This window comes from Panthera leo, chromosome D3 (assembly GCF_018350215.1).
Source record: "Panthera leo isolate Ple1 chromosome D3, P.leo_Ple1_pat1.1, whole genome shotgun sequence".
Taxonomy (NCBI): Eukaryota; Metazoa; Chordata; class Mammalia; order Carnivora; family Felidae; genus Panthera; species Panthera leo.
In genome coordinates this window covers 27,697,687-27,819,582 of record NC_056690.1, presented here as the reverse complement: position 1 = coordinate 27,819,582, position 121,896 = coordinate 27,697,687, and the positions used below count along the sequence as shown (strand labels likewise).

General features: G+C 54.2%; 5 protein-coding genes and 1 non-coding gene across 38 annotated transcripts; 4 read left to right on the top strand and 2 right to left on the bottom strand.

The window, feature by feature from the left end:
• The first annotated feature begins 217 nt into the window (after positions 1–217).
• On the top strand, positions 218–37,040 carry DGCR8 (DGCR8 microprocessor complex subunit). 4 transcript variants are annotated; one of them, XM_042910119.1, is made up of 15 exons: positions 218–368; positions 5,069–5,297; positions 5,396–6,069; positions 6,551–6,710; positions 8,809–8,951; positions 9,114–9,396; positions 11,519–11,716; positions 11,978–12,079; positions 12,842–12,940; positions 14,462–14,544; positions 30,481–30,581; positions 30,912–31,018; positions 32,790–32,917; positions 34,339–34,452; positions 35,430–37,040. In XM_042910119.1, the coding sequence occupies exons 3-15, from the start codon at positions 5,407–5,409 to the stop codon at positions 35,511–35,513; spliced, it is 2,265 nt and encodes a 754-aa protein (XP_042766053.1). In that variant the 5' UTR covers positions 218–368; positions 5,069–5,297; positions 5,396–5,406; the 3' UTR covers positions 35,514–37,040. The 4 variants fall into 4 exon arrangements, with proteins under 4 accessions (XP_042766053.1, XP_042766050.1, XP_042766052.1 ...); XM_042910116.1 differs by having other exon boundaries at positions 5,069–6,069; XM_042910118.1 differs by lacking the exon at positions 218–368 and adding an exon at positions 612–731 and having other exon boundaries at positions 5,069–6,069.
• Positions 37,041–37,960: 920 nt separating this feature from the next.
• On the bottom strand, positions 37,961–42,950 carry TRMT2A (tRNA methyltransferase 2 homolog A). 6 transcript variants are annotated; one of them, XM_042910808.1, is made up of 13 exons: positions 42,829–42,950; positions 42,585–42,666; positions 41,783–42,345; positions 41,416–41,524; positions 40,949–41,130; positions 40,648–40,762; positions 40,440–40,552; positions 40,250–40,361; positions 39,513–39,635; positions 39,224–39,299; positions 38,793–38,987; positions 38,580–38,676; positions 37,961–38,460 (listed from the first exon to the last, which is right to left on the bottom strand). In XM_042910808.1, exons 2-13 carry the CDS (start codon positions 42,606–42,608, stop codon positions 38,229–38,231), a joined length of 1,941 nt encoding a protein of 646 aa, XP_042766742.1. In that variant the 5' UTR covers positions 42,609–42,666; positions 42,829–42,950; the 3' UTR covers positions 37,961–38,228. The 6 variants fall into 6 exon arrangements, with proteins under 6 accessions (XP_042766742.1, XP_042766739.1, XP_042766743.1 ...); XM_042910805.1 differs by having other exon boundaries at positions 40,440–40,555; positions 42,829–42,949; XM_042910809.1 differs by having other exon boundaries at positions 38,793–38,978; positions 40,440–40,555; positions 42,829–42,949.
• A 154-nt stretch (positions 42,951–43,104) lies between these two features.
• On the top strand, positions 43,105–50,959 carry RANBP1 (RAN binding protein 1). 2 transcript variants are annotated; one of them, XM_042910811.1, is made up of 6 exons: positions 43,105–43,272; positions 44,597–44,733; positions 46,903–47,060; positions 49,166–49,294; positions 49,961–50,026; positions 50,534–50,959. In XM_042910811.1, exons 1-6 carry the CDS (start codon positions 43,258–43,260, stop codon positions 50,656–50,658), a joined length of 630 nt encoding a protein of 209 aa, XP_042766745.1. In that variant the 5' UTR covers positions 43,105–43,257; the 3' UTR covers positions 50,659–50,959. The 2 variants fall into 2 exon arrangements, with proteins under 2 accessions (XP_042766745.1, XP_042766747.1); XM_042910813.1 differs by having other exon boundaries at positions 43,106–43,272; positions 50,537–50,959.
• Positions 50,058–50,183, top strand: LOC122204313. Its single transcript, XR_006195609.1, has one exon. It is a non-coding gene; the product is annotated as a small nucleolar RNA SNORA77 (small nucleolar RNA).
• Positions 50,960–54,942: 3,983 nt separating the features above from the next.
• Positions 54,943–70,740, top strand: ZDHHC8 (zinc finger DHHC-type palmitoyltransferase 8). Of its 2 annotated transcripts, none has more exons than XM_042910686.1 (11): positions 54,943–55,046; positions 61,998–62,119; positions 62,294–62,451; positions 62,539–62,711; positions 62,936–63,038; positions 63,488–63,579; positions 63,746–63,887; positions 64,097–64,217; positions 64,290–64,399; positions 65,752–66,752; positions 69,775–70,740. In XM_042910686.1, exons 1-11 carry the CDS (start codon positions 54,943–54,945, stop codon positions 69,998–70,000), a joined length of 2,352 nt encoding a protein of 783 aa, XP_042766620.1. In that variant the 3' UTR covers positions 70,001–70,740. The 2 variants fall into 2 exon arrangements, with proteins under 2 accessions (XP_042766620.1, XP_042766621.1); XM_042910687.1 differs by lacking the exon at positions 69,775–70,740 and adding an exon at positions 67,885–69,165.
• On the bottom strand, positions 69,052–74,118 carry CCDC188 (coiled-coil domain containing 188). 23 transcript variants are annotated; one of them, XM_042910697.1, is made up of 10 exons: positions 73,483–74,118; positions 73,188–73,295; positions 72,924–73,088; positions 72,684–72,740; positions 72,516–72,575; positions 72,057–72,114; positions 71,761–71,810; positions 71,285–71,483; positions 70,772–70,840; positions 69,052–69,347 (listed from the first exon to the last, which is right to left on the bottom strand). In XM_042910697.1, exons 1-10 carry the CDS (start codon positions 74,014–74,016, stop codon positions 69,091–69,093), a joined length of 1,557 nt encoding a protein of 518 aa, XP_042766631.1. In that variant the 5' UTR covers positions 74,017–74,118; the 3' UTR covers positions 69,052–69,090. The 23 variants fall into 23 exon arrangements, 22 of the variants coding, with proteins under 22 accessions (XP_042766631.1, XP_042766633.1, XP_042766635.1 ...); XM_042910688.1 differs by lacking the exon at positions 71,761–71,810 and adding an exon at positions 72,294–72,358 and having other exon boundaries at positions 69,086–69,347; positions 71,285–71,670; positions 72,057–72,195; XM_042910694.1 differs by lacking the exon at positions 71,761–71,810 and adding an exon at positions 72,294–72,358 and having other exon boundaries at positions 69,086–69,347; positions 71,285–71,670.
• Between the last annotated feature and the right edge of the window lie 47,778 nt (positions 74,119–121,896).

The window sequence follows — 121,896 nt, the reverse complement described above, 5'->3', positions numbered from 1 at the left end:
TCCTCACGGTGAGCCCCGCCCAGGAGGCGACCGTTAGCGCGGCCGGGGCCTGAGCGCCTGGTTCCGCCCACGCGGCCGCGCTATTGGGCCTAGCGCCGTGGTCGCTAGCGCTGCGCTTCGCCGATTGGCAGCCTCCGCAGCCCGCTCGGCGGTCCCCCCCAATGCGGGGTGGCCGCGCGCAGGGATTGGCCGCGAGCCGCCAAGGCCCTCCCTCTGCTCGCCCCGCGCGGCAGGCGGGTCCCGCCGACCGGAGAGAGCTTGGGCGGCCTTTCTAGATAGCGGTATCCGTGGCGGTAGCGGCCAGGCCGTGAGGGTCTCCCTGCTTTGGTCGGGCTGCGGGCAGCTCGGGCAGGCCGCGGGTGCTGGAGGTAGGTGCGGGGCGCGAGGGGCGCCCCGCGGGGTCGGGGCGGGCGCTGCGGCCTGCGCGAGGGCGCGCCCTTCCCCTCCCTCCTTCTCGGGCCGAGGGCTAAGGGCCCGGGCAGCGAGGCGGGGCGGGGCGGGAGGGCGCGAGGCGGGGCAGCCACGCGGAGTCCCAGTCTTTGTGAAGCATCATGGCCGCGGGCCTCAGAACGCGAGGCGGAGGTCCCGCTGTGGGGGGTGGAGGGGGGGCGGGCCCCAGGCCCAGGTGACGCCGACTCCGGTCGCACTCCCGCCCGGGTAAACAGCCCGAGTGTAAAGAGGCCCCTTACTCTGTGGGCCCGAAGCTGTAGCGTCGCTTTCAGGCGGGAAAGGTATGAACAAGAGTAGTGTTCGCCCAGGACCCTGCCGGGTGTAACAGTTTGGGAAATCTGAGAAGTCGCCCAAGTCTTTTTCTCCACCAAATGCTCATGGATTGAGTGTCACGTAGATGAACGGATTGTGGTTTTGTTGTAACAATGGTCGTGGTAAAAATAAACGGAGCGGGGCAACCTGTTGATAGTGATACCTGTCAAGTATCATTCGATGGACTTGGGTTGCTCATGGTAGGAATTTGATTTGCTGTTCTGCATGCTTGCATGTACCTTGTTATCTGATGCACGGCAGTCCAGGCTAGGGCTGGTGACTGTGAGGACAACCACCAGGTGGAGACCCTCTGTTTCCTGGCCGCAGACTGGACTCCCAGTCACGGGGCTTTTGGCAGACTGGCCCAAACCCTGCCGCAGGCTGTCACTCACCAAAGAGAGTGAATGGCCAGTCAGCGGTGCGCCTGTGAGTACAGGATGTGAGGTCTGTTAGAGGATGACAAAAGGAATGGATGAGGTCATACTGCTGCTGGGTTGGGCGGGAGGCTGCAGTGTGAGAGGCTTGACCGAAAGGCAGCAGCCCCAGCATTGTACATCACAGCTGCTGCCTCGATGGCCACCCCAGCAAGTGGACTTCAGTGAAGGGTGCTATCCAAGCCTGTTGGTTTTACCCTATGTGCCAGGGATCCAGGGGAGCCTGCTGCGAGTCTCCTGATGGCTCACAGTCCACTTGGCAACCAAGGTTTACGTCCATATGTTCAGTCAGCTGAGGCAGTAGTGGGGCCGATGGCAGGAGTCACTCTTTGAGCCCCTTTACGGCCAGGCACTCTGTAGGGCACTTCCTGGGGATGATTTTATAATCTGACCATGACCTTGGGGGTAGGAAGCCTGAATTTCACTGGTTTGCCTGGTCTTGGTCCCTCATAGTAGTTGCCCTCCCCCTTTTGGTGGTCTCATCCAGGTTCCTGGCTTTAATGCCCTCTTCCTGACATCTCCCATTGCCTTCTCCAGCCCAGGCCTCCCTTCTGAGCTGCTGCCTCTTCCATATATCCATGTATTACTTTGATGTCAAGTAGCCACGTCCAAAACCAAACCCTGATCTTCACCCACCCCACAACATTTCTCATGCTGCCTTCATCTCCTCAATGCATGACAGCTTTGTTCTTGAGTTTAGAGTCACCTGGATTCCTCTCTTAGGCTTCCGTGCAACACTCAGGACCATTTCTTAACACCTCCAGCTTATCACGCTGCTCTGAACTGCCTGGTGAGCCTCTTAGTTCTTCTCTTTGCTCTCACCCTTGCTCTTCCCTCTACTCACCCATGGTAGTTTTTCTGGACACAGAATGGTACTTTTAAACTGTAAGATAGTGTAAAACCAAGGAAGTGAGGAGGGGAGCCACCTAGCCTGGGTGGTAAAGCAGCTTCACTACTTTCTAGCTGTGTGACCTTGAGCAAGTTGCTTAACCTTTCTGTCTTTAACCTCTCTCCGTGCTTTGTGAGAATGCCTAACACTCTTAGAACAGGGCCTGGCTGAGTGTTGGCTGCCACTGCTGTCCTTGGATCATGTGACCTCACTGCTTGGACCCTCTTGTCCAGTAGCCCATCTCTCAAGATAAGGGCTACAGTTCTTGTCTCACTCCACCCTTCAGCACACTGCTTTTACCTGCACTTCTGCCCCAGGGCCTTTGTTCTTCTCTGTTAACCTGGAACATCCCTCCTCCCACCCCCCTAGCTCACTCTCTTCTGCCTACAGATGGACTCTGGCTGTGCAGCCTTCAGTCTGCCCTTTCTGAAACTGCTTCCCCTCCCCCAACTCCTTGCTTTGTTTTCTCTGGAATACTTCTCACCATTTCTTAGTTGTTTGTCCATCTCTCCTGCTAAAATGTGAGCTCTGTGGGGCAGAGATTTTGTCCATTGTGTCCTTAGCATCTAGAATGGTTACATGTGCCACATGGAAAGCATTCAGCAAACACTTGTTGAATGAGTAGAACAAGCTTACTAGAGGAAAGTAAGGAACTTACCCAAGACTGCTCCATTGTGAGCTCTGAACCTTGAGCTGCTGCCCGCCCCCTCCCTCCCCCCCCCCCCCCCCCCCCAAGGGCTGGGCAGGCTTTCCTGATCTCCCAGGGAGAAAGAATGGTCTCTTTCTCTACAGCTCTCTGACTCCACCTTCTGTACCTCTTCCAGGGTCATTATCATCTTTGCTTTGTGCTTTGATCCTGGCAGCTGCTTGGCCTTATAACATGGTGGCAGGTGTCCTCCTCCTGTACCACCCATTGTTTTCAACCCCCCTCCCCCCGCCATTTTCAGCCCCGAGAAGCACAGATTGGTTCTTGATCTGTGTTCTGTAGTACTGAACATGCTGACCTGTCTGTCCTTCTCTGAAATGATCTTTGTTGGTTGCCAGGAGACTGGCCTTATTCCACTTGGTGCTCCTCCTGCCTGTTCGGCTGTAGCCACCTTAGCGTTTACTGCAGTTCTGTGTCTTGTTATCCGCATGCTGTATTCCCTTGATCTTTAGCACCTTTAACAGATAAATCTTTGGGGGAAGTATCATTAAATTTCCATTGAATTCAGAAATGTAAGGACATCTTAGAATCTAGGAAACAAGAGTGACAGTTCAGTGGTCATGGCCCTTCCAACTGCATCCAGGCAGTGGGGACCTTGTTTCTTGTTCGTGGTAGTACATCCCTTAGAGTAGATGGCCAGTGAATATTGATTGAATGAATTAATTAAATCTAAACAAATCTCTGGTTTGTATGTTGCATCACCTTGAAACTACAACCACCACCCTCTAGTCCTTCACTGTAAACTTCTTAAATGTGTGATGTCTGCTGTCTTCTGTTCTATCTGTGCAGCCAGTCAAGCTGCCCTGGGTGGGCATGGGCATGCATGTGCATATCTGCACCCATGTGCATGGCATGTTCATGCGTGTGTGTGTCAGCATGGCGTGGGAGTGTGTGTGCATACACATTTGCGTCTGCACGTGCTTCTCCTGCTTTGATGTCTGGCCCTCCCGCGGACCTCTGGGTTTTTGGATTGTCCCTCTGACCTGCCTTTTCATGTCATCCCTTTTGTTGTCCTTTCTCTGAAGGGAAGCTTCCCAGAGTGACATCCTCAACTCTCTTCTTGGTCTATGTTGCTTCTCTGGGCAGCCTCTCTCCTGTGATTTTGGCAACTACCACCTCGCTGATGTGTTCTGGCCTTCTGTTTCTGGGCCAGTCACAGTTGCAGAGCTGCCGCCTCAGACCTGTTGGACAGGTCTGCCTGGAGGCTCCGTCCATTCTCCTCTGCAGGCTTCTGCCTGAATACTGGAACACGGGGGACCCTCCAGGGGAGAAGCCTCATTCACCTTCAGTTCCCTCTTGTCTCTGCTCTCCACCTCTGCACGGTCAGCAGTGTGGTCAGTTCTGTGTCTTCACTGTTCTTGAGGGCTCCAGCCCTGTCAGCAGAGCCTCTTTCACACCTTTGTGCTCTGGCTTGGAGGACTGCCTTCTATGCCTTGGGCATAGGCACTGGGCCTGGCACAGCAGTCAGTCCCCTTTTTCAAATAGGGACTGAGTTGTGGTGTGTGAATCACTTGACCCTTGGTGGCTCCTTATTGCCCCCAGGATGGAGCCAGGCCCCAGATGGCACCCAGGACTTCCTATGCCTTGGCTCCAGCTGTCTCCTGAGGCTCCCCCGACCGACCCTGGCCAGGTTCCCTTCCCCACAGCCACCACCCCCTCCTCTACTGGGAACAGAACCATGCCACCTCTGGCGACCTCAGCACGCTGCATCACTGTCCCGGTCCACGTGCCACCTTGTGGGCCCAGGAGAGCCCTGGGGTCCCTGGGTAGCAGAGCGCCTGGCCGTATCTCTGAGGCCCTAGTGCCGCAGAGTTGAGCTGAGGGTCTCGCACTCGCCCTCTGACTGACCCAGCCCTAGCAGGTGAGTGGATCCATGTCGCTCTGATGGCCAGAGGGAGGCCACACACCTTATGTGTATTCTGGAAAGGGCAGCCTTGCACCGCGAGCTTGCTTACCTAATAAACTGAGTTAGGGGAATGCTGCGGTGAAGTTTAGCCTAGTTTTTTAAAATCTTTTTTGAGTGTTAAGATAATACTGTTTTTGTGCTTCTGAAGTAGGAATTACAGTGGACAATTAATATATTTAACTTTGGACTTAAATTATAATTTAGGTTTTGAAGGAAAAGCATAGAGCTAATTTGTTTTGAAGCCTAGAAGGTTCTCTAAGGCAGTAGTATTTTAAGTTCTTTACTACACTGTTAATAGCACTTGGTTCTCAGTGCCAATGAAGCAGAAGGTTTCTGTCATTTTGTGACGATGTTTTTAAATCTCTTTGCAGGTGGAAGAAGAAAGGTGCCACTTTGGCATGAAGACAGACTCGCTTAGTCGTCAGTCATTTAAGCTGAGTGCATTGTGATTTCCAATAATTGAGGCAGTGGTTCTAAAAGCTGTCTACATTAATGAAAAGAGCAATGTGGCCAGCTTGACTAAGCCGCCAGCGTGTGCAGCGCGGGCAGGACGGTACCCGGGTCTCAACGGACTTGTGCATGTTAGCTGTATAGATTTATGTAAGGTTTTTTAAAACTCTGGTCTTTTAAAATAGTCTTAACCACTTTTACTATGGAGACATATGAGAGTCCCTCTCCTCTCCCGCGTGAGCCCGCAGGAGAAGCAGTGATGGAGAACCGAGCTTGCCCCCTCCAAGCGCTGCCCCGTGAACAGTCTCCACCACCTCCCCTGCAAACGTCCAGTGATGCAGAGGTAATGGACGTTGGCTCTGGTGGTGATGGACAGGCCGAATCCCCTGCTGAGGACCCGCTCAACTTCTACGGAGCTTCTCTTCTCTCCAAAGGATCCTACTCTAAGGCCCGCCTCCTCATAGACCCGAACTGTAGTGGCCACAGCCCGCGCACCGCCCGGCACGCACCTGCGGTCCGGAAGTTCTCCCCTGACCTTAAGTTGCTTAAGGATGTAAAGATTAGCGTGAGCTTTACCGAGAGCTGCAGGAGTAAGGACAGGAAGGTGCTGTACACAGGAGTGGAGCGCGACGCTCGCGCAGATTGCGGTCTGGCCCTTAGCCCTGTCAGTGGAGACGTGCATGCTTGTCCTTTTGGCGGGAGTGTTGGGAACGGGGTAGGCGTAGGGGGTGAGAGTGCTGATAAGAAGGATGAGGAGAATGAGCTGGATCAGGAAAAGAGAGTGGAGTACGCAGTGCTCGATGAGTTAGAAGATTTTACTGACAATTTGGAGCTAGATGAAGAAGGAGCAGGCGGGTTCACGGCTAAAGCAATCGTGCAGAGAGACAGAGTGGATGAAGAGGCCTTGAACTTCTCCTATGAGGTATGTCGGCGACCCCTCCTTTGGAGCACTCTTAGCAAAACCCAAAGAGAGGTGTTGGGAACTGCAGCATCTTTTGAAAGCTGATGTTGCAGAGAAAAAAAAACAAAACCAAAAACCCGTATGAGGTGGAATGACGTTAATGTGGAAAAGAAAAAGCCGTAAGAAGTCCAGGTTTTTAAGTTTTCCAAAGGTTTGGCTGAGTAGTCGACCTTGTACTCTTTATGCAACCTGAGTTGGAAGGTGCTGCCGAGAAGCACTTCCTGGTGGGATGTGCACCTGTATCAAGCATCAAGCATGTTGGTTGCAGTTGTCAGTTTCATCCTGTTTGTTTTTCAGATGATCACGCAACATAAAGGCATACCGAGGCCCCACTTGAGAGTGCCTCATTTCTGTGTCTGTTCTCACTAATGCTGTTAAATTTGCCTACGGTACAGGAACGCGGGCTCCGGGGGCCATGGTGTCTGAACAGCATGTTTTGCAGGATGATTTTGACAACGATGTCGATGCTCTGCTGGAAGAGGGCCTTTGTGCTCCCAAAAAGAGGCGAATGGAAGAGAAATACGGAGGAGACAGTGACCATCCGTCTGATGGAGAGACAAGTGTGCAGCCAATGATGACCAAGATTAAAACCGTGCTAAAAAGTAAGTCAGCCGGTTAGAAAGTAGAGTGTTTGTGGGACAGCAGAAGTGTAGGTTTGAGAGCCCTCGGGTGCCAGGTGGTGGTCTGGGCAGTGGGCACATATTTGATGGAGGACGGCCATGTCTGATGAAGGGGAAACAGATAAGACACAAGGATGTAACAGATGCATGACAACCCAGGGGCAGGTTGGGGTGTCGGCTGTGGATACACACCACAGAGTGGCTGGGGTTGTGGAGAGGAATGGGGAGGGCACTTCTGATGGGGTGAGGAGGAGGGAATGTTGTATGCTGGGAGATGACAAGATAGGCAACTAGAGAGTGTGGAGGCCGAGGCCAGAGGCAGGTACAGCACCACGGCAGGGGATGGTTGCAGTCTGGGTTCTGGATTCAGTAGAGGCAAAGGTATTCCGAAGCCGCACTTGGTTTTTGGGGGTGGTGGAGGGAGTTGGGAGGCACCCAGTGACATGCTTGTGCTGCTGCTTTGCCAGTGTGGTATAGGTCAAAGAGAAGTCGGTGTCAGTTTCTAGCTTTCCTGGCCTGGAGGTGCCTGTGAGTGTCCAGGTGGAGATTAGGCAGTGGAAAGGGGCTGAACAGATGCGTGGGGACTTGGACACACAGTTGAGACCTTAGGCTGGGGGCCGGGTTGCAGAAAGTGGCCTGGTGTGATGGGAGGAAATTGAGGGGCCGGTGGTGTCCTGTCTCTGACTAGAGTGGACGTGTCAGCAGTGCTGGCTGCTGGCATGTGTCTGCCTGGGTTAGCTAGTGGTTGGAACAGAATGGGTGTTGGGTTTATCAGCTGTAGATGGGGATAAGCCTAGGGCCTCAGCTTCTGGGAAGAAGGGGTGTGGGGGCAGTCTTTACTTCGGTGCCTCCAGATATTTGCTTTGTACTCTTTCTGTGGTTTCAGCAATCTGAGCAGACAAAGTCCTGTTCATCCTGAGTGGCCCACAGGTTCACAATATGCCTGTGACTGCAGGCATGCCACTTGGCCTGCCTGCACTGGGCAGTCCTGTACCTTTCTCTCTGCAGCCTTCTCCGCCTCACCCACCTGGCAGCCTGCCCCATAGTGCAGCCTCCCAGGAGCTGCAGCATGGGCCTCATGCTCACAGGCGGCGTGTGAGCTGCATGTGAGCTCTTCAGATGGCTGGGCCAACTTTATGACTGCTGGTTGTCACAGATGAGTGATCCAGGTGCACCTGCCAGTATTGCCATGTTCTGGTATCAGGTCAGGGGTTAGCACTGCTGGGTGGGGACCTGGCACTGGGATACCACTCCCTTTACCATGAGAGTCCCTGGTGCCATTTTATTGTATGTGTATTTTTTAGATTTCATTTGCTTTTTTCCTTTTGTTTCTAAATTTCTTACTTGCACCCAGTACCTGTAAGATAATTAAGTTTCCGTTGAATCTTTGTGCTTTTCCCAGTAACCAGGCCTGTCAGTGGCAGATGTCAAGTGGGTAACAAGTCTTGAGTCTTTTTCTATGACTGCATGTTTACATGGTTTAGCAAGAACTGACTTAGAAATTTATGAATTGTGAGTGTTTCACATGCTAGTGAGAGCATGCAGCTTAGGTACAATGAAGGCATGTTATCCAGTCACAGGGAGCAGTGGTCGACAGACATGCAATTTATTAGCAAAGCTAACCCAGTCCCTGGGGTGCCTCTGGCCACAGCCAAGGCAGGCAGTGAGGAATTAATGCCCTTGATGCCCACAGCTGTGCAGGCAGCAGCTGAGGCTATGATTTGTGTCTTATAGAATCTCATCCCAGGCTCCTTCACGCACCACATGCTGTTCTAGGTCTAAGAGTACAGCAGTGAACAAGGTGGACAGCTTCCTGTGTTGAGGAGGAACTTAGATTCTATGGGTTAGAGCTATGTAAACACAACAATTGAGCAGAGTTTCATGCATAGGAGGTGCTGAGCAGCAGATGGGGCTGGGACAGGCTCTGAGGAGGGCAGGGTACTCCCCTACTCTCCTAGTTCTTAGAGGTTTTTTTCAATACTTGGTTGGCTTTACTGTTCTCATCTGCTTGTAATTTTGAAGACTTCCATAACTCGGAGAGTTTTTGAAGTGATTGTGGGATGTTCTTGTCTTTATGTAGGTCGTGGCCGTCCTCCTACGGAACCGTTGCCTGATGGATGGATCATGACATTCCACAACTCTGGAGTCCCCGTGTACCTACACAGAGAGTCTCGGGTGGTCACCTGGTCCAGGCCGTATTTCCTGGGAACGGGAAGCATACGGGTAGGGGATGCATCAGTCATGAATTTAGTCTTGTAAGTTTGCAGACTGAACACACACACGTTGCACTTGCATCGTAGCCAAGCAGAGGCAGGTGGAAGGCATCGGATGTTCAGACCTTTGGGGTCATCCTTGTAATCTGTGTTGCAATTTCACTATCCGCAGAAACATGATCCTCCTCTGAGTAGCATTCCCTGTCTGCATTATAAGAAAATGAAGGATAATGAGGAAAGAGAGCAAAGCAGTGAGCTTGCCCCCAGTGGGGAAGTGTCCCCTGTCAAGCCGCTGAGCCGATCTACGGAGCTGGAGTTCCCCCTGGAAGAGCCTGACTCCATGGGAGCTGACTCAGGGCCCCCTGATGAGAAGGACCCACTGGGGGCTGAGGCTGCCCCTGGGGCCCTGGGGCAGGTGAAGGCAAAGGTCGAGGTGTGCAAGGATGAATCAGTTGGTAAGTTTCCTTCCTTCCTTGTTGGTTGGGACCCATCTGCAGGGATGTGGCTATATTCCACGCCTTCCCTGCAATCACATTCCTACTGCTGAAGGCCACTTGTTCCTAGTTATGTTTGTGAGGAAGGGGCTTCTGGAGACCTGTGTCCACTCTTATGTGGCTAGAAAGGTGCGTCTCCCTGATCTTAGAACCCGCCTGGTCTGCAGGCCCCACATGGCCAGTGCTGCCACAGAGGTGGCTACAGTCAGTGCAGATCGGCCTTTTTCTCCAGTCACTTTTGTGACCTTTCCTGAAATTCTGGTTTTTCAGCAGGATGTGCTCTCCTGGCATTGTTTTGATTTACCTTGATGGGCCCAGAGTGAGCTTCGTCAGTCCATGGACTCAGCACTGGGGGATGGCCACTATTCTGTGGACATTTCCTGCTTCAATCCCACTATTGTTTTTGGCTGTGTTGGTGTTTCTCTTCTTTTTTTGTGTGTTTTTTAGCCTAGGCCTCCCCATTCAGTTTCTTTTTCTTTTAATGTTTGTTTTTGAGAGAGAGAGAGAGAGAGAGACAAAGTGAGAATGGGGAAGAGGGAGAGAGAGAAGGAGACATAGAATCCGAAGCAGGCTCCAGGCCCTGAGCTGTCAGCGTAGAGCCTGACGCGGGGCTCGAACTCATGAACTGAGAGATCATGACCTGAGCCAAAGTTGGCCGTTCAACCGACTGAGCCACTCAGGCGCCCCTAGGCTTCCTCATTCAACTCTTAGTTTGTCTCTATAGTGGTGGCAGATCCGTTTCAGCCCACCTGCTGAATCTCATTTCAAGGAGGACTTTGTGTTTCTGAGGATTTTTGGTAATTGCTGTTTGGATATTGTCAGTATTGCTGCCCAGCCTGTCTTGTAACTCTTATGTATGAGGAGCCTAGAAGAGCTGGGATCAGGGGAGCACCACTGCTGAAGAAGGGGAGGGTGTCTCAGAGAGGGGTGGCCTCTGTGGAGAGAGGTGTCTGGGGAAAGGCAGGGTGTGTCACTAGCTCCCAGCTTCCCCAGTGGACAGACTGCGTTCTCCCCACGCCTGCCTGCCTGCTGTCTCCCTCCTTATCCACGTCAGCCTCCCCTGTCTTCTCTCCGGGTGCTGGAGCTTTTCTCAGGACCTGTCTGAAGGGAGCTTTTGCTTTCAGCCTTTATCGTAGAGGTTTTTTTCTTCATACTATCTTTTAGGCACACAAACACCTGAATGTGTTCCTGTTTTTTTGAAAACACCTGCCTTTTATTTCTAATTTCATTCCCATGGGAGAGGTTGACCACTTGTACTTGTTTGCAGACTCACTTCCCTGCATTCACGTGTAAAGAAATATGTGGTTTTGGTGCATAATTAAGTAGGTGCAGGTACGTTGTTTCACAGCTTTGTGTTTTAACCGTATATTCCTCAGTCTTCACACATGGAACTCCTCCCTCCGCTTCCACCGGCACTGCTCTTTGGGCTGGCCATGAGCCATGACAGTCCCTGCCTCAGGGCTTACACTTGAGTAAGAGACCAGTTAGGCTGACATGATTCTCTAGGATGTCCTGGGAGGGAGAGGGGTAGTGGGTGCAACAGTAAAAGCAGGAGGCCCCTGGGAACTTCACTGAGTGGGGTGGGTGGTGAACAGTGGGGATGGGCCAGGGACTGTGTGGGGCGAGGCATGACAGGTGCCAAGGCCCAAGCCACCTGCTTGTGTTGCTGAGTGTGCTTGGGGCCAGGGTGCCGGAGGGGAGAGTGCAAGGTGTGCACTGGGTGCATAGCGCTTTGGCTGCTGTGGTACCTGTTTTGATACAGGGAAAAAAGGCTTGAAGGCCATCTGATTTTTTGTTAGTTTTTAAAGCTTTTTCTTTTTCTCCTTTTTTCTTATTGTTCTTGTTCCAAATAAACTAAAAGAGCATCCTAGAGGTTTGTAACTTGAGTAATTTGAGGAGCTGCCAGAGTGAAGGGACCTGATCCTTTGCTTTCTTTGCTCTTTGAAAGGAAAAGTGAAAGAATGGGGATGGTGTGGTGGGACCTGTTTGATGGGCAGCCCGTTGCTGCCCAACTTAGTGGGCAGAGAAAACATGACTCTTATGTTGGAAATTAGCAATTTTGTTCTCTGGTAAATCCGCACAGATCTGGAGGAATTTCGGAGCTACTTGGAAAAGCGTTTTGACTTTGAGCAAGTCACTGTGAAGAAATTCAGGACTTGGGCTGAGCGGCGGCAGTTTAACCGAGAAATGAAACGGAAACAGGCGGAGTCTGAGAGGCCCATCTTGCCAGCCAATCAGAAACTCATCACTCTGTCTGTGCAGGATGCACCCACAAAGAAAGGTGAGTTGGGGCTTGTAAATTTTATCATTGGCAGATTGATTATACTGTTGTTTTTCACTTGATGGTCTTAGAACATATGCTTTGTGTGTGAATTGCGTTTACTTCAAAGCTTATGTTTACCCTATGAATGCAGAGGTGCACTGTGTTCATGGTGGTGAGCCCCTAATTGTGAGTGAGTCGCTAACTTGGTGGTGCCAGGTCCCAAGTGCTAGCTTGCGGCAGGTCCTCATGCTGTTGCTGAGATAGGCCTTCTTGTCACAGAGTTTGTCATTAACCCCAACGGGAAGTCCGAGGTCTGCATCCTGCACGAGTACATGCAGCGAGTTCTCAAGGTCCGCCCTGTTTATAATTTCTTTGAATGTGGTAAGTTTGACCTCCCCCATCTCAGCCCCGAAGAATCCTACACCTTGCTGGGGTCATGGCTGGGAGGCGGGAACTGACCATTAGCCCCACTCTTTGGGATAGGAGTGAAAAGGCAGGGCAGGGAGAAGGGCACTGCAGGTGGGCAGGTCATTTTCACAGTAGTGTGCCCCTTCTGAGGGCCAGTGCCTCTGCTTCCCCTTCCATTATCCATGCTCCCTCCACCCCCACCTTCCGTTCATTCCTTGCTCCAAGGAAGGCCTCCCTTGCTGTGTTTCCACCTGCCCCCAGGTGGATGGAGTGGCCTTAGGCCTGCACTTCCCACCAGCTGTCTCCTGTGGCCATCCTCATCACACCTTTGTGAAAACCAGTTTATCCTTTTCTTGGAAGTCTGAACCCAGGAGTCACGCATTATTTTTCATGTTGTTTCTTTGACTTAACTGCATCTGTGTGTCTCCGCTGCTCACAGCCCTCTGTCCATCTTTCATAGACATTGATCCCTATCCCGGCTTGGCCTCTGGCCTCCTGTTTCCCCTCCAGCTTATGAACCCGTAGTCTCCCATTTCCCAAAATTTTCCTGGCATGCTCTTTGCCTGCTGACCAACCCTTGGCCCTGTCTCCATGCCTCGGGAGCCCCTGTCTCTGCCCTCCAGCAGCAGCCCTGACCCTGCCTTGTCTTTTGGTGCCAGCAGATTGTATGTATACGTGCGTGCATGCTTTTAATGTCTTGGCAAGTGTTTTTAAAACAATAATTTTAATTTTAAGAGAACCCAAGTGAGCCTTTTGGTGCCTCGGTGACCATTGATGGTGTGACCTATGGATCCGGAACTGCAAGCAGCAAAAAACTTGCGAAGAATAAAGCTGGTAATGTGCCTATTTGGGTGTCAGAGACCCATGCTACCTACTGTGTCTGCCTCTCCCCTTAGCTGGGGAGGGCTGGGGGTAGAGCAAATCCATTTTATTTATGTAATCATCTACCTTGGTTTTTTAAAAATATGTGCTCTTTGGAAAAGACTCAAGTAGAGGAAGTAAAGCGTGAGAAATAAAAGTAGAAAATGCAAACCTCTGCTCGGTGGAGGCTGGGCCTGAATCTTCCAACCTTGTCCCCACCACTCACAGAGCTGACTAGGCTGTGCCTAGCACGCATACTAGAGCGGGTTTGTATTTAAACTGAGCAAAACGTGGGCATCTTAGGAGATGACAAACAGGTGGAAACGTATGCAGTCAGCATTCTCCTTGAGTGGTTTTGACATGTGCGAGGACGATTTCCTGAGTCCTTCAAACTGCCATTCATTGAACATAGCCTGTCAGATCCCTGGGAAGGCCTATGTTTCTGGTTAAAATGGAAACCGTTCTGCCTCACCATTAGGATTACTTGACCTCTTCTTGGGAGTAGAGCATATTGCATGGTGCATGTTGGGTGTACCCAGACACTGGCACCCACAATTCCATTCTTGAGGTTTCTCTGTTGTGTCTTCCAAAGCATGAAGCATGTTGGTTTATCACATTCTCACTAGGTCTCGAGGGTGGTGAAAGTGCTTTTGCTCACGTGACTCAGAATTTCCTTTGGAGTTGCTTTCTTTGGTGATGTATGCTGAGGATGATTGGGAGAATATGTTACTTTCTATCCTTTCGTCACGGGTTCTCCCTCAAGGCCTGCTGTCCATCTTAGGCAGAAAACTGACAAAAGCCTTTTTCAGCTCAACAAACTGGTGCTACTAAGGTCATGGGGCACATAACCAGCAGAGTGGGGCTCACTGTGGGAGTGGAAACGTCCTGGCAGTGGGGCTCTGCTCTCCCCATGTGCAAGGATCCACTTCTCTGCCCAGACCCCAGCTGCTCTCTTGATTCCTCACTCGGATGTCTTGCCAGCACCTACAACTCTACAGGGTCAGACTTTTGCCCCTCCCCTGTTCTGCAGCACCCCCCACTTCCCCACCCCAGTGGTGAGTGGCAGTCCTGCTCACGCAGAAACCTGTGCTCAGCATTGAGTCATCCCTCTGCTCCATCCTGCAGATGCTTTCTCCAAAGTATCTGTCCAATCGCTCTGCTTTTCCCTGCCACACTCAGCAGCCTGTTCACTCCTCAGGCCTCGCTGCCTGGCCTGCTACAAGTACCTCAGGGCAAGAGTACACACAGCTCGGTGTGGCTTACAAGGCTGCCCACAGTCTTAACGCTTGTCCCACGGCCTCTTTGTTTAGGATGTGCACCTCCCGTCCTCTGCTCTCCCTGCCTGTGAAGTGCTGCTTGCTGTTCCCCAGGGCCCTTGCTTCCCTCTGAGCCGTGGGTACTCTGGCCCTACACAGGAGTCAGCATGTAGCTTGCTCTGGAGTTAGGAAGCAAGCTGGGCCTGAGCCCTCACCCTTGGGGTTTTTCTTTTCATAGCCCGAGCTACGCTGGAGATCCTTATCCCTGACTTTGTCAAACAGACCTCTGAGGAAAAGCCCAAAGACAGTGAAGAGCTTGAGGTGAGTGTTGTGATCCTGCCCTGTTTGGAGCTGTGGTTCCAGTGCAGTGTCCGCACCCCACCCTCCTCACTAGTGCAGGTTATGCTCACGGATTTAGTCACCCAAGCTCTAGGTGATTTTGTTTTGTTCATACTTTATAAAAGGGGAAACTAGCTTGTCTTTGTGCAAACAGGGGGAAAGGTGTTATTTTTGTCAGAGATTTTTGTCCCATGTCTTGCAGTGAGTGGTAAAGAATGTGCATAATAAGTGTATACGGGAGTTCGTCAGCTCTACCCTGACTGGAGATCCATGGTGAGAATGAAACTTTGAGACTGTCTGTAAAAGTTATGTTGTTCTTTGTATTAAGAACTACTTAAAACTACTTGTGAACTTTCTTGGGTAAATATGATAAAATGGATATTTGTAGTAAGGGCTTCTCAAATTCTGAGGAAGGTGTTCTTTTTTATAAGTTCATTAAAAAGATTTTTTTTAAAGTTTATTTTAGAGAGAGAGGGCATGAGTGAGGGACAGAAAGGGAGAGAGAGAGAATCCCAAGCAGGCTCTGTGCTGTCAGTGCAGAGCCCAATGTGGGGCTCAGACTCACAAACCATGAGATCATGACCTGAGCCAAGATCAAGAGTCGGATGCTTAAGCAACTGAGCCACTCAGAAGCCTCTCTAACAGTTTTATTGATGTGTAATTTATATACCATGAGTTTTGCTCTTTTAAACCGTACTGTTGAGTGGATTTTTGTGTATTCAGAGTTGTACAATCATCGCTTGCAGTGTTCTAATCTTAGAATATTTTCATCTCTCTGGGAGGAAACCCCATACCCATTAGCAGTCACTCCTAATTCTCCCTGTTCCTTGCCCCTCAACCCCTGGCGACCACTAATCTCTCTGTCTTGATGGATTTACTAGTTCTGGACACTTCATACCAATGGAATCATATGACATGTAGTCCTTTGTGACTGGCTTCTTTTACTTACCATGCTGTCTTAGCTGTAGGTTTTATCAGATTGAGGAAATTTCCTTCTGCTCTTGGTTTGCTGAGAGTTTTTTTTAGGAATGGATGTTGGATTTTGTCAAATGTTTTTCCTGCTTGTACTGAAATGATTGTCAGGTTTTTGTTTTTTACTGTAGTCATGCAGTGGTATATTGCATAGGTTTTTGAATGTTAAACCAACCTTGGATTTCTGGGATAAATCCCACTTAGTCATGGTGCACGTAAGTTTGATGTGTTTGCTGGATTTAGCGTGCTGGTATTTTAAGGACTTTTGCAGCTATATTTATAAGGGATACTTGTTTGTAGTTTTCTTGTGATGTCTGGTGTTGGTGTTGGGGTAATACTGTCTTTACAGAATGAGGTGGAAAGTGTTCCTTTCTCTACTATTGGTGTGGAATATTTCGTGAAAGGTTGGTAGTAATTTTTTAAACATTTGATAGAATTCACCAGTGAAACCATTTGAGTCCAGACTTGAATTTGTCTGAGGTTAGTTAATTACTAATTCAATTTTTTCACTTTTACCTCTGTTCAAATATCCTTTTCCTTTTTGAGCTGGTATGGAAACTTTGGGTTTTTATAGGAATTTTTCATTTTGATCTAGACTAATTCTTTGGCATACATTTATTCGTAGTGTTCCCTTATGATCCACGTTGTTTTGGTAAGTTTGTGCTGCTCCTGCTTTCATTACTGATTTTAGTAGTTGAGTCCCTCTTTTTTTCTCTTGGTCAATTTAAAGTTTGTCAGTGTTGTTGATCTTTCAATGATCTAACTTCCGGTTTTGTTGATTCCCCACCCCTCCCCACAATAGCTTTGTTACTGTCTGTTTCATTTATTTCTGCTGTAGCCTTTGTTTCCTTTCTTCTGCCAACCTTAGGTTTAGTTTGTTTTTCTTTTCTAGTGTCTTCAGAGTATGGATTGGAGATCTTCTTTTTATTCATTCCATTTAATGTTATTTTTTATTTATTTATTTATTTATTTTGAGAGAGAGAGAGAGTACACACGAGTAGGGGAGAGGGGCAGAGGTAGAGAGTGTGAGAGAGATTCTTAAGCAGGCTCCATGCTCAGGGCTCAATCCCACAACCCTGGGATCATGACCTGAGCTGAAATCAAGAGTCAGGTGCTTAACTGACTCAGCCACCCAGGTGCCCCCTGAGATCTTCTTTCTAAATATTGGAGCTTGGGCTATAAATTTTTTTCTATGTACTACTTTCACTGCGGCCCATAAGCTCTAGTGCGTGTTCTATTTTTTGTTCACCTCAAAGTGTTTTTCTCATTTCTCTTGTGGTTTCTTCTTGAACCATTGGTTATTTTTGGAGTGTCTACTTTCCATCTATTTGTGAATTTCCCGAATTTCCCAAATTTCCTTTAGTTATTGATCTTTAATTCCAGTGTGGTTCAAAAACATAGTTTGTATGATTTCAGTCAGTCTTTTAAATTCATTGAAGTTTGTTTTATGACCTAACATACGATTTGCCCTAGAGAATGTTTTATATGCAAGTGTACTATGGAGTGAACCAGATGCCTGTTAGGTCTAGTTGGTGTATAGTGTTATCTTCCTTTGTTGGTCTTCTGCCTAGTTCTATCCGTTCTTGAATGTGGGTATTGGAGTCTTCTGCTGTTGTTATTGAATTATAGCTTCTTTCAATTCTGTTTTTGCTTCATGTATTTTGGGGCTGTTGGTAGCTACATATATGTTGGTGGTATTGGGAGGTAATTAGAAATGTATGTTTGGTCTTTGTTCTTGGTTCCTGGTGCAGAGCTTCTAATGTAATACAGTACATTAATGCGTTTTTTGTCCCCATGTCTTTAAAAAGCTGCAGGTTGATAAAGGTGAATGTTTTTTGTTATTTTTAACAGACTCCTTTTTTTAAGATTTTTTTCCTATTTACTTATTTATGAGAGAGAGGGAGAGAGAGAATCTCATGAGGGGCAGAGAGAAAGGGAATCCCACACAACAATGACAGTGCAGAGCCCGAAGTGGGGCTTGAACTTGCCTGAAGCTGCGCTCAAACTCACGAACTGTGAAATCATGACCTGAGCCTAAGTCAGATGCTTAACTGACTGAGCCACTCGGGCACCCCTTAACAGGCCCCTTTCAACCACATCTGAGTTCATGTTAATGAAGTAGCTTTTGGACCATTCCTTTGGATGGGAGCTGGTTGCCCAGGGAATTTACCATCTAATTAGAGGGTTGGGACTTTCAGGGCTTCCCCCTCCCGTGTGTTTGGGGGGAGTCACTGGATGTTGAGCTAATTGCTAATGGCCAGTGAGGTAATCAGTTATGCCTGTATAGTGAAGCCTCCATTAAAAAACTCTTAACTGAAGGGGTTCAGAGAGCTTCTTCGTTGATGAACACATTGAGATGCTGAAAAGCTGGCAGGCTCAGAGAAGGCATGGAAGCTCTGTACCCCTTCTTTTATACTTGCCCTATTTATCTTTTCCATCTGGGCTGTTTCTAAGTTATATCCTTTTGTAATAAAGCAGGGCTCTAGGAAGTAAAACGGAGGAAGGGTTGGGAACCGCCAGTATATAGCTGCTCAGTCAGAAGCACAGGTGACAACCTGGACTTGAGGTTAGTGGCAAGTGGTGGCAATAGTCTTGTAGGACTGAGCCCTTAATCTGCAGGATCTGCTCTAACTCCTGGCAGTTAGCATTAGAACGGCTTGGTGTGGAAACACATTCATTTGGTGTCACAAGTGTTCAAACCAGAAGTCAGTTCTGTTTAATGTTTATAATGGTTATGTCACCTTGATGGATGAACTCTTTGTCATTATTAAATATCTTTTATCTTTAGTAATATGTTTTGTCTCAGTGTCTTAGAGTCAGTTTTCTCTGATACAGTCATTCCTACGTGTTTTGGTTTTTTTTTTTGTTTTTTTTTTTTTAATATTTATTTTTGAGAGAGAGACAGAGTGTGAGCAGGGAGGGGCAGAGAGAGAGGGAGACACAGAATCTAAAGCAGGCTCCAGGCTCTGAGCTGCCAGCACAGAGCCCGATGTGGGGCTTGAACTCACGAACCATCAGATCATGACCTGAGCTGAAGTCGGACGCTTAACTGACTGAGCCACCCAGGCGTCCAGTCATTCCTACTTTCTGATATATCTTTCCATCTTTTTACCTTTAACCCGTTTGTGTGTTTGAATCTAAATTGTGTTTCTTCTACACAGCATAAAACTGGGTTTTGTTTCTATGCATTCTGTCAAATCTCTGCCTTTTGATCAGACAGTTTAATCAATTTGTTTTTTAAAGATTTTATTTTATTTTTTTTAAAAATTTTTTTTAACGCTTATTTATTTTTGGGACAGAGAGAGACAGAGCATGAATGGGGGAGGGGCAGAGAGAGAGAGGGAGACACAGAATCGGAAGCAGGCTCCAGGCTCTGAGCCATCAGCCCAGAGCCTGACACGGAGCTCGAACTCACGGACCGCGAGATCGTGACCTGAGCTGAAGTCGGACGCTTAACCGACGGAGCCACCCAGGCGCCCCAAAGATTTTATTTTTAAGTAATCTCTGCACCCAATGCAGGGCTTGAATTTATAACCTTAAGATCAAAAGTCACATGCCCCACCGACTAAGCCAGCCAGGTGCCCCTTTTATTTTTTTATTTATTTATTTAAAAAATTTTTTTTTTTTTTTAACATTTATTTATTTTTGAGACCGAGAGAGACAGAGCATGAACGGGGGAGGGTCAGAGAGAGGGGGACACAGAATCTGAAACAGGCTCCGGGCTCCAAGCTGTCAGCACAGAGCCCGATGCGGGGCTAGAACTCCTGGACCATGAGATCATGACCTGAGCCGAAGTCGGATGCTTAACCGCAGGTGCCCCTTTTAATAAAGTTAATCAACTTTTTTTTCATTTTGGAGGGGCCTTAGTCAATTGAAATGTAATTACTGATAAGGTAGAATTGATATATACTATTACACTGTTTGCTTTCTGTTTTATGTCTTTTTGTTCCTCAGTTCCTTTGTTACTGCCTCTTCTGTTTTAAATACTTTCTAATGTACCAGTTTAATTCTCTTGTTTCCTTCACTGTATATACACATATTTTTAAATTTTTTTTAACATTTATTTATTTTTGAGAGACAGCGTGAGCAGGGGAGGGGCAGAGAGAGAGGGAGACACAGAATCTGAAGCAGGCTCCAGGCTCTGGAGCCTGACGTGGGGCTTGAACTCACAAGCCATGCGATCATGACCTGAGCCGAAGTTGGACACTTAACCAACTGAGCCACCCAGGCGCCCCTCCCTGTATATTTTTAAGTTATTTTCTTGATGATTGTCATAGGGTATAACTGTAACATCTAAACTGAAAACAATCTAGTTTGGACTAATGCCAACTAACTTCAGTTGTATATAAAAATTTTGCTCCTGTAGCTCAATTTACCTTCACCTTTATGGTTATGTTGTCACAAATTACCTCTCTGTATGTTGTGTGTCCACAAACATGGATTTATAATTATTGTTTTACGTAGTTGTCTTTAAATCTTTTTTTTTTTTTTTTTTTTTAATTATTTTTGAGAGAGACAGACCGTGAGTAAGGGAGGGTCAGAGAGAGAGGGAGACACAGAATCCGAAGTAGGCTCCAGGCTCTGAGCTGCCAGCACAGAACCTGACACAGGGCTCTAACCCACGAACTGTGAGATCATGACCTGAGCTGAAGTTGGATGCTTAACCGATGGAGCCACCCAGGCGCCCCTATATCTATTTTTTTTAATGTTGGTTTATTTTTGATAGAGACAGACTGCTAACAGGGGAGGGGGAGAGAGAGGGAGACACAGAATCCAAAGCAGGCTTCAGGCAGAACCTGATGTTGGGCTTGAACTGACAAGTTGTGAGATTATGGCCTAAGTCAAAATTGGACTCTGAGTCAACTGAGCCACCCAGACGCCTCTATATAGTTGTCCTTTAATTCAGAAAGGAAAAACAGAATTAGAAACAATATATGTTTATATTGTCTTTTATTTACTGTAGTTAGCTTTATTTTTTGTAATGCCCTCAATTTGTTTATGGTCTACAGTGTCCTTTTATTTTGGCCTGAAGGCACATCCCCCGCCCCCCCCCCCCAATCCTGAAGGCTCTTCAGTATTTCTTGGAGGGCAGTTCCACTAGCTGTGGATTCTCTCAATTTTTGTTTATCTGAGAATGTCTTAACAATTCCCTTTAAAAAAAATTTTTTTTTAAATGGTTATTTTTTGAGAGAGAGAGAGTACGAGTGGGTGAGGGGCAGAGAGAGAGGGGGAGACAGAATCTGAAGCAGGTGCCAGGCTCTGAGCTGTCAGGACAGAGCCTGACGTGGGTGCTCAAACCCTTGAACCATGAGATCGTGACCTGAGCTGCAGCTGGACGCTTAACTGACTGAGCCACCCAGGTGTCCCTTAATGATTCTCTTTTTGAAGCATAGTTTTGCTGGCTGGGTATAGAATTTTTTTTAAGTTTATTTATTTACTTTGAGAGAGAACCAGGGAGGGGCAAAGAGAGAGGGAGAGAGAGCAAGAATCCCAAGCAGGCTCCACACTCAGTGCAGAGCCCTGTACGGGGCTCAAAGTTAATAACCGTGAGATCATGACCTGAGCCAAAATCAAGAGTTGGACGCTTAACTCACTGAGCCACCCAGGCACCCCTGCGTATAGAATTCTTAGTTGACATTGTTTTTCTTCATAGTGGTGATCTGTCTGCCTTCTGGCCTCTATAAGGAATGAGAAATCGGCTGTTAATCTTACTGAGAATCACGTTATTGATGAGTTGTTTCTCGTACTGTTTTCAGATTTTGTCTTTGGCCTTTGACAGAAATGTGTAGGTATAGATTTCTTTAGTTTATTCTTTTTGGAATTTGTTGAGCTTCTTGGATACGTAATGTTTTCCATCTTTAAGAAGTTTCAGCCTTTATTTTCTCATAATTTTTTTTGCCCTTTAGTTTCCTCTTTTTCTGGGAATCCCATTATAGGTAACCTAGTACACTCAGGGTATCCCACAGGTCTATGGGCACTGTTATTTATTTATTTATTTTCTTTGTCTTAATTGATAGTCTGGTGAGATACTGTTCTTATGCTTTCCTTTAATTCTTTAGATGTGGTGGTTTGTTTTATTTTTTTGAGCATATTATAGCTGGTTTATTTAATTTATTTTTTAATGTTTATCTTGAGAGAGTGTGCAAGCATATGCATGAGCACTTGAGCGGGGGAGCGGCAGAGAGAGGAGAGAATCCCAAGCAGGCTCCAAGCTGTCAGCGCAGAGCCTGATGTGGGGCTTGATCCCACGAACTGTGAGATCATGACCTGAGCCAAAATCAAGAGTTGGACCCTTAACTGACCAAGCCACCCAGGTGCCCCTCCTCAGGGATGGTTTGTATTGACTACTTTTCTTTATCTTGTATGGCATATACATTTGTGTTTTAGTTCATGTCTCGTTAAATCTGGGCATTTTAAATAATGTGGCAGCTGTGGATATCAAGATTACCAGTTAGAGGACAACTTTTTAAAAAAAATATTTATCATTTTTGAGAGAGCACAAGCAGGGGAGGGGCAGAGAGAGAGGGGGAGACATAGAGTCTGAAGCAGGCTACAGGCTCTGAACTGTTAGCACAGAGCCTGATGCAGTACTCAAACCCACTAACCACAAGATCATTCCCTGAACTGAAGTCAGACCCTTAACCGACAACCACCCAGACATCCCAAGGATATATTTCTTGCCTCACAGCTCTGGAGACTGGACATCTAAACTCAAGGTGTCAGCAAGGTTGGTTTCTTCTGAAGGCTAGGAGAGAAAGATCTCTTTCAGGCCTCTCTCTGTTTGGAGATAACAGTTGGAGATAACTGATAACAGTCCTTCTCCCTGTACTGTGTGTTTGTTTCTGAATCTGTTTATAGGGACAGTAGTCATATTGGATTAGGGCCCACCCTAATGACCTCATTTTAACTTGATTATGTCTGTAAGGACCTTATCTGCAAAAAAGGTTATATAATGAGGTACTGGAAGTTAGGATTTCAGCCTATCAATATGTGGGTGGACAGAATTGAACCCATAATAGTGACTTTCCTAGACTATTTTGTGAAATCCAAGTCAGAGATTTCCTGACCTAAATCAGTAAGTCTCCCAGCCTTTGCTAGGGAGCTCTTTATGCATGTTGGGGTCACCTTTAATGCTCTAGTAGTTGACAATTGTGCCTTAGCCTTTACTTCCTTCCCACTTGCACAGAGCTTCTGAGTCAATCAGGAGATTTGGGCCTTCCCAGGACTTTCCTGGGCATGCAAGTGGCCACCTAGATCTCCAGACAAGTTGGAGCTTTTCAAAGCCTTTTAAGGGCATCTCATTCTCTAGCTTTTCCTTTTATGTTTTCTGACCTGTCTCTTGCTTGCCAGCTGGTATCCCAGCCTCAGGCAACTGCCGTATGAAACAGTTGCCACTGATTATTTTTGATAGATTTCCTGGGGAATTGGGCTGTTTTCACCGAATGAACTCTGAGTTGGGTCGCATAAAGGCAAGTTTTACAATGAGCTTTTCTGTAGAGCTGCCACATGGACCAGACAGCAGTGGTTCTCTGGGCTTGGGTTGTTGGGGAACCAGTTTGCCTTCTTCATTGAACCAGCCTTGCTGGTTCCCAAGGCTACCACAGAGCTGGGAAGAGAAGACAGGAATGGGCCAAATTTTATAAATAAAATGCTACAAAGCTCATTGTTCTTAGCAAAATTCAGCCATTTTTTTCTTGAATAAATGCTCCCCAGATTGTTGTCTTTAATTTCCAGAATTCTGAAAAAGTTGATTTTGACAGTTTTAGTCAGTGTTCTTGTTGATCCTGTGGAAGAGCAAAATTTGGAGGTTTTTTTATTCTGTCACCCTAGAACTGGTATAGGATGTGTTTAAAACTTTTTTTCAAAAACAAAAAAGACAAAATATAAAACAGTATTCACCTGGGTGGCTCAGTTGGTTAAGTCTGACTTCAGCTCAGGTCATGATCTCATGGTTTCAAGCCCCACATTGGGCTCTCCTATCAGCGAGGAGCTTTTTTCTGATCCTCTGTCCTTTCTCTCTGCCCCTCCCCTACTCGTACGCGTGCACACTCTCTCGAAAATAAATTAACGTTAAAAAAACTAAACATTTTTTCCAATCTTTTTAGACTGAGACTATTCTAAAATATGGTAAAGTGCCCATGGCAGTTTAAATTACACTCGGGTGTCTATTTTTTGTGCTTTATTGTCATAGATGGGCCATAGACAGATCACAGAGCCCACTCAGCAAACAAAATCTCAAAAAGACTAGCTCCTTCAGGAAAAATCACATTTTCAACTTTATTTCTCAATAACCTAACTATGGAACAGTGGTTGTTGAGGGAGGCTTCCAAGGCATGTTGGAGAACTTGTTACCTACACCTCTACCCATAGCCTGCCAAGGCCCTTAGGATTGGTTGTTGCAGTTGATGATGCATGGGCTGTATAGGTTGCACGCCACCATTCTCTGATACGGGGTAGCAGAAACTGGAAGGGGTAGCTATGGTTCTGGTGCTGGGAGTCAGCTTGGCCTAGGCAAGTAGGGGATGTGCGGCTCCAGCAGCCTTTTTGGAAGATGGAGCTTTGTTTTGTCATAGCAGCTCATCTGAGTAGCCTCTGCTGTTGCCCAATGTGGTGGGGATGTGTGTCTTACCTGTCTAAGCATGCAGCACCCACGCCCCACTGCCTGTGGCTGTTGTGGTAAAGTTTAAAGTAACTCAGTAAATTATAGTTGATTTAAGAAATTTTTGACATGTTGAGATAATGGAAAATTCTCCAGGGTTAGTACAGCAAGTGTTAGGAACACCTGGTTTCAAGATAAGATCCAAGACGGTCTCCATTTAGTGTTGTGGCCTCTAAGATACCAGCATCTGGCTTGGTTGGTTATTAACTGAATGAATTAGCATTTCAGTCCAGTTTTTAATCTGAAAGTCTCTGTGCTTACTGTTGGCTTTAGTTCACTTTTGTATTTAGCACCATTGTAGTTCCCTAAGCAGGGACCTCCCAGTTTCATTCTGGCCAGCTTAGGGACCCAGGGGTGTTCCATGGCTCTCCCAGCCTTGTGTGTTGAAGAATGGTCTGTCGCTCCAGTTACCTGCTCTGTCCCAGCTGCTTTTTGCAGTCCCACCACCTGCATGTGGCCTCATATGTGGCTGTCTGGTGGTATACACTCTTGGAGGGCTACAAGCTTGCCCCAGACTGTGATGTCAGCCCTGTCTCTACCTCATGCTTGGTGGTCAGAGACTGGTGGTTACCTCTTCTCTAGAGTGCATGGTTTTGATGATGACCAGCTGGCAGTCTTTGTGCTCAGTTCTTTCATTTTCCACCTTTCCTCCTGCCCTGTACAGTCTGTAAGGTCATTGTGGCTGCACCCTTGTCCCTGGAGCCTTTTACATTAGCACCTCTAGTGAGGCATCTGCTGTGACAGAGACTGCAGGTTTCTGGAATTTGTGCCTCAGGTTGTGCTGGATAGTAGTAAGATTCAGGATCTGGCCATGTACTCTGGGGCTCTTCTGGAAAGTGAGGGATCTTTCCAGAAATAACATCAGAAAGTAGCCTGAGAGGGGTGCCTGGGTGGCTCAGTTGGTTGGGTGTCCAACTTCAGCCTAGGTCATGACCTCGCTGGTCCCGAGTTCTGGCCCCACAGTAGGCTCTGTACTGACAGCTCGGAGCCCGGAGCCTGTTTCGGATTCTAGGTCTCCCTCTCTATCTCTGCTCCTACCCCACTCACACTCTGTCTCTCTCTCTAAAAAATAAATAAACATTAAAAAATTAAAAAAAAAAAAAGAAAAGGCAAGCTTGAGAGAGGAGGTCTTCCCAGGTAGAGGAGGCTATGTGGGCAGCTCGGAAATCCCAGGTATAAAAGTTCCCTTGTACACACAAAGGACTTTTTCATGTTGGTTCTCCAATTCTCTGACACCAGCTAGGTGTCTGCAACTTTGCTCAGTTCTCACACTATTTACATGGAGTTGGCTCAGTTCCAAAAGACTGCCCACACTTCACATTCCAGCCACAAATGGGGTGCACAGGCCACCCACATTGACCAGCCAACTACAGATTCAGGGGTTTCCGTGACTTCCCTTGGGTTCATTAATTTGCTTGAATGAGAACTTTTTTAGAATTTGCTCTCAGAACTCAGGGAAACTTCTTTACGTTTACTGGTTTATTATTAAGAATACAGGGGCGCCTGGGTGGCTCAGTCGGTTAAGCGTCTGACTTCGGCTCAGGTCACGATCTCGCGGTATGTGAGTTCGAGCCCCGCATCGGGCTCTGTGCTGACTGCTCAGAGCCTGGAGCCTGTTTCAGATTCTGTGTCTCCCTCTCTCTCTGACCCTCCCCCGTTCATGCTCTGTCTCTCTCTGTCTCAAAAATAAATGAACGTTAAAAAAAAAGAATACAAATGGACAGCCAGATGAAGAGGTGCTTAATCATGGTTGGTCTTTCTGGTGACCAGCCCCATCATGAAGCTGTCTAGGCCCTGCCCCCCACCATGCCTAATTAGCATAAACTCAGATGAGGTCCAGAGGGACTTCTTTGAATAACAAAAGATACTCCTATTAGGAAATTCTAAAGTTTTAGGCGCTCCCTGAACTGGATACAAGGACCAGATATGTGTCTGATGACCAAAAATGTCCTCATTCTCTGGAGAGGTTTTTTTTCACACTTAGAATTTAATTGTATATGTGTGTACTTATTTCCCATTTTAAAATTTGTCAGAGAAGAAAGTAGCTTTTCTGTCAGGTTGAAAGTACTAGAGCAGCACAATCGTGACTGATAGGAATTGCTGTCTTGCTCCTGAAAAATTGTGACGGTGTTTCTGTCACATCCTTGTCAGTAGCTTGGTGGGTGGGTGGCAGTCCCTCTTCCCCATGGTGCCCTTGTGGAGGTGTGGCTCCAGAGTTCCAGCTGTGGGGGCAGGATGCCAAGGTTGGCTGGGCAGGCCCTGGTTCTTTGGGAGCTCTCGCTATGCACTGCTGTCCTTGACGTACAGTGGCACAAAGTCCACATGCAATGGTGGTGTGGATATAGAATATCCAGAATTCTAGAATTGCCATGGAAGCAGAGGCTCAGGGCATAGCATGTTTGGTGTTGATTAAAAAGGCAAAAACAGATGAGCAGAACTGGTACTGAGCCTTTTCACAAGACCTGGGGTGATTTCTTCTTAGTATTTTATGGCTTTTTAGGTAGCTGTGGGTTGTGGTTGGTTCATGCTTGTTCTAGAATTTAGGCATTAGTGACTTGGTTTTTTTGGCTCCCTTCCCCCGCCCCCGACTAATTTAGGTTTTAATAGAGAGTTCGGGGCACTTAGGTGGCTCGATTGGTTAAGTGTCCGACTCTTAATTTTGGCTCAGGTCATGAGATTGAGCCCTCCATCAGGCTCAATACTGATAGTGTGGAGCCTGCTTGGGATTCTCTCTCTCCCTATCTCTGTGTCCCTCCCCTGCTCGTGTGTGTTCGCAGTTGCTCACTTTCTCAAAAAATTAAAAAAAAATTATAGAGTGGTAAATGCACTTTTTGGTACACTTCTGTGAATTTTGAAACGTGTAGTTTTGTCATGTAACCAACAGCGCAATCAAGACATTTTCAAATGTTCTCCCCCTCCCAGTTTTCTTAAACTGCCCCCTTCTGCCCCTTTGTAGTCAAAACTTTCTTTTTACCCAGGTAGCCACTGAGCTATCTCTGTAGGTTAGCCAGTTCCCAAATGTCTTATCAGTGGAGTCACAGGGGAGGTAGCCTTAGAACCAAGCTCCAACTCAGTGATGCACTTGAGAATCATCTGTGTTGGTGCTGGTGTCGATGGTTGGGTAATTTTTGCTGCTGAGTGTGCCTACTGCAGGGCAGTGCCTAGTATGTTCTTACTTGAGGGGTGTTGAGTGCATTTCCATTTTTGGGTGATTAGCATTTGGCTGCTGTGAGGCTCTCCGGTTTTCCACGTGAGTGTAGCTAAGCACCCAAGATGGCCTTGCTGGGCCGTATGATAAGTATATGTCCAACTGGGTGCCTTTGCATGTCTGTCGAGCCAGATGAGCATGTGTGTGTGGGTCTATCTCTGCACTCTGTCTCCTTGATCTGTGTGACCTTTCACCAATGCCATACCTTCTTGATGACATGAATTCTTGGAATCCGTGCGAACCCTCAAACTTTGTTCTTTTTCAAAAGCACTTTTTGGTTACTCCAGCTACTTTTCCCTTCCGTATAGAAACAGTATGTCAGTACAAAAAGTTCTGTTGAGATTTTGATTGGAATTGTGTTACATCTGTAGATAAATTTGGAGAGAATGGACTTCCTAACAGTATTGAGTCTTTCAGTTCACAAACCCAGTGTATCTCTCCATTTATTGAAGTCTTTGATGTCTTTTATTAGTGTTTGGTCATTTTTAGTATGCAGATCTTTCACATGTTTTACTAGATTTGGACTTGAGTATTTCACATGTGTTTTGGAACTGTTGTGAGTAGCACTTTAGTTTCAGTTGTGTTGATTGCTAGTGTATAGCGATCTCATTTACTGTCGTATATTGATCGTATGTCTTGTGGCTTTGCTGAACTGCTTTATTAGTTCCAGTAGTTTTTCTGTAGATTTCTTTGGGATTTCTATGTACCGACCAGGTTGACTGTGATGGTTTGATTTCTTCCTTTCCAATCTAGATGCCTTTTGTTTCTTTTTCTTGCCTTACTACTCTGACTAGAAGCTCCATTACATGTTGAGTAGCAGTGGGGAGAGTGGACATCCTTGTCTTGTTCCTGATCTTGGGGTGAAGCATATAGTCTCTGACCATTGAATATGATGTTAGGTGTTAGTTGTTTGTTGATGCCCTCTATCAGGTTGAGGAAGGATTCTTCTATTCCTAGTTTGTTGAGTATTTTTATCATGAAAGGATGTTGCATTTTGTCAAATGCCTTTCCTTATCAATTGATATTACAGACTTTTTCCTCCTTAATTTGTTGATATAATGTATTATGTTGATAGATTTTTTTTTTTTTTTAACGCATTCCTGGGCTAAGTAAGTCCTTTCTTGGGCATGGCATAGATTTGTTTTTATGTGTTAATGGTTACGAATTGCTAATACTCTATGTAGGATTTTTACACCTGTGTTTGTGAGGATTATTGTTTTGTAGTTCTCTTTGGTGTTAATAAGGGTACTGCTAACATCATAAAATGAACTGGCAATTGTCCCTCCTCTTGTGGTGTTTTGAAAGATTGTCTAGAATTGGTATAATTTTTTTTTTCTTAAATATTTGGTAGTTGTTGCCAATGAAACGATCTGAGTGTGGAGTTTTCTTTGAAGGGACCTTTTAACTACAAGTTCAACTTCTTGAATAGAGCAGTTTGGGTAATTTGCACTTTTCAAGGAATTGGTCCATTTTATTTAAATTGTTGGGTTTATGGGTGCTGGTCTGTCTGTGGTGCTCTCTCAGGGTCTTTCAGTATCTGTTGGGCACCAGTGATCCAAACTTCTTCTGTACTGTTGGCATTGGGCCACTTCTGCCCTTTGTACTATAGTCTCTACATGCTCCTTGCAGGTTAACCTGCAACATGTGACTGTGGCTCTTGGTGCAGGTAATTGTGGTATGGGCCTTTGCCAGCGTCTGTTGGATATCTTTGGGCTTCTTAGTGTGTGTTCTTCTGCCATGTGTGTGTCTGCCTCGGCTCTGTCAGGGAGGATCGTGGGTACACAGGTGGTCTTGCTCAGTCTGACTACAGGTCCACAGCCCAGGTGCCGACTGCTGGTTAGAGACTGGGTTATCAAAGGGCTGAAATGAGAGAGCCAGCCACCATGGATGGGTCGGCTGCCTGGCTAGCCACTAAGGATTGGTCTAGGGCCTGATGTCTTGGTGAATAACTTTCCCTGGAAACTGATCCATGCTGATGCAGATGCTCATAAGTGGAGGTATCTTGTGGGGACCTGTTGGAAACTGTAGCCAAATGAGAGTAGGGAGATTTCTAGCTCACCAGAATCAGCAATTCCCTTTAGAAATGTCACCTTGCTTTCCTTGACTCAGTCACAGTCCGCTGAGAGAGGAACCCCTGCCTCCCTGCCCAGAGTAGTGTTCTTGTAAGTGTTGTGTTCTTGTAAGAAGAGGGAGGGAAGTGGAGAGAAGGCTGGGTGGAGTTGGGAGTGATGCTAAAGAAAGCTTGGTGCTGCCAAAACCTGGGAAGGTCCAGAAAGAATCTCTCATAGAGGTTTCAAAGGGAACGTGGCCTGCTGACACCTTGCTTTGGGACTTCTGGGCCCCAGAATTGTGAAAAAATAAATAAGCCACCCACTTGGTGGTACCTTGCTATGGCAACCCCAGAAGCCCAGCAGTCCCCACCAGGGAGGTGGGCTGTGCTGAGTGAACTAGGCCACATCCTCCGTTCACAGAGGGCGGCTCAGCAGAGGCCCAAGTCTGGTTGGGGTCAACGCTGCCTCCTGGCTGCTGCCTGCCTTTGTTGTGCAGAACTTCTCTTTTTCCCCCTCAACTGGTTAAGTGGTTTCCCATTAACCCTTTAATTGTTCTGTTCTCTGGGCATAGCAGTTGGTCTCAGAGCTAGGACAGGATGACTCTGTGTTTGAAACAGGAGCCAGGCCAGGCCCTTCACAGCCTTCAGAGAGCTTGGCCTTTTTAGAGTGCATCTCTTTTGTCTGATTTACCTTTTGTCTTCTATAATCTCACTTATGATGATCTTCAAAATTCTTTTCTAAGGTTGTCTGTCTTTAGATTTCTGACTAATTGATCAGACTCAGATTCAGAAAAGGCTCCCAGGCAGCACCAAGCTTTGCCACCCCGTTGCAGCATACTCTCCAACCTAGCACAGCACTGCTTGTCCTGTCTCAGAGGGGCTGCTGGACAATGAGGTGGGGGCGCAATGTGCTCTTCAAGGCAGTAAAGATGACAGGAAGCTTCTGGGGGAAGCAGACAGCATGGGGAACAGCTCCGTGAGGCCAGCAGGCTCGGTCCAGCACTTAGGAGTGGCTGCTTTGTTTTGTAGTATTTTAACCACATCAGTATCGAGGACTCACGGGTCTACGAGCTGACCAGCAAGGCCGGACTGTTGTCTCCCTATCAGATCCTTCACGAGTGCCTTAAAAGGTAGGGCGGGTGCTTCCCCTTCTGAGTAGGGTTGTGTGGGGGCTTTTCTGTTGGTGCCCAATGTCTTTACTAGCTATTTATCCTGCTTCAAGAGGTGATGCTAAAGGCCAAGCCATTGCAAGTATTCCCTGTGTGCACAGAAGCCCCTGTGCCTGCTGGTCAGTCAGAGCCTGTGAGATCGGATCAGGAGAATCCCCTCCTTTTCAGCTGAGAAGTGCGGTTTGGGGAAAGGGTTGGCATTGTCTTCAGAGAGCCTTTAAAGCCTTTCCTGAAGCTGTCATTTCTTTGTCCTCAGCCGATGGCACTGGTTGTCTTTGTTTTTTCTTTAAGAAACCATGGAATGGGTGATACATCCATCAAGTTTGAAGTGGTTCCTGGTAAAAACCAGAAGAGTGAATATGTCATGGCGTGCGGCAAACACACAGTGCGCGGCTGGTGTAAGGACTGCCTCCCTCCTCCCTGTCACCCCACTGCAATTTCCCTTGACCACTGGGGAGGTTGCACACTGCCATGTGGCCTGTCTGGGAGCCCTGAGCCTCTGGGGCTTAGTCTCAGGCCACTACCCTGGCATCACTCCCAAGCTCCTGCCTTGTGTGCTGACCACCCGCAGTCCTCCGTGTCCACTGGCATCTCCTATCGACCTCTGTCTGAAAGCCGGTCAGTCTGAGGTGGGACTGTGGTAGTCCTGCCTGTACCAACCCTATCCTCCTAGTTCCTGGGCTTGGGCTGGTCACTTTGGCTAGGCCATGTTTTCCCCCTCCTGCCACTAGTGCCCCATCCAGCCCATGGTCCCTGTGGTAGGAGGAGGGATGTCCTAGAATGGCAGCAGAGCCCTTGCCCTGCCCTACTCTGTGTCCCTGTGCTGGGTGATGTGCCTGCCCCATTTCTGGTCTTTGTGTACACCACCTGCAGTATTTACCAAATTTGGTTGGTTATTTATTTTTAACTTCTTTGTTTAAAAAAAATTTTTTTATGTTTATTTTTGAGAGAGAGAGAGAGAGAGTGAGCAGGGGAGGGACAGAGAGAGAGGGAGACACAGAATCTGAAGACAGGCTCCAGGCTCTGAGCTAGCTGTCAGCATAGAGCCTGATCCAGGACTCAAACTCACAAACCATGAGATCGTGACCTGAGCCAGTGGATGCTTAACTGGCTGAGCCACCCAGGCGCCCCACTGAATTTGGTTTTTGAAATAACTACGTTTTATTTTATCTTATCTTTTAATGTTTATTTTTGAGAGAGTGTGCCATGTACGAGTGGGGGGAAGGGCAGAGAAAGAGGGAGACAGAGAATCCCAAGCAGGCTTTGCACTGTCAGTGCAGAATCTGACGTGGGGCTCAAGCTCATACACTGAGATCATGACCTGAACTGAAATCAAGAGTCAGATGCTTAATTGACTGAGCCACCCAGGCACCCCTAAAGTAACCACTTCTGAAAACAACTTTATTTTAAAAGAAAACTTTGTATGACTACTATAAACACAAACCCAGTGCTGTGTAAACTAGAAAGTAACACACAAGTTGACCTTGGGAAAATCACAGAACTCACAGACCTGGGTGTCCCCTGTGATTCAGCAGATATTAGTCCTCACTGAGCCCCCTTCTGGAGCAGACAGGTGTGGCATAGAAGGAGTGCTGGCACCATTGACCTCCCTATCTGGGAAGTGTGGCCACCTTGGTTTGTCTGGCCATAGGCATCTCCTGGCACTCAGACCCACTCTGTTCTCCAGACCCACTCTGCTCCCTGGCCCCACCTTCCCTCTGCATACATAGAAACTCCTCTTTCAAAGTTCATACACCCTCTGGAAACTCCTCTGGGCTTTCTGGCAGAGCCTCCCTCCCCTGTGCCTGTCCCCAAGGAGCCTTGGGCCATGTGCTTCATGGTGCCTCGTTTTGCTTGTCTGTATCTCTGGAAGTGTAGGGTGTGGTGGGAGGGAGGCCTTGTAAGTTATGACCTTGGGCCCATTCTGATTTTCTGAAGCCTTTGAGGGAGCTGTTCTGCTAAATGGGGTTAGGGTGGGTCCTGGTCTCAGCTTTGTGAGACTCCAGTGCCGACTGCAGTGGTGGAAGACGTCTGTACCCCCTCCTGTAGAACATGCCGTTTGCTGGGTGGGGGAATGGCAGGTGTGTCTCCTCTCTAGGCAAGGTGGCCATGTTGACAGCTGAATGTTCTAGTGACTCCCTCTCCACATTTCCTCTTCCTTCCTCACAGGTAAGAATAAGAGAGTTGGAAAACAGTTAGCCTCTCAGAAAATCCTTCAGCTGCTGCACCCACATGTCAAGAATTGGGGGTCTTTATTGCGCATGTATGGTCGCGAAAGCAGCAAGATGGTCAAACAGGTAACCAGGCTCCTCCCTAGGACCTAGGGCAGCCTCTGTGCTTATCATCCTCCCTCCACCGTGGCACACCTGTTTGAGGTCCTGCTGTCACCGGAGATAGTGTTGGGCAGCTCTGCTCTTGTTCAAGGCTGCTTCTCAGGCGCTTTGCTGGGCCATGTCTGTGACCTTGAGGGTGGGAGGTGGTCATTCATGCTGTGTCTCCCTCCCTGAGAAGCCTGGTCCTGGCTCTGGCTGTGTGGGGTGAGCCTGTCCAGCAGGACGTACAGGTGGTGAGTGCTGCCAGCCCCAGTGGAGAGGAAGCTTCTGAGCTGAGACCTGGTGTCTCCCCTTCCCCCACACTGGAACTGCAAGCCCTTGGATTAATTTGAGGACCCCTAGAAGCTTAAGGGAGAGTAAGAGATGCAGGGCACCTCTTCCTGCTTATGAACACCAGTTTTTTTTTAACTAAACACCTGTACACGTCATCTGTTTAGTTTCTGCTGTTTTGCCGGGATCGAGAGATTTAAACCAGTACCCTTAGGTTTGTATGTTTTGTGGGGTGGAGGGAAGTCCTGGGAGGTGTTTACGTTTATTTTTACCCTGATGTTTCCAGAAATAGTCTGGGTTACCTGCATCCCAGTGAGGGGAGGGGTGGCCATGTGGCATCTAAGGAGGTGACACTGGGCCCCCAAGGTGCTTAGAGAGGAACCTCCAGATATGTGTTGCTGAGAAAACTCCAATGACTGCAGATGAGGTTGAGTTCTGCCTTCACGTGCCTTTACTTTTGTGCTGTATCTTGTTTGGGCTAAGATTGAGAAAAGCCTGCTTTGGCCTGTGAGTGGGAACTCTCCCTAAGTTGGAGGATGAGCGTCCAGTCTAGGCACAGCCTCAGCCTGTATCTTTTGGAGGACAGGTGGAGTCTGACACTCGAAGGCACAGCAGGCGGCCTCAGAGATGGCCTTTTCAGACAGGAAGGGCCTCAGGACAGCTTGATCCTGTTCTCAAAGTTGGAGGGTTTGCAGATATGCAGAGAGCGCAGTGTCTAGGGCTGATGGGCTCCCAGCTGGGCCCCAGTGCCAGGGTTTATCCCATTGGGCAGCACGCTGTCCCTCCCTGCTGGCGGAGGCCGTACTCTGATCGTTCCACTCTGAGGGTCTGGGCAGTACGAGTGCCCAGCCGATGGCAGGAGTGGAGGCAGCTGGGTGCCAGGATGCCTTTGCCCCATGAAGGGAAGAGGCTGTGGCTTCTGCCTGCTCAGGGTGAGGCAAAAGTGGGGGTAGTATGGTCAGAAAGTAAGCTGGGCAGCTGTGGACTGGTCTGCGTTCTCTGTGGCTGTGTCAGCTGCCAGGTGTGGGTTGGGAGTGCAGCTCTGGCTGCTGGCCGTAATATGTCTGTGGGGCCTGCCCCAGGCAGTCCTGAGAGCAAGGTGCTGTGCTCCCCAGGAGACCTCGGACAAAAGTGTGATTGAGCTGCAGCAATATGCCAAGAAGAACAAGCCAAACCTGCACATCCTGAGCAAACTACAGGAGGAGATGAAGAGGCTGGCTGAGGAGAGGGTGAGTGTGCAGGCCCGGCCAGCACCAAAGGCCCCTCCGCACCCTCATCCTCTTGCCCTCAAGGGAGGGGAGGGGCACCTAGCACAGCCACATTGGCAGCTATGGGAGGGAAGTCAGCCTCAACACTTCTAGGGTAGATGTGCTTTTCCTTGCGTTTCAGCATTCATGACATTTGCATCAGATCAATTCACTTTTTAGTTACATTATAGAACTCTCAGCCCTGGCCTGTGGTTGTGAAGGACCTGCCTTCTGGGTATTTCCACTCAGTACTCAGTTTGAAGGCAGGGACGTTATACCAGCCAGGCCTCCCATTCTCAGGGTCTTGTGGGACACAGACTGCCATCCTGGGCCTCTTCTTCTTTGGGTCCTTGTCATTTCTGTGAGGGAGGAGCATGGTTCACAGAACATTGAACCTGGGTAAGGCTTAGTCCTGATGAAGCTTCCTAAAACCACTTGCCTGAGGGTCTTCTAGGCTAGGACCTTGTGAAGCTGTGGTATTTGCCTGGAGGCCTATATAAAACCCCAGGGAGGGGGAGGTGGGGAATGAGAATCTGTTGTATGTTTGGCCTTTCTGGTCCAGGAGATGCCTCAAGTTGGGGCGGGGAGAGAGAACCTGCCCTCAAGTTGGGATGGGGAGAGAGAACCACCTACGTGATTGTCCCTGGTGGCTGTAACTTCCTTGGCCCTTCACTTCTGGGTGTGTGGTCTGCTTCCCAGGGAAGCACCAGCACACAGTTCTCTGAGATGGCATCCAGGGAGACCCAGCCAGCCCCCATCTGGTCCACTCCTCAGACCTTCCTTCTCATGTGGTATACTGCAAAGCAGTGGTGCCCTCCTACTCCAGAGGCTACCTGGCACCAGTGTGCTGAGCTTGCCCCCTCACATATCCACCCTGCCTCAGGAGCCTCTTGCCTGAAGTTGCGCTTGGCCTCATGTTCCTACTTTGTTGGCATCCCTGACCTTTGTTGTTCTTTCAGGAGGAGACACGAAAGAAACCCAAGATGTCTATTGTGGCGTCTGCCCAGCCTGGTGGCGAGCCCCTGTGCACTGTGGACGTATGAGGGAGGCAGCAGGGTCAGGCGCGGGGACTGCCAGCTCTGCTGCCAGGGAGACCTCACGCCACTCACTCTGCAGCTTCGGGCCTCCGATCTGAGTTCCTCCCCTGCGGCCAGGCATCTGCCGTCAGGGCCAGAGGGGTGGGGCTCTGGTGCAGGGGGACAGCAGGGCCACAAAGCTCTTCCTTGGGGGCCGCCCACAGGCCTGAGTGGGCGTGTTCAAGGATGGACTCTGCTTGTCCACACAGGTGGAAGCCAAGAGCTTGACAATAACTGTGGATAACCTCTGCTTATGTGGACTTGCTGCAGACTGGTTTGATGAAGGTTTTCATGTGTGTCAGTACATAACATGCACTGACAAATGTCAGATAAAATGAGAAAGTGGTGGCAAAGTTCTGTGGTACCCTGTGCCCAGGGTTCCCGCAGACCACTGCAGGGACCTGGTCAGAAGGCGCACGCTGGGACCCCCATCCCCTTCCCTGCCTCTTGTGTTTTCCCTTTTTCTCTGAAAAGGTTATAACAGGAAGGAGTATTTCAGACCTTTTTGGTTTAAAATAAACACAATTTTAGAATCAGAACTATTTTTCAGAGATTGTAGGCAAACCCTCAAGGTGATTATTTACCATCCTTGAAATGCATTGCCAGTGTATGCCTGGCTTGTTGCCCTGGTCCTGGGTTGGCGTGCGGTCCATTTTTCTGAGTAAGTCTTAATGTCCTAAAAACACGCCTTCTTAAGACACTGAGGCCCCTCACCTTCACTGGCCTCTGGCAACTTTTTACTAATGATTTTTGCACAGTCAAGTCCATCTGTCCACCCATCAATTTTTAAAGCTTTTATGAAATTTTAGCATTTGGAAAGAAACTTTTACAGTGAGAGTAGAAGGTAGATTTGGAGTCACGTAGCAGATATAAACAAGTTAATGCATTTTAGCATGGGGATTTTAAAAGAGGAAATAAGGACCCTCAGTGCAATCCATCCGTGATCACAAAGTGGCACTCTTCTCCAGACCTGGCATAAGCACATGGATGGTGGCTGTCTTCCCTGTGACAATGGCTTCACTGGATTTCAAGGGCAGTTGCCCTATGCAGCCAGACCTGGTGGCCAGCCTGTTACTTTGACCAGCAGCCTGTGTTTTCCAAGTGGCTCCTGTGGACCAGTGCAGGGATAAGTGTGTTCCTGCCCTGAACCCCAGAGGATGTGGGTGTGCTTAGGGCCCTTGGTTGTCCCCATGTGCATCGTACAGGTAGTCATCAGTTCCCTGTCACCAGGGCCTGCTCAGGGTGCTGTGTGCTCCTGGTGCACTGTCAGCTGCAGGAGCCCAGTGCTGGGTTGCATTGTCACATTCCACGGGTGTGCCTGTTCTCCATCATGTCCCCCGTGGTTGGTGTTGATGGCATTTGTTTTCAGGAAGACAATGTTGGGTCTTGTGTGCCACCCACAGTGTATCCCTCCCTTGCCACCTATGCGACTGAGGTTGGCTTCTGTGTTGACGTTTATAAACAAAACCCTTAAATCAAGTTGCTGTAATTAGACACTTGCTTCTGTTTTGCCTCCTGTCTGCAGCTGTGAATAATCATTTGACTGTGACTGTTTGCTCTCAGAACAGCCAGATGCGCCATTGTGAACCAAAGCTTCGTGCACACGTTACTAGAGGCAGCGAGCTTTGCTGCAGCCTCCCCGTGTCCTTCCTCTGTCCCTCCTATGTGGGTGTGAGTGTTGTGTGCACACAGCCACGCTGTGGCTGCAGAGGGCAGGTGGAGCCTGTACTGATGCCACCTCCATGTGGCCACTGCCTGTTGTGTACCTTCCAGGTGGTGGCTAAGCTGTGGCTTTAAGGGTGAGCCTTGATTGTCTGAATGCATAAAGCAAAACTGTCCCAAAAGGGAATGACTGGCGTTTGTTTCTTCTAACCATGTGAAGCTATGGGGCTTTGTGGACCCTCAGCTGGCCAGTATCCCCCTCTTTAGCCTGTCTCACAGGGCTGAGGCATTTGCCTGGGGACACTGCTTTTGCAACATCTGAGCAGTGTCCCAGCCTGGCCTTTGGTCATAACAGTGGCCTCCCTTCAGAGCTCAGGGCCAGATTGGGGATGGAACCTCCCCTTGGGGTGCAGGAAGAGTGGTGCAGCCTGCTGGGCTGACCTGCAGCAGATAGGCCTGGCCCCCTGCCATGTCTCCACCCCACATGCACAACTGGCTCTGAGCCATGAGCTCCCGGTTTCTTCTCTTAGGATAATAAGCATGAGATCTGGCACTGTTGGCACATTTTCTGTGACTCCCGGCCATGTGGAGGGACTGGCAGCTGGGGGGTCAGACTTAGTCTTGGCAGGGTTCTCAAGGGGCCCTGCTGGCTTCCCCCCGCCCCCCCACTCCCCCACCCGCAGTAGGGGCTAAAGTAGGGGCAGGCCCCATCTGCCAACCTTGAATGCTCATCAGTCATGCCAGTAGTTCAGCAATGGTTTATTCTGACCCTGTGCCCCAGCTAGCCCAAAAGGAACTTGGGAAGAGGAGTGTGGGGGGGGGGGGGGTGGGTAGGGGACAAGAGCGTAGGGTCCATGGGGACAGGCTGACCCTGGTTGGGGCAGCTGTGTCTCATGCTCTCAAGGTGCTTGCCTGAGCATCCTGAGGTGAGGCAAGGACTTGGGGAGCCCCTTGGCTTCTGCCCCAGTGATGAAGACTGGGCCCTGTTCTGAAAGGGCAAGTTTCTAGTGCTTCAGGGACCTAGGAAGAGGTAGAAGCCCCAGTTTCCTGCAGGGTATCATCTGGGGACCCTGGTGGGGGCTGGGCTGGAGGGTCCTGGGGCTCCAGGGCCCCTGTGCCATTGGGGTACTCCACCCTCTCAAACAGGATGAGCATCTCACAATGCGGGGTCTGCGGGAACAGGTCCACGGCCATAGCCTTGACAGGCCGGAAGGGAGTGCCCTTCACCCGATTAGATGGGGCCCTGCAGAGGCTGTGGTGAGAAAGGAGTGTCAAGATCAGCCACGTGAGTCTGGAAAGGGCTCCTGTGGAGGAGGGGGAGGTTGTGTGCAGGGCCCCAATCCACCCCAGATCCCCCCACCTCACACTCACTCGACAAAGTTGCCCATGGCTGCCCGGGGGTTGCAAGAGACATACAGGAGCCGTTTGAGGTTCTCAGCTCTTCGGACAGCCAGGATCACTTTGGAATCTGAGGAGACCCAGATGGGATGGGCATCAGGTCTGAGGCTGCACAGCTTGGTGTGCCATCCCAACATCCCTGCCCACCGTCTTCCCCTTAACAACCCCCAAATGGAGACCACTTACGCAGGCCAGCACGAGGAGGGTCCAGGATGGCAACGAGCCGCTGGGAGGCCAGTCTGCTCACCAGAGCGGGTACCAGGTCCTCGGCTCTCCCACAATGGAACTCAACATTGCTCAACTCTGGACATGGCATGACAGCCCTGTCAGGGGACCAAGGACACTCTCCCCCACAGGGCTTTGCCTGGTGTCCTGAAGTCCCTGGCCAGAGATGTATTAGGAAAGCCTGTTGTCTAGGGAGCCTGTTCACCTTCCCCCATCAGGCAGCCTCAGGCATCCTGGACATGTGTTAAGTTCACGTAATAGGAGCCCTCCTGTACTCTGCCCTCACCCCACCCACCATGGGCCCTAAGAACCACCTGGTGGGTCCCAGGTGCTGTGCTGAGGTATGCAGCAGAGGCATCTGCTGCCCACCTTTGTGGGGCGCTGGCTCTCACCATTGTCTTGGGCATTCACCCGGGCATCTTCCACAGCCTCCTGGCACAGCTCAATTCCTACAACTCTCTTCACCTTCTGAAACCAGTAAAGGACAGACTCATGGCATTCTGACCCATCCTGGGGACTTCTTAGGGAAGGGAACAGCAGGAGGCATTTGGAGAGTGGAAGAGAATCTGGCAGACTACGGTTAACCTTAGTCTTCGGGCTGGGGATCACGGAGGATCATGAGGCAGGTGACAATATGGGTAGTGTGGGGAGGGTATCCACAGGCAGGGCAGGAGGGCTCACCGGGGCCAGTGCCAGGCCAATGGTGCCAGTGCCGCAGCACACGTCTAGCACTGTGCTCCCTGTGTCCAGCTGGGCCCAGTCCTGGATGACTGTGTAGAGCACCTCGGCTGCTGGGGTGTTCACCTGGAGGGTGAGCCGGCAGTGTCAAGGATGTCAGGGGAGCCCTGCTGCCCAAGTTGGCTTCCCCTCCTGCCCACCTCCCCCACTGCCCCATGCCAAACACTTGCATTCCCTGGGCATCTTTCCTGCCTCTGTGGCCCAATTCCTGGCTCGCTCACTTTCTTCCTAGGTCTCCCGATCCTACCCCTCCCCTACGTCTAACCATCAGGGAGCCAGAAGCCTAGTCCTCAGACTGACCCTCAATCCCATGAGGGTTGCCTGGCAACCTCAGTCTCCTAGCTTTAAAAGGCAACGATGCTGATATCACCACCCCTCGATCAATTTTCATAATTGCTCTTTTCTGAGTACTAGAGCTCACACCAGAGCCCTGGCATTACTCCAGCTCCTGTTCTCACACCCCACATATGGCTCTCCAAGAGGGTTGTCAAAGAATCCAATGGCAAATGATCTTTCATCTACTTTACAATCCTTGTGGCTCCCCTGCCTGGACATTATTCCCAGGTCTCTTGCCAGGCTAATCCTTTGTCACTGCCCTAGCCCACTGTCTCCATCACATCTTGATATCATGTCAGGTCTCCCTCCATGTGTCCTCATGATCCTAAGAAATTTGGGGCTACCTGAAAGAAGGCATGAGGGGAGATCCGGAAGGTCAACCCCAGCAGGTCCTCGTGGATGCATCGGTCTCCAGCCACGTGCTCCAGGGGCAGGCCCTCCAGACTGGGAGTCTTTCTGTGGATGGTAGGGTAAGGTCCATCAGTATCACTAGCCCTTGCAGAGACCCACCCCATCCCTACCCAGGGTCCTCACCGCTGTCCCTCCTCTACAAAGTAGAGGCAGGTCACCCCAGTGGCCTTGCCTGGCCCTGCCATGAAGTGCTGTGCCAAGGAGGCCTTCAGCCCAGCCAGTTCCTCAGGGCTCAGCTTCTGGGTAAGCAGTAGAAAAGGCCTTGTAAAGTTGCATCACAACTCACTGTGGCCCAGACACCCTCCCCCAGCAGGGCCTCCTTGCCTGAGACCTGAGGGTGGAAGTAAACAATGGCCATGGCTTGGCCACGGCGGCTGGTGCGCACAGTCAGCTGCTTCCAGTGGCCTGAGTATGTCTCTGGGTTGTACGCTGAGTATGGAGTGGACCTGTGGTGGGAGCCATGAGCGGCCCTGAGTCCTCAATATCTGCCAACCAGGACTGGGCGAGCAGTCTCCCTGCTCTCCCCTCCAGCGCCACCCACCAGATCACAATCCCAGGATCCCCCAGGCAGGCCCTCTGCTCCCACCACCTCAGGACTTCTTGGGGCCCCTAGCCCAGCCATAAGCCCTCACCGGATGAACTCCTGGAAAGCCTTCACCACTTGCTTGGTGGCCCCAGGGATGTGCACGGTGTCAAAGGGGGCTGCCACAGCACATGTCCCGCCCTTGTACTTGCCAAGCCGACAGCCGACTGTGTTGTCCTCCCCATCCACCCCGACGCCAACCAGAAACTCACACTTATTACGATATTCGGTCTGCAGGGAGGGTAGAGGGAGGCAGAGAGACATGCCTGACCTTACCCTGGCCATCCAGCACTTGTGAGTGGACAGAACAGCTCATCAAGTGAGATGGTGGTGAGCAAGAGGCTCTAGTTCCCCCACAGTGCCTGGCAGTCCAGGAGATGGGGCTGACAACAAGTAACAGTCATGTGAGAAATAGGAAAAATAAATACAAAGCATGAAAAGGGATGGCAAAGATAAGTGAGAAGAGCTCCTTTAAGAACATGAGGTGAGTTTCTGGCCACACCAGCCGGGCCTGACCTGCTGGGGTGATGGCCTAACCCCCTCCAGCGGGCAGCAGGCCTTGTTGTGCTTGTGCCTCTGTGAGAGCAGCCAGGGCAGCAGGGCGCGGTTGGTGCTCCCAATTTCCCTGCAGGATGAGGTGGGGCCAAGGTTGGACTCAGCCCGCTGCCCCTGCAACCCTCCCCAGCCACTCTCCAAATACCCAGGTCTTCTGGGCCCCTCCCTTGGGATCTCAGTGTCCCCACTGGTTACACATGGGTCTCAGTGGTTAGCTACCCAAGAGACCATGCAGGCCTTAAGGATGTCTATACAGAGCACGGGATGGCTGAACAAGCATAGAGCTGAGCAAAGTTCCAGGGCCAAGAGGGTGATCACCCGCACTCACTTGGCGAGCTTCTGTAGCACCTGCTCGCACTCCAACCGCTTCCGCTCAAGCTGCTCAGCATAGGGCACGGTCCAAAATGGGGTCACTACATCTGCGATGCATGTGGCCGTGGGCTCACCCTCATCCTCACGCCGCCTCTTTCTGGCCATGGGATCAGCCTTGGGTCGGGCCAAGCGCACGCTGAGTGGACGGCCCTTCCAGAGGGCACCGTGCAGCACGCGCAGAGCCTTGTCCCGCTCAGCGGCGCTACGGAATGTCACAAAGGCGCAGGGAGGTTGCCCAAAGAGTTTGGTCTTATGAGGCTGTAGGCCAAAGCGGCCCAGAAAGCGTCGGACATCACTGAAGCTGGCGTGGCGAGGCACATTCTGCAGCTCCAACTTGAAGATCTCCGAGGTAAACAAGTCGTCCCTGATGTAGCTGTAGAGCCCAGGCTGAGGTACAGACTCTGCAGCCACCCCAGCCCCACCTTCCTCCTCCTCCTCTTCCTCCTGAGGGGCTAGGGCTTCAGGGCTGCCCTGGGCACTGTTGCTGTCCTGGCTGCAGCCCTCCATGGGCACAGGGCCCTGTGTGGAGACAGGCAGGGGCTGGGCTGCGGGCTGCACCCTAGAACCTGAACGCCCCAGTTCGCTAGCCCCACATCCAGACCTCCATTAGTGGACCCTATGCCCAGCCTCACCCCCCATTCCCTTCCCTCCTCTCCCAACTCACCTCCGATCCCACTTTTCTCCCAGGGGTTTCCCCCTCCGCCCCCATCTCCATCCCTTCCCACCCGGTCTCCCATCAGAATCTCCCTTCACTTTACTTCACTGTCGAGTTTATCACTCATCGTCCGCTGCCCGGACTGGGGGCTCCACGAGGGCTGCCTCCGCCACCTCGTCCTGGTCCTGGCAAAGGGAGGCAGGCGCTCAGAGGGCGGGTGCGACGCCGCGAGGTCTATCCCCGGCTCCACCCCGGACAAGGCGGGACTCGAACCCTCCGTGCTCAGGTTCGGGCCTCGGGCATGGGGTGTGCCGCCTGCCCGCCAGGGGCCTGCGCCGGCCGCTCACCTAGCCGGCCGCTCTCCCGCCGCCAGCGCGTGCAGCCGAGGCCGCGCGTCTCTATCATCCTGGCTTCCGGTGACATCATCACCACGCGTCACCTCCTACCCCCAGCCCTTTTCTCGTGCTCGAGGGGCACGCGCTGCGGTGGGGCGGAAGCGCGCGCGGGGGCCGCCGGGCGTTTTGGCGGGAAGCGCGGGGTGGGCTGGACAATGAGATGTCCGCCGTGTGAGCCAATAAAGCTGCACTGGTTTTGAATCGCGTCGCGTTTCCCGCCGCCGGGGTCAGGGGTCGGGGTTCGGGTCGCGGGGCGGAGGGAAGAGCGGGAGGGCGGGAGGCGCCGGCGCCAGACGCGGAGGAAAGGAGCCACGACTAGCCGCCGAGAGGCCGCGGAGCCAGCGACGACCGAGCCAGCCGAGCCGCCGCCGCCGCGTCCCCATGGCGGCCGCCAAGGTGCGGCCGGGCTCGGGTGGGGACTGGGCGGGGGCCGGGAGGCCGAGGCCGCTATCGGCGGCCACGTGGGCGGCCCGCGCCGCCGTTGCCAACCCCCGCTGGCCTGTGGGCTCGGCTCCTGTGGGGCCTCGGTGGCGCGGGGTCGGAACTTTGGGGAGCGCGGCCTGGGGGCTGGAGGCCTTCGGAGCCAGGTCGCACGATGGCTCCGCGGGCTCGGGGGCTGCCTGGCGCCCGCGTGACCTTGGGGCGGTCCCAAGTGGGGCCGGGAAGCTCCATCCAGGCGTGGGGCGGCCCGCCGCCCCGACTCCTCGGTCTCGAGTTTACTTCGCCGCTCGCCTGAGAAGTGGGGCGGGTGGCGGGTTTCCCCTGGCTCGGCCCACTTGCAGGCTTCCCACCAAAACCGTGCGTCCCTTCCTCCCGTCGCCTACGCAGTACTTCATTCATTCTGTTCTCACGTCTTGAGCCGCCACAGGCCTCTGTGGCAGAAACTCACGTTTCAGCGGGGTGGACGGGTCCTGGTCGAACCGACCCAGAGTCGGGGTGGCTTTGTTGTCCGAGGGCATCTGCTCGGGTGAGCTGACCCTGGTGGAGCCGCAGTGCTTATCCAACCAAGGAAAGCAATGAAAGCTTATATATTTTCTTTTTTGGCTCGAGTCTGGTAGGGAGGTCTCCCAGCTTACGGATTTATAGATCATCAAGCCACGTGTTCTGTGAGACTTGAACCTCAAATATGATTCTTTGTGCCCTGTAGTTTAATAAATTGCATCAGAATCTTAGGGTTCATTGTACGATTTCTGTTGACACATCAACTTTCTGATTTAAGATCAAATTGCTGATAGAACTGTGAATTGCGTGTAAGCACTAGCCATCCTGTAGCAACCTTTTTCCTTTCTATTAAGCAAGAGCACAGATTTTTCTCAACCAGTAAAAACCCAAATGGTTGCTTTTTGATTAAAGGGTGACAACTCCACTTGAGACCCTCTTCTGTCATTGCATCTTTTAATCATTTGCCCTTGTGATTATCCACATTTTACAGATGAGGAAACTGAGGTTCAAGTGATGAGGCAGTTTCTCATCTGCCAGTAGGTGGCTCAATTTAGGAACCCCAGTATGTGCACAGATGTGATTGATGCATCTGGGGAGGGTGCTGAAATTCAGCATCTTATTGCACTCTGTGCATGCAAACCCTTATATGAAAGACTGTGGGCTTAATCTCTTGTTTGGGGATGAGGCCGTTCACTAGGAGGGGTGCCCACTGCTGAGCTCTGGGTGAGGGGCACGCTCTGGCACCAGCAGAGTCACCTCTCTGCACCTCACTCCACAGGACACCCATGAGGACCATGACACTTCCACTGAGAATGCAGATGAGTCCAACCATGACCCCCAGTTTGAGCCTATAGTGTCTCTTCCTGAGCAAGAAATTAAAACGCTGGAAGAAGATGAAGAAGAGCTTTTTAAAATGTAAGTAAGCTCATGTTGCTCCAGAAACATGTATCTTTTTTTTTTTTTTTTTTTTTGTGTTTGTTTTTTGAGAGACAGAGTGTGAGCAGGGGAGGGGCAGAGAGAGAGGCAGACAGAATTTGAAGCAGGTTCCAGGCTCAGAGGTGTCAGCACAGAGCCCGACGCAGGGTTCGAACCCATGAACCATGAGATCATGACCTGAGTCAAAGTTGGAGGCTTAACCAACTGAGCCACCCAGGCATCCTGAGAAACACGTATCTTTTAATGTAAGATTGAAGTTACAGTTTTTACAGGTGTCAAGGTCTTGGCCTGACCTTAAATTGGACTGGGGCTGAAGAAAGGGCTTGGAATTGTGTGATGACTAATCCTACGTGGAAAATCAGGGCCGCTGTTAGAATCTACTCTTTGGATAACTCTTCACTGGGTGCCCCTGTTTCCCAGCGGCCAGTGCTGTGGAGAGCACAGGTGCTCCCTGGTGTCCTGTCCCTGCTGCTCTGCCCACCAAGGTGCATCTCCACAGCCTCCTGTTCATGTCACCTTACAGGCTTGCTACCTCCCAAAACTCCCATGGCCCCCTTCTTCTGGTTGAATAGGGAGTCTCTACCATTATTAATATTATTTTTCTTTTGCACGCCAGACTTTGGCATCCTGAAGTTTGTGAACTCCCAATTCAGCGTTTTTAATGCACAAAATAATGCCTGGAATTACAAATGAAAATGGATGTGTTATGCTTATCGAGATTACTTTCTAAATACTATCCTGCATGTGTTTGACACCTTCAGTGTGAGGCTATGACGGCATGTGTCGTTTTTAAGTATTACTGGCACCAGCCATGTGTTGAGATGTCTGCGACAAAATCCACACTGCTGAGACTGACCTGTTGTCTGTACTCAGAATCACAGGAAACGTTAGACTCAGTCACAAGTTAATGGAAACAGGCTGGAGCGTTTTTCCTGTCCAAGTGGAGTTCCCCCACCTTCTTCAGATTCTAACTAAGAAGCCAGATGAGGATTTGAGTGCTTTGCTGTGAGTGGGGGGCAGGAACAGTGATCCCTCCCTCTGAGGAAGGCAGACTGGGGAGACCAGCCCTTTCCCACCACCCCCAAAGGCCTGGGGAAGGAGAGTCATATACATCCTCTTGGTCTCAGAGTGGTAGGTGAGTCCCTGAAGATACTGGTTTTCCACGTCTCTGGTTTGCCCGGAAATGGTGCTGCAGCCAGGGGCTGGCTCCTCCCAGCAGCTGGTGCTGCTGTTCTTACCCTCTTCAGCCCTCACAGGGCCGAGAACTGCTTTCAGTGTCCTGGACACAGGCCTTTCCTGAGGGAAGTGAGGCCAGCAGGTCAGGCCTTTGCGTCTGGGCCCTTGGGCTCCAGGTGAAAGCTTTGGGGGCATCCTTGTGAAGGCACTGTCTCCCGTAACGGAATTGAGTTTGGGAGAGAGAGCAGAGTGTGGTGCAGGAAATGGACCAGCAAGGCTGGGGTCCTGTGGGTAAGGCAATGGAGGACATCAGCCTGAAGTCCTAAAGGCAGGACTGCTGGGCTCACCATGGGAGCCCATCTGGGTGGGAGCCTTGGCTGGGCCCAGTGTGAGGTGCTACTCAGAGCAAAAAGGCAAGACTTTGGGCCAGAGCCTCGTGGCCTGAACAGAGAGGTCTGCAGAGGTCTCTCTGGGTTGGGGGGCCTGGGAAACACAGGGTGCATCTCACAGCAGAGGGAAGGGCTGGCCCTGTGGAGGGCAGGGGTCCTCAACCTCCATCTGCTTCCTTGCTACCCTCTGCAGCCCTATGGGACACCAGGGGCTCCCCTGCACTACGGTCACAGGCAAGCCCAGCATATTCAGGAGGTGTCTTTGTTGAGAAGTTGTGTCTTTCTGTTGGAAAGTTTTGTGGTTGTTGTACTCGCTTCGGCAGCACATATACTAAAATTGGAAAGTTCTGTGGTTGTAGAAATCCCTTTTCTTTTTCACTTCATTATTCCAAGTAAATACTAGGAATGTTGTTTTGCTTTTTTGGTAATTTTTTGACTTAATCGTCCTAGAAGTACAAAGAAAGGAGGGGGCGTCCGTGGAGACGCCAGGTACAGGAAATAAGTGTTGTTTGCCAGCAAACGTTTGACTGTTTATTCTGTCTTCACACACATTTAAGCTCTCTTGTAATGGCTTTTCTTGAAGGCGGGCAAAGCTATTCCGATTTGCTTCAGAGAACGATCTCCCAGAATGGAAGGAACGAGGCACAGGTGATGTCAAGCTTCTGAAGCATAAGGAGAAAGGGACCATCCGCCTCCTCATGAGGAGGGACAAGACCCTGAAGATATGCGCCAACCACTACAGTAGGTGGCCTCTTGGGAGTGTGTTTTCACTCTAAGTTCCAGCGCTGCACATGAGGATACCTTTCAGATCTTTGGGCAGGTTGCTTTCAGTGCTGGGCTAGGAATCTGGGAGTGCATTATGACATAGAGTGCATATTTGCAGTGTGTTTTGAACTTAAAATAGGAAATGAAGTTTTCCAGCATGCTCTGTACTCAGAGCAGACCTGCAGAGAAGCTTATAGCACACAAGATGTGGAGCCCAAGCAGAAAGGACATGATGGGGTGGAAGCAGAGCCCCAGTGTGGGCTTAGGTCCGTGGAGCACCTGCCCAAGGATTGGGCAGTGCTGTGAGGATGTGTGCTCCCATTTGTATTTTGATGTGCCCAGTAGGCAGCCTTCCCACTCTTTGGTGTGTTCTGTCCCTGCCGGGTGTTCCCTGGTGAGAACACAGAGGGGAAGGGGTGCAGAGAGAAGGTGGCTGCCTCATCTTTAGGTGTCTGTGAGACCAAACAGGTAGTGGGTGGTGACAGGTTGAGGCCCTTGAACAGGTGTGATGCATTAACCCTGGGCTCAACATGGTTGGGGGATGGGAGGGTCTGGGGAAAGCCATACCAGGCCTGGCCTGTGAAGGGGTGACAGTAAGTCCCCGCCATATCAGTCTTTTGGCTGCTAGGTTGTTCTGCAGTGCTATGTGTGTTTGGAAGTAGATGTGTCTTGGGCTCCATTCCTGATCCGGTGCTGTGTCTGTGTTACTGGGTAGAATGCATGTCTGGCAAGGGAGGGCCCCTCTTCTGGACACCTGGGGTGACCTGGCAGGAACCTGAGCAGAGCAGCTCTTGAGGGTGATGTGGAAAGATGGGCGGGTTTGCAGAAGTCCTGAGAGGTGGCAGGGAGGGGCTTTCTTGCCTTCCTTAGGGGCCATTCTGGTAGTCCTCTTGTGTCTCTCCCTCTTCCCCCACCTGTCTGCTCTGGCCCCTGGCCTCCACTCCAATTTGAATCGCTCCCCAGGGGACTTCCTGACACCCTATGCTTCTTCAGGAGCCTTGTCAGATCACTGGGTTGTTTCTGAGTTGCAGGTGTGTTCTGGGACCCCTACATACCATAGACCCTTAATGTGCCAGGTGGGTGGTGGCAGCAGGAGGCCATGGCATCTCTGTGCTCTGTAGAGGTCAAGGGCTCGCCAGGTGTCTGCATGGGGATGGTGTGACTGTTCCCGGTTCAGGTGGTCAGTATATGCTCAGGTCCCTGGAGACCTCTGCCAGGGGCACAGGGGTGCACAAGTGTGCTCTTGTTCTTTGCGCAGTCAGTTTCTCCTTTTGGGTCTGTGCAGAGCCTGAGGACATGGGTGTATCTGCTTATTCCAGATTCCTACTTATTCCATGGTGTATGTGCATGTCACTAGGGCCCATGGTATCTACTTGTGGTGGCCTTGTCTCCTAGGGACCCTGGCAAGTGCAAAGCTGACTCCATGTCCTCCTGGATGATTACCCCACTTATGGCTTCTGTCCCCCACTTCCCAATGGGCCAGCTACCTGATGGTGTGGTTGAGCAAGGACATAGCTACATGATGGGTGCTCCACAGGAAGGGCTGGGCATGAGTGGCTCTCTTGGCGTTGGAGCCCTTGTTCCAGTGGGATTGGAGATCCTTTCTGAGGTGTTCTTCTCGTCAGGGAGCAGGTCACCCTGTTCCCAGATTTAGGACAGTCCTCTGGGTTTTTTTTGTTTTTTTTCTGTTTTTTTTTTTTCAATGTTTGTTTATTTTTGAGAGAGAGAAAGAGACAGTGCGCGAGCAGGGCAGAGAGAGAGGGATACACAGAATCAGAAGCAGGCTCCAGGCTCTGAGCTGTCAGCACATAGCCCGATGTGGGACTCGAACTCACAAGCCTCGAGCTGTGAGATCATGACCTGAGCCAAACTGGGCCACTTAACTGACTGAGCCACCCAGACATTCCAGGACAGTCCTGGTTTTAAGTGAACATGGGACATTTTCAAAGAGGTTTGAGTAAGATCCTGTATCCCACAGGAGTTTGTCTAGGCCTGGTTGGTGGACCCCAAGGCGGGACCTCCTGTTGGCGGGGTAGTCTCGCAGCAGTTGTCAGGATCCTCACATGGCTCTTCTTCCCCAGTCACGCCAATGATGGAGCTGAAGCCGAACGCAGGCAGCGACCGTGCCTGGGTCTGGAACACCCACGCCGACTTTGCCGATGAGTGCCCCAAGCCAGAGCTGCTGGCCATCCGCTTCCTAAATGCTGAAAGTAAGCAGAAGAGCCACCAGGCCCTTGGGTACTGCTTTTCAGGAAGAACTGATAGTGCCTGTGAAAAGCTTGTGGGAGGGACCAGTCTCACTGTGCTGTCTGGTGCTCTCTCAGGGGCAGGAATGTGAGTGCTGCAGTCGACCTGTGTACCCTTGAGGCTTCATGTGGGCTCTGATGAGAGCAGTGCCTTTTCCCTCTTAACCTCAAAGGGAGCTGGGCATCCAGTCTACCCAGGGCAGGCATGTCCCCTCGCAGCCACCTGACTGCCAGCAGGTGCTGGGATCCCAGGCCCATGGTGACCTCTCCCCAGCTTGGATGTCTTTTCCAGCCCTGATTGTCACAAGTGCCCAGTGGGCCTCATCTAGTAGCTACTCTGACATGAGTGGAGAGCAGAGTGTCTGGCCAGGAGGCTCCTGACCCCTTGGTTTTACACGGCCACCAGTGCTGTGTACCATTCTGCCCAAATTGTCACAGAGTCAGGTGGAGGGAGGTGGGCCAACCTAGCTACCAGTCCCTGGAGGGACTTGAGAAACAGTCACTGCTTGGTCCAGGCAAGAGTGAGCCCAGGGCTGTGTCCTTAAGTCACCCATGGGACGAGCCCTTTGTGAATCTTGGCTCTTCAGACCTTTTAGGGCTCTTAGGAGGTCTCTTCTCTTCTTTCTGCAGATGCACAGAAATTTAAAACAAAGTTTGAAGAATGCAGGAAAGAGATTGAAGAGAGAGAAAAGAAAGGTGACGTGGAGTTGGGGGTGGGGACTGCCTCGCAGACTCACTCTGCACCTGGCTGCAGCCCCAGGCGGGTGCTTTTTCCGTCTGCCAGAGTAACATCCCAGGGTGCTGTGACCACCTTGACCTATCAAGGGTGATGCAGTTGTCTGGGGACACGGTGCTTCTGGGGAGTGAGGTAGCCATAGAGGCCCCAAGCATGTGCTCACTGGCCTGGCCTCACAGCACCCAGGCTGGCCGTCAAGTAAAATGACGTCTGGCTAGAGCCCACCAGAGGCCAAAGGGGCTTCAAGAGGTCCTCACAGTCACTTGCTTACTTGGAGCCCGATATAACTGAGCTGCCTGACCATGGTCCTAGGTGTGAGCTCTTAATTTGGGTGACCCTGGAGGCTGCCTTGGCTGGCACATGGTGAAGTGGCCTGCCCTGTGGCCTTCGCCCAGGGTCACAGGAGGTGGGTGGGCTGGGAAGAGTGGTGCTTCTCTGTTTTCTTACTGTGTCCCCCTATGTCTTAGCAGGGTCGGGCAAAAACGACAATGCTGAGAAGGTGGCCGAGAAGCTAGAAGCTCTCTCGGTGAAGGAGGAGAGCAAGGAGTCGGAAGACGCCGAGACCAAGGATAGAGCGGAGGAGGAGCAATAAGCCGCCTTCCCTTGTTTTCTCTTCCTTCCATTCTTTTCCTCTTTTTTCTTTTTTAAAATTTTGCCCTGCCCCTTCTTTTCAGTTTGTTTTTATTCTGTTTTGTTTTTACAAGGGACTTTATATAAAGAACTGAATTCCAACATTCAGGTGGTTTTTTTCTAAGTTTTTGCCCTATTGAAGATGACTTCAGAAAATCCATTCCCCAGTCATGAAAATGTACTGTGCTAACTTTCTTTTCCATAGTGGAAACACTTATTTATAGTCATCAAAAATAGTGAATAAACAACACATTTGAAACCTGCGCAGAGGCAGGACCATGTGTGCGCCGGCCCTGTCCTGGGAGCAGTGTGGGTTCCTCCTGGCTCCAGGATGTTGGAGCAGCGCTGCGGGTCTCACTCATCACCTCTGGCTCTGCTGTGGGCTCAGGGCAGCTGTTGGTCCCTGGGGCCATGATGCAGCCGAGGTGGGGCAGGTGTGCTGGGGGGGGGGGGGGGGGACTCATGCGGTTCTGCCCTGTGGCAAGGAATAGGCTTTTTTGTTGTTTTTTTGCCTCTGAGGTAGGGAAAGGAAGACTGCCAGAGTACCCTGGCTTTTGGTGCAAGACGGCCAAGTGTGTTTCCAGGCTTTGGTTGAGGCCGTGTTTGGTTGGCCCTCTGCCCTGGTGGAGGGAAGGGCCAGTCCCATAGCACACATGTCCAGTCTGGTGCACTGTGTTGGTGGGACTCGGCCCCACAGCCCTTGTTGGACAGCTCACTGCCATGCTTGGAGAGAACTGTCTTACCCGCTCACTCAATGGTGTCTCCATCTGGGTGCAATTTTGGACATCTGCAGTAGCTTTAAATAAAGGGACGTTTTCAAGAATGCAAATGGGTTAGTGCCATTTAGGGGTTTGTCTTATAAAACAAATGGTCTCTAAACATTATCTTAAATGGGGGAAAGGCTTTTCAGTGCACCAGCAGGCTTTTCAAAAGCATATGTGGTAAAGGGTCCCAGGAGACCGCCTGGGTTATGAAGTGTGGCCATACTGCCCTCCAGTGGGGGAGGAGCAAGTTAGGACTGGGGTCTGGAGTGGATGCACTCTCACTCGGCTATTGGTCATTAACACCTGCTAGAGGTGCTTTACGTTGTGGCCAGTCTTTTAGCCGTGTCCTGTTCTGTCCAACTTCCCAATGTGTCCTGTGACTTGTGTCTGATTCCAAACCTTGGATCCTTGTTCCCTCTGGGGGATGCACCTCCAAAGGAAGCTGCTCTTTTTTTGAAAGCCAAACAAAACTTTGCTGGTCAGCATTGTGTTCTGGCAGCCTTGGGCCTCTAGAGGTACAGGTCTGGATGCTCTTGAAGTTGGTGTTGGCACAGAGGTCCTTCCCGCCAAGGAAGGACATTGAAGCTTGTGAAATGCACTTTGCCTATCTTGAATTGGAATTTTGGTGTTGTAAAGGACAGGTGTTGCTTCTGTATGGGCCTCTGTTGGATGCACTGATGTGTGTAAGTCTGCCCAGGGCTTGATCCTTCAGGGAAGGGCAGTCAGACATCCCTTTCAGCACAGAATGGTTGTTTAATAGTCTTTGCTTTGGGCTCCAAAACAAGATAAATCCCACTTGATGTAAAACCACAGGCTGACTTCTTTCCTCTTGGGTGATGAATTGTGTCTCCAAGGGGTTAAAACCCTGACAGCGGGGTAGGCCCCTCAGAATGGCTGGGGAACAGAGCTGTGCTGTGACCAGGCTACATTAATGGGGTGCATTTAAAGGTGTGGCTTGCTAAAAAATAAAATAAAAAATAAAGGTGTGGCTTGCTGACAATGCAGAATGTGCTGCAGAAAGGGAGACATGCAGTCCTGACAGTGGGTCTCACCAGTGAGCAGGGATGTCAGCAGGGGTGTGTTGGGGGGTAGGGGGGGCTCTGCCTTGCTCCCCAGCCAGTGTTTTTTCAGCTGGGTTCCTCCCTGTGGCAAAAAGGCAATGGTAAAGTCAGAATTGAGATGCTGACAATATTGGGGATGGAGTAAGAAGTGAGATGATGTACCTTTCTGTTCCAGGTCAGTCCACTGGGCTGCAAATTGGGCAAGCTTTCTGCTGTGGTTTCCTTCTCTTGGGCATCTTAGCTCCTTAGGAGAGGACTCCTGGGCCGGAGGCCTCACTGGTTCTCCCCCCAGCACTCCTCTCCCCCACCAGGACCCCCCTCTGCCCAGGCAAGTCTGCAGGGATGTCACCAAGGAGGTAACAAGCACCCCTTCTTTCCATGACCAGTGCTTGGCACTCAGAGCTCTCAGCCATCCTGGTACCCCTACACAGACCTGGAGTCAGACCTGGGCAAGAGCCACCAGTTGGGAGCGTGTTGGGAGGAATGCCTCCCCAAGGGTGGGCCTGCATCCAGAGGCTTCCGGGGGCCTGGGATCCCAGTGCTGGGGTTGCAGAAGGGCAGGAACAAAGGCGAAGCTGTGGGTGGGGCATGTATTGGCTGGAGTCTTTGTATGTGAGGACCCTGGATCTTCTATCTGGTGACCTGAGGCCACTAGAGTGCTGAGGCAGAGGTAAGGACGTGTCCGCTCAAGCATCCGTGCTGCCTTAACCCACTTAGTGCTAGGGTATCCCTCAACCCCATGCTGGGCCCCCTGGAGTGGGCTCCCCACTGGGCAGAGGTTACAACTGGGATGTTATGGGAAGAAAAGCCCGTTACCATTTTTACTGTCAGGCAGCAGCATTAATGCTCCAGTTCCGGCCCCCAGCCTGGCATCTTTTCTAATGGCTCACAGCCAGCAGCTTGCAGAGCTGTTGCTGGGGCCTTCATAAGGCTCTCACACAGACAGGGAGGGCACAGGGTGAAGAAGCCCCAGGGCCTGTGGTAGCATGGCCTGAAGAGGTGGCCCCTGGGCAGCAAGGGATTCTGGCCAAAATGTGGAAGTCAGGCTGAGGAGGGTGGGGACCATTCCCTCCCTGCCAACCCCCCCGCCTTGTATTCCCACCTGGGGAGGCGGCTGGTGGGTCTTGGTTTTTGGGCAGAGGGCTCTGGGAGTGTGTAGGAGGGAACAGACTGGCTGGTCCTCACTGTGGAGGCTTCAGAACTTGCCCCAGGTCCCAACCTCCCAGAGGTTCTGCACTGCTGCCAGGCTGCTCAGCCCACTCCAGCCATACCGCAGCTAGGCACTGCAAAGCTTGCAGGTCCACCTTAAGCGGCAGCGGCACTGGCGGGTGGGATTTCCTGCAGGAGGTGGGCCTGCCCACAGGCCTATCCCAGGCAGGGGCAGGGTGCCCCGCGCTTCCCGAGGGGCACTCCACCCTGCTTTGGGGAGGCTGAGGGGCTCATCCGGCCCTAGCTCTCCCACATGCACACATTCCCAAGCATGCAGCTTGGGCCAGGATCCTGAGGCACCAGCGCCCCCTGCCCTCCTTACCCTGCCCACTAGCAGGACAGTTCAGTCGAGTGGCCCGAGGGCTGTGGGATGGACAGGAGATAAACAATGAAGGTGCCCATACAGTGTCACAAATATTCCACCCCCTTGAATGCTAGGGGGGCTCCAGGTGAGAGGGGTCTGGCCCTATCCGGGAATAGCAGGGACATCAACCTGATCCCAGGGACAGGCTCCAAGGTGTTTAGGGAAAAGTCTGTGCAAATAGAGGCACAGGAGGCGACCTACAGGCCACAGCGCCAGGGCCTGCGGAGTGGGAACAGGGGCCCTGGCGTTTGCCGCGGTGTCCACCCGGCGGGCAGGGACTGCAGGTGTGCGACGGCTGGGTGGCTTCACAGAGCCGCGGGCACACGCCTGGCTGGGGCACCAAGGCGAGGAACGGCGCCGCCAGGCCCAGGTCCCGAACGCCACGCAGGACGCCAGCACAGTCGGGGCCGATGGAGCTCGGTGGCTCCCTAGTCTGGGCGGTTCCAGCACGCAGCGCCCCGGGAGGAGGGCGTGGGGCGGGGCGGGGGCCGGGTGCGTCTGCCTTGGGTCCGAGCTCCGCCCCGCCCCGGCCCCGCCTCTGGCCCCGCCCCAGTCCCGCGGCCCCCCTTCCTCCCCGCCCGGTCCACCTTAAGGGGCGCGCTGACATCAGCGCGCCGCCGCCGCCGCTACCCGTGGGGTGGGATTTCCTCCGCCGCCGCCGCCGCCGCCGCCGCCGCCGCCGCCGCCGCCGCCGCCGCCGCCGCCGCCGCCGCCGCCGCCGCCGCCGCCGCCGCGGGTCCTGCGCCGCGTCCAGCCCGCCCCGCCCGACCCCGGCCCGACCCCGGCCCGACCCCGGCCGGCCCCGCCCGCCCGGCCCCGGGGAGGGATGCGGCGGCGCGGCGCCCAGGATGCCCCGCAGCCCCGGGACGCGCCTCAAACCCGCCAAGTACATCCCGGTGGCCACGGCCGCCGCGCTGCTGGTCGGCTCCAGCACCCTGTTCTTCGTGTTCACGTGAGTCCCCCGCGTCACCGGGGGCACAGGCGACCACAGCCGGGCCAGAAGGGGCAGGGGTCGGTACAACAAGGGATGAAGCTTGGCAGGGCTGGGGGGACAGGGCCCGCGGGCTGGGCAGGGCAGGGGGGCAGGGGCAGGGAGGGCTGGGCATGGCAGGGCTGGCACCAGGGCTATGCGCACGTGAGCCCCCCGCCTGGGCTGAGACAGAAACAGTGAGTGTACCTATCCTGGGGCACCAGGGACAGGTGAGTTCTGTGTGTGGGGACACTAGTGGCTGGTGGGCATCTCATGGGTGTGCCAGGCCCTGAGTGTGAGGAGCTGGGCCCGAATAGGGGAGTGTGTGCTGTGGCTGCCCAAGGTGTGGCTGCAGCCCTCCCCTCCCAACAGGCTGCATGAGGGGACAGGGGCTGTAGAGAGCCACCAGCCTCCAGCAAGGAGCTGAGGGCAGCTCTTGGGTGTCCAGCCCAGGGCCAGAGCCAAGTTGTTCCTGCGTAGGTGTGGCCTGGCCTGGCTGCCACGTGCCTGCCCCAAAGCCACCCTTGATGGTGGCTTGGCAATGCCCTCCACCCTCCCTTGACCTTCTCAGGAAGGCTCAGGGTCGAAGCAGGAGGGCCCAGACCAGGTCACATCCAGGGACACCGGTCATGTCAGGCACTGGGACCCTTGAGTCAGAAGGTAGGCAGAGCCCTGGGCCCATGCAGCCATAGCTTCTTCACCTGAGACAGGTTGGCTCACACATCAGCCTGTTTACAACACAATTGTTGTGGGGCACCCCCCACCCCAGGTACAAGTAGGGGTTGGGGGTTCCAGGCTTTAGCCGTACAGATTTGGGACCACCCCCTTCCACAGGTCCCATGCCGAGACAGCCCAGGTAACTAAAGCTATGACCACTCAAGCCTTCCTGGGAACCTGAAGCCTGACAAGTGGCTGTAGCCAGTGAGGCCTCTGTTCTGAAGCAGGTCAGCCCTGGAGTGTGAGCCCAGAGCAGGAGTGAGCAGGAGCTGGCTTGGCACCCTTGGCCTTAGCAAGAGCGCGGAAGAGTGCGGATAGCAGCTGTGAGGATAGCGAGTCTGCACTGGGTGCCCATGGAGGTGCGGGAGCCCTCTACCTGGAGGCCGGGACTGGGTGGGCACCACAGGCTGCCAAGAGTGTGTTTAAAAAAGGCCTGTGTGGACGGGCTTATTTCTGGCTTTGGCAAGCAGGCATGTTCTTGTTATTCAGATGCTGCTGGCTGTGGGGCAGAGAGGAGAGGGGCAGGTGGGCAGTGGGTGCAAGGTCTTCTGGAGGTGTGGGGCCCAGTCGTCCTGGCCCCGGGGCCAGTGTCTGGGACTTGGAAGGGCCTCAGGTGTGCTTCCTGGTAGCCTGACCTCCACTTACTGATCCTGGTTTCTCACTCCCAAAGTGCAGTTCAGTGTTTTTCCTCTCTAACATTAAAAGTAATACGTGTTCTCTTTCAAGAACTTGTGAAATGCACGGAAATAAATCTTTAAAGAAATTGAAATCAACCTTACCCCAGAGAGCCCGCCTGTATCTCCTCCTAGGCTCACCTAAGCCCCACTATAGTGAGTTTGCTGTGAGCCCTTCCCGTGATTTCAGAGGGCCCCTACAAGACTGCCCTATGAACTCGACTCCCAAGATGTGGGCGCTGATGCTCCTGGACCCTGCCAAGTTTTTCCTTCCTCTGTTCTCAGAGCTGGGGTTCTGGGTTCAGGGTTCAGGAACAACAGCCCAGCGAGGTGCAGGTTTCCCTCAAGGGCACTGCAGGCCTTTTCCTGTGTCCTGCCTTGTATGTGACCCACTCTGCCTGAAAGAAGGTGGCATGTGTCCCTGCGGTAAGATGGGGGTGAAAGGGCACTAGCTGGGGGCCAGGCTCAGTGACCATCTAGCCAAGGGAGGCTTGATTGCCCTTGGGACCGGGCTCCCCTGAGCCTCTGAGGCCACATTCTCCGGGCCAAAAGGCCACTGGGGGCCCTAACCCACCCCCACCCCTGGCTCCCCTGGAGTCCTCCAAGACAACTGGGCTCCTGAGAGGGGTTCTGCCAGGCAAACCAGGCCTAGTGACACCACTCACAGCATGCAGATTCCAGGCAAGCAGGGCTCCCAGTGGTCCCCTCCTTGGGACAAGCCTCTGGTCACCCTAGCCCCCACACTTTCGCTCTCTTTCTGCAGACTTAGACATGTGCTCAAAAAGGAGCAGTCCACTCCTGTGTCCTCCCCACCCTGCCCTTGGGGCCCCCACAGGGTTCTTCTCTGTCTCTCCCCCTTGAACTTCACTGGGTGCTGTGTGGCCCCAGGCCCCCTCTCTGTTCAGCAAACAGGAGTTGCCCCCTTTGAGGCAGGTCTACACTGACATCATACAGGGTGGGGAGCCAGGAGCCTAGAAGACCGAGGACCCCTTCCTCGGGCCAGTTCACTGAGGGGGCTGGGACAAGCAGGATATTCAGACATGTTGCCCAGGAGAGGCTGGGGTGTGGATAGGATGACCAGAGGTGGGGCATCCCCCTTGGAGGATGGGGAGCATCACACTGAAGGGCAGGTATCCAGAGGCATTTCTCCTCCAGGAAGCCTTCCTAGGTTCCTGGTACAGTCGTGTCCCCTTGGGCTCCAGAAACCCTTCACATTGTGGCTCAGTGCCAGGTTGGGTCAGGTGCTGGGGTGGGAGGTGCCGTTTCTGAGAGCCTCCACCTCAGCCCTTTCTCCTCCCAGAGCCAGTCTGCAGAATGACAGAGGACCCTGTAGACATCAGAAAACTGGAGCTGCTTTCAGACTACCAACACCTGGGGCCAGGCTAGGCCATCTTATGTCTGTCCAGGACCAAAGGTTTGACTTCTGGGATGTTGCAGTTAGTTCCCAGGACGGGCCTGAGCCTTCCCCATACTCAGAGGCCCAGAAAGTACAGAAGGCCCAGGTGGACAGAGCTCCTGGCAGGGTCCACATGGGAAGGAAGGAAACTTGAGGTGAGCCCCTTGGCAGGCTTCACTACCTGTGGCCTAGGGTATCTTTGGCCTCCTGAACCTCAGTTTCCCCATCTGCTCAGATGTCTGCAGGGACTGGAATGGGTGCACAAGGACAGAGGCCCTGCCTGGCCTGACCAGGGCAGAGTGGCCACAAACCCTCTGGTCCCAGGTGCTCCCGTGTGTGAGCATTATTCTTAAACACAGTGTTAATGAAGAACCCGATTTAAATGAAAACTCCTGAGGTAAAATTTTCCATTCCACATTTAGCTGCGGTGCGCATACTGTCCCTGCAGAACCCCCCACCCCCACTGGGTGGTGTCTCCCTGCTGGGCCAGGCAGACTTGGGGCCTCAGTCTGGGTGGGGCCCATGGCGGTGGCGTGTGGCCCTGACACTCAGGAGGCGGGGGCTGGATGGGGAGGAGGGCTTCTAGCTTCAGAGCTGGGCCATCCCCCACTCGGGCCCGCCCTGGGCCCAGAGTATGGCTGCAGCCAGCAAGGGGTGGCCATCCTCTGCCCGGAGTATACAGTCCCCTGGGTGGGAATGGAGTGTTGTACTTGTGGGCAGAGGGGCCCTCCTGGAGCCTAGGATAGATTCAAGGTGGACTGAGCAGTTCTGCCTGCCAGGCCTTGCCCACAGAGCTTTCATGTCCTCACATGTCCTCGCACTTGCCTGGTCCATGGGAAGCATAGGGAAGGGGGTCAGTGTGAGGAAGGGCACGTCTGCATCTATGTGTGAGTTTCTGCACGTGTGCCAGCATGTGCACAAGCGGGCCTATCTGTCTTTGCAAATATTTATGCATGTGTGTCTTGCGTGTCAATACGTGTCGATGTGTGCTTGAATACATGTGCCTTTTGAATGTGGTTATGTATGCACATGCGTCTGTGTGCATGCATGTACCGACATGTATTCACACAAGTGTGTCTTGGAGCATATTGTGTATCTGTGTGTGCATCGCTTATGTGTATGTGCGTGTGTCCCTGCATGTTCATGAGGATATGTATTCCTTAGGCATGACCCAGGCTAGGACCCTCCTTATGGCATGGCTTAGGGGCAAAGGCCCCCTGAGGGAGGATGGGGAGGACAAGAATGCATGGGGAATGCCTGATCCTGCATCTGAGTCAAGCCTGGGGGCTTGGCAATGGTGGGCAGAGGGGCCAATGGCTCAGGTCCCTGTTCAAGAACCTGCCCACTACCTCCCCAAAAGCCTGCCCAACACCAGCTGAGGCCCCACCCCACTCTCCCTGGTATGTGTGGCCCAGGCATGCAGGGGGTTGGCGCCCACGGTGAACAGAGGCTGCCCACCACCTCAGTGCAAACGTTGCCCCATCACAGTGCAGATCCCAAACATGGGCCCATTGCTGTGCAGGTGCTGTCCACTCCCCCCAGCCCCAGACATCTCATTCAGGGCCACCCATGCAGCCTGGCGGGATCATTGAGGCTCAGGGAGGACAGGCCACCTGGGCCACGGGAAACTCTGGTCAGTGTGGCTGGGGCGTTGCCCATGGGGTTCAGTCCCTGCCTGCCTGCATGATGGTTAGAATCCCAGCCCAGACGTAGGTTCACCCCAAGGCCTTGATATGTGACAAGCTCTCCTATACCTATTCCTTGCCTCTAAAATAGAGAAAACAGAAAAACACCCACTCCCCACAGCTGGAAGGGTGGATTTCATGTTCTACTGCACAGGGCAGGTAGTATCCACTGGCAAAATCTGGACAACAGTAATGGACAGGGCCCTTGCTCTGGCCTCCCCTATGTGTCCTCTTACCTTCAGTGCCCACCCACCTCCACCTTGTGTGTGCACATCTGCAGGCCCTGGAGCACCTCAGGACCTCTCAGCTCCTTCCTCTCCCAGAGCAGGCTGGCCCCACTGATGCCACGGGACTCACAGGTGCATGAGAGCCCACACTTGCCCTTAATGATTTTGCTGTCAGTGTCTTGAAATTCTTGATACTTTTTAATTTTTTTTAATGTTTATTTACTTTTGAGAGAGAGGGAGAGACAGAGTGCAAGCGGGGGAGGGGCAGAGAGAGAGGGAGACACAGAACCTAAAGAGGGCTCAGGCTTGGAGCTGTCAGCAAAGAGCCTGACATGGGACTCGAACCCACGAAACACGAGATCATGACCCAAGCCGAAGTTGGACCGACTGAGCCACCCAGAAGCCCCTTGATACTTTCTAAACAAGGGCGCCCGCATTTTCATTTTGTATAGATTGCATAGCTAGCCCTTCCCAGAAGGCATCATGGAGAGCTGGCTTGTACCACCTGAGCGGGGCCCACAGTCCCGCACCTCTCCCTGGCTCCTCGGAGTACCTGGTTCTCTTAAGCGGGCAGCTCTCACTTGCCTGGAGAGCCCATCCCCACTGGCATTTTGGCTTCTGCCCCCACCCCGCCTAGCTGAGCAGACCATGCCTCAGGAGCCCACTGTCACTTTGCTGAATGGGATTGGATCAGAGACCACAGCATACATTCAGCACCATCTGTATGCCAGGCTTCAGCCCACAGGGATGGGGAATGTGGAAGGCGTCTACTGGTGGGTGCTCTGGGCTGCCTGGGCAGGGGGTGGTAGAGAAAAGCCCTCCCGGCAGAGGGGACCTGTGTCCTCGGGGAGTGCATCCACCTCCACAGCAGGTCCTGGAGAAGAGGATGGGGTAACTTGCGGCTCCTGGCCCGCTGAGCCTGCTGCCGTGGGAAGTGGAATCTTTAAATAGCCTCTCGCTTTCCACTAAAAATAGCGAAGTTCTGCTACCATGGAGGTGGTTGCTGGGGTGGCAGGGCTGGCTCCTGGCCAAGACAGGCGTGGGTGCGCCAGCGTGGCCAGTGTGCGCTGGGGCGGTGGGTAAGGCCATGAGTACTGCTCACCCTGCTGGAGGCCACGATGCCCTGTCCTCTTAGGGCTACCGTAGGGGATCTCCTCTGGCACTCCCAACTCCACAGAGGGGCTAGTTATGGGAAGGGGAACAACCCCCCCAACTCCCAAGTGGGTGCCCCCCACTTGTCAAAGCAGCCAGGAGCCATGGGAGAGATCAGGAACCTGAGGCCAGAGGAACTTTATGGGAATCAAGTGAATGGACTCAGGGACCCTGCTGCAGGGTCAGGGCAGGGGACCACAGGCCATGTGCCCAAGTACTGGTTGTCTCCAGGGAGGGGTCTCTGATCAGGTCCCAAGAGGGCTGAAGAGGACACTCTCTGTGACAAAACACCCACCAGGGAGGTGTGTGTGACCCTTATGGGGTGCCAGGAGTCTGGAAAGGCTTCCTGGAAGAGGGGGCAGCCTTGGAGCCAAGGGCTGAGGGGTAGAAATCGATGATGAGTGGTTGCGGGGTATTGTGCTTTTCTAGAGTCTCCAGGTATTCTGCACTGCCATATGGATAGTAAGGTGACAAACTAAAAAGAAGGGAAAAGAAGGGGCTGCCTGGATGGGGATGTGCCCAGTGGCCCAGACACTGAGACTGCACCCCTCAGGGAAAACCGGGGGTGACAACCCACCGTGCATTTACTGACAGAATTTTCCCTGGTGAAGGGGCCTTGCTGGGCTTGGGGACAGGGCTGGGTAAGGGCTGGGGCTGGCCTCTGTCTATCATAGTACACAGGCAGAGTAGGCTCATTTCTCATCCTGGGCTCCCGCCCCCCAGTCTGCCACCCCTCCGGCCCACGGGCTGCTCTGAGCCTCAGTTTCTTCAACTGTGAGTTGAGCTCCTAATAGCCACCTGGAGTATGCTGGAGTTGGTGTTGGCATAGAGGGAGCCAGCACACCATGCACAAGGTGCTCAGCCCCAATGGTTGAGTAGAGGAGCAGCAGGCTGATGTACAGGCGTCTCCCAGCAGGGATGTGGCAGCAGTGGCCTTCTTGACTCCCACGCTGAGCATTGATGGTGGTCTCAGTGGCCCAGTCTTCCTATGTATGGCCATGCCTAATTCATCTGCTGCCACCTCCCCTCCCCACCCAGCTTCAGCACCCCCAGACCCACCTCTATCCTGCTGTCCAATGCAGGTGCCCATGGTTGACTCGAGCTGTGTCCCCAGCTGTTCCCGTCTACAATGGCATCATCTTTCTCTTTGTCCTGGCCAACTTCAGCATGGCCACCTTCATGGACCCTGGCGTCTTCCCCCGAGGTAGGGCCCTGTACCGGGCACATAATCTGCTCACTTTCACTAGAGTGTAAGTGGCTGACATGAAAGAGCCTGGGGTGGGGTGGGTCCTGGTGTGTGGGCTGGCAGAGATTCGGGAAGGGCTCTCCTGCCAAGGAAGTCACTTTCCTGCCACCTTCCCCTGGTTCTGGCTCACAGCGGATGAGGACGAGGATAAGGAGGATGACTTCCGGGCCCCGCTGTACAAGAATGTGGATGTACGGGGCATCCAGGTCCGAATGAAGTGGTGTGCAACCTGCCACTTCTACCGTCCACCTCGCTGTTCCCACTGCAGCGTCTGCGACAACTGCGTAGAGGTGACCATCCCACCACCCTGTCCGCCCCCATCTCCATGTCTCTCCTCTCCCACCCACTTTGTGCCCTGACTCATTGCTCCTGCCCAGGACTTTGACCACCACTGCCCCTGGGTCAACAACTGCATCGGGCGCCGCAATTACCGTTACTTCTTCCTGTTCCTGCTGTCGCTCAGTGCACACATGGTGGGTGTCGTCGCCTTTGGCCTGGTCTATGTGCTGAACCACGCTGAGGGACTGGGAGCCGCCCACACTACCATCACGTATCCTTGGCCTAACCGCAAAGACAGTATGGGCTGGGGGCACATTCCACGGGGGAAACTGAGGCTCGGGGTGGGTTGGGGACTGCCTGACAGTGTGGGCTGGGGACTGCCTGGGAGTCCCCAGGGGGTGGGTTGCCATTCCTGGTTGGGTGGTGGTGGGAATAGTTTGTTCACAGGCACCTGCTCCATGTTTTTGCCTATGGCCATTGGCCTTAACGGGCCAGCATGGCCGTCATGTGTGTGGCTGGCCTCTTCTTCATCCCTGTCATCGGCCTCACTGGCTTCCATGTGGTGCTAGTCACTCGGGGGCGTACCACCAACGAGCAGGTGCTGACCTTAGGAGAGGGCCATGCAGTGATGGGAATGGGGGGGGTCCCCTATGGGCCAAGAGGGCCAGGACTACACCAGGACCATGTGGGGGTGGTGTCAGGGAAAGGGCTACTGGAGCCCTCTAGTGAGGTGGACTGTGCAGCTTCTATAGGGGGAGGATCTGGCCCTGGAGACTCTGGGTGGGGGAATGGAGTATGGGACCTCACCTGCCCTGTCCCCCTGCTCACTCCTACCTGTGGACAACTGTACTAGCAGTAACTCAGGGCCCAGAAATTCTACAGCTTCCTGCAGGGACACTCGGGGTAAATGGGTGGGGGGGGGGGCACTCATGGGCTGACCCTGCCCAGCCTACATCTGAGGAACCCCAGCTGTCCCTGCCTGTCCCCTGGTCCACCTTGGCCTGGACCTTGGGTGGCCAGGCTGGCTGAGGGGTCCCATGTCCACAGGTGACGGGGAAGTTCCGTGGGGGAGTGAACCCCTTCACCCGAGGCTGCTATGGGAATGTGGAGCACGTGCTGTGCAGCCCTCTGGCACCCCGGTGAGGCCTGAACGGGGTGTCAAGGGACCCCTGCAGGGTTTGGGGTGGGCAGGTGCGGACCCTCAGCCTGGTCTACTTTTGCCCTTGGCAGGTGTGGCCAGCCTTGTCTTTGGTGAGCGTTCAGGCCAGGTCACCCTGGCCATTGACCCCTTTGCCCCTGGTGCAGGTACGTGGTGGAGCCTCCCCGGCTGCCGCTGGCTGCTCGCCTGAAGCCTCCCTTCCTTCGGCCTGAGCTCCTGGAGCGAGCTGCCCCACTCAAGGTCAAGCTTAGTGACAACGGGCTGAAGGCTGGCCTGGGCCGCAGCAAGGTGGGGGCCCTGGGGTCAGGTAGGGGATGGGGTGAAGGCAGACCCTTGAAGGCAGGAAGCAACTATGTTGGAGGGGACCTAGAAGTGGAAGGGGGAGGAATTGGGTAGATTCTGGGGAATGGTCTAGAGCTCAGGGCCCAGGGAGGAGTCCCCATTATGCCCCACCCCTGGCCCATGCCCTGCCTACCACTGACCACGCCCCCTCCCAGTCCAAGGGCAGTCTGGACCGGCTGGATGAGAAGCCGCTGGACCTGGGGCCGCCACTGCCCCCCAAGGTGGAGGCCGGCACGTTCGGAGGCGACCTGCAGACCCCACGCCCAAGCAGTGCTGGTGAGGTAGGGGTGGCCAGACAGAGGGAGGGACATGGACTGACCCCAGCCTGACCGCGGTCCATCTCCCCAGAGAGCGCCCTGTCGGTGCAGAGGACCAGCCCCCCGACACCTGCCATGTACAAGTTCCGGCCTGCTTTTCCCTCGGGTCCCAAGGCTCCCTTCTGCGGGCCTGGTGAGCAGGTGAGGAGGCCTGGCCCCGCCCCAGGAGATCCTGCTCTACCCCTTCTGGAGACCCTGTCCCCAGAGGTCCCACTCCTAGAGGCCCCACCCCTGGGGCCATAGGGTCATAGAGAGCCTTGTGGGTACCAGCAGGGCCTCACCCTGTGGGCATCCCTGCTAGGCATGAGGGAAGGCCTGGCACAAGCAGTCCTGGCTGGCCCCTTCTCCTTGGCTGGCATTGCCCACTGGCCTGGTAGGCGGCTGCCCCCAGGAGCAGTATGTGCCAGGATGCCTGAAATTCCACCATTAGTCACTCTGTAAGGCCCACGGGAAGGCTTCAGAAGAATTTGAGATTGTTTAAGAAAGCACATTTATTTTTTCTGAGTTGTATAAGTATTCTACAATCACTGTGGAGCGGTTGGCAGCCCTGGACAGCTTGAGGAATGATCCAGAACCCTGAACATTCCCAGGCTGCCCACCCTCCTTCATGGCTGGCTGAGAGGCTAGCCTGTGACTGGGCCAGTATACCTGGACCACTCCCCTTTCCTCAAGACCCCTGGCCTGTTTGACCCTGCATCTCAGGACCCTCTGGGCTGGGCAGGGCATCTGGGCTTCCCTGGCCAACATGCCATAGCCCTGCCCCAGGAGGAGTGTCCTTGGGAATGGGAGGCTTTAGGTACCCTTACCTGCCTCATCTCCTTCCTGGGATTGTCCTCGATCCCATGAGGATTCTGGCTGGTTGGCCAAGTACCCCAAGGCCACATTTGTCCCTACCAACACCCTGTCTCGGCTTTGAGGTTATGCAGGCTCTCATCCCCAGCCCAATCCGGCTGCGGCATGCCTTGATTCCGGGAGAATCAAAGAGGCCCCTCCTCCCTATTGCTGTGGCTGCCCCCCCGCCCCTCCCCAGGAGATCCTGCCCAGGTGGGCTCCGAGGGTACTGCCCTGGGTGGATGTAGCAGCCAGCTCTGGTCTTACCCTGCAGAGACTCCAATCCTCAGCTGTGAGGTGCCCAGCAGAGGGCTCTGGGCCACTGTGTGGTTATTGTGTCTCCTCAAGGTCCAGCTCCTGTGGCTGTTTCCCACAGCCCTCTCCTCTTCCCCGGGGAAGTAAGAGCAGGAGCAGGGTGCAAAGCCTTCTCTGGAGAGGCAGCATCTGGGTGCTCTGGTCTACCCTGTACCCACTTGCCTCTGTGGTGGGCAAGGAAGAGGTAGTCAGGGGATGGAGAGCTTCCAGGAACAGCTTGTTGGTTGCACGTGTGGCTACTTTTGATGTCACCAGGATTGTAGCTTCTGTGTGGACACAGAGCGCGTGGTGGCTGGGTGGGACATGGTGGCTGGGCAGTGGTAGAGGTGTGCCCTCTCTCCTTGCAGGTCCCGGGCCCTGACTCCCTGACACTAGGGGAGGACAGCATCCACAGCCTGGACTTTGCATCAGAGCCCAGCCTGGACCTCCCCGACTACACGCCCGGAGGCCTGCACGCAGCCTACCCGCCATCCCCGCCACTCAGTGCTGCTGATACCTTTTCGGGTGCCTTGCGCTCCCTGAGCCTCAAGGCAGCAAGCCGGCGGGGCGGGGACCACGTGGCCCTGCAGCCTCTGCGCTCTGAGGGTGGGCCCCCCACACCCCACCGCAGCATCTTTGCCCCCCACGCGCTGCCCAACCGCAATGGCAGCTTGTCCTATGACAGTCTGCTTAACCCTGGATCTCCCAGTGGCCACACGTGCCCAGCCCACCCCTCGGCTGGCATGGCCAGCTACCGCTCGCCCTACCTGCACCCGGGGGCAGTGGGTGACCCGCCACGACCCCCGCCCCGTAGCTTTAGCCCGGTGCTGGGTCCCCGGCCACGGGAGCCCTCGCCTGTGCGCTATGACAACCTGTCCAGGACCATCATGGCCTCCATCCAGGAGCGCAAGGACAGGGAGGAGCGGGAACGGCTGCTGCGCTCTCAGGCCGACTCGCTCTTTGGCGACTCAGGCGTCTATGATGCGCCCAGTTCCTACAGCCTGCAGCAGGCCAGTGTGCTGTCCGAGGGCCCCCGGGGCCCTTCCCTGCGCTATGGCTCCAGAGATGACCTGGTGGCAGGGCCTGGCTTCGGTGGTGCCCGCAACCCCGCGCTGCAGACTTCACTGTCCTCGCTGTCCAGTGCCGTGAGCCGGGCACCGCGGACCTCCTCCTCCTCCCTGCAGGCTGACCTGGCCAACAACAACGCCCCTGGGCCTCGGCCCGGCAGCGGCTCGCACAGGTCCCCGGTGCGCCAGGGCCCACCCTCCCCACCCAGCACACCCCGCTCACCCTCCTATGCAGGCCCCAAAGCTGTCGCCTTCATCCACACGGACCTCCCGGAGTCGCCACCCTCGCTGGCCATGCAGAGGTGGGTGCCAGGGGGCAGGGGGCTTCCCAGCACCAATCAAGTGTCCAACCGCCTGTGGGGCCTCTTGGCTGAGCACGTGGGGGTTGTCCAGGAAGCCAATGGCTGCCTACAGGGGTGAGCCTCACCCTCCTTGGAGGCTCCCGGCCAGCCTATATGGGGGTCACCCAGCTTTAAGGACACCCCGGCATGTCCCAGGATGGGAGGCAGGAGGATTTGCATCTTGAACACCTTCTCCCCTAGCTGGCATGATCAAGTGTAGCAGGGACCCCAGGGCTTCTTCCTCTGGAAATGGTGTCTGTCCAGGAGGCTGTATCTGGGGGACATCACCCCATGGCAGAACATGCTGCCCTGGGTGCACATAGCCCCAGGAAGTAAGGGCCTTTGCTCAGAGATGGGGAAACCGAGGCCTAGCAGGGCAGGCTGGTTCTAGGTCCCTAGCAGACGGATAATTGGAAGTTAGGCTTGCTGCCTTGCCAGGTCGGGTCCAAGTATATGAGCTGAACACATGGTGTGTGCTGAGCCCCGCAGTGGGTGCATGGGGATCGTCAAGGTGTCACCCCTGCCACATTGAGCACAGGCTCAGTCAGGGAGGAGGTCCCTGTTGTGGGTGTAACTGTCCCAGTGGGTGGCAGTTAAAGGAGGGAGTGGCTCCCACCCTTGTGGATGTTTGGGCAGTGAGATCAGAAATGCTATTGGTCAATACTAGGCAGGCTGGAGGGCAGAAAGACCTCCCCTCATCTTCCTAGGAGGTAGTAGGGAAGGGGTCCCACAGTCACCCCTGGGCTCCCCAGCTTGGGGCGCTAGAACAGTGCAGGGCTTGGGGTTTTGGCCAGTGTCCACCTGGCCTCCCTGCACTCTGTGATCTGTGCCAGTGGGAGGGACCAAGGGACCTGGGAGGGGGGTGATGGCCATTCTGACATCTGTCTGTCTGTCCTGTGACAGCAATAGCCCTCCCTCTGCAGGCCCTGCATCCCCACCCATTTGCTGGTGGGACCTTCTGGGCTCAGAGGCAGGGGCTGCCCTGGGCTCTATCTACGTCTGCGTCATCTGTCCTGTTGCCTCCGCTGGCCTCTGTCATGCCGTGATCCCGTGTTCACTGTGGGTGTGCGTGTGTGTGCTTGTTTTGATGCAGGGACCACCCTCAGCTGAAGACCCCCCCAAGTAAGCTTAACGGGCAGTCCCCGGGCCTGGCCCGCTTGGGGCCTGCTGCTGGCCCCCCAGGGCCCTCCGCCAGCCCTGCCCGGCACACGCTCGTTAAGAAGGTGTCCGGCGTGGGTGGGACCACGTACGAGATCTCAGTGTGAGGACTGACTGCCATCCATCCGCCGTGGAGCCCCGGGGACCAGGACCCCCAGCGGCTGCCCCCCCTCCCGACTTCTCTGCCCTGGGAGATGAGGAGGCCCAGTCCTGGTGTGGACACGTCAGCAGAAGAGACCACGCCTCCACAAGCCTGTCCCTCTTCCTCCGCCCGTCCATCCACCCATCTGCTCTCCAGGGCACAGCTGGGCTGAGGGCCCCCAGGCTGCAAGATCTGTGTGTTGGTACCCCTGTTCCCACAGGTGGGGGCGGCAAGGTGGTGCGGACTGCATCTGCACCGACTGCACCCATGCCCCTGAGGTTGTCCCCAGGCTGGTCCCCACCTACTCCCCTTACAGACGGGTCACTGTGGCCCAGAGATGGACAGAGAGGCCTGGGTCCCTGGCTGTACTGGACCGAGGCCCCACCGCCCGGCTGCTCCTAACTCGTTGCCTTTCAGGGACCTGCTGGAAGCTTGTAGCTTGGCAAGGCCAGTTCTTCTTCGGGGAGTCCAGCCCCGGCCTCCAGGCACCCAGCTCTGGGACTGCTCTGGGTTCTGACAGACAGGTGGACGATGGACAGACAGACAGCCAGCTGTGGGTGGGGTCTCGGCTCCGTGTGTCCTGTCTCACCCAGCTGGTGGGTGCGTCCCCGTGTCTGTGCGCTGCGCTGCCATGCCACGTCCCATGTGTTAACGCTCGGGCCCCCGCTGCTCCCACTGCCGGGAAACTCGCTTTCATTGAAGCCTTAACCTCTGCTTTATGCTCTTGTGGGAGGCGACTGGGGGCAGGTGGGAGCAGGCACGGGCCGGACGCTGCTACAAGGTGCCCATGAGACCAGGAGTCCCCTCCCTGCCAAACTGGAGATTCCCCACCCCATGGCATGCAAAGTCTGGGCCCTACTGGAGCCTCGGCGTCCTTGTGGGAAGCACATCGGGGAGGGGGTCAGAGTTTTGCCTGGCGCCAGGGACCCGAGAGTAAGCACACGGCAGCGTCCGCTTGCGTTGTGTCTGTTTTATGTTTTTATATCTACATCTATATATCTATAATTTTATTAAAAAAAGAAAAAGAGTCATTTTGATCCTTTCCTTCAGCAAGGCCAGGGCTGTTGCTGCAATGCGGGGGCTCCAGGGGCAGGGGGCAGAGTGGGTCAGGCTCTGGGAGAGGTGTTGGCCAAAGGTGTGGGCATTCCTCGTGGGTGTTTCCACTGGCTTAAGCTGAGTTGGAAGCCTGGAAGGTGGGGGCTGGCCGATGGGTCTTTGGCTGCCAGGTATGAGGCTCCCATGGGTCTGCGTCATCCCTGGTAGTAACAGGCCATTTAGAGAAAGGTTGGGGTTGCAGCCACCCTAGGGCCCCCTGGGAACCCAGCGGCTTTTGGGGGAGATGGAGTAAGGGAAGTAGAGGGTGCTTTGGGGGCCACCTGCTAGCTGAGGGCCCTGTGGGTGCCAGTGGTGCATCCTGTAGCTACATTTACTAGAACTCACCCTCCTGGCAACCTGAGTGCCTCCCCTACTCCCCCACCTCCCACTGCCAAATGTTGGGGGTGGGGGAATTGGGAATTCACAGCTTTTTAGGACTGAGACAGCCAGGTCAAAGACTTGGGGTCTGGGGCACGGGCTGGCCCAACATGGGAGGCTAGCTGGGCCTCGGACCCTGCACTGGGCAGCTGTGCCCCATGCTGACCTCCACCTTTCTGCTTCTCTCTCATGGGACGCTGCGGCCCACAGGGGGCGGATCGGCACCTGCAGCCGTGGATGGGGCCGGCGTGGCCAGCCCAGGGTGCCCCCCGGCCTGCACCTATGCCACCTTGGCCTCCCTGAGGACCGCCCGCCACTGCGGGCACCCTGGAGCCCGGCCGCCAGGGCGCCTCCCCGAGGGGCTATGTGCCGCCTGCACTCAGCCGCCTCCAGCCTTTTCCCCGGTCTCTCGGGGCCTGAGCGGGACACCAAGTAGGCAGCTCCGGGGCCCCGAGAGGACAGCCCAGGAAGCCAGGCTGCCACAGACCCTGGGCTGTGGGCTGGGGGTCCCTTCTCCACCAGCCGCACCTTGACTGACTCCCAGCCCACTGGGGCTTGTGACCCTGTGCCCACCCACCTCAGGAAGTCCCCACCTGCTGTAGGGGGTCCAACACCCCAGGCAGGGGCCCTGGAGCTGCTGGGACCAGCATGGCCTTCCCGGGGTGTTGCACTAATCACCCCGATCTCCCTGCCTGACCAAGCACTTTAGATGCCACTTCCTCCCCAGGGAGCCCAGGCCTCTGTGGGTTGGGCTGGGGTGGGGGTCTCAGGTTGCCCCTGCAGGTCACTGCACTCCCCCCTCCCCACACCCAGCACATGAACAGATGCCTTAACCTCTTGGAGCCGCCAGCCTGGTGAGTCATCCAGGCCCTGCCTGGGCGGGGAGGAGATCCTGCCAGCCCAGTGTGTTCCTGGTGACAGCTCTGCCTGACCCCACCCAGCAGTCTTCACTCTTTCACTCCGAGATGTGGCACCTGGGGGACCTCAGACGGCCTGGCTGCCCACAGCCCTACAGTCCCTGCCAGCCAGCCAGGGCCTGGACGCCCCCAGGGGCAGGGCAGAGCTCTGGCCAGCCCTTTTCCTGCCTGGGCGGTGCCTCTAATTCTCCCACTTGGGGATGAGCAAGCCACAAAGTTACTCTCCGTTGTCCTAAAAGGTATTTCCCCCAACCCCATTTAATGCCCTAAATAAAATTTTTGGTGTTTACCTCCATGGCTCTGTCCACCAACGTGGTCCCCCTGTCCTCCGAGCCTTGGGGCAGTGCCAGGAGGCTGGGCTGGACAGGGACCCTGGGTCAGGGAGGGGACAGGAGTGGGAGGTGGGAGGGTGATGGCCGGTCAAGTGTGGGGAGGGTGGGGTGGTCGGCTAGATAAGGACAGAGGGTTACATGAGGGGTGTGAAGTCAGTGGGTCAGCAGATTCAGGACTGAGAACCTCATCCCTGAGGTCTACTGACTGGGCCCAGCCCCAGGGATGAGGCCTGAGGATCCTCATCCTCACTTTCAGTGGAGACCCTCCTGCTACACCCTCTGCTCAGAGCCCTCCCTGGTGGCCAGGGGTGGGCTGGGGGCTTCCTGTGGAGGCGCTGATGACCAGTGGACAGATGGGGTGTGGGCACTGAGGCAGGGGCACCACTCTGAGGAATCCCCACTGTGAGATTGCCCTCAGAAGGCTGCAAAACCTCCTGCCCCTCTCCCCTGTTTCCATGGAAACAAGCTCACGCGCTGCCGTGTGTGTCACGACTGTATGTCCAGCCGCAGGCCCAGCCCTCAGGACAGACCCCGCCTCCACCCTTCTCCGCAGCTCCTGGTGGGGATGGCGTGTGGCAGTGCCGTGGGCAGGGGCCGGCGCGGCCGCTGGGCACCCGGGGCCGCGCCGGCCGCCTGGCCTCCTCCTCGCTGGGGCCGCTGGGCCTCCGGCCTAGAAGGGCAGGAAGTCGTCCACCTCCAGGTGCAGGAATGGGCCCAGCAGGGCCCGGAGCTTCCAGACAGCGGCGCGGCTCAGCAGGGGAGGCACCAGCCCCTCGAAGGGCGCGGGGTCCACCACGTACACGTAGGCGGCGGTACAGGCCAGCAGGGTGCCCAGCAGCAGCCTCAGGGCCAGCAGCCTGCGGGCGGCGGCGGTCAGGGGGCGGGGGTGCCCATGGGGATGGTCCCAGGGGACTGGGCTCTACCAATGCACTCACATAGCCACCTACCAGAGCTGGCTTTTGAGGCCCTCGGAACATCCCAGCTGAGGCCTTGCCTTCTGCAGGGGAGGGGCTGGGTCAGAGCTTGCCCCCAATGGCAGGGGTCCCTGTGCTGCGAGTTCTTACCTTCTCCCCACTACCCCACCAGTGCCCAGGACAGGCACCTGCAGCCATGTCTCAGGGTCATTTGGCTCCTGGTGTGGCTCCCTCCCTGGGGCCTCCTCCATTGTAGCCTGCATCTCCTCCCTGAGAGGGGCCTCCAGGGTGAGGTCAGACGGGGAAAGGGTGTGGGGTGGGGGGCTTACCGCTATGCATGCCATCTGCTGCTCCTTCCTGGCCTGGGTGCGGCACTGGGCACGCTCCCTGGGGACGGGGGCTGTATAGTCAGGGCCATGTACGTCCCCCACCCCAGCCTGCAGCACCTCTCGGTCTGGTGTAGTGGAACTGGGGAGGGGTCAGGGGTTGATCCACCCATCCTGGTCAGAACACCAGCCCCTTTCCCAGTTCAGCCAGGGCCCCAGACCCCTGACCCTGCACATCACCCTAGAATCTCCAGCTGAATGTCCTCCATCTGGTCTAGTACTCCCCGGATGTCCTTCTTAAGGTTCTGGCGGGGGGCAGGGGGAGGCAAAGGAAGTAAGACAGGTCCTTTAACCCTGACTATTCTGCTATATTCCCCTGTTTCTCAAAGCTCCCCTGCCCCTGCACACTTTGCCTAGTCCCTGTTCCCTTCATTCTCCAGGTGTCACCCTTTGAGTACCTACCAGGAGCCCAGTGGCCTGGTTGTTCAGGGCCATATGTACCTCGGCCACGCCATCCCATACCTGGTGGGAGAGGGGAGGCTGGGTCACATGCTCCAAGGAACAAGACCCATGGATGTGTCCCACCAGGTGGGTCCCCCAGCAGCTGTCCCATCCCAGCCAGGCAGGCACCTCGGTAATGGCCATCTTCTTCCTCTCAAAGGACAGTCGGATCTGCTGCAGTTCATTCTGGAGGATGGTCACCATGTGGGCACAGGCAAGGCCAGCAGTGTCAGTTCTTTCTTCCTCTAGCCACTTAGGACTGCTGCATAAAGAACCCCTGCCCCCCACCTCTGGCCCAACTCCTGGAGACCCACCTAAGACTGCTGCATGAAGGACCCTGCCCCCTCAGCCCAGTTCCCAGGGACCCACCTGAGACTGCTGCACGAAGGACTCTTCCCCCCGGCACAGCTCCTGCCGCAGCAGCTGCAAGGGTGCCCCGTCCTCCAGGGGCTGGGCACTGGTCTGCTCAGGGGTCTGTGGAAGAGCCCTTGGGTCAGCCCCAAGGCCATGGGCAGCATCTGTGGTCACGGACTGCTTGAGAGCCAGAGCAGGGGTATGGTACATGGAGTCACTGGGTCATTCCTGACAGCTGCCCTCTGTCCAGCTGGGGCCAGATGTCTGCCATGCACTTACCCAGGCCAGGGCCGTGCAGCTCGAGTGCTCCGGGCATAGGGGCAGAAACTGCTGCCCTGGCCCCAGGAGGGCCCCCAGCTGCTCTCGCAGATCCTGGTTCTGTCTTTTCTGAGGATGGGAGGCAGAAAGATGGGAGTGCTTGTCATAGCCACTTCTTGGGCAGGGGACTGAGATAGCGGGGGCTGGGGCAGAAGCTGGGGCAGAAGCTGCGGCTCTGTGAACAGCTTCAAACCCATTGCACAGATGGGCTCTGAGCCTGGGCTGGCCCCACAGCCTCGGTGGGCTCTTCACTTACCAGATTCTGGTTTTCCTGCTCCAGCTGGAAGAAGGACTGCTCTGCAGGACCCAGGGGCACGTTCTGGAGCTGGGAGGGGGCTGCCTTGGGTGAAGCCGGGGTTCCTGCCCCTGTTGGCAGGGGTGCGCAAGGGCCGGGTCTGGGCCCTGAGCTGGGGGATCCCCCTGGCCTGGAGGCCCCTTGCTCTCGTCCTGAGTGCAGGGGCCAGCTCCACCCCAGCCTTGCCTCCTCTTGCCCTCGTTTTGTCCCGGTTGGGTCTCTCGGTCTCTGTTGCTGCATCTCTCCCTCTTCATTTGCCATAAAGCTCCCAGGTACCTCAGCCCCTACCCTGGGCCCCCCGCCTCCTACCCCCGGAGGTGGGAAAGGTCTGGCCGACTCTATTGAGAGAGTGGAGCTGAGAGGTACCAGGCAGGGCCATCTTACAAACCCCTGGCAGGGTGGATCCAGGCAACCTGCATGGCTGCTCGAAGCTGATGGTTGGGGGCATTGGGGGTGGGAGTGGCCACAGGGACCCAGGGTTTTTGGCCCCTCCATAACCCCTTCTAAACCCCAGGTCCAGGCTCTAGCCTGGCCTGACGTGCCACCCTCTTATTGAGGGCCCTCTAGGTGTCATGGCTCACAGGTCTTCCTCAAGGGTGCCTGTCACAAAGGCCTGGGCACATCCAGGGAGGTCACAATGGGTCAGGGCGGTGGCCAGAGCCAGGGCTGGTGGGGCCCCTCCCACCCCATCCCTGTTTTTGAAGTACCCTCCTCCACTCACCCCCTCTGCCTCTTCTTCACCCTAGCTCACTCACCAGCCTTAGCTATTTTCTGAAAACATAAAACAGATCATGCAGACACAAGGTTAAAACAAAAACAAACGCCAAACAAGGTGTCCAGTGTGACTCTCCCACCTCAGTCCCCCGCCCCCCACCACCCATAAGCCTGATCATGAAGCTCTTTCTGGGGTTGGCTGCACATTCTGCACAGCTGAGCGCCCTGTGCCTTTACCTCCTCATCACACAGAAGAGGTTAGCCCACCACCTGGCTTTTTTACCTGACCTATCTTTGGGATTTTACTTTTAAAAAATCATTTATTAAACATTTACTTTAATGGTTCTGTAAGGATGATTATCATCCTCTTTATTGGTGGGGAAACTGAGGCACAAAACATTGTGTCACTTGCCCAAGGTCACATCACTGTTAAGTGATGGAAGCAGATTCAAGATTGTTCTTCAGCATTTCAGAGGCCTTCCCCCACCTCTCAGAGAACTTTATTCAAAAATTTTTAACTGGAGTATAGTCAGCATACAGTGTTATATTAGTTTCAGGGTAAAATATGGTTATTCAACACATCCATAACCACCCAGTGCTCATCACAACCAGTGCCTCCTTAATCCCCATCACCTATTTTCCCATTCCCTGCCCCCCCACCTCCTCTCTGGCAACCATGTCTCTTTTCTATAGTTAAGAGTCTGTTTCTTGGTTTCTCTCTTTTTTTCTTTGTTTTGTTTCATAAATTCCATGTATGGGTGAAATCATACGACATTTGTCTTTGACGGACTTATTTTACTGAGGGTTGTATCCTCTATATCCATCCCTGCTGTTGCAAATGGGAAGATTTCACTCCTTTTTTTTTTTTAATGGATGAGTAATATTTCATTGTATATATATACCACATCTTCTTTACCCATTCATCTATTGATGGACACTTGGGCTGCTTCTGTAGTTTGGCTATTATTGATGATGCTGCTGTAAACATTGGGGGTAGATATATCTATGTATCTTTTCGAATTGGCATTTTTGTATTCTTTGGGTAAATACCCAGTAGTGGAATTACTGGATAATATGGTGGTTCTATTTTCAATTTTTTGAGGAATCTCCACACTGTTTTCCAGAGTGGCTGCACCAGTTTGCATTCCTACCGACAGTGCACGAAGGTTCCTTTCTCTCCACATCCTTGCCGGCACTTGTTGTTTCCTCTTTTGTTGATTTTAGCCATTCTGACAGGTGTGAGGTGATATATCATTGTGGTTTTGCTTTGTATTTCCCAGAGGATGCATGATGTTGAGCATCTTTTCATGTGTCTGTTGGCCATCTGGATGTCTTCTTTGGAGAAATGTCTGTTCATGACTTCTGCCCATTAAAAAAAGTTTTTTTAATCTTTATTTATTTTTGAGAGTGACAGAGATAGAATGCGAGTGGGTTAGGGGCAGAAAGGGAGGGAGACACAGAATCCGAAGCAGGCTCCAGGCTCTGAGCTGTCAGCACAGAGCCCGACGCGGGGCTCGAACTCACGAGCTGTGAGATCATGACCTGAGCCGAAGTCGGACGCTCAACCGACTGAGCCACCCAGGTGCCCCTACTTCTGCCCATTTTTAAAGTGGATTATTTATTTTTTGGGTGTTGAGTTTTATAAGTTCTTTATATATTTTGGATGGTAACCCTTTATTGGATATGTCATTTACAAGTATCTTCTCCCATTCAGGAGGCTGTCTTTTAGTTTTGTTGACCATGTCCTTTGTTGTGCAGAGGCTTTTTCTTTCAATGAAGTCCTAATAGTTTGTTTTTGCTTTTGTTTCTCTTGCCTCAGGAGACATATCTAGAAAAATGCTGTTATGGCTGATGTCAGAGAATAATTACTGCCTGTAATTAAAAAAAAATTACTGCTCTCTTCTAGGATTTTGATGGTTTCCTGTCTCATATTTAGGTCTTTCATCCATTTTGAATTTGTTTTTATGTATAGCGTGAGAAAGTGGTCCAGTTTCATTCTTCTGCATGTTGCCGTCCAGTTTTCCCAACACCATTTGTTGAAAAGACTGTCTTTTTTCCATTGGATATTCTTTCCTGCTTTGTCCAAGATTAAATGATCATATAATAATGGGTTTATTTCCGGGTTTTCTATTCTGTTCCATTGATCTATGTGTCTGTTTTTGTGCCTGTACCATACTGTTTCCATTAGTACAGCTTTGTAATAAATCCTGAGATCTGAGAGTGTGATACCTCCAGTCGTGTTCTTTTTCAAGAATTTTTTGGTTATTTGGGGTCTTTTGTGGTTCCATGCAAATTTAGGATTATTCATTGTAGTTCTGTGACAGAGATCTTTTAAAAAATTTTTTTAATGTTTATTATAATTTTTTTGAGAGAGAGAGAGAGAGAGAGAGAAGTTCGAGTCTCAAGTCAGGGGAGGGGCAGAGAGAGAGAGACACACACACACACAGAATCCAAAGCAGGCTCTAGCACAGAACCTGATGTGGGGCTTGAACTCACGGATCGCAAGATCATGACCTCAGCTGGAGTTGGATACTTACCTGACTGAGCCACCCAGGTGCCCCTATGTAACAGAAATCTTTTTAATGGCTGCAGATCACACATCCAATGCTAGGGCCAGATTCAGGCCCCAGGTTTGCTGCTCCTCCCTTCTTTCTAGCAGAGCGTTATGTGGCCTGTCTTACCACAGCCTTCCCCACTGCTCCTGGAAGTCCTGATTCCATGCCTTCCTCTTTCTCAGTGTCTTCCCTTGTTCTGTGGAAGCCCATCCTCAAGTAACATCGTCAGAAAGGTGGATCAGGCAAAACTTAAGTCCTTGAGTGGTAGAAATGGCCACAAATCCATTCTCTCCTTGCCCTTGTCCCTCTCCTTGTACTTTGCCCTCCTCACATCGAGACAAGGTTCCTACCCTCTTGCACTCTTGATGGAAGTGCAAACTGGTACAGCTACTCAGGAAAACAGTGTGGAGGGTCCTCAAAAAATTAAAAATAAAACTACCCTATGACCCACCAATAGCACTATTAGGAATTTATCCAAAGGATACAGGAGTGCTGATTCATAGCGGTACATGTACCCCAATGTTTATAGCAGTGCTTTCAACAATTGCCAAATCATGGAAAGAACCCAAATGTCCATCAACTAATGAATGGATAAAGAAGATGTGGTATACCACATCTTGTGGTATGTATATATATATATATATATATATATATATATACACGCAATGGAATACTACTTGGTGATGAAAAAAGAATGAAATCTTGCCAATTGCAGCAATGTGGATGGAACTGGAGGGTATTATGAAGTGAAATAAGCCATTCAGAAAAAGATATTATATGTTTTCACTCATATGTGGAATTTGAGAAACTTACCAGAAGACCTTAGGGGAAGGGAAGGAAAAATAAGTTACAAACAGAGAAGGAGGTAAACCATAAGAGGCTCTTAAATACAGAGAACAAACTGAGGGTTGATGTGGGTGGGGAAAATGGGAGATGGGCATTGAGAAGAGCACTTGTTGGGATGAGCATTGGGTGTTGTACGTAAGTGATGAATTGTGGGAATCTACTCCAGAAGCCAAGGGCACACTGTATACACTATAGGTTAGCTAACTTGACCATAAATTATTTAAAAAAAAAGAGAGAGAGAGAGAGAGAGGGAAACAGGGTTCCTCTATTCACCTGGATTTTGGGCTAAACTTGTACATCATTTGGGCTTGTGTGTTGGGCCTCTTTTGCTGCCCTGAGGACCCTCTGCCACTGGGAAGGCATGGCCTTGTTGTCAGATGAGAGGTAAGGGGGATAAAGGTTTCTGTCATTACAGCCTGTCCCCAGTGGGGCCCAAAGGTGGGTTGACTAGCCCAGGATGACCCTCAAAGAACTGCTCTGAGAGGTGAGCCAGGTCTCCAAGCCCCAGGTTACGTTGTGATTATTTTAGCCACTAAGTTTTGAAGTGGCCAATCGCATGGGAATAGATAATGAGACAACTCGCAGGTCCCAAAGCACCTTACTCTGACCTCGGGCCTTTTGGGTGTCAGGCTGAGGAGAGAATGAGCTCAGAGGGTGCTTTCCCATGGGAATTTGAGGAAGGCCTCAAGGTCCTCAGTGCTGCTAGGAGCGTGGCTGCTGGGCTTTTGAACATCAGCAATTGTGTTTTAAATTTCCAAGATATCGTTATTGTTCTTTGAATGCCCCTTATTCTTTTTCCAGAACATCCTGTTCTGTTTTAGGGATATAGTAGGTTTAGAGGTGAGGGGAACTTTTTGCTTCCTGCATTTTTTTATTCTCTTTGTGGTTCTTTTCTTCTTTGGTCTTGGGAACTCCTATTAGACACTGTCCCCAAATGTCTGACTTTCCTTTTTATTCTACTCCTGTGTATAAGTGAGGCAGGAAAGAGCTGACTGGCATTATTCTCTCCCCATTAACTTTAGGAACTGCTGGAGCATCCTAATGTCAGGTCCCTGAAAGGAGGTCCTCCCACCTCTGAGCAGTCTACCTGCTGCAGTTCTGTGGCCCGGAATAGGGGACGGTGTGGGGAGTTCCTGGATCACCTGCGGTCCTGCCATCGTGATTAATAGAGCACCGTTTGCCTCACCACAGTGTTGGATGGTCACCCAAGCTATCCTCTAGCAAGTGCTGTTTTCCTGCTTATTCCCACCCAGGCTATTCCACTAAGCCAGCCCTCACTTCCTATCTGAAGAAGTTTGTCAAAATCCCTCATCTGCAGATGTGTTTCTGCTGTCCTTTTTCCATGTGGGGCAGGTGTACTGCAGGGACCACTGCGGGGTGGCTCAGTGACTGAGGAGGCAGTGTGCACAGTTCATAGGTCGTGTCGGGCTGGACACGTGGCCCTGGCCCCAGGAGGCCTCTCTGTGTTTCTAGGGGGCGGGGTACATCTGTGCGGCCTGTAACCACAGGCTCTGGCTGGGGATGACCTGGGGCAGGTGCTCCTGGAGCCCAGTTCAGGCATCAGCTGCCCCCCAAACTGCTCAGCCACCAGAGGCAAGAATGAGCCTCTATCCTGTAATGCCTCTATGGAATCCCACAGGTCTCAGGATGTGCTCGGTTCAGAGTACCCTTCTGGGGGCAGGGCAACTCAAGTTTAGGGCCAAGGAAGCCTTCTTGGAGGACCTCTGGGTGAGGCAGCCATGGGGCAGTCCAGGCAAAGGTCCTGAGTGGCTGCTGTGGGGAGGACAGGGCAGGCGAGGGGGGTGCTGCATTTTGCCCTCAGTGTCTTTCAGCTTGCCAGGTGCCAGCAGGTGCTCAGGAATGTGAAATGGGAGAGGGAGAACAGGTCCTTGTGGAGACCAGTGATTCCCACAGTGACAGTGGCCGTCACACAGAACTACTGGATGGGGTCCTCATATCTCACTGTGGGCACCCTGGCCAGGCTGTTAGGCCCAAGGGCAGTGGTAATCCCTGAGTGGGTTTGAGAAGATGCTCAGAGCACCCTGATGACACAGGGGCTCCCGCTCCACTGCCTGTGACCTTGAGGCACCTCCCTTCCCAAACTGGAAACCTCACATTCCCTGAGGTTTCACCTTTACCCAGGTTGTGCCCCCACTTGCTGGAGGCTCAGAGCCCAGCCCTGAAGACCCAACTCCCTGAAACCATCCTCACCCCCTCCCTTGGTCCTTGCAATGTGGCCCTGAGCTGGACAACACCCCAAGTTGGGGGGGGGGTTACTCTCAGAGGGAGAGAGGGTGCTTAGGACCCATAGTTGTGATGACATTCCCATGAATAGGGACAGTTAGGCTAATGCATGCATTTCCCAGGATTCGGGTGTGGGGGGTTCTGCAGTGAGTCTGGGCTTCAGGATGTCCATGTGAGGGTGGGTGTGAATCTGTATTGGGTCCTGGTACTGGCCGGAATTCCTGTCCATGGGCGGAAAGCATGGCTCTAGGGCATTGTAGGGAGCACTAGGCCATGGCCCCTGTTGCCTGGCAGCACACCTCCCTGGACGCCAGTTGCCATGGCAGCTGCTTCCTGCCCAAATTGCCACCATGCCCAATGGCCTCAAGGAGCCTGGGGCCTGTGAGCAGGGGGTGGCTAAGGAAGTGGTGGTGTGGCAGACCATGCCCTTCCTGCCCCGAGTCGGGCTGGGGTGTTCCTCCTGGGAGCTGGGGTGGCTTCAGCATTCAATGCCCCATTCATATCAAAAGCTGGGAAACAGGCCTGGAGCAAATGGAACTTGGGGTACCTGGGCCAGTGCAGCCCCTTAGGAGAAGCCCCATCACTGTGTCCCCTAATCCAGGGTCCTGGTCCAAACTCTCCCTTTCCAGGACTCAGAGCTGCCTGTATGTCCCTCAGGCCCTGCAAGTTTCCTGGAGCAGCCCGAGACTGGGAGTTACCCTCTTACCTGGGGCCTCGGATCACTCTTGCCCCCTCATTTCCCTTCCAGGGCCTGGGAAGGGGTGAATTCTCTTTTGCTCTGAGCATGGAGCAGAGGGTGGTCTATGGCTGGGGTCCATAGGCTCCAAGGGTGGTCTTGCATCTGCAAGAGGACGGATGGGTCCACTGGGTGTGGCTGTGGGAGGGATAGGGCATCCTGGGGAGTGACCACCCCCCCAGGGCCAAAGGGCAGGCAAGATAGGTGCCTCCCCTCTCTTCCCTGCCTGTGGGGCCAGCCTTGCTGGATAGTGAACAGACTGGGGGTGGGCCTTAGGATGGGGTGCAGTGAAGGGCAGGGAGGGCACTGGGAGGGGAGGGTTCTACGGGAGGACCTAGGGTGGTCCCATTTCAAAAGCTGAGGCTTGGGGGTAGAAGGCGATGCTCCCATGTCTGTCCTGTCCCTGGCATGATCATGAGCAGTGGCAGGACATTTGTCTTCCCTTCCAGGGTGACTCTCTGGACACCTACTGCTCACATTTTTTATTTAAGAATCAGAGAGATAATAAGAATGTCAAGGAAAATCCTCTCAGGGATGCACAGCCCCAATAAATTACTATCAGCCAAGGAAGGCATTGAGGGCTCCAGGCTGGGGAGATGGTCATTCTGGGGGCTTCCAGAGCCCCTGTGCTCCAGAATGGGTAAATTTGGTGTGCCTACTCCTGCCTGGGCCCAGAGACCCTTCCCTGCAGAATATCCCATCCAGCTAGGCTTGTCCCTTTCTTGATACTCCCATGGCCCACTGCCCCCTGCTAGCTAGACGGTACGCGGGGGCCAAGCCTGGCCCGAGTGTCTGGTCAGTGCCAGGGTCACTTCCACATGTCCTTACCGGGCCAGCATACAGGATGATTGTCCACCTTGCTGCCCACCCTCTGCCCCTACCTTGTTCTTGCTGAGAGTGGACAGTGCTGCACCATGAGCTCCCTGGGTGTGTCACTGCACCCAGAAAATGTGCTCAAAGAGGTTGAGAGAGAAACTGGGAGTCAGGTGAGGCGGGGAGACCTGGAGTGGTCAGAAGCCTGGCTACTGTCAATGGGTGCCAGGGCGTTCCCACCCTACCTTCTTCCAGCCAGCCCAGGTGTGGGGCCCAAGGCCTACCACCAGATGGCGCCACAACTCTGCAAACAGGCTGATGGCTCTAGGGGACCCCAGGCCCTGGGCAGGGGGCTGCCCCGGATGGAGGAGAGACAATGCTGGGGCAGAAACCTCCTCCCCACTTGAATCTGCGGTTCTGTCGCGGTTCTGTCTGTCTGGCTGACTGGGACAGAATGTTCCTCTCTAGTTCCACCTCACTGTTTATGCCATGATAAGTTGCCCTGGGACTCTTACCACTGCATACCTCAGGGATCCCTCGCCTGCTTCCTCCCAAGGGCCTGGGGCTCCCATCTGTGGGCCTTCCCCAGGTGGAGCCCTCCTGACAAGCCACCTGGGCTGGCCCCATGGTGCCCTGCTTGTTAGTGGACAGCTACGATGGCATGAGGGGTCCCAGGTTCACGGTTGCCCCTGGCCAGTGCTTGGCAACTGCCGTGGAATGGGCTTGGCTAGAAAGTGGCGCAGGTGCTGAGAGGGAAAAAGACAGTGGAGCCAGTGAGGGGGTCAGTAAAGGAGTCACCTACAAAACATAAAACACAAGTAAGAGTTGCCTTGACCCCACAGTGGCAGTGGTGGTGTGGGGTGGGGGACACTGGCACCCTGTGCCCAGAGATGCCACCCCGGGCTTTGGCCTGGGTGGAGGGCTGGCCAGGTGGCTAGGCAATGCCACTGTTTTGGTGTGACCACGTGGCGCCTGGCCCAGAGAAGGTGCCCTGGCTGTGAGGGCTCTTGGGTGGGCCTGGTCAATATGAGGCCGGGCCTGTGAGGTCAGAGGGAAGTGGGCAGGGGATGGGCTAGGGGCTCTTGGGTTGAGGCATGGGGCTGCAGGCCAGAGATGGTGGGGGACACAGGCTGTCTCAACCTTGGGCTTTTGGGGCCTGAGCCCAGCCTCGCTGTCCCTTGTAGCCCCAGGCAGTCTCTCCCTTTAGCTGTAATTCCCACATGGCTGGGAGGGTGTGACAAGGGAGTGTCAGGGCTTCCCTCACTCAGGATCAGGACGCTTGGCTGGAAGGTGGACTGAGGTCACACTTTGCCACCAGACCATGGGGTTTCAAGACCAACAATGCCAGCAGAGCCTCCATACAAGCCCTGGGCTGCATGGCTGCCTGCAGGGCTGGATGGGATACAGAGAGGTGGTGGGTGCATAGTCGTGGGGTGTAGGACATTTAGTTCTTTCCTGGGGCTGTCCATCATCCTCCCTTGCCTGCCTCCCCTGCTTCCCCATTCCAGTCCCCTCTGTTGCTCTGCCATAGGGTTTAGTCCCAAGGCCACTTGACCTTCAGAACCAGCATCCCAGTCCCCTGGTGACCCTGGGTTGTTGCCCTTGACCCAAGTACACCCAGACGTCTTCAGTGGAAAGCTGCTCTTTGGGCCTTACCCTTCCTGTCCCCAGAGAACAGAGACTAGCACACTACCCTCCTTCTCCCCCCACTCGGCTTTCTTATGTGAGTAGTGTCCCTATTGGGTCCTTTGAAGGTGGGTCTGCTGGGTGCAGCCTGCAAACACTTGTAGCAAACTCAGTCAACAGTCTGGGGGCTTCAACTTTCCTACCACCCAAAAAAGGCCACCCACCCACCCAGGCAGCAAGAGGTTAACTCACCTACTATCTAACTGTGACCACCAACCCCACCAACAAGCTAGCTAACAAACTTACTGACCGTTCAAGTGACTGGTCACCTACTTCCCTTTTCCTGTTGGCACTGCTTCTGCACCCCCCATGCCTCTTAGGTGGCTGACCTTGAGATGCCACAGGGCCCCTGGGTGCCCAGCCCAGCCCAGTGGGCAGTTGGCTCCCTGGGTCAGCTCTGGTCAACAGGAGGGGGCTGTCTGACTCACTGCTGCCCCTCCCTGACCTCTCCCTCCCTGCGGACTCAGGCCTGGATTTCTGGGGAGCCTGGGCTGAGACACTGGCCAGCCCCCTGCCAACCACCCACACCATTAGCCAGCTATCCAGCAAAGGGGCCAGCCGCCCACCCACCTGCCCAACTACATGCTTGCCGAGCGCCTCTCAAGCTGACAACTGCCCACTCAGGGCTGTGTGGTGGAGCCAGCAGGCACCTCCCGGGAGGTAGCGTGAGGCATTCTTCTTAACAAGGCCCCACATGGATGATAAAGGGCAGTATCATCCCTCGATGATGCGCCGCGAGCGGGCTCGCCATACAAGGGAGACATTTAATTTATCTCAGGAACTGGGAGCAAGTTATAAAAATGGTAATTTCTTGGAGATTCAATTACGTGTTTTCATTGTTACCCTCAGTAATCAAGGAAACGATTTTAAAGAAAAGGTTGTGGGACCAATCTCTGGAGGAAGATCAGGGCCAGTGGTGATTTGGGGACCAGGAGGACAGGGTCAGCTGGGAGCAGGCAGGGTAGAGTGGGGCTGAGCTGCCTGGCCTCAGTCTTCCCACCAAGATGGGCCCATCTGGGGCCCTGCCGGCTGGCGGGGGAGGGAGATGAAGTGATCCCATGGCTTCCAAGGACACCCACTTCCCTGCCCAGCACCCTCACTGGGTATTGTTTATCTCCCAAGGCCTTTGCAGGGAACAGAGTGGGACTACTTGTGGGGTTCGGACCTGATTTTTCCCCGAGTGATGTCTTGGCTCTAAATAACATTCCCAGGATTAACGGTGCTGGCAACCAACAGCACCAGGTGATTGGAAAAGGGTTTTATGGCCCCGCGGGTGAAATTGAACTTGCATTGGACGTGTATTTCTGAGATGGGATTTTCCTCCCCGGCAAAGGCAGCACGTTTCGCGCTAATTACAGCGGCAGCTCTTTGCAGCTCATCACCCCTGTCCATGCATGCGTATTAGGGCATGGGGCCAGCCTTTGCGACCTGGGGTCACTGCCAGGCCCCCTGATCTCAGGAGACACTGGTGCTGTTTCTGGGGGTGGCGACCTCATCCAGTCAGGGGCCGTGGAGGGACGATGAAGACCTTGAGGGAGGGTGAGGTGGCCTGGCTGGGTCACATCAGGAGGGGGCCTGGAAAGAGGCCCTCAGGTGGGGGCTGGGAGGTCTGCCTGGCACCAGCACCCACAGGCCCCCAATAAACAGACTTGGGGCAGGGGCTAGTCTGTCCTGGAGCAGTTGGCCGTAGATCTGGTTTTCTACCAGAAAGTCCTTTTCTACCAGACTCCAGGCTGCCCAGTGCCCAGCCAGGGTGGGTAGGTACCACCCTGATTGAGGGGGCTTCAAGCCTCAGGGTTCTGTCTTAGAACGGCACTGGGGACACCCGAGGGAAGGTGCTCACAGTGAACCTCTTGTATTGGGTTGGAGTTTGGGGAGGGATGGCAAAGCTCCCCTGTCTACACAGTAGACCTTGTCACAGACCGGCGGCTCCCCACATCCTGCCATAGGGACACATTAACATGGACTGTGGGGGACAGCTGCCTCATCACCCATTTTCCAGGTGAGGACACAGGCCCAGAGAGGTGACTGGCTTGTCTGGGGTCACACAGCAGGTGAGCAATAGAGTGGGTGAGTCAAGGGCTTGGGGATGTCTAGAGCCATTCACTTCTGCCAGGGACTGGAGTGTGACTGTACCCAGGCATCCGGGGGCCATGGGCCAGGACCTGGCTGACAGTCAATAGTGGGGCCAAGGAAGAGGGAACACTGTTAGCCCTGCAGGGACAGAAGGGGGAGATATGCCCCTGGGGAGGGGTTGGGTGATCCTTCCCTGCTCCTGGCGCACCAACTGACCCCACCTGCCACTCATAACCTTGGCAGGAGGGGGATGGTGCCCAGGATCCTTAAAGGGGACTTTCCCCAGAGTAATTACCTTTGATTCACTTGCAGTAAATACTAGGCTATTTTTTCCCTTTCCAATAATTGAACTTATTTATTTTTAACTAAGATTAACTGTTCTCTGTGAGCTCAAGATATACCACTCTCCTGTCGGGCCTGGTCAAAGCTCTCCCTCTTCCTGCCTCCCGGGGACAGCCCGCCAGGAAGAAAAGGGGCCAGCATCTGGGGTATGGGGTGAGGGCAAAGACATGGCTTATTGGAAAAACTCTGTACCCTGGAGAGTCAGTTTTCCTCAGCACTGCTGTCACCAGGAACATGACCCTCATTACCTTTACCTACATCATCACCTCCACCATCACCACCGTGTCACCACCACCACCTCTACCATCGCTACCATCATCACCACCGTCACCACCACCACCACCACCACCATTGCCACCTCCACCACCACTGTCACCGTCATCATCACCACCACAATTGCAGCACCATGTCAACAAACCCACACTGGTTCAAGACCACCATCACTTGGTACTAATCGCTTGGCTCAGCATATGCTCACTTCCATGCTCTTCTGATTGTAATTGAAGGGATGTCAGACGTGGCTATTTGTGGGGAAGAGGGGCAGGCTCAGGAAGGTCTTGAAGGACTTGGGCCTTTGAGGGTCCACAGCTCAAGGACTCCCACTACCACTTCTACCTCCACTACTGTCACTATCATCACCACCTCTCCTGTCTCAACACTGACCCAAGTTCTATCTTTGACCATGCTGGGGCAGAGAAAGCTGCAATGGCTAGAAGAAGGAGCAGAGGAAACTTTAGTCCTTCCCCAAATCCCCAGGCCAACGTGTAGCCTCTGTGGCCTTCCCAGAGCTAGGAAGTGCCTGGATGGCCCAGCCATCCTTTCCCCCACGGACCTCATCCAGTGCTTAGGAAACTAAGGGCGTGCCTTGGGGTGGGACCAGGTGCTCCAAAGATGTGTCCAGGCGAGTGTCAACTATGCAGAGCCTGGTTGTGCCAGTCTGCTGCCTCTGAGCCTTGGTTTGAAGCAGGCCATGGGGGCAGAGTGTGGTGATGCCCATGAGGGACCATAGAGCACTTCCACATAAGATGGGGCTGTGGACCAGTGATGGCAGGATGGCCTTCCCATGTCAGCTCTCTGAGAATAGCAAGACATGAGCGGGGAGCTTATGCCCACTGTGGTGCTAGGTCACTGGTGTCACATAATGTTACTCCATAGTGCCAGCTGTGTCCCCTCATCCCCAGGGATGGGATCCCAGCTTCTGTCAGCCACCAGCATGGCCTTCTATCCTCTCTGTGGCCCAGGCACACAAAAATAGTGACTCCTGGTGGCTCCTCCAGTGTCTGTTGGCCATGGGGCCAAAGCCAGAGCTCCTGGGGACACTGGAGACTGCGGTGGGGTGAATGGTCAGTGAGGCCTGTGGAGGAATACAGGCCTGGAATGACAGTTGGATACTGACCTGGGGACATCAAGGTCATTGGGGGGGGCACCTTGCAGTATCCCTGATGCAATCTTCATCCCAACCTGTGGGCCTCATGGAAGTTGATGGTAGTAGGACAGGGTGTGGATGCTGGGGAGTGGGCCATACTTCTGGAATGGTGTTTGGGGGCTCTTATAGGTCACTGGAGAGAAGGTTGGGTCATACCCAGGGCCCAGGATGCACTCATAGGGGAGCAGCCTGCCTGGCAGTGCTAGTGAGGGCAAGGCCTCTCCCTGCATTAGGGTGGCCAGGTTGAGGTGCCTTCTGAGGCCCAAGGGGACCCTCCCTGTCTCACCTCGGGCAGAGAGAGAATATATGAAGGTGCATTAAATCTCCCTCATGTTTGGGAAATATTATTAACAATTAAAAATCTTAAATCTTGGTGACATTCCCAATGGCCAGATAATTAATACAAGAGCAGATATAATTACTTAATGATTAATAACTACACTTAATAGTTTTCAAAGTAATTGTGATAAAGTTAAATTGCTGATATCCTGCACAGTACAGACACCTTGGTGCTGGGGGTGGCAGAGTCATGGGGGCCAGGATGTGGCCCCACTGGATTCCTGGGTCCCCCGCACTTCCTGGGGCCTGCCTACCAGGGGTGGGAGTTATCCATACACAGAAGGTGAGGACTCCCACACCCACTTGCAGAGAGGTAGGGTCTTGCCTAATCACTGGGCCAAGTGAATGGTTCCTGTCTCATTCCCTAGGTGGGGCTCATGGAGTGGCCACAGTGTTGTCTCATTGGGCCCAGAAGTCACTGCCCCATACCTGTAGTATTCTAGGTCTCAGGGGTGGTAGGCAGGGACATCCTCTGCTCCTGTGGGCTGGTCCTTCATCCTCCCCCTGCCCACAGCTCCTTTGGGCCTTGGGAATACCCCTCCACCATCAGACTTAGCCTGTCATTCTCCTGGGATCTGGCCGAGGGCTGCTCCATCCATCAGTTCTCACTAACGTGTGAGTGGTTGCTCAGTGCTGCTCTAATTCTCTAGGTCTACAGCTTCAGGCATTTAGCCGTGTGAAGCCTTCAACTGCAGGAAGAGGAGGAGGGCAATTCCAGGCAAAGGAGGCCTGGCACTGGCTTCCGTGAGACTGACTCTGTCACTCCTGGACAGCAGCTTGGAGGATACCAGGAGCCTTGGTAGAGGCAGGACCTAGAGATCTGCTTCCCTTTACATGAGTCATTTTTTCTGATCCTGGTTCCAGGCCCTACCTGGCCAGACTCTTAGCAGACATTGCCATGCAATTCCTTCACCTGGTCCTCCAAGAAGGACCATCCTATTTATGCCCCTCCCCCCAAGTCATCACAGCTTCCAGAACCCTCAATGCCACTTTATCCCCTACTGGGGCCAGTGCTGTCCTTGAGCAGCCTGCCACAAGGTGATGGGATGGGACAGAGTGGTGGCTGGTGCCTGATGGTGGGCCAGGGGCAGGCAGGTGGCCACTTAAACTTCTCTTGCAGCTTTTTTTGGTAGTTTCAAGTTTTTAAAAGCACAAGATTAAGAAAAGGTAGCAGCTGGAGAAACAAAGGGGTGAAGATGGTAGCCCCATGGGGAGGGCTGGTTGAGTGACTTTCTGTGGCTTGCCACAGATGGTCATCACAGTGGAGGGCTAGGCAGGTGTCATTCTGGCCTCAGTTTCCCCATTTCCCACTTTGGAAAGCCCGAAAGTGCCACCTCCTTCATTGCCCCTGTTTCAAGGACACACCTGGATGGATAAACTGAGGCCCAAGGTCCTGAAGGCAGAGGCTTGGTCCCTGCTCTCCCAGACCCCTCCCCCAGCCCAGGTGCTTAGGTCTAGCCCCTCTCAACCTCTGGCCTGGGGTCACTGCTCTGGCAGTGCCCTTGGCCAGCGCTCCCTCATTAGCTCGTCATACTTCTATGTTCCGAGGCCAGAGGCTCTGAGACCGTTAACGGGATTGAGGCTCCTCCAAGCCTGATTGCTCATTAAGGTTCCTCCACAGGGCCCGCCTGCTCTTCTGTGCCTGGTAAATGTCCTTCCCAGCTCAGGAGTTGGCTGCCCACCCGTGTGAGGACCCAATGGCCTTGGCCCTGACCCCATGGGCGATGCAGCAGGCTGGGCAACTCTGCTCACTGCTCCCCTCCTTACATTAGCCTGGTAGGGGCTGATGGTCTTGGGGGGTTGCTTCCAGGATGCACCCTAACCATAGGAGCCAGGAGGTGGATGGAAACACAGGCTTTCTGGGCAGTTGGGAAGGGCCTGGCCCCAGTCTCTGCCTTGTGGATTTCCTCCTCTGTAAAGTGGGTTTGGGTGAAACAGGTTCAGCATAGGCACTGTCATTGGGTGCTGAGGTTCCTGTTATCCCTGCCCTCAGGGCCTATGCCAGTCCGATGGCAGGCTCCATGTGACCCCAGAGGAGGGATGCTAAGTGGGCACATCTCACAGTGAAAAAGCAGAGTGCTACTGTGGGGCCCACAGTCAGAACAGAAAGGTGCTATGTCAGCTTTACTCCTGGGGGCTGACTCTCCCTTCTCAGAAGTGGGGGGCTGGACAGAGAGAGAGGACAGACCCCTGAGGGTCTTACTCAGACTCACTTGGCATGGGCAGTGACTGTCCCACTGACCCCGACTCAGCTCCCCCAGTAGGGTCAAGGCCTGGCAAGTTGCTGCCATGACTGTCCTCTGAACCAATAGCAGCAACTCAGCTGGGTTGAGTTGATCCAGAGCAATTAGGCTTTCTGGGGGGCACTCGGGCTCAGCCAGTGACTGGGGTCCCCAGGGCCATGGCATTGATTACCGTTGAGCTTCTGCCTGGCGCCTGGGCACCACTGGAGTCTTTGGCACCCAGAAGCCCACCCACCTGCGTCTTGCTAGATGTTCCTGAGGGCTTGACTACTCCCCATTGGTCCTCAGGGATTCAGGGTGAGACCGAGTGATTTAGTGGTCTATTTAATTAGGTCTCCTCATTAATAATACATTCCTGCTAATGACCTTCTCTCCTTTGTGACATTAAACCTGCCGGTGGGGCTGGTGGTGGTGGGAGACTGTGGGGTAGCTGGGGAGGCCTGGGGTCCGCAGCAGTGAGAGGGCCGTGAGGGGCTGAGTGGAGAGCTATGGGCTGGGTCCCCATGTCCTGACATTGTCATGAGAAGCTCTAGAGGGTTGGCAGGGCCAGTGGCCTGGCCCAGAAGACAGCTCGTCTGGTGGGGGCGGGGTGCCAGGCAGGGAACCCACATGAGCCCTCTCTCTGTGTCCTGTGGTCAGTGAGTGTGATCAGAGCAGTGTGGCCCTGGGGATGATGGAAATGTTAGAAGATGAGGTTTGGGCAGGAGGCTTGGACCGCATGTTCTGTCTGGGCAATCCTGTCGGGTGACAGAAGAGAAACAATATGGCAATGCTCCTGTGGGGTGGGGCCTGGGTCATTGGGCAGGGGCAGGGGGCATTCTTGCCCCACTTTACATTTGAGGAAACTGGGGTTGGGGAGGGGAGGGACCTGGCAGTCAGCACCTGGCACCCGGCACTGTCCAAGATTCAGCTGTGGAAGTGGGGCCTAGGAGGGGGGTCCTGCCCCCACTCACCAGGCTCTTTCCCCAGAATCCAGCCCTAGTCCAGCCCTGCCCCCTGAGCTGAGTGAGATTCAGACCTGGCTGGGACAAAGGATGGGGTTGATCTTGGGGGTCCGGTGGGGGGGGTCTGAGGCCAGGGCCTGAGGATACCCCAGGTGGCAGTCCTGCCCCACCTTAGGGTCAGGCAGACCAAGGTCCTGTTCTTACCATTTCCCCGCAGCTGGCAGAAAGGAGTCCTATAAGGTACGGTCACAAAACTTCTAAGACTTAATTAAAATCAATCTCCAATTACTCAAATGCCATTGATTCAGGTCTCGACTGATGGGGAAAATATGATCATCATTATGGGAAATGTCAATATTAGAGCAAGGAGCATTTGTCTCTTCCTAGAGCAGGCTGGGACCCCACCATGGTGAGAAGCCTGCACTCCGGGCCGGGGCTGCACAGCCATTGCTCAGAACCTACTTCCAGACCCTTCTGGGAGGGATGGCTCTGTCACTTACTGTCCAGGTGTCCCTGAATCGTCACCTCCTGGTTGAGGCCTGTTTGCTCACAGAAACAGGGATGGCTGGAAGGCTCAGAGGTTTCCGAAAAGTGTGTGTCCCCGGGGCGCTGAAGCAAATGCTTCGTGGAGATAGCCCAATATCGTTGTGTGGCTGAGATCTTCTTGCTACTGCAGTGGGGAAGCCTGGCTGAGTCTCACTTGGGGTCCACAGCTACTGCCTAGTCAGCCTTCCAATGATCCAGTGCAGGAGGGAAGGGCCCTGTGGCCTTGACATAAATCCATCTCACTCATGTGGCTTTCAAGGCCTGGGCTCCACCCAGGGGCCCATCAGGCAGCAGGTGTATAGTGAGCAGCATCAGACACCTGGACCACTGTGCCCCTCAGTTTAGACCTGGGGAGCTCCCACAGGGAGAAAGGATGGAGAGCAGGACATATCAACAGAGGTAGAACATCTGAGAAGAAGGAGGTGATGCCAAACCAGGGCTGGGAGAAGTGGCTTAAACTAGAGATCCTTGGGCTCTGGTCTGACCTTGGAGCCTGGAGCGTGTCCTGGGACTGGGGGTAGCCACACCTATGAGGCCCTAAGTGCAGGCCAAGGACAGAAGGAAACACTGTGAGCCAATTAAGGTGTCAGAGGAGTAACTGGGGTCATATTGTAAGCCACCTAATCTAGTATTCTGTTTTTCCTCAGAGAAAGAAATGTAAAACCCTCAACTCTCTTGCCCTTAAAATAAAAAGTTACATAAAGCGCCTCCCAGAAATGTGGCAAATTTCGTGTGGTTGGAAATCCTTGTGTGATTCTCCATAATGGCTGCAGAGGGGCCAAGGCCTAGTAGGGCTAAGAGAAGGCCAGGAGACAAGGGAGGCTCAGGCAGAGGGAAAACGGAGGGAGGTGGTTATAGTTCGCATGTGCTGGCTGCAGCGTTGAGATTTTGTCTCTTGTGTCCTCTGCTCTTGGCCACTGTCCCCAACTGCCCCTGGGACTGAGCCCCTTTGCTTGTCTGGAGCAGGAGAAAGGGGTGCTGAGGGTGGTCTGTGCACACAGTGGGGGCCAGGCTTCTCCTGGGTGGGGCCACAGGGCTATGGGGAGAGGGCTTTGGCCAGAGCTGAGCATGGGCTGTGACAAGTCTCTAGGGCTGCCAGGGCCTGGACAGCATTGGTAGGGGCTCTGCCTGAATTCCAGGGTGTCCCCTACCCTCTCTCCCTGGGAGAACAGCACATTAAGCTCAAAGAGGCCTAGCTCTGGGCCATGCGTGGCCAGGGAGGTCAGGGTGTAAGGCTCCAAGTGGCCTTCAGTGCTTGGGCCTAAGGGGTGAGTGGTGACGGAAGATTCGAGACACTCAGGCTAATGGTGGTTGAAAGCCTTTGGGATGAGTGAAGGGGGCTCCCTCCAGGCTAGCCGTGCTCTTGGCCTTTCCTGTGTATCTGGACTGCAGCCTTTCCAGAAAGGCCCGGCCCACTTTGTGCTGAGTCTTTTGTTACTTTAATTAATGCCCAGCTTCCTGATGCCTAATTAAACTGGAATTGCTCCATGTCCAATAGCCCAGCGTCCCATTAGATACAAGTTAATGTAACTGTCGCAGTGGCAATGAAATGAGGCTGGCCTGTCCCTGGGGAGGGGCGCAGAGCACACCTCCTGGGAGGAGAGACAGCTGCGCACAGGGAGGGTACCCACCTTGCACCCTGGAGGGGGCTCTTCACTGGGCCTCTTGCTTGGGGCCCAGCCTGAGAGAGCCCGACCCTCCTCTGAGCCCTGGGCCTCAAGCTCCCGCACACGCCCGAGGGGAGCCTGGTTTCTCCCTGCTGACGCTCTGTTCCTACTACATGAGAAAGTTGTGCCTGTGTCAAAATTGGAAAATGCACAATTAGAGAAAGGAATGTGAGGGCCCCCTTACCACAGAAATGGGTGTCCCTTTCCCTGCATTGTCCACCTGTGCGCCTGCCTCAGGCTCAGCGAGAGGCCAGAGGCCTGTGGTAGGGGCAGGAGTGGCGTCATTTAGGTAGACGGTGGGCACAGACACCAATAGTGAGGAGCCCTTTGTTCCTCAGGATCTGGCAGTTCCAGGAGGACCCCCCGGGACACAGGGGGCAGCCAGGCTGGGACCCAGCTGGGGATGGCAGTGGGCTCTTACCCTGATGGCCCCACTGTCCAGGGCAGCCCTTGGGAGGGGCTCTTCCAGTGGCCAAAGGGGTCATGCCTGGTTGGCCTGTCACTCCAGCATCTTGGTTCCATTCCTGGAGGAACTGGGAGGGGTTGACAGGAGGAAGGCCATTGGGGGAGCTTCGTCAGGGTCACCACATGGATGCTGACTGCCCTCTGGGCCTGGAGGACCCCCGAGGCAGGAATGGCCCTGGCCCCAGGGTGGGTGTCAGGGTGGGGCTGGCTGTGCTGGTGGTGGGTGCAGGCGCAGGATGCAGGGCAGGTCTCTGGTGGGTACTGCCTGGCCCAGCACTTCGTCTACAGCTTATATGCTGTCCTGTTCCCACTTGAAGCTGGGACTGCGTCCACCCTGCCCCCCAGCGACCAGCTCAGTGCACCTGAGTGGCTGGGCAAGCATATGTCCTAGGAGATGGCCTAGGGTCCCATGCCTCCCCCTAGGAATGCCTAGCGGTCACCTCCCACATTCCTGCTCCAAAGGACACAGCCCTCCACGGCCCATTGTGCATTCAGTTATTCTCCGAGTCCCTCATTTGTGGTGCGGCAGTTTCTGCTGTTTGCACAGAGCAAATCCGGGGCATGTTTGTTCAGTGAGATGGCCTTTGCCAGAGCCACCCCAAGGGACAGGCTAGGTGCGGCGGGGGAATGTGTGTGCACACCGAGCATTGCCCAAGAATGGCTCTGTCCACTGCTGGTCACTCTGGAGGTAGTAGTGTTGCAGCCAGTCCACAGGGCTGGATGGCACAGTCATGAGGGAGCCACCCACGGCAGGGTGCTAGACTCACACAAATCGAGCTCTTGCATGGTGGCCCCACCACACTCAGGGGCCGCACTGCCCTTTGGCTAACCTCTGAGCTGCCCTGTGCTTGAGGTCGGGAAGGGAGACCAGAGAAGCCTGTTCACTTGGAAAGGGGGCACGCAGGAAGAGTAGGATGTGGCAAGAGTGGGCAGCGGATGTAGACACTCTGGGGGCCTGGCTGGGGGAGGGGGCGGGGCCAGTCTGTGGCTACAACATGGCCCTGGAGCCAGGGACACCAGGGTTCATATCCTCACTCTACCATTTGTAAGCTGGGTGACACCGGGCAGGTGGGTCTCTCTTTTCAAATGGGTGGACTGGGGACAAGGGAGAATCTGTTCCATGAAAGATGAGCGATGTGCTGGCTATGCTTGGGCCGAGCCCCACTGGGTCCTTGGCAAACAGCTGCCAGGGAGCCTGTGGGGGGAGTCATGCTGGTGGTGGGGCATGCGGGGGGCATTGAAGGCAGCAAGCCCTGCCCGCCTGCAAAACCCGAATCCCACTTCAGCACAGAGACGCCGCCTTGGCAAAGATCCCTTAGCACGGCTCCGCCTCCTGAGGGCATGTCCTGGGTTTACCTCACACCTTCTCTACTTAGGAGTGGAGGGAGCCCTACGTTGTATTTTATCTCCCATCAATATTCAAATAGGGCAGGCCCCAGCTAAAATCATGGGGTCACTCCCTGTTCATTTTTTGTTCTGGAAAGAACACCCATGAGGGCATCTATTTGGAGGTGCGGACACTTCAGTTGATCCTATTTTTCAGGGATCACGTTGGTGCCTGTGGGCTCCTGGCTGGGGTCTCAGAGGGCTTCTGCTCCTTTTCTTCCCTCAGCATTCTGTATTGGGCCTCCTCTGCTCTGAGGCGGCCTGGGACAGCCTCGACCATTAACATCCGGTGGACCTGCTGCTGTATCACCCCCTAGGCCCTCAGAGCCTGGAGCTTCCACCTCCTGCTTTTGGCTCTGCTGCCACAAAAGGAGTCTGAGCACTGGAGAGGCTGTGCAGAGGAGGGCAACCTGCTGAGCCTGGCCCTGCACCCGGCCTGCTAAGGCCAGGCATGCACTGAGTACCACTGAGGGACCCTTGTAGGCACCGCGTAGAGCAGAACCTCACCCCCCGTAGCCCTGCCCAGATTCTGTGTGCACCCATAGACTGTGCACACAAAAGCAATAGGGCTGGTTTGTTACCTGTGGCAGGTAACTGGGCACTAGCTCTCCCATTCCCCTGCCTTCCCCTTACAGCCGGAGGGGATGTAACTCGGGTCCAAGGACTGGAAGCTTGTGCCCTGGGGCTTGGATCCCTGAAAAGGATCCCAGCCAGCCAAGTCAGCCTGGGGTGTCCAATGGGATTGGGGTCAGGGTCTGATTCAGGGCTCCCTTTCTAACCAGAGTCTGGATCTAGTGCTGGTGGCACAGAGGATGATGACTGGCCATTCTCACATTGGTGAGCTCCTACCTATGCCTCAAAGCCCAGCTCCACAAGGCCCCTGTGTTCTCCCATTGGGGCACCATGGCACCTGTGCCTTCCTCTGTTACACCATCAACCATTTTGATATTATTTGTGGTTTTATGTATGCTTCATAAAAGACGTGTGCAAGGTTTAGTTGACCTCCCCTGGTTGTTCAGGAGGCCGTGAGCTGCTCGGGGCAGGGTGGGTTGGGCTCTTCCCTGGGTCTGTGTGTCTCTGCAGACAACAACGCGGAGCCTGAAGGGGAAGGTCCCGGATGGGGATGAGGAGGAGCAGCAAACCCTCCAGGAGGGGCAGGGACCAGAGAGGGGCAGGCCTGGCTGCCGCCCTCCACCTTCGTTGTTTCAATAGCAGCCCAGGAGAAAACAAGGACTTTACGGCTGTCATAGATATTTCATCCTGCACATTTTACAGTCCACAACTGCTGTGAACACTGGGCTCCTGTTGGAGCCAGGAGATTCATAAAATGCATGTGAATTTTTATGTTCCATTATCTCAGGTCCCTGCTTAGGGGTCCATGAACTGCCCCAGGTACCCGCCCCCCAGAACCCCGGCCCTGTTTTGGCCCCACCCCCCACCCCACCCCAGCTCAGGGGAAAAGCCTGGCCCCCTCCCGTCTTCTTAACTGCTATTTCATACAGCCACCCACTTCATCTTGGGGACAAAGAGGCTCTGGCCAGGCTCTAAATGCTGTGCCCCTGTCTTGTGCCCCCCTCCCGCCTGCAAGGGAGGTGAGAACTCCTCAGTCTACCAGAGGCCTTGCGGGAGGCTCGCTGCATGGGTGAAGCCCTCTCACGGAAGATACCTCTTGAGGCTGGAGGGACTTCTGCACTTACTGCCAGGGTAGGGGGCGGGTTCTAGCTTCCTGGAGTCCTGTGGGGAGGGGGGGAGCTGTATACCTACGAGGACCCGTCACTCAGACAGCCTCCCTGGGCCTCGGTTTCCTCTCCTGGAAAATGGGTTTCCGACTAATGCCGCTGCTGAGAAAATTCATGTCAAGAGCTTGGCACTCAGGCACTGTGCCCCAGGCCCAGGGCGGGTGGCAGGGCTGCCCGGGGTCTGGACACGCAGGGGAGTAGCCGCCATGGCCGGCATAGCGGGATGCAGCGGGGAGCGGCTCATCACTTGCGGCCTCACGTCCCTTCATTACGGCGCCTGCAGAAGATGTTCTCTGATTAGTCTGCTGAATTATGAATTAGGTTCCGGGTCCCCGTGCAGCTGTTCCCGGCTTGTCATCCCCACCACTTTATTTCCCCATCTGCTTATAAAACCAGGAGCGCCGTCCTGCAATAAACACTTCAAACGCTTTTTTTAGGGGCTAATTAATTGTGTTGCATTTCTCCGACACAGCATGCAGGCTGGACCTGCCCAGAATTCCCAGTGCGGGTGCAGCTCCCGCCCAAGTGCCTGGGGAGAGGGCTGGGGTGTCTGCAGGGCCCAGAGCCCGGGGCTGCATGTGGCCTCCCGAACCCATGTCCTCAAGGGTGGCTCCCCAGCCCCTGTTCAGACAAGCGTGATGGGCGTGGGAATGAGCCAAGCAGCAGCGCTTCTCCTCTGGATGCCCACCCGCCCAGGGACCCTCTGGTTGCAGGACTGCAGCCAGGACCACTGGACTCCCCCACACTCATAGTAACACATCCAAGGTGAAGTTCCCACTCTTCCCCCACCTGCACCTCCCCACTGGCCTCCCCAGCATCCAACCTTCACCAAACTTCCCTCAGGACCCACCCCTACGCCTCCCTGCCTTTACCCAGACTGTTCCTCCTGTCAGGAATACCTTCGGCCCTCATGCTAATCTCCTGTCCCTGAGATCCCGCTCCCACATTCCCCCAACAGGTGCCTGTCAGGATGGGCACTTTTAGCAGAGCAGTCTCTTTGAAACTACTGGGCTCTTTGGAGGAAGCCTCTGGGAGACCCACCTCTGCTCTGCACCCCGAGGCCCAGCAGAGAAAGTGGTGGAGGAGATTTAAAACAATGACATTAATAAGAAAACAAAATCACAATTATCGAGTTACAAAACAGAGAGCTCAGAGACAATTAAGTTACAGCAGCCATTTGACTGTTCCCAATGCTAGGCAAGTGGCTTTTTATTAAGTTGATTTTTAAAATGGGCTCTGCATCAAGTCGGTAAGAGTTTTTGGTGTTAAACCTCTGGCCAGGCTTTGGGGTCCCCACCCAGGGGACCTCTGTCCTCAAGGCCAGCATGGCTCCTCTGGGCCGCCATCATGCCGTTGGAGCTGGCCAGGCTGGGCATCTCCGATTCTCACGACCTCATCTTCATGCCAGGCAGGGTGGAGTCTTGGCCTGTCTCCCAACAGAGCTTCCAGCTCTGTCTGGCGCCTCAGTGCCAGCTCTCCCCAATGACATGCCGGGAGAGGGTCCTCCCACTGAGACCACAGCCCTCATCCTTGTGCATAGGGTGTAGGGGATGCCTGGGCCCAAAGTCTAGCTCGGCTGTTGGGCCTCCAGACCCAGGGGCTTGGAGGCAGCATCCCCAACTTCAGGGATCTCATTCTCTAGCTAGGCCCTGACACCAGACATGTCGGGGAGAGCCATGGAGCAGGCTTTGCTGTCCAGGGCCAAGGGTGCCTTGACTCTCGGGGGTGCCCTGCAGCCCCAGTGGAGGAAGCAGAGCCCAGGGGAGGAAAGGCCCTCTCCCGGTGAGCCTTCGACCCCTTAGGCTGAGGGCACAGGGTGACAGTACTCGGCCTGTGAGGCATGTGCCCATGGGAGACCCAGGGGAAGCATGAGCTCAGGGGGGACACCTGGACAAGTGAGCCCCAAATATGTGGAGGGCACACTAACTGCCATCTTAGGCATGGGTCCTCAAAGTGGACCCTGGCTGGGGGTAGAGGCTTGTTTGGGAGGAGAAATCCAGGAGGTGGGGTACTATAGACTGCTGGGACTGGGTCCACTGGGGTGCTTCAGGGAGCTCTGTAGGACATACATCTTCCTGAGGGATGCAGGGTTGGGGGAAGACCTGACAGCGTCTATCACACCCAGGAACAGAGCGGGGGAGCAGGCAGATCCTCCGACCTGCATGGGGGCAACTGCTCTTGAACAGAGAGGAGTTCTAGGCCTTCCAGGAGGAGAGCCAGGTGTCCTGGGATTATGGGACCTGGGATCATGCTGTGCCCCACCCCTTGCCCCCCGCAGGCCCAGCAAGCCCATGGGATCCTGTCGGCAGGAGAAGGAGATGCACTTCCCCAGTTGGCGGGACTCAGCTCAGAACATTTTTATGGGCTGTTAATTGTTATGCTTCCATTTAATTCTGGGTGTCATTCCATGTCAGCCAAGCCCGACAGGCTGGGATTTATGCTTCCAAATTATGGGGCTCGGGCTGTTCAGAGGTAAAACAATTACCCATCAATCAACGACCAACTGGCTCATGCTCCGGGCTGGCAGCCCTGTTAGCGGGTGTGGGTGGCCGTGGCCTCAACAGGACCCCTTGTGGGGTGGGACTTCCCTTCAGGGCAGGGGCAGGGGCAGGCAGAGCAGGGGTCCCACCCCATTTGGCCCTGTCCTTGTGTCAGGGCTCAACTTTTTGAGTAGGCAGTCCCTGGAAGGGAGGAGCCCAGGGTCTGCCCTTGGAGTCCTCCCACATGTATGTTGTGACCCTGGGAGGGTGTGACCCAGATGGGCTGAGGTGCCCTAGGCTGTGAGGTGCTGCAGACTCAGAGAGAGTGTAGGCCCACATGTCCTGTGTGCTGCAGGGCATGGCCAACCATGGGTCAGGTCTCCTGACTCAGGTACCCCACCCTAGAGGAGAAGGGTAGCTTTGGCCCTCTGTGGGACTTCCCAGTGCTCCAGTACAGGGGACAGCCAGCCCAGATCTATGAATACAGATACATGCAATGAGTCCATCTACTGACCGGCAATGGCCTTGGCCAGAGATTCTGTGTCTCGATTTCCCTCTGGTGACCTGTGAGTACTGACTCCAGAGTGTTGAGAAGGAAGACCACGGTGTTCCTGTGGAGAGTATGCTCTGCAGATGCCCCAGGCCGAGTCTTGAAGCGCTCTTCCTGGGGAAGTGAGATGGGCAGTGTCCTGGGAGCTTGGAGGTGCAGGGACACATGTGAGGTGGGCTGTAATGGGGCTGAGGTGGGGTGAGGTAGAGGTGAGGTAGGCCGTGAGGTAGGTGTGAGGTGGGAATGAGGTAGGGGTAGGGTAAGGGATGAGGTGAAGGTAAAGTAGGTGGTAAGGTAGGGGGGAGGTAGGGATGAAGTGGGCCATGAAGTAAGGGTGAGGTGGAAGTGAGGTGGCGGGGGGGGGGGGGAGATGGGGTTGAGGAGGAAAGGCAGGGCCAGGGGGACAGTTCCAGAGAGCACCACCAGACTCTAGGAACCTGACTGGCAGAGCAGACCCTGTCCCAGCCTTATCTTAGTTTGGTTTGGAGTCCACGTGGGGGACAAAGCTTCATGGTCCCTCCTTTGAGAGAGCCATCCAGTGCTCCCTTCTCTCATGTGTCTTACGGGGATGGGGGCAGAATGGTGGAGGGTGCTGACCCCACAGAGAATGGGCTCCTCTTGGTTCTGAGCTGGCTAGGCTCCCCCTTCTCCCCATGATGAGACGGCCCCTCCGTGCAGCAGTGTCTACCCTCACTCAGCTGTTTTGCGGTGTCTGTCCCAGGCGTGCCCAATGGCCATCCAGGCTCCTTTGCCGAGGGTCAGGCTGGAGTCTCCGGGAGCATGTAAAGGGCTTTCCCTATTCGCCTATTTGCTGCTCTGAGACCTGGCCGACAGGGATATCTTGCACTCAGACCTGCAGCCTGTCAGTGTGAACATCCCTCTCTGCATATCCTCCACCCACCTGGTCCCTCTCATCCTGACTCTCTCTTCCTGCCCCATCACCTGCATCTTCCATCTGGCAGTGGAAAGGATGGAGGCAGCCCCTGTAGGTGTCCACCCTGTAGGCCCAAACTTGGCTCTTCCAAGCCTTCACCCCCCTTCCTCCATGCTGTGTGATCAGCATGCAGCTTCCTGCCCTCGGTGGGTGGGAGCTGAGGTGCCTGGCTGGCTTCTCTGGCACCCCTTACCCTGGTCTCCCCACTGGAGCCTGCCAGGCTTGTGCCTCCCACATGGGCCAAATGCCCTCCCCAGGCCTTGGTTTGTTAGGGTTTTGAGACCCTGCCCTAGAGAGACCCTTGGCCGCCTGTCTCTGGACAAGGAGAGTGGACCAAGCCCCAGACTGGAGGCCTCTCCCGGTGCCCCAGTCCCATGTCCCCCCTGTCCCACCTGGATCCCTCCCCCTGGGTCTGCAGCACCTCAGCCCACTTGTGGTTGAGCCCACAGCATGGCACCTCAGCCCACTTGGGTCACAGCCTTCCAGGGTTCATGATGGTTGTGTCCCTTCTGGGACCTGGAATGATTCACTCACCTCGGTGTCCTCACAGGCAGGAATCAGTTCAGCAACAAAATCTCCTATATTTTGTATTGAAATCTTACAAACTGTAAAGAAAAAGCCCCATTTATGTTTCCTCAGGCTTATTATGGTGCAGTCCTGTTGCAAGTATGTTGTGATGAGTGGCGTCTGCTGGCCCAGACCCTTCCCCGGCTGCGATAGCAACGCGGTGGATTCAGAGGCTTGGTGTCCCCCGGTCATTGCCAGTGTGCGAATTTGCTTTCCAGTGCTGGTGTTGGTGTGTTAGCCACAGGGCATGGGGCTTGAGCCCCTCCCTCATGGCTTCTTCCTCCACTGAGGACCAGGGGCTAACTGCTGTCAGCCCCTGGGTGCCCCAGATGGCTGACTTTCTGGGCTGAGGCTCAGCATTGGCACTGGGAAAACTTCTCCCAAATCAGCTGTGGGAGCATCCTGGGATAGAAGTGGCTTTGATTCTCAGGCCACGTGGGGCCCTGGAGGGGCTGCTCTGAGCTCCATGCACAGGGCTGGGGAGGGGCAGAGCCAGGCCCGGCTGCGCGGCTCCCACCCCTGTTCCCAGCAGCCAGAGGCTTCAAATAGGGGAAGGTGGAGGTGGCTGTGGGGACCTCTTTCAGCTCTTGGCCAGGAGGCAAGCTGGCACCCTTGCACTTGGCACAGACTGGAGCTTACCCCTCACCCCCAGGGTGGTGTCAGGGAGACCAGCTCTAGGATCCCCACAGCACCCCCTGCTGCCATTGCTCTTGCTGGGCTGCCTGACCCCAGCGGGGCTGCTGGGCCTCTCCCTGCCATGCTTGGGCAGCCATGCTGGCATTTGGGGCCTGGGGAGCTGCTGACAGCGCTTGTTCTGCTGCTGAGAAGTGTTGCCAGCCTGTTGGGAAATGTCAGGCTGGTGGGGCGGCAGACATGGCCCCCCCTGCCACCCCCTACTCCCGTCGGATGATGCTGGACCCTGGGCTGCAAGCCCCAGTGATGGAGCCAGGACCCATTGCTGAGTGGGGGAGGGCGCACTGGGGGCCCCTGGGCTGCTCGGGGAGGGGCAGAGGAGGGCAGCCTCCGGGGGGACGCTGATGGACCAGGGCCTGTCCCGGCCAGTTTTGCAGCCCTAGAGGGCTGGTTGATGCAGAAGAGTGATGGTGCGCTCAGGTCCGTGGGTGTCTGAAGGAGGTTTATTGGCGTTGGCTGATTTCCCCGGGGGCCCCTTGCTGGCAGCGGCCCCCACGCTTCCCAAGAACTAACTGTGGTTGGCTGGCAGGGTGGTGGGGAGGGCGGCTGGGCCTGATGGAGGGATTCCAGCTATCGGCTAATGGGCACACTATGGGCCGTGATGAGGGGGTCATGGGCACGGGGGGGGGCATGGGTGGAACAGGGGCCATGAGGTTGCTGGGGGAGACGGGCCAGAGTGAAGGAAGACAAACTCCTAGGGTGAGGGTCTATGGGATGGAGGGTGCCAGGTGACACAGTGACAGGACATCTGAGGGACCCAGGGGGTGGGGTCCAGGTGGGACAGGAGGGGACATAGGCCTGAGGTACCAGGAGAGGCCTCCAAGTTGGGACTTGGTCCACTCTCCTTGCCTTTTATAGCACAGCCTGGCTGTTTCCTCCTGCTCGCCCTGCCTGGCTCAGGCCTCCATGGCCTCGCTTGTAGCCAGCACATTTCTGTATCCTAGCCACTCATATCCAAGTCCCTCCTGGTGAACTCCTGGTCCTGACATCGGGGAGGGGCACTGAGCTGCCTATTCCAGGCTTTGGCTCTAGTTGGGGAGAGGCCCTTCCCTGGCTGGTGGCTCTGAAATAGGTTTTATTGTGGATTAATGCCAAGGAGCAAGGCCTGATCCAAATGACATCATCACACAGTCAATAGAATCTCCTGAGTCTGTGCTCCCTGGAGGTGAGTCCTCTGCTACTTGCTGCTACCTAGAGGGTGACTCCCAGCTGGTGACCTGTGTGATGGGACTGTGTGGCCCTCTCATCTGAGCCCCTCCTCTGGGTTTCACTGCTTCCCACACCTGTCACTGGTTTCTTCTCCATCAATGTCTCTCCCTGCTCTTTGTCTCCATTTCATGTTATCACCAGCCCAGGTGACCATATCCCCTCTTCTCTGGACTCAATGTCTCCATTCTAGAATTGGATCTGCCTCTTCCGGACCCTCGGGCCATGTGGTTTTGTGGAGACTGCAACCATGCTGATCTGGGTTCAGTCCTGGCTCAGTACGATTCCTGTGTACCCTGGCCCTGTCTGTACCTCAGTCTACCCAACCTGCCTCATGGGCCAAGGGCATCTGCCTTGTGTGTAGCAGTCAGCCCATTGGTGTCCCACAGAAGCGTCTTCTCTGCTTCCTTAGACCTGGCCACTCCAAGATGCTGTCAGTGATGCCCCATGTCTGTTCCATGCAGCCCTCGGCACATTCCCCCACCAAGCCTGGTCTGCAAAGGGGGCACCCACAGCCTCTGGCAGGTACCTCCCTATGTTGCTCCTGCATGCCCCAAAGACACACAGAGTGCATACAGAGTTTCAGCCACCATCCACCCAACTCACCCACATCCTACGCTGGTTCACACTCTGCCCAAAGTCAGACTTGAGGGTTCTCCAGGACAGTGACTAGCTCAGAGCCTAGCTGAGCACGGTCAGCCGGGGTCTGACCCCTCAGGGAGGCCCCTGGCCCTAAGAGGGCTCAGGGTTAGTAAGGCAGTGACAGGTGGCCGTTTTGAAGTCCCTGGCGGGGGAGACTGCCTGAGGTGTCTGATACACAGTGGGGACAGATGGTACTTGGCAGGACACGTGCCCCCACCTGTGGGGCCAGCTGCCCCAAATTGGCATGGAGCAAATCTTCTGGCAAACACGGAAGAGCCAGGTCTGGTGGTGGCCAGGGCACCAGGGACTATTTGGAGCCTATAGTTGGCATTCGAATGCATGGTGGGGTTGGGTCCCAGGAATGCAACGATGACTGTCCTGTCCAGCATTAACTCTTCATTGTTTTTTGTCATTATAAAAGGATACACATTTCTGTGGAAATGGGAACATAATAAAACTGAAAATGATAAAGACAAACTAGATGTTATGCCCCACTGCCTGACCTGCTTGGGGTGGATTTCCTGTGCGTCTCAGCTGGGCTGGTCCCACAAGCCCCTGTGCCCGGGCTGCACTTGATTTTGAGTCTTGCTTTTCCATTAACATAACTTCACATCTCCTGCATTTAGAGACTCCCCAGAAATCCAGGTTCATGGGGCCACCTGTGTTCCCAGAGTGAGAATCCATCATTTATGGTGCTGTCTTCCTCTGGTTGGACATTTGGATTCTTTTTGACTTTGCTGTATTATAAATAAGGCTCAGAGAAAGGTCCCAGAACACACATGCATCTCTGTTTTCTCCTTCATGTCAATTCATGGCAGTGGCTCACGGGGAGCCACAGCGGACCTGGCTGTCCCCACAGTCTTGCCAACACTGCTACTGGGAAGTAAAACTTCACTGTCTTCTGTGCCATCTGCCAACACATTGGACCCACCACAGACTTGGCCCCACTGGTGCCCTTGCCAGCTTGGCCTGAGCCTTTGGGGCCCTCACCTGGATCATCTCCTGTGAGACCCATCATGTAGCCTCACTGAGTGGCCCAGAAGGAAAGAGGCCCAAGCAGATGCCCTGTGGCAGATGCCCTTACAGGCCTGAGGCTCAGTCCTGGCTCTGCCACTTGCTGGGCCTCATAGTTCTGTCTGGCAGGGGGCTGGTAGTGCCACGCTGGCAGGGGCCTGTGAGCATTCCCTGAGTGGGCGTGTGAAGACAGCCCTCAGGGCCTGGCCTATGAGTATCACTGGATAAAAGGGGTCTGGGCCTTGCCAGACCATCCATCCCCTCACCACCTTGAGTCAACAGGCATGGACGATTTAGGGCTGAAGAAGCTGAGTTTGGCCCTCTGTCCTGGCACCAGCCAGATTGTCCCAGGTACCTGTCCACAGGCCTTGTCATGGGGCTTCTTGGGGCCACTTTGAGGGGTGAGTAAGCTGTTGGCTGGAACATGCGTGTCCCAGTCCTGGCCGCTTGCCATCCCAGAAGCTGTCAGGGGAGATTCCAACTGTGAAGCTCTAAGCAGGTGACTCAACCTTATTGGTCTAACTCTTGTCCTCCCCGTGACAACCCCCCCCCCCCCATGGACCCCACAGTCCCTTTACAGCCCTCCACAGCCTCTGTAACTCCCATGGGCCCCCATGGCCACTATACATGGATGCAGGCTTCTGTCCAGTGCATTATGGGATGGAGCTGACTCTGTGGCAACAGGAAGCTTTTGTGGTGGGTGAGGCCTTGGGGAGGAGGTGTTGGCGGTGAGCCTGGCATCCTCCTTCAGCTGTGGGGCTATCCGTGGTTCACTAGAGTGGCCCCTGGGACTCACTTCTTGTCTGACTTCATGCCCCCTGGCATCCCAAGGCCAGGCTGGGGGTAGTCCCAGGGGCCTAACAGGCTGAAAGGCCCTGCAGGACACCAAGGCCTGGAGTTGGACCCAAGGGGGCGTGAGTCCCTGCGGGGTGCTTGGGGACACCCAAGAGGCCCAGCCCAGCAACTCCATTGCACCCTGGGTCCAACTCAGCATCACCAAGTCCTGGGAACACCTCAGAAACCACATAAAACAGAGGTTGCCAATCATGCGGTGATGTCAAAGTGTTTGAGCAGCACGAAGTGGATGGGGCCAATTAACCAAGGTTCTCAGGCATGAAGTCTCCCACGGGTTCAGGGATGGGCTGGGGAGGGCTCACCCTGATGTCATTCCACCCACCGTGCTTCTGGCTGTCGGCCCAGACTGCACCTTCCAAAGGATGGACCAGCCACCCAGGAAGTGGATCCTTGCAGCTTACAGACCTTCCACCTAGCCCCTCTGAGCAGGGGGACCTGAGGAGCAGACCCCTCTGGACTGGCTTGCTCCCTGTCACACAAGATAGGATGCTGCCTCAAAGGACCAGGGCACAGGGACAGAGGTGTACTGGCCCATGATGTGGTGGTTAGAGTGGCTCCCCCACCCTGACCCTTGGTGATACTGACTTTGGTCTCCTAGGCTCAGTAGGTCCCAGGGCAGCTCCCACTTTTTCCAGCCCTCCTCACCTCCTGACATTCAGGACCTTCTCTCTGACCTCTGGGCTAGCTTGGTTTCCAAACACCTGCACTTCCAGTGGTCATGTCTGCTCCTGCCCTTCCCTCCACCTGACATTTCCTTCCCCAGACTTCTGCTGGCCAACAGCTCCCCCACCCTGAAAGTCCCATTACAAATGCTGCCCCTTCCAGAAAGCGACTGGGTGTGTGTTCGGCCGCCTCTGAGGCACAGACTGGTCTCACGGGGCAGGCAGTTTGATCCCCAGAACTGTCCCACAGTCACAGGACCTTACTGGGCAGGTCAAGCTTCTTCTTAGGGATCTTTCAATATACCCGATCCACCCCTCTTTCCTGGCTCAGAACACCATGTAGGTCCCTGTGTGAAGTTTGCCTTCCTCAGTCCCCTCCTGCCAGACCCAACAGATTTGGGGCCCAGCGTGGAGTGGACAACAGTCTATGTTATGTCCAGGAAGCCTTCTCACAGCACTCACTGTGTGCAGGAGAAGGTCATCTTCATTTTCCCTTTATTCCTCAGTACAAGGCATCCCAATAGAAGGATGTCAGCCAAGGTGCTGATAAGGACTGCAGAGAGCACACAGCCAAGGACTGAGCTTGGGGTGGGAGTCACCTCTTCTGGCCTGGATCAATGGAGCCATGGGCAGCCCTGTGTGTCCTGTGGCTTTGCTGGACCCAACAGGAAGAATGGCTACATGTCCTCTAGGTGGGACTCATCTCATTGTTGGAGCAAAACTGGATTCATAAATGTTCTTTTTTAAAAAATAAAAAAAGTTTATTGATTTATTTTGAGAGAGTGTGTGTGTGAGCCGGGGAGGAGCAGAGAGAGAGGGAGAGAGAATCCTACCTGGGGCTTGATCCCACGAACCTTGAGATCACGACCTGAGCTGAAATCAAGAGTCAGACACTTAATGGACTGAGCCACCCAGGAGCCCCCATAAGTGTTCTAATCAACAAGAATGGATGTAGTCTGTCTGGAAGGGATTACCATTCTGTCTATCCTCCAGGAGACCCCTCCAGATGCAAGGAAAACCCAGGGAGAAAAGGTCACCCAGGAAACCCTGGGTTAAACAAGGTTAAGGGGTCTCCTACAGGACTTCTCAGTGCCTTGAACATCTCAGGGGTAGGGGATTCTAAGAGATGCACAAGTAATCTTCCTCTCCAGGCTGGGGTTGCTATCTTCTCGCTCTGCCCAGCGCCTAGTCCAAGGGCTTGGGAGTGAGGCTAGGGCTGCCCAGGACCCCAAGGCCAAAGGCAAACGGTAGGAAGCAGGAATCCCTGTCCTGAATTGGGGCCACCCCTGAAGTGGGGCCAAGATTCAGTTATTTCATGTTTCAACTAGATAGCACTCACAGGTGGTACCCAATTAATACATTGAATAAAGGAAGAGCTTTCTGATCCTTGTGTGGGGGCGCTCTCCCTGTAGGTGGGAGATCCCACGATGGCGACATCTGCTGGAGCTGGAGATGCTCTGCGAGGGTCCAGCCTTCTGCAGGTCCCAGGCCTTGTGGGATTTTATAACATGTTTTTTTTTTTGCCACTCTGTTTGTACGGATACCTTCTATTTGCCGCCTGTGATGCTTGTTTTCCATTTCCAGTGGTGCTGTAAGATCTCCTTTCAAAATATAATCACTTAAGTGAAAAAAATACCTTTTGAAGAAAACCCTCCAGTAAACAATAGTGAAGCAGGTGGGCGGACGGATGCAGGCCTGAGTGGAGTATGGGGCTCAGCAGTGTGGGTGTGTGGGCTAGGGGCAGGCAGGCAGGGGATGGGGTGGGGAGAGGGAGAAGACAGGGGTGGGGCTGCCTCTGTTGCTGCTCGGCCCAGCTGGACCCCCTTGGCTGCTGTCCTGTGGCTCAGGCTGCCCTTGACAGACTGAGGGCCAATGTGGCTGTAGTTATGCTTGTCCATCCCTAGGCTCCCAGGATCTCCCTACCCTCATCTGATGCCCACTTGTGCCCTTGAACCTGTGTCCAACTGCCTTTTATTTGCCTGTCAACCTGTTAGCATATTGATTCATTGGAAAGGTGGCAAGAATGGAATGTTTTGGTGAAAGCTTGGGGTGCCTTGAGTCAGCAGAGAGCTGTTCCCCAAGCCCTCCTCAGTCCAGGGCCTTCTGTCTTCATACCCATACGGGCGATGGCAAAGCCGGCTGTCTTGTGCTGCCTCCCCAACTCTCTCCCTCCACAGAGGGTGAACTGGAACCCCTTGCCCAGGATTGCATGGCATAGGGAACAGGCATGGGGGATAGACCCTGACCTCTCTGCCCCACAACAAGGGCTGGCATGGCTGTGCAGAGAGCAGGTGTGTGGGTGTCTGGCTGGAAGACATCCTGGTGGCCCCTTGTCTGAGGCTGGTGTGTTAGAACTTATTCTCTCAGTGCCTTTCCTGACAAATAGTAGAGCAGGGGAATTTGGTGAGTCAGGGTGTGGACGGCTTGGGCCCCAGCACAGACTCTGCTGGTGGTTGGAGGTCACGTCATCTGGCTAATGAACCCATATGGGCAGGGTCCTGAATGGACACTTTTGGGGGATGAGCACCTCAAGGTAGGTGGGAAAGAAAGGCATAGACTCTTGCATGGGGGCAGCTCAGGACCCTGGGCATTGGAGGCTGCAGGCCTCAGTTCGAGTCCTGAGGTAGCTGCTCTACAGTGAGGGGGCTCTTGCTTCAGTGTACCTAGCTGCCACCCCTGTCATGGGTCTGGTGAGGGGAAGTGAGCAAGGACTGTTAGAGCCCAAGTGATGCTCTGGGAAAGTGGGCCAGGGAGCCTTGAGCCCACAACCTCTGGTGTCACTGAACCCCAAGGCTTCCACGTACAGACATCCACTGGCCATCTCCTCCTGCCCCAAACACTGGGCCCTGGATTTCATGGTTTAAATGACGCCAGGGCAGATCCTTAAAATGGAGCTTGAGCATGTTTCTGACTGATTTAGGTCAATCCCTGGCAGCAGACCTGTGGCGTCATGGCCCTTGGACTCCATCTGCCTCCCTACCCTCTGCAGGCAGGGACCTTTCCAGAAGACGGTAGACCCTCTCACCGGGGCTGGGAGTGCTGCTCAACAAGAAGCTATAATCCTGCACCTGCTTGGGAAGCCTTGGAGATGCCGTGGGCAGGTGCATGGTTGTGGGGATGGGATCAGGGGATAAGGGAGGCCCCCAGTGGGGGCACCCAGAGGCTCCCTGACATCCAGCCTGGGAAATGCGCTGATGTGGGGATTAACAGAGGGGTGCATTGTAGGGGTGCCTGTGTGGCTCTGTCGGTTGAGCGTCTGACTTCAGCTCAGGTCATGATCTCACGTCTCATGAGTTTGAGCCCCATGTCGGGCTTTGTGCTGACAGCTCAGAGCCTGAAGCCTGCTTCGGATTCTGTGTCTCCCTCTCTCTCTGCCCCTCCCCTGATCATGCTCTCTCTCTCTCTCTCTCTCTCAAAATAAATAAACATTAAACAAAAATAAAACAAAACAACACAGAAGGGTGCATTGTAATAAAGAGCAGGAAGCCACTTACATTCCTGGCTCCAATCCTCACATGATCAGCCTAGAGTCCAGCGTGGGGCCCCCAGTCAAGCTGACCTGACTCCCTTCCCATAGATCAGACCTGCCCATGCCCTCTGGGACAGGTGTATCCCTGGACCCCCCCCCCCCAATGGGTGCTCTGTTAAGGCTGTGCTGGGCTCTGGGGGTCTCCCTGCCCTGAACTGCTGAAGACCCAGCCCTATATCCTAGGACAACCCCTCCCATCTTGGGGCCTGGAAGGGGGTACCATGGGTGTATGAGGCCATGCAGTGCATGAGCACCCACTGTGTGCCAGGCCCTTGCAAACACATTGCCTCCCTGTGAAGCAGGTTTGGTCATCCTGGGTAGGGGTAGGTGTGGAGACAGAGGGGTCCCATGGTGGCCCTTGGTGGTAGTGATGTCTCCTTAGTCTGGCAGTGTGTCCTGGCATACTAGCTCCAACCACCAAGTGGTTCTTGGGAGGGTTGGGCCCCACACCAGCTCTCAGCTGGGCTTTAGGTAAATATGTCCCAGCCCCATTTCATGCCATACAGAAAGCTCGGAGGTGACAGATCTAAAGGGCTGACCTTCAGTGCTGCCCACTGCCTGCCTTTCCAGGCTGTTTCCAGAACAGCTTTCCTCTTCCAGGGGCCTGCAAGCACCTACTGTGTGTCCACCTTCAACTTAAACCTCAGGACAGGGCCTGATGAAGAAGCAGGAGGGAGGGGCAGAGCCTGTTGTCAGCCCTGGGCTGCACCCCCAGGTGACTCACACCCCCCACTAGTCTTTCTGTCCTCAGTCTGACACTCTGACTCTACCTCCAGCTGCCACTTTGGGTCTGCATCCCAGGATCCCCATGCACATGGGGCTGCATGATAGTGTTTGCTGTCACCACCACACCTCCCTAAGTCTGGGCCAGCCCAGTGAGGGTAGGCCCACAGGGGACCTTGGTGAGAGGGGGCTCTAGCCCAGCTGATTATTTACCTTGTTGCTGCAAACACCTCGCACGACCTGGGGCAGCAGACAGTGGAGTGTGTGGGCCATCCAGAAGCCCTTGTGGACTGTCATATCCTGACAACAGGAGCCCTGCTGTCCAACGGCCTCTGTCAGCTACACCCTGCCTCCTGAAAGTGGCGAGGTCTGCCCTCCTCCACAGGCCCCATCAGCCTCTCCTGGGTCATTGCCACCTCCTTCATGCTGGCCTCCAAGCTGATCATGTGAGGATTAGAGCCAGGAATGAGGAAAAACTAGAAACAGAATGAGGGGTCAGAAGACTGGTTCTGGTCACTACTTGGGCCAGCCAGCACACCTTGTAAGTGGGGGAGTAAGGACTGCCCAGTCTCAGATATCGTGTGATGCTCCTGGGGAATGAGGTGTGGGGCATGTCCAATTTGGCCCCTTCACGTTGGTGGCCTCCAGCAGCAGCAGCTGCCTCCCAACATCCCCCCCACCCCGCCGCCCTCTTCTGGTCTGGCCACATACCCACCCCACAGCTCTGGTAGAATCCATAGATGGATTTGAACCCATGCACTTGGTGATCCCCGCTCAGGGCACAGTGTTTCTGCTGCTCGAGGCATGGGGCAAGGGGACTGGAGTAATGATCCTTTCTGGGGGTGGCAGGATGATGCTATCAGGCCACAACAATGAGGTGCTAGTGGGAGCACTGGAGCAGCAGCCTTCAGCAGGGCAGAACCTCCATGCGACTGGCTTTTTGGGGTGGCCCAGGGCAGGTCATGCAGCCTTCTTGATCAGGCACGGGGCCTGTTGTTCAGACTCACGGGCGGGAATAGACCTCTCAGAGGGGCCTGGGACAGACACCCTGCAGACAATATTGTTGCTGTTTCTACGCAAACAACCAAATGCCAGATATGAATTCCAGGCTCTGTTGGAAACATGGAAATCGATGCCCACAAAACAGGGAGGACAGAGCTGAGATAGGCCTAGCATGGTGGCCTCTCTGCAGGAGGTGATTATGGGCAAGAGGGGCCGGCAGATAAACAAAACTCTTGACAGGTGGATGTGTCCTGTGATGGCCCTCCCCACCAGGCGTGCAGACCTTCCTGATCTCAGGCTCTCCAATCAGGAGGAGGGGCCAGCAGTTCGTTTGTGGCCTTGGCTCCTGCCAGTACTTAGTAACTGTTGGCTTAATTCCTTCCAGTGGTAGCAATGGGTCCCCTGACCCCAGTACTTTCTGATGCCCCAGCTCAAGGCATACATGGGGCATGCACCTGCCTGCTAGGCTCTGAAGGCGATGCCCCTACCTGCTGGGAATTGGACATGGGAGGCGCCCAGTATTTGCTTGCACACCTGCTGAGGGCCTCCTGCTGGTATCCTGGGCCTTTGCCCTGCTTGCAGCTTCCAGGAGGCCTTTGGGCTCCCTGGGCCTCTGTAGCCCCACTCTCCATCGAGGGCCCCACCTCATCAACTCCCAACCTCTCCCTCACTGGGGGAGTTGGTGCCTCAGTCAGAAGGAGTGGCAGATGTGGGGCGGATTCTGACGAGTTAGTCTGTCCCAGGGCATTCAGCTACCTGGTACCTGGCACCCATTTTGGAACCAGGGAAGTGCCAGCTTCCTGGAGAAAGTGGAGACAGGGACAACCTTCCCTGTCCAGGACCAAGGCCTCAGGATGAGTGAGTGCCAGGGGCAGGAAAACTGGGCTCTATCATGTGAGTCTGTGAGCTGGGTACAAGCTGGGTGGTGTAGGTTGAATGTTTAAGTCCCTCCCTGAATTCATATATTGAAATCCTAACCCCCAGGCCATGGTATTTGGAAGTGGGGCCTTTGGGAAATGATTAGGTCATAGGAGTGGAGCCTTTAGGAATGGGATTAGAGCCCTCATAAAAGAGACCCCAGAGAGTTGCCTTATTCCTTCCGCCACATGCAGACACAGTGAGAAGATGGCAATCATGAGCCAGGAAGTAGGTCTCACCAAATACTCAATCTACCCGTGCCTTGATCTCAGACTTCTGAGCCTCCAGAACTGTGAGAAATACCGTTAGGTTGTTCATAAGCTGCTCTGTCTTGTATTTTTGTTATAGCAGCCTGGATGGACTGAGACAGTAGGCAGGGGTTTTCACCTCTCCAACCCTCCAAGCCTCGGTTTCCCTGTCTGTCTGTGAAACAGTGGTGGGGCGTCTCCTTGCAGACACACAGCAATGCAGGTATTACAACCTGGGCTGCCTGCCCAGCCCAGTGCTCACGGTCAGGTTGGAATGCTGCCAACTCCCAGTGGCTTCTAAAGCGCCTGTCCTGCCCAGGTCCCTCCCCAACCCATCCCAAGACTCACCTGGGCACTTACCCTCCCAGAATTCCTGGCATCCTCGTGGAGCTGCCTCCTAGGGCCCTGGAGGCTGATGCTATTCCATCCACATGGGCCTGTCTTCTGCCTGTCCTCTGCCCACATTTGGGTCCCAGGGCCTCCCAACATGCCCTAGAGTGGGGGTGTGTGTGTCCCACCTTTTGGGCCATCCTAGCTGTGCTCTCAATCCCTGCCAAAAAGGTGTCAGAATTCACAGCTTCTTGGAAGGATTTCCTAAACAGTTGTATTTAATCTGGAAGGCTGAGATGCTCAGGGCACAAGCAACAGTGTGTTAATAATGGTGGGCCAGCAGTCAGCAGAGCCAACGATCTGCCTCCAAGGGCAGGACAGAAGAAGGGATTTGGCACAGGCCTAGAGGGAGGAGGGAGGGGAATACCTCGGGCTTTGCTTGAGATTGAACCCAGCTATAGGGCAGCCATCTGCCAGGCTCTGGCCTCCTCCCAACTTTCATTCTACATCAGTGGGGATCAGGGAAGTGCAAGTAGTGGCCATGCCCACCACGAAGCATTAGTGGTTCCCAGAGGCTGCTGGAGACAGGGCCTCCTCCTCCAAGAAGACTTCCAGAGACATCTCCAGACCTGGACCTCCATGCTGGTCTGCCTCTCACTTGCCATGGACCCTGGCTTGGTCAGGAACCCCCCTGAGCCCCAGTCAGGCCTTGGATGGGTTTGTGTTTGCACCAGGAGCTCCATCTTGCCCCTGCTCCTTGGGGGTTCCCTTTGTGGTTAGGGTGTCCTTTGAGTCCTTGCCTCACCCTCTCACCCTGCCAGGCTCCTCTGCCTCCTTGCCCAACTGCTGTGTGCCAGCCTGTCAGGACCACCACCTTTGGAGGGTGAGGAAGTTACCAGTTCATAAAAGCCCACTTCCTCCCAGGTGCACACCGCCTCCTCAAGCATCTCTGGGCATCTTGCAGATGAGGAGACTGAGGCTGTGAGAGGCAATGGTACCCACACAGGTCACACGGCCATCCTGGGACATCTTCCAGTTCACACCGACATCTGTGTCTCCTGGGAAGCTGTTTTTCCAGGGATAGCACTTCCAAGTTGTGGAACTTTAGGTCCTTCCTGACCCCGGAAAGGAGAGCAGGGAAACCATGGGGCAGGGATGGATGTGAACACAGACCCTCTCCAGAGGTGGACTCATTCAGGGTGGCCTGTGGCCAGTGCACTGCTGAAAAGTCAGGCCATGGCCCTGTGTCACCTTCAGGGGGAACAGATTCATCTGTCCTACTCCTTGGCCATGGTGTCTAGCCATGGGCTAGGCTTGGTGGGGGTCTTTTCTTGCCAGCACTGTGTGGGCTGGGAGCATCCACCACTCAAGCTCTGTGTTTACTCACTCCCCCTTCCCCCAGCTGCTCCCCTAGAGGGGTCTCTCTCATTATCAGCCAGCTGAACTCCACCACGGGTTCTGGGCCTCCCATATTCCCCTCTGTGAATGTGTGTCCCATGTCCTGGCATCCTCACTTCTGCCCCATTCTTCTCAATTGGCAGATCTTACTACTTGATTCCATGCTGTCTGTGTGGCAGGAGGCTGGACATCTCCTGAAATGAGTTTCTTGATGCCCTGTGGGCCAGGGACTGCCTACCCATCCAGCACCCTGATGGTCCAGAGCCTCCTATCCTCCTGTCCCACTGGCCCAGCCTCTGGGCCCACTGGGGGATCTCCTCCTGTCCTTTGCCTGAGCCCTGAGGCTATGGCATTCCTGGGAGGGAGCAACAGCTCTGGAGTGGGTTCCCTCAAGGCAGTGGTGTGCTAGACCTGGCTCTCCCCAACTCTGACCACAATGACAGCCCATTGGTAGCTCTGGAATCTGCCACTGTGGGAACACTTACACCCCAGAAACTAGCAGATGTTCCAAACCAGACTATTTCTTGCAGGTTGTGAAGTATTGACCATCACCTCACACTGGTCACACATGGGGCTTGCCACGTACTGGGGTCATCCATGAAGAAGTAGCCCTCTACCAGGTCAAGGGGGTCTCCTCCAGATGGATGCTCTGCTACCTTGTTCAGCACAACTGCTGCTGGCCCAGGCTCAGAGGCAAAACAGATGCCCTGTGTGGATGGGAAGGTGCCCTTGTACTGCCCACCCATACGACCTCCCAACCCTCCTAGGGTTTTTGCAGAAGGTTGATTCCTGGAGGGAGGGGCTTCTGCTGGGGAGAATTAACCCTGGATTGCCTTTGTTCCTGGGCAGCTCAAACCAAAACAAGCATACAGCCTTTAAGGAACAGGACATTAGGATGTCTTAGACATAGGGTGCACCACCTGGTCCTTTGCCCTGGCTGGGGCCAGGCTGTTGGGTTGGGGGCAGGGCAGGCGCTGAGGTTGGCAAGGCCTGTGGAGGCAGCACGGCTACTCCCTGGCTACTTGGCCTCCATTCATCAGCTTGAAGCCCCCCCGCCCACCCTAGCCTTTGAAGCTGCAATAAATATTGATTCTGGAAAATCGATGTATTTCTGAGGCCCTAGCTTGATAGCAAAATTACAAGGATCAGGGCAAAGTCATCCACGCACCCAATTCCAGCATCATTAAGAGCCTGGCAGGACTGAAAAAGTACTGGCCACATGTCCAAGCAATGAGTGCCAATGGCTGGGTCCACCCGAGGGATCAGAGTGGAGAGGAGGGGCTTGGCAGACACCAGCCCCTCCTCCTCACCTGACCATGGCTGAGGGGGTGTCCTCATGCCTGTCAGGGCCTTCCTCATGCCAACCCATCTGAATATCTCCCATTGATATGTATGTGCCTGGTGGCTGGGGTTCAGGCCAGAGCAGAGGCCCTTCCTCAGGGGTCTCTCTGCAGCCCTTAATCTCCTTCCCCTTGTGGCATGCCCCCGAGATGGGAGCTCACTTCCTCCAAAACTACCTCTTCCATCTCTGACCCTGGCAGCACCTCACCATGGACCCAGGCCCACAGAAGTGGCACCCCCTCCCCAAACGCACAGTCCAGGAGACAGCCTCTACCTGCTCAAGGTTATTCTGGCCATTTCCCCCAGCTCTGCCACCACCACCTTGACTGACCCCTCCAGCTCTCTGATCACTTCTGCCCTCCTCAATCAGTCCAGATGCCTGACTGGCCCATGGGGACTTGGGACCTCACTGCCCCTCCCTGCCCCTCCCTGCCCCTCCCTGCTTTTGCACCTGCTGCTCCCTGTACCTGAAGCTCTCACTCTCCCTTCTCTGTCCACCATTAAACCCCCCTCCGTCCTTCCTCTGAGCTCCCACCTGCCTGGAATTGTCCTTCCCTGAAGGTGAGGCTGGGGATCCAGGACCCCTTGAGGGAGAGGCTGAGCAGGATAACTCCAGAGACAGTGTTTTGGGTGGGTGGGCACCTGCCCACCCCACCCCCCATGTGTTTCACGGATACTTCTTCAACTTCCTCTTGCCACTCCCCCTCATCTGCCCCCCCACCCCCAACATGTCCCATGATTGCAGCCTACTCTGCCTCTCTAGCTTCTCCTAGAACTTCAAGGCTCAGTCTGGTATGCTCTGGCGGGCGGCTTTATTTATGAGAATTTGGGAAATGCAGATGTGATGTTTCCAGCTAATAGCCCCAAATCACTCGTGCTGCCCCATTAGCGGGGAAACCGGCCTGTGTACATTATGCACTGCCTAAGTGGGAGCCGAGGCAGCGGTTTTATGACCCCATAAAACTTTGGGAGTTTATTGCTATTGAACAAACATGTAATCCGATGCTTCAAGTTCAATATATGTAGCCAACGGCATTCAGAGCCGGCTGCGGCTGTGGCTGTCATGGAAGGATCAGGCAGCCATGTAGGCTGAGCCACTGAGACATCCAGGGGCTTTGGGACTGATTGATGATTGATCGGCTGCAGGATGGGGGCAAGATTTGTGGTGGCCATGCTGGGTCCTGTGCTTCTGCATATTGAACAGCCCAGAGGGAAGGCAAAGGGATTCCTCGGCCAGCCACCAGGGATCTGAGGCTCATGGCAGAGGGTTGGCCCACAGCTCCCAGGCAGGGGGCTGGTTTGGGGATGCTGAGGCAGAGGCTAACAAAGGGAGTGTATGCTCCCTGAAAAACAGTGATCCCACTAGAGCTTCTGGTAGGGAGAGGCAAAGGGAAAGTCTGGGGAGGGGTCATTGGCTATACCTCACACACCAGAGGCCCTCCCACCAATCCCTTCATTCATCCATCTGTCTACCCATCCATCTGTCTATCCATCCAATCATCCACCCAACCATCGCTCCACACATCTGTCTGTCCATCTTCTACCCATCTATCCACCTAATCATCCACCTGCCCATCCATCCATCCATCCATCCATCCACTCATCCATCCCTTTTTCCATCTCTCCATCCATCCTTCTATGCATCCACTTATGTACCCACCCATTCATCCACCCAACAATCCCTCCACACACCCATCTGTCCATCCATTGACATCCATGTCAATTCATCCATTCTTCTATCCCTCCATTCATCTACCTATCCATCTATCCATCCATCCATCCATCCATCCATCCATCCATTGCTCTATCCATCCTTCTATTCATTCCCCTGTCTACCCACCCATCATCTATCCACCTATATGCCCATCTACTTATCTGTCTGTTCACCCATTAATTCACTCACCATCCACCTACCCACCTTTCCATTAGCCCTTCTCTCCCCTCACAGATGCCCTTCAACCAGGGGATAGAACTGCCCCCCAGAGATGACCCAAGGCTAGGAAAGCCTTTAGGACCTACATCATCATTTGGAAATGCTGAAACTATTGCTTTGGACTTGGCCAGAACACCCATACCCTCTTGCCTTGTGCTTCATCCCCTAGGAACCTCCTCTTCATGTCTGTATGCTTTATATATTCAGTCTAAATAATGGAGAACCCTGTGGTTAATGGTGGTTTATTTATGTTCTCCCAGTTTTGCTGTGTGCACACACTTTCTCATAAGTGCATATTTGACTCTGTGTCTGGTCTTCATTTTCACTTTGCATTTTTGGGTATTCTAGCTGTTTCTACCTTTTCTGCAGTGACAAGTAAATGCTGTGGCCATACCAAGTCCACACAGCTGGATCTGCCCCTCTGAGTCAGACTCCATCAGCACAGATTCCAGGAAGGGGGCTTCCTCAGCTAATGTTTCAACATCTCATGACTCAGGACGCCAAAAAGCTGGCCTGCTAAAGCTGCCTTCAGTGGACAAGGGGCTTCTGTGATACCTGGCTGGAGGGGCTGGGGCATTCAATGGGGTTCATCTTTAAGGTGCTGCCTCATCTGCAATTTGCTGAATTCCTTGGTGTTTTGGCTTTGGATAGGCTCATGCTATGTTAAGTTTATTAATTTTTTGTCATGTTAGTGTCAAAAATTTGCCCAATTCATTGCTTGCCTTTTAACTGTATGGTTTCTTCTGAGCCACCTGAGAATTTAGCTTTCACACAAAGTGTACTTATCTTTGCCTTTGTTCTTAGAAAGTTCTTTCCCATGGGAGATTTGGTCAATATTTGCCTGCTTACCTCCAGTTCTTCTCAATGGTTTCAGCTCTTTTCCTTTTGCACCACCTTACCCTCTAGCCCACATCTGTGGGCCCCACACTCCCTCCCTCTCTCCCCACCTTCCTGCATACATTTGTCTCAGTAGTCTTGGTGTTGCAGCTGTTGAGGGGACAGACCTGACCCTGGCCTCCAGAAGTGCAGACGTGCAAAGCAAAGAAAGCAGGTGTGGAGTCAGGGCTGAGGACTGAGGTCTGAGCTGGGGGCTGGAGGAGAGGGGGTCAGAGAGAGTGGGGAGTGCCAGGAAACTCTTGGAGTGATGACTGGAAGGGGGCGGGCAGTGCAGGACTTGGCCAGGGAGTGGAGCAGTGGACCGTGCTCTGAGATCAATTATGTCCCTGTGTCAGGTGTTTAGAACACCTGGAGCAGGGGGTAGGGCAACAGAGGGAAGTGGGGAGGTGGCAGAGTCGGGCAGGAGCTGGACATGAAGTCATTGGAGACAGATCTCTCTCCTGTGTCCAGAGCAGCCCCTGGTCCTGTTCATTGACCAGCATGGGAGCTGGAGATAAAACCTCTGCATCCCCAGACTGTGTTTGTTTTAGAAAGCTTTGCGGTGTCCCATGCAGGGTGCCTGAGGCAGGAGACACGGGATCCTGGCAGTCAGTTCTGTGCCACAAAGGTCTGGTCCAGAGTGGGTTGCTCTGGTCTGTGTGGATCTTGCTGCTTTAGGCCCCCCATATGCACTGAAGATTGATTCTCTCACCCTTCAAGGGCAATCAAGTCAGTAGAAGTTGATGCAATGAAGTCAATGGAATGCACCTTTGTGCTCTGGGAAGCCAAGCGGTCGGGTCACTCTCTTCTCAGGACAGAGGATGCTCTCTTGAAACGAGCCCTTCCTGATGGTGGTTCCCTCCAGGCAGAGGCCCTACAGGCCTTATCAACACCAGACACTGGACGTCCTCCCACATAATTCATCTCTGTAGCTGCTTACAGTCCTGTTGGAGGCATTTCTTGTTGCAACTGACCTTGGCAGGACTGTAGGGGCTGTGGGGGTGGGGGAGGCCACATGCAAGCAGAGCAGGAGGGAGGCACCCTTCTTGCCCCCACGGCAATGAGGGCAGGTGAGGGGAGGCCTAGATCCAGTGTATTCAGTCCCAGCCGATGGGCAGTGAGAAAGATGGATGAGGCATGCCATGTACCCTCTGAGGGAGCAGTTCCCAAAGAGTGAGCTGACAGAATGCAGGACAGGCCCCCAGGAGTGAGCTCCTGCCCTGCGGTCTCAGCACGTAGTGCTCCTGGGGATGCTGCGGAGGTGTTACCAAGCCAGGCATGGCATAAGGGGCACAGGTGGGGACGAGACCAGGCCTGCCCACAGATGGGACAAGATGGGCTCTAACTGTGATAGATGGGCCCCGTTCTTGGCCACAAAACCTGATGATCCAGGGTCAGGTGGAGGGTCGGCTTGGCTGGTCACAGAGAAGAGAGAGATTTGGAGTCAGTCTATAAAGCCCCATGAATCCTTGATGTGGCTGGACACTGCTTATATAACAACACTGGCCACATCAACAGAGGCTGGGGCCTGGAGGGAAGAAGGGGACAGGTCTGCAGGGTGGACAGGAGCCTGAAGCTGTGGTAGGAGCAAGTACCAGGTGGTTAGCCCCCAAAGCTGGGTGTGGGCCTGATGGCTGCTTGGGATACAGGAAGGCTGTGTCTCTGGAGTGGCCGGTGTCCAGGGGGCAGCATTGGGAGCTCGAGGTAGTTTGCAGAGTTGGATTGGCTGTGATAAAGGCCTAGGACAGCTGCTGGTGTACTCAACCTGCAGGGGTGTGAGACGGAGAGTCAGGACCAGTGCCTTGGGAGGGACCCAGCATGGCCATTGTGCTGGGGGCCAAAGGGGGATGGGCCTGAGGCCCCTCACACACCCAGCCTCTCTCTGTGCAGGAGCCTCATGGTTACAGCTGAAAAACAACCCCATTAGCTCTGGGGTGGGGCAGGAGCCACATCCAGAGGATTAATGGTCAGAGGGGAGGGACTGCTTCACTTCCTAGCCTATCGAGGTAATTATCATTCTCGATTAGCACTTGACCTGTGGCCTGCACTGGGTGCCTGTCAACTCGTTACTGCTAATTGCAGGGACTGGTGGCACCTCTGGACTCCTTACCTGGGTCTCAGCCCCTGCCCCATGGGGGCCAGTGGGAGTGGGGAGTGGGGAGGGGAACACCCACCAGGAGCTGGAGCTCCAGTCAGGCAGTGCCTCCAGCAGTCCAAGTCCCCACAGCTGGGCCAGGCCCCTCTGCTCTGCATGCATTTTAGTCCCCTGGCCTAGAATCACCGGGATTCTTGGAGCTCTGTCTCACCATGTGCCTAAGGGATTTAAGAGTGGAACTCTGGGTAGGTCCACCTGTGGTAGGGTCCACAGGGTGGGCATGACTCTGTCCCAAAGCCCTGCCTTCACCCCTACTCCATACCTCCCTGGCCCACCTTGTCTTGCTGCCTTGTGACTGCTCCCCTTTTCCCACACGCCACTTCCAGCAGGGGCCACCGCAAGTCCTGCAGAGTGGGGGTCATGGACTCAGTCAACAAACTCTCTCCTAACTATGCAGAGGGGCAAGGGCCTGACCTGGACCTCCCATGACATCATTGTCCATCTGTTCCATTGGGACAAGTGTCTCGCTAGAGGTGCAGGGCTGTGAGTCCTCCCCCAGGATGGCCTGGGCAGGTGCTGGTCCTCCCTGGGGGGTCCCCAGGCTCTGGAGCTCACCTGGGGTGGATGGCTCTGCTCTTGAAAGGTGTGACCGGGACTGCCTCTTCCACCAGGGCTGACCCAGGTAATTTCCATGGTCACCCCGGGTATGGCTGGGGCATGTAGACAAGGGCCCACTGTGTGCCCTGGGTGTTCTCACCCCTCGCTTGCCTCTGCAGGTCCTGTGCCTGTGCTGCTTGGCTGCCCAGCTTCCCCTGTGGGCAGTCGGCCTCCATAATTCACCCAGGTCCATGCCCAGGAACCTTCCACCGGGCACAGCTTTAAACATAGCTCCTGAAACCTGATGGGTCCCCCAGAAGTGGACCCATGTGCGGCCGGGAGCCTCACTCTAGCTGGGGCCTGGCGCAGTTATGACTGCTGGGCGGACCTCGCCACATCACGGGAACCAAGACGCAGCGTGCACAGCTTCGTTTCCACTGAGTTATGGGTTTAATAGCAGAGGAGCCAAGCAGGCCGCCAGGGATGCTCCTCGCTGGCTCGGGGGCCCCGGGGCTCAGGGCCGGGCCCTCATCACCCAGGCGCCTGCCTGCTCCCTGTCAGCCGGCGGAAGCAAGCCGAGAGGAGATTTATCTCCTCTGACTTTATGAGGTACTAACAGAGAGAAGGCTGAGAGGCAGCAGCTAAATAATTGATGGCCCTTGCTCACTCGGGGATCAGCCAGGGCTGGGGTGTGAGGGGAGGGGGCGGCCAAGTGCCGGCCACAGAGAGCTGGGAAACCAGCCAGAGGATGCGGGGCGGGGGGGGGGGACCCTGAGTTGGGATCACAGACACCTTGGGGCAAGGAGCAGAGCTCAAAGATCCCAGGGCCGGCTCACCCCTGACTCCCGCCTCACGCTCTGTCCACCCACCTAGCAACCTCACAGCTCTGTCTGTCCCATCCGCTGCCATCCCCTTGCCCCTTTGGGCCGGATGTGGTCCCCATTGGGCCTTGGGGCTCTGCTTTTCCTTGATGAGTGATGGGAGCTGAGTGGAGGTAGGGGATTTGGGGGTGGGC

Bases quoted from the DNA above. Each gene is read 5' to 3' on its own strand.
- DGCR8 (XM_042910116.1), top strand. From the start codon at position 5,350: ATGGAGACATATGAGAGTCCCTCTCCTCTCCCGCGTGAGCCCGCAGGA. The intron at 11,717-11,977 runs GTGAGTTGGGGC...TTCTTGTCACAG, and splicing joins GGATGCACCCACAAAGAAAG to AGTTTGTCATTAACCCCAAC. The intron at 31,019-32,789 runs GTAAGGACTGCC...CCTTCCTCACAG, and splicing joins ACACACAGTGCGCGGCTGGT to GTAAGAATAAGAGAGTTGGA.
- TRMT2A (XM_042910805.1), bottom strand. From the start codon at position 42,608: ATGAGTGATAAACTCGACAGTGAA. The intron at 41,131-41,415 runs GTCAGGCCCGGC...CCCTCCCTGCAG, and splicing joins TTAGGCCATCACCCCAGCAG to ACCGAATATCGTAATAAGTG. The intron at 39,300-39,512 runs GTGAGCCCTCCT...TACTGGTTTCAG, and splicing joins TTGGCCTGGCACTGGCCCCG to AAGGTGAAGAGAGTTGTAGG.
- RANBP1 (XM_042910811.1), top strand. The intron at 44,734-46,902 runs GTAAGTAAGCTC...CTTTTCTTGAAG, and splicing joins GAAGAAGAGCTTTTTAAAAT to GCGGGCAAAGCTATTCCGAT. The intron at 50,027-50,533 runs GTGACGTGGAGT...CCTATGTCTTAG, and splicing joins TGAAGAGAGAGAAAAGAAAG to CAGGGTCGGGCAAAAACGAC.
- ZDHHC8 (XM_042910686.1), top strand. From the start codon at position 54,943: ATGCCCCGCAGCCCCGGGACGCGCCTCAAACCCGCCAAGTACATCCCG. The intron at 64,218-64,289 runs GTGAGGTAGGGG...CCATCTCCCCAG, and splicing joins CCCACGCCCAAGCAGTGCTG to AGAGCGCCCTGTCGGTGCAG. The intron at 66,753-69,774 runs GTGGGTGCCAGG...TGCGGCCCACAG, and splicing joins CCCTCGCTGGCCATGCAGAG to GGGGCGGATCGGCACCTGCA.
- CCDC188 (XM_042910688.1), bottom strand. From the start codon at position 74,016: ATGGAGGGGCCAAAAACCCTGGGTCCCTGTGGCCACTCCCACCCCCAA. The intron at 72,196-72,293 runs GTGATGTGCAGG...ACCCCTCCCCAG, and splicing joins ATTCAGCTGGAGATTCTAGG to TTCCACTACACCAGACCGAG. The intron at 70,841-71,284 runs GTGAGCTTGTTT...GTCCCTGTCCAG, and splicing joins CGTGACACACACGGCAGCGC to CCCAGCCTCCTGGCACTGCC.